Here is a 144,179-nt window from a genome sequence, read left to right as displayed (position 1 = left end):
GCAGCCATGTTACAACTCAGAGAAAGCCGTTCACCACAACAGAGAACGGTCCAGTAGGTTTGGTTTGGAATTTGTAAATTTAGTAGAGGTTACCTGGGCAGCAAAAAGCCTGTCTTACAAACTTCTAAATATAAATCTTTGCTAAGTTACATTTTTCGATTACATTTCGGGTTCTTTCGAAAGTTACTGACATACTTATTTTGATATTCTCATATACAGACGGATTCATCGATAGACGAATAATAGAAAGAAATCGAAAATTCACGCAATGATTTTCCCCTACAATTGCTTTCAATGTGACTTTTGAGATGCAGCGTGTCTGGAAGTGGATTTTGATGTGTTCCTTCCTTCTCTGAAAGCTTACCAGCTCTCTATTCGCATGCGTACTGAAAGGTCGCTACTATTTCGTTCACTGCTTACTCGTGTGCTCACGCCTCTTGAAAATAAAGGATCTGCCCCTAAATTTTCTACAAATTTTTAAGAACAGTAGACACAGATCGTTAAGCACCCTCTTCTCATATATGTTTTGGGTGCTTTTGCTTTTACCTGTTTTTTTCTAAAGCAAATGTGAAAAGCATCTATTACCCGGTCTCCCCACAAAAAGCGGCACAGCCGCGGCCAATCAGAACCTGAGGGTAGCACTCCACTCCCCCATTAAAACCCCTCACCCGCAGTATTCAAGAAATCCTTCGCTTGAATCGACGCCGCAGATTAATGTTGTAAGGCCTACTGGAAGTTCGTAGGGCAACAGCTTTGTGTTTTTTTTTGGTTTCTCTTTTGCGTGTGTCAAATAATAAAACAGTTCAGGGCAGATTTACAATAAACTAAAAGGCGGTGCAGCAAGTCATTTTACTGCGCCGCCCTAGTTTCGAAGCACAGGGATGCGACATATTTACAACAATATGTCGCATTCCTGTGCTACCTCCTTCGCTGGAGCACAAACTGCTTCAATGCGCCCATGCAGGCACCCTTGCTGCGTCACTGGGATGATTGTCAGTCAGTCAGTCAAAGCTTTTATTTTCGGATAAAAACCATAAAAAGACAATTTGCAGTTTACAAATTTCATAGTCTGTTTTAAAAAAGGAGAAGTTAAAAACTATTTTAAGTTCAAGTTCGGGCATTTGTATAGCGCGCTACTCACCCAGAGGGTCTCAAGGCGCTTGGGGAAGGGGTTCATTATTTGTCGAATAGCCAGGTTTTCAGTTCTTTTCTGAAGGAGATGTGGTTCTGAGTAAGGCGGAGGTGGGATGGGAGTGAGTTCCAGGTCTTGGCAGCCAGGAAGGAGAAGGATCTGCCACCCATGGTGGATTTCCGGATGCGTGGGACTGCGGCGAGGGCTTGATTGTACGATCTTAGTTGGCGGTTGGGTTTGTAGAAGGACAGTCGAGTGTTGAGGCATTCGGGTCCTATATTGTAGAGGGCTTTGTGTGCGTGGGTGAGAAGGCGGAAAGTAATTCTTTTGTTGACGGAGAGCCAATGAAGGTCTTTTAGATGTCCGGAGATATGATCTTGGCGCGGGATGTCTAATATGAGTCTCGCTGATGCGTTTTGAATACGCTGGAGTTTTTTCTGTAATTTTGTTGTTATTCCGGCGTAAAGTGTGTTACCATAGTCCAGTCGGCTCGTGACCAGAGCATGGGTGACAGTCTTTCTTGTCTCGAGTGGGATCCAGCGGAAGATCTTTTTGAGAATGCGAAGGACGTTGAAGCAGGAGGACGAGACGGCGTTGACTTGTCTGGACATCGAGAGAGAGGAATCCAAGATGAATCCCAGGTTGCGTGCGTGGTCTGTGGGTGTGGGTGCTGTGCCCAGGGCGGAAGGCCACCAAGAGTCGTCCCAAGCTGAGGGGGAGGATCCTAGGATGAGCACCTCTGTTTTGTCTGAGTTGAGTTTTAGGCGGCTCTGTTTCATCCATTCGGCAACTTTCTTCATGCCTTCGTGAAGGTTGGATTTGGCTGTGTTGGGGTCATTGGTGAGGGAAAGGATTAGCTGGGTGTCGTCGGCGTAGGAGATGATGTTGAGGTTGTGTTGACGCGCGATGGAGGCGAGAGGACTCATGTAGACGTTGAAGAGGGTGGGACTGAGTGAGGAACCTTGGGGTACGCCGCAGATGACTTTGGTGGCTTCTGAGTAGAATGGGGGAAGTCGGACTCTTTGGGTTCTTCCAGCGAGGAATGAGGTGATCCACTCCAAGGATTTTCCTTGTATGCCGATGTTGCTGAGTCGTTGTATAAGGGTGTTGTGGCAGACTGTGTCGAAAGCGGCGGAAAGGTCGAGTAGGATGAGGGCTACTGTTTCACCGTTGTCCAGGAGTGATCGGATGTCGTCGGTCGCTGCAATGAGGGCGGTTTCGGTGCTGTGTTTGGCTCGAAACCCGGATTGAGATGGATCAAGGGAGTTGTTGTATTCAAGGAAGGCAGCGAGTTGGCTGTTGACGGCTTTCTCGATGACTTTGGCCGGGAATGGGAGGAGGGATATGGGTCGGTAGTTTTTCAGTTCTGAGGGGTCTGCTGTGGGTTTTTTCAGAAGGGCGTTGAGTTCGGCGTGTTTCCAGCTTTCTGGAAAGGTGGCAGAGTTGAAAGAGCAGTTGATGACATCGCGGAGTTGGGGTGCGATGATGGAGTCAGCTTTGTTGAAGATGTGGTGGGGACAGGGGTCAGAAGGCGAGCCAGAGTGGATTGAGTTCATGAGGCGAATGGTGTCTTCAGTGGTGATTGTGTTCCAGGCACTGAGGTTGTTAGTAGGGGGAGTAGGGTCTGGAGGGGGTGGGGGGGTTGATCGCTGGGAGAACTGTTCTTGAAGCTGTTGTGGATGTCGGCAATTTTGTTGTAGAAGAAGGAGGATAGCGCGTCGCAGAGGTCTTGGGAGGGAGTGATGTCGTTGGAGGCTGCGGTGGGGTTGGTGAATTCTTTGACGATATTGAAGAGTTCCTTGCTGTTATGGGTGTTGTTGTCGAGACGATCCTTGAAAGCTGATTTCTTGGCGGATCGAATCAGTTGGTGGTGTTTGCGGGTGGCTGCCTTGAGGGCGGACATGTTGTCGGTAGTTTGGTTATTTCTCCAAGTTTTCTCCAGGGTGCGGCATAGCTTCTTGGAGTTTTTAAGGTCATCATTGAACCAGGGAGCCTTTTTGCTGGTTGATTTGATCTGGTGTTTTTTCAGGGGTGCTAATTCGTCAGCGCTGTGGGTGATCCATTGCTTGAGATTGGTGGCCGCTTGGTTTGGGTCCGATGAGAGGGTGGGGGGGTTTTGGTTGAGTGAAGTGAGGAGTTGTTCGGAGGTGATTTTGTTCCAGTTTCTTCGAGGAATAGGTTGTGGGCTGTTGTGGGTCAGGGTGGTTTTGTAGCTGAAGTGAACGCAGCTGTGGTCCGTCCAGTGGAGAGCTGTGGTGCGATCGAAGGAGATGTGTTTGCTGGAGGTGAAGATAGGGTCGAGCGTGTGTCCGGCTACATGGGTAGGGGTGTTAACAAGTTGTTTGAGTCCGAGGTTGGCCAGGTTGTCCAGAAGGGTGGTGGTGTTGCTGTCGAGTATGTTTTCAAGGTGGTAGTTGAGGTCTCCTAGAAGAATGTAGTTTTCGGAGGCGAGGGCGTGCGGGCTGATGAAGTCTGAGATATCATCGCTGAATTGGGTGCGGGAGCCTGGAGGCCTGTAGATGAGGGTGCCTCTAAGAGTGGTTCTGGGGTCGGTGTGGATCTGAAAGTGGAGATGTTCGGCGGTTGTAAGATTGTCGTCGGAATTGGTTGTGATTTTGATGGTGTTTCTGTGGACGATGGCGAGGCCTCCTCCTTTTTGATCGGTGCGGTCTTTTCGAATAATCTTGTAAGCGTCCGGTATGGCTATGGCGATGTCGGGAGCAGAAGATGTGTTCATCCATGTTTCGGTAAGGAAGGCGACGTCAGGTGACGTCGCCTTTAAAAAATCACAATAGGAATTGTATCATAAAATGTACAAAAAAGTTTAAAAGCAGTATAAAACAGTATACCCATCTCATGATAACAGACATAGGGGCATATTACCAACAACTAGCGATAATTATCGCTATGTTGGCTTAGCGGCAATATTTTTATCGCCTTGCTGCGGCGATTTTTATCGCGTAGGAACCTTGCTATTATCCAGGTTTATTTCCTAAGCGATAAAAATCGGACGAAATGCATGAATATCGCTGAAAAGTCAGCGATATTCATGCATTACCGAGCTAATGCTCTTAGCCATGTTATCCACCTACCATTGGATAACATGGCTAAGAACTGCTCAGGGGCAGGTGTTAGCTTTTGGAGGTCTCCAAAAGTTGGTAATAGGAGATAGCGATGTTAGCGACTGTTTCCAGTCGCTAACATCTTGGCACGCCCACTTTGCATGTCATTAGTGATTAATTTCACTGACATGCAAAGCGGGGCCCAAGATGGTCGCTATCTCCTACTAGCTGTCGCTAACTGGTGTTAGCGACAGCTAGGTAATAGGGAGATAATTTTATCTCCGCTTTCTTGGCTTTTAAAGCCAAAAAAGCGGAGATAAACCCCCTTGATAATATGCCCCATAGAGTAGTAGATAGGGGCCCATACAATGAGTACCTTTACCATAATCGAGGGTAGAGCCCTTAGCTGTTGGGGAATATTTTAGAACTTCCTGTTAAAATTCCACATCTAGTGTGCCACATGGATATAAGGAACCTTGAAGTTGCAAACACAGCCAAGGCCGTGGTATCCGTTCTTAGAATTCTCAGCGCTACCCTAAAGTCTCTGAGACCCCTGGACCTGCAATACTGAACTATCCATTTGGCCCTCGCACCGCGGTGCGAGGGGCAGAAGAGCAGAACGTGCTGATCTGTCTCCTCTGCAGCCCCGCACCCGGGGCAAGTGCTTGTTGATTTTGTGCTCCTAATCCACTTTTGCGTGAAACCCCTAAGCGGCAGTGAGGCGTCCCTAAATTGGATGTATAGCTTCTTAGCCAGCGGAGGCAGGATATCGTCCAAGAATTTCTCGAATCCTGGGAGTGCCTTGAAATCAAGAAAGTGCTCAGTCAGCCCACCCATAGAAGGATTTGTGAGAACGCTGGCGAGGCGATGTTGTTTTAGGGCCAGGCTCAAAGATTTTTTAGAAATCTGGGTACATGCCGCCTCAGGAGACATCCACAGATCCCCCATTCCAAGTGCTAGAGTGAGATGTTTAATGTGACTCAGCCATGGAATCTTTCCCGCTCCACTTACAGACAGAAGATCGCGGAGATCCTCTCTGTAACTCTCTAGTTCTGGAGTGGACCAAAGCCGTCTCCAGTATAGCAGTGGACGGTTCGAAATGATAGCCTGTATAGGGGCTAATCCCAGGTCGAACCTTAAAGGAGTTAGGGGGGTACTACTGGGGAGTCGCAGGATCCGTCTAATGAAGCTATTCTCCGTAAGGGAAAGTGAGGGAGTGCTGACATGCCCCCAAAGGTCCGCCCCATAAATCGCACCGCCGCGTGCCTGCACTTTGTATATTTCAACCGGCGGGCCTACTAGTTTCTGGGATGTTTTGTTGAAAACTTTTAAAATGCCACCCGAGTATTGCGATAGTTTCAGGTTCGCCCTGGCTACGTGTGAGGACCAGTCCATTTTGTCATTAAGGGTAACCCCCAGATAGTCAAATGTAGACACACGGTCCAAAGGCAGACCATCCATGTGGGGATGGGGGCAATTTGATTTTTTTTTAGGGTTGTACACCATGAACTTGGTTTTGGAGACATTGATCTCCAAGTCCCTCATTCTGCAGAAGCTACAAAAAGCCTCCAATGTTCGCTGGATACCCCCAAAAGATTTTGATAGTAAGAGGGTATCATCAGCGAACATTAGTGCTGATATTTTCCGCCCTGCCAAGGAGGGGGAGTCCAAGTCCCTAGCCCCCGCTAAGTGTGCGATCAACCCATTAAGATATAGGGAAAAAAGCGTAGGGGCTAGGACGCACCCCTGTCTCACACCTTTGTCAACAGGGAATGGGGCCGTCAGCTCCCCACCCTTTCCGAACCTGACCCTGGCATAATTACCCTTGTGCATTCGTCTAAAGAGATCACACAGATAGGTCGGGGTGCCCAGCTCCAGAAGCAGGGCCCAGAGCTTATCCCTATTGACTAAATCGAATGCCGACCTAAGGTCCACAAAAATCAAAAACAAACTACCTGCCCCTAAAACAACAGTCCTCCAGTATATAAGCTGGATTCTGAACAGTTGATCGACCGTGGATACTCCCGCCCGAAATCCTGCCTGCAGGGAGGTTAGGATGTGATGGTCATCCATCCAATTCTGCAACCTGAACAGTAGGACTCGGGCGAAGATCTTCTGCAATACATCGATCAAACGGATGGGTCGGTAGTTTGCAGGATCAAGGGGGGAAGCCTTTTTGTAGATAGGGATAATTTCCGCACCCAACCATGTACGGGGAATATCCAAACCCTGCATAATGGCGTTAAACAGGACAAACATGTAAGGCGCCCAGACCCTTTGTTCGGACCGATAAAGGTCGCCAGGGATGCTGTCCAAGCCTGGAGCTTTCCCGGCGGCCAGGCTTTTAAGCGCTGCGTTTACTTCCAGCAATGTACACGGATAGTTAACTTGGGTTGTACCCCTCGAGGGCTCGGGAGCCAATGGTCTTGTTGGTTCCATTGCAACATCTGGATCAGCTAGGGGACCAAGCGAATATAGGGGTTTGAAGTGGGCAAGCCACGTGTCCTCACTGAGGCTAGGTGATATAGCTGGCATCTCTGTCACCGATCCCCCCCGGACCAGATTCCAAAAGGATCTGTAGTCTCGGGTGGCGAGGGCCCTGCTCACCTTGTCCCAGCTATCCACCTCCCATTCAGATTTGGCCTTTGTAACTAGAGTTTTATAGTTTTGTCTGGCCTTCCTAATCCGTCTGGGTGACCCCATTTTAACCTCCTTTACTAAGGTAGTTTTTGCCTCCCTACAGTTTTTGTTGAACCAGTGTTGTTCTTTCTTCCGGGCCCCAAGCCTACCTGGCTTGGAGGTATTGAAGTATCCTACCAGTGCAGAAAGAGCTCGTGGTGGATATGATCGAGGGCCAAGAGGCTCGATTGGTCTAGATTAGATCCTGTCAAGTCGCTAGCCGCTAGTAAAGCCCCAGCTACATGGTTGTAGATTTCTGCTAGTGTGTCCGGGGCTAGTGCCACCTTTGCCCAGCCAATTCATCTACCTCCCGCCTTTTGCAGGTAGTTCTCATTTTGGGAGGGTTCCACCGTCGTCTGTGTATTGTGTGCCCCTAGATGGATGACCAATTCCAGCATTAGGAGATTGTGGTCACTCTCGACCGGAGGGATTACCCTAAACGTTTTTACTTTTGTCCAGTATTCTACGTTAACCAGAATGTAATCTATTGTGGTGCTTCTATCTAATCTATTGAAAGTGTGAGCACTCGGTATATCTGGTAACAATCTGCCGTTGCATGCCGTAAGGGAGTTAGATACAACCAAATTATTGATTGCTAGGACCGATGGAGATAATCGCTTTGCTGGATACATATGGCATTCGGAGATTAACCAAGTCTCATCCTCCTCGGTCGAGACCGGGGGATCCCCCAGAGTGGCTCAAAGTGACAGTTAAAGTCTGCACCTATCACCTTATTATAGGAGGGGGGAAGGATGAGAGTAGTGCCTCCAGGGCCTCTAGGGTTGATAGTCCTAGTTTGAGTGGGGTCGGGCGTAAATAAATGTTAATCACAGCCACCACCGAGGCGTCCTTGAGTGTAAGTAGAATACATAGGATGTCCGGACTATGTGTATCAACTATCTTAACCGAGCACCCCAGGTGTACTGCTACCCAAGTACATAATCCTCCTGATGGTCTTCCCCTAGGGCCCTGTACTGCTGGTGTGTGGTAGGACGCGAATCCTACCCTACATGGGGCAGACAAGAGCCAGGTTTCCTGCAATAGGCATATGTCATAGCCATCCATCAGGTCTCCCCACTCCGGGATCGGCAATTTCGCCCCCAGCCCTGCGACGTTCCAGGACCCAATCAGGGAAGAGCTGTGGGATCCCTGGCCAGGGAGAGACATCGGGTGTGAGTCGGGGGGTGATGGTAGACCCCCCCGACAGGCGCCCGGACCCTGACCACCCCCAGGAACATTCAGGCTCGTTGGTGGGCATGGGGATGGAGGACCAACCTCTATGGGGCACCGGTTTAAATCTACAGACCCTGTTTTGTTGCTAGAGCCTCCCTCTCTCAGCCTCTCGGAGGGATGGTTAGCCATAGTGTTGTCATCCCCTTGTGGTGCTAGTCAGTCAACATAACTCAGGGCCCTATATCTATTGGCCACTGGCACATTATACTCCAAACCATAACCACCTAAGTAAGGGGGCGGGGGTTGTGCCATGGTCTGTGGGTAGAAATACCCCAAGTGATGAGTGCGAATTTTGCTCGTGTTTTCCAACCCACAATTGCCTAGGATGTGTTTGACCAACTCAGTGTCCCTAAAATTAATGATCACGCAATCACCTCCTATATCCTTGTGTCTAGTACCCAGCCAGCTGACTCTACGTGCAAATAGAATCTCCCCCTGTCCCGATCCTACTATTGGTCTATGTCGATTTAGCCAAAATATGATTTTGTTTTTTAGCTCTAGGTAGGGTTCAGTGGAGCTTGCTTCCAAGGGTGGAACTCCCGTAAGCACCACCACATAGGGCATAGCCTCAGGCGGGAGCTGGGGGCGGGGAGCAAGTTTTGATGAGCTCTCTACCTGCCGTTTCTGGGGGGCATGGGGCACAGGTTTACCATCAGCATGAGGCCGTTTCACAGGAGCTGCCAAAGGTGGGGGCGGTACACATGTTGATGGGACATTTGCTTTGGGTGCCTCAGATGGACAGAGGATACCTGCAGGTCTATTTGGTACACTAGTAGGTTTCTGTACAACTACATGGGCCATGACATGTGGTTGTTTAGTTGTTTGTGTAGGGGTACTGCCCACCAAACCTGTGGCCACGGAAGTGCCTGGGGTAGAAACTGTGCCCTCTCCCATATCATGGTTCCCCTGTGGGCTAGCTCACTGCAACTTCCCTGGGCATTTGTTAGAGACAAGAGAGAGAATTCTATCTAGTCTTGATGATAAGGGTTTTACATAGGAGCTTATTACTTGTTCTATGTAAGCCTTCAAATCAGTCATCAAGTGTGTGACCCAGAGAGGTGGTGTAGAGGAAGGGCGAGGAGGAACTGGCTCAATCTGTACTCTCATAGGAGAATATGTTTTCTTCCTCTTCGTGTATTTCCTTGTCATTTTTGGTTTTTTCCTTTTGGGGCTAGACACGGAATTATTGGATTCTGTTGGATGGGGAGCCAATGGAGAAGGTGGATCAGAGACAATCACCTCGGGTATGATCTGGGCACATGGTAATTCAAAGAAGGAGGGCATTTGGTAGGCTGTCGACTCAAATGGATTGGCAATTGTCGTAAAGGGGTCTTCTTCTACCCGTAGAGGGACTAGTGCAGGGGTTGAAGATAGACGCCTTTCCCTATCTTCGATGGCCGTTGCTACTGCTCCTATGGTTTTCTGGAGCATTAGATCAATTGCTGTTAGGGTCGGAAGTGATTAAGTCGTGGCAGCTTGTTGTCTGGTTCTAGGGCGTGGGAGGGAAGGGTTGGTGAGTTTCCCCATACTGGGCATACCCTAGGGGGAAGTACCTCAAACACCTATTTACTCCACAGGGGATACAAAGAAAGAGGAGGTGTAGCCTAAGTGAGGCCACCTTTACTAATTTAAATTTAAAGCTTGACTGTTTAGGACAGAGCCCAATTTTGAACGGGGCCCAGTAGTACAACAAATAATATACTATTAAAATTACAACAATTTAGAATTAAAACTCAAATAGATGACCGAATGGTCGATGGCTTTAAGTCTTAAAGTTTGTAGGATGGAATTTCAAGCGGGTGGCCCAGCCCTGCCTCGTCCTGCCCCGGACGCCCACAGACGGCCCGCCCTTTGCCCGGGCTTCGCCCGACGCCGTCCACGCACGTCCCGCGGGGCGGGAGGCACTCCTTGCACTTGTAGCACCTCCGGGCGCAGGGATGAGGTCACAGGTGCAGCGCCGGAGCCCGGGGCAGCTGGGGGATGTAGTTTCCCGCTGCAAACCGGACCGGGAAAAAGGAAACAGCAGCCGTTCCCCTCACGGCGCAGGAGATGGAAGAAAAGGTGTTGTTTGCCCAGGGACAGGTACGAGCCAGCCGTTGCCCTCACGGCGCGTGTCCCAAGCTCTGCGTCCCCCTGGAGCACTCGGCGCTCCTTGCACTTGTAGCGCCTCTTGGGCGCAGGGATGAGGTCACAGGTGCAGCCCCAGAGCCCGGGGCAGCTGGGGGATGTAGTTTCCCGCTGCAAACCGGACCGGCAAGAAGGAAACAGCAGCCGTTGCCCTCACAGCGCAGGAGATGGAAGAAAAGGTGTCGTTTGCCCTCACGGCACGTGTCCCAAGCTCTGCGCCCCCCCAAGCTCTGCGTCCCCCTGGGATGATTGTTCATGTGCAGGAAGGGTTCCCTTTCTGCACATAAACAATCAGAAACTGCGTTTTACAACTTCTATGTTTGCTGCATTAGAAACTTGCAAAATGTCATTGTTTTACTGATTGTTTATGTGCAGGAAGGAACACCTTCTCGTACATAAATAATTACCAGAGCTGATTTCCTATTACCATGTGTGCTGCAGAATGCAGCAAGTATAGAAATGGGAAAAAAACGAGGAGAAATAAATACATTTCTCCTCGTTGCACCTCCCTGCGCCTCCCCTGCGGAGCGCTGCATTCAGATGCATTTCCAGATTTCTGATTTATTTTAAATCTGGAAATGTGTAAGGTTCCATGGGTTGTGCATGGGGAACACCCACAACAACACCCATGGAAGGCCCCTTTCACGCAAAGTGCTGCGTGTAAAGGGGGCAGTATTTACGAAGACAAAAAAATCACACAGTGTTTCTTTTTCTGCCATTATAAATATGGGCCAGCAAAATATGCTGCAGGTGCGTCACAAAAAGTGACGCACTGGTGGCGCAAGGGTCTTGAAAATATGCCCCTTCATGACCTCAACTGAAAAACTCGAGATACGCAAAAAGGTTAATACCAAGGGGCAGATTTATAAGCCCCTTGCAACACTTTTGTGAATGTATTCAGGGTGGGCGTTCCCACACAGGAAAGCCTCGTAAAAGGGCCGCAGTGAAATTTACAAGATTTCACTGCCTCACTTCTAGGACGTCACTGCGTCAAAACCATAGACCTGCTTTAAGCAGGCGTAAGGAGTGACGCATTGTAGTTAGAATAGGCCTCAAAATGCATTGCTGGAGTTGCGTTGTGCTTTCAACACGACTCCAGCAATGCGTGACTTTTGGGCCAACAGATGCTTCAGAATTTCTGACGCATTTGTCAATCCTTGCGCGCCATGGTGCGCCGTATTGTAAATACAGCGCATCCATGGTGGCGCTAGGGTAACGCAGGCTGGTGCAGGGAAACTGACACATCTCTACAGATGCGTCAGTTTCTTATAAATCTGCCCCAAAATGTCAGGCAGCTCTAGACCTCGCAATGCTGACATTTATTTGCTTGAACCTCCAAATTTCAAAAAGGAATTGACTCATGGCACAATCCTTCTCAGTCAACGCGCCTAGATTTTGGAACTCGCTACCTCCAACCCTTCCGACCACCGGCTCCTTCTGGACTTTCGAAACAGAGCTTAAAGCTCTTCTCGTCCAAAGACACTTCTATGATGAATTCACTTTATCTCAGGTCATGACTCTAAATGGCACATGTCACTCAAGAGTGCTCAATTTTTGTAAAGATGTATTCTGTACTTGTATCACCCTATTCGCGCTACCTTTTCGTATCTTATAATCTTGAATGTATCTGTAACTTGTTATTATGTAACTTTTACCACAAGTTGCACCTACTTCCATGCTACTCTCATTCCTTATGTAATTTACTTTGTTCTTTTGTAAAGTGCCCTGACACCTCTGGGTGAAGTTCGTGCTATATAAAAATGCATACATAAATAAATACAAACTTTGAAAGTCTGTTGCCCTCTGTTTCTAAGGTGTTCCATAACTGAACCTAATATTCTACTTCTGTTTTTAAATTTATTTTGAATTTAAATTTGGTGAGGAATGGGGCGTGGCCAAGCGGCGTAGCGTAATGGGCGCTTAAACCACAGGCTCCGTACTTGCTGTCTCCCCAACAACTATCCGGCACACAAATCCGGGACCCAAGCCTGAAACCGTGAACCAGAGGGGGCGCTGAATCTCACCCAGGCATTCCTGTGTTGCGCAGAGGTCCGTGGCCGAAGTTACGATTCTCGACAGATTGAGGCCTCTGCACCCGCCCGAGCCGGGACCTTAAGTGCTGGTGGAGACCGGGATCGGAGTGAGGGAGTATGGCCACTTTCCAGCGCAAGAACTGGGTCCTGATCGGCCTACCCAGTGAAGACACTCTCCTCTCCGGAAACATTTGGCGGACTTCCACTGTCTCCTGGGCGGTGCGTTGATCAACGCGGGATACTCCTGCTGGTGCCAGATTGCGGAACGGGCCTGGGGCAGTGATTAATCCTCTGACACTAGGACAGAGGCGGTAAGGAGGACCAGGGGGCTGCCATCGGAGACTGGGGTTGGCGCTCCTTTCCAAGACTTCACCGCCCCCCCACATATCACAGTGGGGCAGGTATATAACTGTGGACTCCCCCGCCCCTGGTGAGGCAGCATTGATAGAGGACGCAAATAATCCCCCTGGTCAGAAGACCACAGGGAGGGCTGGACTTGTCCTAATCCTGTTGAGCCACCCCGTGTGCTACCCCCGTGGGTCTGAGATTGCGCATCCCTGGGGTTCCCAAAACTCTGTTGTAAGTGACTGTATCAGACGGCCCTGTGAGAACCCCACCGACAGACGGAACTGGACCGCCAGCCCTGGGGCCCAAATCTGAGAGGCTACAAACCGCACCCTTCGACCTATGCCGCACTTCACGGAGGAGGGGGGCAGACCCGCAGTGACCTGAAATCCACCAAATGGCAAGCTCGGAGAAGTCCAAGATAACAGGCTCGAAGTGCCTCAAAACGGTCCAATCAAAAAAACTGGATCGTTACACGGTCCTCAAAGACGCACCTCAAGACTCACACCTGAGAAACAAGTCCATGGGTGAACTCAGAGGGGAGAGCCAAGAACTTACGCTAAAGGATGTCATGGAGGCAATCGCAGGAATCAGGACCTGTTTGGAACATAAAATGGACACCCTCTCAATTGAAATGAATCTCATCCGGGCAGACCTCACCAAAGTCACTGAGAAGGTCAAACAAGTGGAAATCACCACGGCGAGTCTTGTGGAAGACGTGTCACATCTTCAAGGAAACATTTGAGATCTGCCATCCTTCCGTAAACTTACTGAGCATAAACTGGACGATTATGAAGGGCGCCTCAGGAGAAAAAACATACGCATATTGGGGGTCCCTGAAAGGGCGGAAGGACAGTCACCGGACCTCTTCGAGGAAGAATCCATCCTGAAACACCTGCAGCCAAAAGTCCTCAGTAAATTCTTTGTAGTAGAAAGGGCGCACAGAGTCCCGGGAGGTCGTCCGAAAAACGGGGGCCCCTCCGCGTCCGATGCTAGCAAGAGTGCCAAATTTTAGAGACAGAGATGTGATCCTCCAAAATGCCAGAATGACCTCCCCCCTTCGCTATGAAAATGCTGACATAACCTTCTTTCCGGACTTTACGCAAATGGTACAGAGGCAGAAAAGGTCATTCCTACTGGTCAAGAAGAAACTCAGAGACCGAGGATTCAAATATTCCATGCTCTTCCCGGCAAAACTGAGAGTGGAAGCAGGGGGACGGAGATGGTTCTTTGAGCAGCCAGATGTAGCCTCAGAGTGGCTGGACAGTCAGATGGACCGTGATCTTGGACACCCTAGTCAGGAAGACCGTCCAGACGTTCAGCGAGGAGATTGAAGGGGTCATAGGCGTCCGATGCTTAGTCCCCACCCCTGTTGTGTGCACTTGTGTGCACTAGTGTGACCGGTAGCGGCCTAACCTGAACTGGGGTCCTGTCCTGCAGATCGATCACCATGGGGGGGGGGGGGGTTCAACTCTGTAATCTCAGGCACATTGGATCGCCACCCCCGTGTAATCGGACAGTCGTCACGCTGGTTGCCTGACTTTCTCGAGGCCATGGGACTTGTTGATGGGTGGAGGACATAGTCTCTCACGACTTGAAAACATTATAGTCCCAGGACCGCAAATTGCCTATATCCACGAAATTAGACACTTGGCTAGGGGAATCTCCGATCACTCCCCACTATGGGTATACATAGTCCTCAGCCGCGCACACATGGGGAGAATTGCCCCCATCAACCCGTGGTATCTACGGGACCCCCAAAAATTTGTAAAGAACTGATCAACTCCATTGATGGCGTTTTCAGAGAGAACGAGGGAACGGTGGAATCTCACCAAACATTATGAGAAGCCTTTAAAACAGTGATCCATGGTCAAGCCCTATCTTTAATATCAGGGGAAAAAAAGGATAAACGCAAAGATATTTCAGATGCTGAGATTTACCAATTAGAACAAGACCTGGAAACAGATATTACACCCGAGGCCCTCCATACACTTCGCCTTAAACAGGATAGTTATAGGGCGCTAGTGATCAATAAAGCCAAAACCCTAGGGAGAGAAACATTGGGCAGAGTCTATGACCTGGGTGACAGAGCGGGAAACTAATAACTTGGCTTGACAAAAAGGAGTGGGCCAGCAGACTGGTCCCCGAGCTTCGAGATGTGGAGATGTCTCCCATAACAGACCCGCAGGACATTATTAACCAATTTGCAGAACACTTTCACACCGTTTACACTTCCATAGCTCCATACAATGAAGACAACTCTACTGCACTCCTGAGGGATATTTCTCTCCCCACATTTTCGGTTGATGACCATGACTTTCTTGACAGCACCTTGACTACAGACGAAATAGCGCTTGCAATGCGTTCACTACACTCCGGCAAGGCATTGGGTCCCAATGACATACCTATTGAACTTTACAAACTAAGACCTGACAAGCTTGCTCCATACTTAAAGGCCATGTACGAGGATAGTCGAGAGCAGGGGTTTTTGCCAATAGACCACAGAATAGCCACTATTATTACCATCCACAAAGAAGGAAACCCCCAAACTGACTGTGCGACATACAGCCCTAACTCGCTCCTCAACACAGAACCTAAAATCCTGGCCAAACTACTAGCTAATCGATTAGTGAAGGTCATAGGGGGCCTAATACACCTGGATCAATCTGGCTTCATGCCACACAGAAACACAGCACTGAATCTACGTAGGGTCCACGGTGTTCTGGGTAGAGGGGCCACTATTCAAGAGTAGGCGGTAATTGTCTCCCTGGATGGCACCATGGCATTTGATACTGTAGAGTGGTCCTATCTCTTTGCAGCACTCGCGAAGATGGGATTTGGACCGGGTTTTATACAATGTGTACGCATCCTGTACCGTGAACTGATGGTGCAAGTCGTAGTCAATAACAAAAAATCTGACACCTTTCAGCTCAGACGGGGGACCCACCAGGGGTGCTCGCTCTCTCCCCTATTAGTTGCTTTGGCCCTAGAACCCCTCGCGGCATGGATCCAGAGAGATAGAGTCATACGCGGACTGAGTTCGTCCCCAGACTGGGAAGATCGTATTTCCCTCTACGCAGATGATATTCTGCTGTACCTTGCCTCCCCAGGAAATCCCCGATTGCTGTCCTTGACATCCTGGCTATATTTGGCAGGTACTCCGGATTCAGTGTTAACTGGCAGATATCCCTCCTTTATATCCTCAGGGGAAACCCGCCCCCACCACCGCGAGATTGCCCAATACAAATCGCTACAGAAGGTTTTAAATACATGGGGATATTCATATCCCTAGACCGGACGCTCCGTTATGCCTGTAACCTCGTCCCACCATTGCAAAGACTCAAACGAGATATAACTAGTTGGAAAATGCTTCCTCTCTCGATGTTGGGCAAAGCAGCTCTTCATAAAATTATGTCGCTACCCCGGTTTTTATATGCTTTGCAGAACTCACTTGGTCCCTAACTCATACTTTAGAGAAATTGAGGGGCTCTAGCGTGATCTCTTGTGGGATGGAAAACCGCGAATTTCACTACATAAACTCACACTCAACTGGTATGATGGTGGAATTAGCCTACCAGACATCAAGAAATATTACTGGGCAATGCACCTTGCAGCGATTAACCATGGTATATATGGCAGACCAGATGACCCCGGCTATAACATGGATAAGTGGCTCCTCCCCGAGGGGACATACAATCGGGTGCTCTGTTCAAAACCAGGTAGATATCCACTTACGGGCCCTATTAAAAATTCAACGACGTCTGGCATGCAACCAACAGATCGCTTGGATGGGGGCAGAAACCCACTCTAGCAACTCCGCTATGGGACTCCCAAATGCTGGGTGACCTTTGGAAATCAAAAGGATTTGACAAATGGGAACTTATTTGGATATCGCGTGTCAGGAACCTCTGGGGCAAGGGCAAGGTAAAGTCATTTACTACACTTCAACATCAGTATGAGTTAGCAGACTGAAAGATTTTGCTATGCACAGGCGCGCCATGCACTTCGATCACTCCTTCCGGAGGGGTCCTCCCTCCCTTCCCCTGACGCTTCTCCCCTACAGGACAGGATACTTGACAGTCATTTACCTGAGAAACCCATATCCTTAATATAGAAAAATGGATGATGAGGAGTGGCAGGAAGCGGTATCCTCCCCGAGGAAAGTCTCGATCCTAGCATGCCTTAGATTGATACAGCTCAAAATCCACCACAGAGTCTACGTCACGGGCCCCAACTGCTACATATGGGAGTATCGGGGGGGGGCTGTAGGAGGAGATGCACTCAGCTAGGCACTTTCTCCATATAATTTGGGACTGCCCGCATATTCAATCCTACTGGCGAAAGGTACACAATGTAATCAGCGAAGCACTAACACTCACTCTCCGTCCGGAGGCGCCTAGATGCCTCCTAAACATCTGGGAGCCCACTGAGTTAAATAGTCATCAAACACAATGAGTCACCCTTGGGCTTACAGTAGCCAAAATTTCTAAAAACCCATTTAAAACAATATGAACCAAATAGACTTCTCAGATCCAGCCAAATGAAAATCATCAGGGTCCCGAGATTCAAGAGAGCTAACTGGGGCGGAAGAAGCTTCCTGGTACACACAGCAAGAATCTGGAACCAATTACCGCTAGACATAAAAATCAGCCCATCCTTGAAATCCTTTAGAAAGGAAGTTAAAACCTGGCTTTTCTCTGCACAGCTCTAATCAACATCTTCAAGAGCCAGTAGTACATCTCAGCGCCAAGACGCCCTCGGGCATTCGCGCGCTCTACAAATAGATAAATCAAATTAAATTAAAAAAACAAAAGAAATATAGCACAGCTCTGGGGAGCAGCACATGCGCCCCCGATTGTAGACTTGGAAAAATACCTCAATTGGTGCATGTACAGGGAAAATACAGTCTATATAGCTCGAGGTTGCCTCCGAAAATGGTCCAAAGTTTGGGACCCATGGAACTCTTATGGGGGAATATATGTAGCCCACCCCATAGCATCGAATTTGATGATGCCCCTACTACGTAGCATCCAATGGAAACTAATGTGTTATTTATGATCACTGTTTGTCTCCATTGTATACATACGTGCCAAATCATTTGTACTGTATGTATATGTCGATGACTGTTAAAAAAAGAATTATAAAAATAAAATTTGGTGAGGAAATTGGGAATTGACTTCTAAGCACATAAGGCAGCGCAGCGCGCCATGAATCGTTGGACAATACCAAGTGTACTTATCTGATGTTTAACGTTCATATTGTTGCGTGAGTTAGACAAGGCTTGTCTAAAGAAAGGTGCAACACCGCTATTAATAGGAAAGTGTAGTATGGAGCGCTTGAAAACAACCAAAAATTGAAATAGTGAAAAAAACATGCAGGCGTCTGTGCAGCGGGGGGAGGGGGCAAGGAACAAGCATATTTCCAACTTACAGCGCTGAGTTAGTAAAAAACTGTTTTGGAAATTAACAGCGCCCGCTTTGCACAGCCTCTGTGCAGGGGGTTGGTCATATTTATAGCCGACATTCATTAAGTGAAAGCGCGCATATCGTGCTGCAAATACCTCCCTCTCAAAAACATCTGCCATGGCTAAAGCAGGTGTGCACTCTTTACATTAATTGCCATTAAAGAAAATAGTGCTCACCGACTAGATAAAGCAGGCTGTGTAAGACCACAAGTAAAAAATCTAGTCATTATGGGAGGTTACAAATGCAGACAAGGCAGTACCAAGGACGGACTAGTAAGCCTATTCACAAATGAAAAGCAGTGATTTTGAAATGACTGTAACAGGAGCCAATTGAAAAGATGGGTGGGGAAATGGGCGGAGCTTTTATTCCATTACTCAATACAGCATGGGCTCTCAGAGCAGCGCATGCACTGCCCAGGCTGGACCTAAAAAATTGCTTTAGAAATTTAACACGCGGTCATCAACTGTCTGCCCTGCTGTGTTACACGGCTGAAGTTCTGCAGTCACACACAGCGAGACTCTCATTCTGTCTTGCACTTTGGTCGCATTGTGTAGTTCAACGACGACATACTTTTTGAAATAATACCGCACTTGCTGCTGGCTGTAGTGCCTCAGCGTCTTAGACTGCGTGTTTGACAGTTGCTAGTGAAATCTTTCTGTGAGAAAAGTCGATTTGGAATTAATTCATAAGAGTTTCATTACGAAAAAGGAGAGCTGTTCTAATGGCTATAAGTCACAACAGCCAATAATTCTACAAAATATGCTTTTTGATAGTTTTCCTTATAAAAGCGAGTTTTATTATGTTACAAATTTAACATTTGACATACAATTGAATTGATATTCTAACATGGCCGCATTCCTTGTATATCTCTAGAAACGATCCATATAATTGCTAGTCAAACATAAGTGTACTCCTTGCATAACTGTGGACACAACCCATACTTGAGTCGGCCTTCCATGCTCATGAGTGGCAAGAACTGTCAGTATCTCACTGTTTTTCGTGAGGTCTCTTTGTGCAGGTCGGGGGTCTAACATCACAGCCAAGAAGTGTTTTAGCCCAGGATATTGAGTCTCCACGGACTGGCAGCCGCTCCAAGCAGCCCGAGGCAGCAGGCATTTTTACCAGCACTGACTAATTCTGAGTAAGTCAAAGACTTGTTGGAGAGAGATCGGAGTTTTTTCTAGTGGTCGTTAAGAGTTGTCTCAGACTCTCCATATAGTAGTGCAGAGGGTTAACATGCCTGCAGAAAAGATTGTGTACATTGATATCACCAAAATGTATTTTATGTAGCTAGCTCAGTGGGTTATTGCTTTTGCCACAGAGATGCTTTTGTTACCAGTGTTTCAGCCGCACGTGGGGCTGAGCTGGGGTGTGGGTGCTGTGCTTAGACATAACTTATGGGTGTAAATGCTCCTGATGAAGTGTTACTTGTGGGTCCAACAGTTTTCACACAACAATAAAAACATCAAAGTTAACTAATGATTAATGTTGCTGGTGGAGAGAGATCAGAGTTTTGTCTAGTTGCAGGTTTAACTCACCATAAAGTAGCACAGAGGGTTAAAATGCATGCTGCAAAGATCATGTGTTTGGCACCAGTTTTAAGATCTAGAGTTTCTAGTTGCTCAAATGGGTGTCATTTCTGATATGTTTCTTTTTTCATGGACTGCATTGCTTGATTTTGCCAGCGGGAGTGCGGGGCAGCAATAGAAGGAAAGCAGCCCATTAACGCAATCTTTAATTTTTGGTGCTTTGCAGCAGTTTTAAGATCTTCTTAGAGATTCTTGTTGCTCCAATGGGTGTAATTTCTGATATTTATTTCCCTCATCTTCATTGCTTGATTTTTGCTCACGGGAAAGTGTCACTCATAGTCATTGAATTGTCAATCATAATTACACTGAAATTATGAACATGTCACACATAGCAATCTGAAACCTTGGCAGATATGCACAACTGACAGGCCTTTATTTGTCTTTCAACTCTTAACTCTTTCATCAAGGCAAGGAAACCACAATTGGTCTCAGGGAGCTCTCTTAGTGGCGACAATCCCACGATGACCCTTGTGTGCTAATTAAATTACTTGTTGTCTCAGACTCTCGGGAATGACAACTCTCGAACCTTGTAATATAATGCCTTCTTGAGTAACAGAAAGTTCCTCTCTCACATTTTTGAGCTTTTGATATTCAGTCTTCCATAAGAGGTTGAGTATGTTTCATCCAGGATTGATGCACTGGCGTAACGAAACTTGAGAGGGCACCCCTGCAAGGTACGTGGAGGGGCCCCCTCCGGACTCAGTCAGGAGCTCTCCGGCCAGAGTACCTTACTGAGGGGGCCTCCTGGAGCTTGGGGGCCCCCCGTACCGCAAGGGCTGAGGGCGCCTGTGTTACGCCACTGGATTGATGTGCAGCAATGCGCTTGAGGGCAAGCATATCTCAATCGGTGTTCGTAGCAGCAAGAATTGGTTCTATAGATATGCTTGACTTGACTATGAAGTTAATATCTACCCTTAGCCGCTTTGGATCAAAATAGGCCATTTCAGTTGCGTTCTCAATTGCAAGTTTGATTTTCTAAAAGCTCTGATCATATTATTGTGACCACTTAAACAGAACGGTCCAATTTGTTAAATCTCTCAATGGGGCACTGACTTTGGCAAAGACACAAATGTACCTAAGACAGTAAATGGCCATGCCGAGGTAAGATCGCAGCATGGTCACATCCTGTGTGGGACTAGTGGGTGATAAGGCTTGCTCTTTAGCTGGATCTGGTGTCATCTCCTTTTCAGAGAAAATATGCCGGAAGAATTTGAGTTTTGATGTGTGAAATTCACACTTTTTTGTGTTCAAAGTGAGACCTGTGTCAGCAAGTAAATGGCATACGTGTGTAAGGGCTTTGTCATGTTCCTTTTCGGTGGCTACACATACCAGTATATCATCACTGAAACTAAAAGCATGTGTGACAGGCTGTATTATGCAGCAAATTACATCCTAAAAAAGTTCTGCAGCTGATGACAACCCAAAACATAGTCTTTTATATCTGAACAAACAACATTGGTTGAAAAGGTAGTAATGGACCTGCAGTTTCCTTCTAGTTCAAGTTGATGATACCCCTTGTTCAGATCAAGCCGAGAAAAGACTCTGGCACCATTCAGTTGTGTCTGAAGTGAGTGGACCTTAATGTCGTTCTCTCGTGATTGCATTGTTAGCTTGGTGCATATCAACACAAATACGCACAGCACCTCCACTGCCCTTTTTTTAGCACTACCACTATGGGCGAAACCCAAGACATCGGACCAGTAAAGCGTTCAATAATATCATGCTTCAACAGCGTTTCAAGTTCTTTCTCAACAGCTTCCTGTAGATGGAACGCTATCAACAATGCCTTTGAGCAACAGGACGAATGTCCTCATTAATGTGAAGTTGCACTTTCATTGTCTTAAGCTTCCCTTGTCAATGGAACTACGAAGTGAACTGACTCACTATTTCAAGATGTGCATTTACGTTATAATTGACAGAGATCAGCTCCTTGTCAGCAGCAGTATTGAAACTGATTAAACATGCTCTTGATGAGGAACCTTTAAGAACATGAATTGGCACTTGTACTTTCGTCTTCTTGTGTTGTATGGTTGCTACAAATAATCTTTGACTTTGCAATGGTGCAGAGGCAGCCCACAGGTATACTTTATTCTTTGACGGTGTGAGATTGGGCACTGGAGAAAGTTTGTTGTATTTTTCTGCCGGCATGAGGTTTATAGATGTACCACGGTCAATGTTAAAAGGTATGAAGCAACCATTCACCCGTTATGTGATCTTAGGGCAATGTCCAAATCAATTTGGTTGTTTCACATGGCGATCTCCCTTGCACTTGGGTTATTCTCTCCCTGCAGCCAAACCTATGTGTGCATGTCATTTAGTGGTTTACATCAACATCGCACAGCCATCTTCTTCACTATCACTCAACAATGACATTGAAGAGCTTTTAAAAGACGATGATGGTCAATTTTGTTTAGTTTCCACTTGCCTCGCATGTCTACAGTGTTTCTGGAATTTTATGGCATCCTTTTTCTCTTCTCGAAGTGACATAGTTGGTTTATCTTTCGTTTTGCAAACTATTATGAAATGGATTCTTTCCCTAGCCTTTGCATATTTGGTCCAATGGCGGGACATTTACCTTTGTGTTTGAAGGAGAATCCAAATCAGAAACACAACTTCTTTTTTCTCGGAGACATCACTTTATGGCCCTTGACCTTGTGTCTCTGCTTACTTTTCTTGTTCAATGCTGATTCGCTATGGGCTGCTCCAACTTCTATATCAGCAGCTTGTCGATCTTCTTGTTCCTCTGCTCTCACAGTCATGAGTACCTTCTCTAGACTGAGCCTCTCTCTCAGCATACGCCATCTGAACGAGTCAGACAGGCAACCATGGATGACTGTACGGCATAAGACTTCTTCATCATTGACTTAGATGAACTTGAAATGCTTGATGAGAGTACCAAGTCTTTCAGCAAACTCATCCATCATTTCTCATGGTTGCTGTCTTGTTTGGTTAAAAAGTTACCTTTCATAGTCAACATTGGGCATCGGATTGAACTTTGTTTCCAATTCCTCTTTAATTTGACCGTAAGATATTTAATCAACTTGTGGTATTCTCTTGATCACTTCTTTCACTCCATCACCTGCAAGGTTCTTTAAGTATTTGATGATCTTTTTTTCCTCTGCTTCTTCTAGTGTGTCGATGAAATCATCGAATTTTTCAATCCATTCAGGCCATCTGGCGCAAATATACTGCTTTCTGGCTGTATCGAATGGAAGCAGTGGTTTCAGGAAAGCAGTGGCTGTATATTTGGCTCTCTTCTTAGTGTCCATTGGGACCCTTCAAAATCTTGAAGACTTTTTGAGGTGTGCTTAGCACAACAGGCAACCTTGGTGGTTGCCGCTTCAAGTACCACTGGCTCCATATGCACAACCCATGTGCATTCACTTGGATCGAAGTGGTTGCTACTTGCCTCTTTGCACACTATGGTCTTCGACCAGAGCTCAACTCGAAGTCAGACAACTCTTTATTCATTCTTGTCAGTGAGTACAGTTGTGTTCTTCACATCTGTTTATCAATGCCTTTAGCGTTTCTTTGCACCTGGATGCTTCTGCTTTTGACACGCATTCGCACTTGGCTGTCGCTGCCTCAGTGCTTCTCTGTTCCTGGTTGTCACGTCCTTTAGCACTATCCTTTGTACATATGGTGGATCTGTGGTATATTGTGGGGCAGTACAGCTTATTTCGGTCTTATCAGCAGGTACTGTGAATAGGTTTCTCTGTAGGGCTTTCACCTTCTTCAAAAACCTTGCACTGTCTGGAGTGGTGCTTTGACTCCACATAGGCCAACCATAGACTGCTTCACTTACATGAGTCGCACATGGCACACACAACCAGTTTGCTGGACCTCGGCAAACTCTCAGGGACAGCAGTCTTGTTTCTTCGGGGTACATATCCCCTACTCGTCGCCAGTTGTAGTGTCTGCCCCAGCCTGGTAGCATGCAAATGACCACACCACACACGGAGCTCTGTAGTGCATGTGTTTAATCTTCAGAGTGCAACTGTTAACTGCCCACACTGTGTCATAAACTTTATTAACCACACCCAGACACACCCAACTGATTACACCATTCTCCTACTAAGGCCATCAGGGTTCAGAAGGGTCCTGCTACTCACATTGATGAGACACTACAGTTAGTACTTTCTTAGGAATAAACTGAAAATGATGAAACAATGAGAGATGAGCTCGTAATTATTCTCTTGAAGTTCGTAATCATCGCACCTTTTCAATTCTGATCCCTGCGGTATCACATTGTAAAAGGTGAGATTATAATCACCTTCCCAGCTAGGTCACTCGTAATGGGAGCCTAAGGGTTTTGTGGTCACAAAGCAAAAATAAACAGCAATGACTTTAATAGGATGTCTGTTCCTTAACACACATGCCTTTCGAAAATAGACAGATTTCCTCCCCTTGCCAGTGATTTATGATAGTAGCTTTTGTTATTGCAATTGAAATGCCATGTTTTTCAATATGTTTCTTATCCACCCTTAGGTGTGTACAGAATATTATTTAGGAAAGATGATGATTCCTCCTTTCTTTAGTTGCTGTTCAGAAATAGGACTGAATGTTTAGGAAATTGGATACTACTATACAATCCTTGCAGCATGAAGAGGAAGGCATTCTTGATGCAATGTTTATGTGGTGTCAAGTGTGGCTATTGGAGGATAGTTTATTTCCTTTGAGAAATGGCATTTCTTTCTCAAAGCACCATGGTTATGGTCATTCTTTGAGTCATTATATGTCATGAGTGTGAGGATAAGAATACAAAATCCTCACTCTGGGTCTTGATTCTCAAAGAGTATATACAACATACTATGCATAGAAGTGCATGTTTTTATCACACAGAATAGCAACAAACAGCAGCAGCGCAAGCATCTCTTTCACACGAGATTGAAACTGTCAGGTTCTGCCTTGCCGCGCCGCCTAATTTGTAAGAGACTACAACTTCCATGAGCCTTTGCTGCAGGAAGTATAAGGTTGGAAGTGACTGGAAGGAAGTTGCGCGTAATTTTGAGTCCTTTGTTTGTGTTCCTGAATAATCGCTGGCTGCCGTCAGCGTCGCGCTGTTCAAACGCTGAGGAGATTCTTCGGTTTCCAAAACTCCCGATCAACCGAGAGGTATTCTTGTTTGCAGGTGATCCGCTGGGAGCAGTTGCTCGCGGTACTGTAACTCTTGTGTTTGTACTTGTCCTACGATTTATGCAATGGAGACGCATAGCTGATGCGTGAATACTTTTGGGGACATTGTAGTGAGTCCCGCGGAACAAAGCGGCAGGTCGCTGTTTGTTGCCGTTTCAGTATTGGTTACACTAAAGGTGATTTAGGAGAAGCAAGAGCAGCGGAGCATTGTAGGGCTCTACATGTTGCCGTGGGCTACGCTAAAGATTATTACCGGAGCTGTGTGGTGGACGCATCTACCTGCTACCGGCTGGTGGTGTAAACTGTTTTGTATGACAAACGGAGCGTAGTGGTGGTCACAATCACACGTTGCCGGGTTGTCTTTCTTTGTCTTTGCAACAGAAAGAATAAGAGGGAATAAACATCGTGAACCTCCAAGGTTGTGGAGTTATTCAGGGCGCCCTGAAGAGAAAATGTCAGACTACTGATTAGAGTGATAATAGAGTGTTTTTCTCTAAACTTGAATATGAAATAACACCGGGGAATGAACTATGCACTATTCTAAGTGAAGTAACTTACAGATATCTACAGGGTCATGATAAAGTCCAGTTCCTCTTTATATGGTGTGTATCTGTAAAAGAGTCGAGACAATTAAGATTAACCTAGGTGTTTGACATGATTAACCAGTGTGTTCTTGGTTACAGGAAACAGGACTAGTTCTATCTTGTAGTGGATGGATGAATAAGTACAGCCCTATAAGGTATAACAGTTCTAGTGAGAATTCTTGAGTGTAGTCTTGGTTCTTGTACATGGTATATAACGGTTTTATGCTCTGTCTTTCAGATCCCTTGTCCCTGCTGACCCTTTCCCTTCCCCGGTCTCTTCTCTATTTATCCCTCGCCTGATGGTTCGAACCCCCTGTGTATACATTCAGGGTGTTGGTAACATCGGGAGGTGGACCCCTTTGTTCATCGTTTGAATCCTGCGAGGCGGGCCCTGACAGAAACAGCATGTGCTGCAGGGGTTAAAGCTGAGGTGCAGGCTGCACAGCACTTAGATTTTATTACAAGATCGGCGGCTCATATTATGCTTTCTTTTCTGGCTTTTATTTTAATATCAGGTAAAAAGCAAAGAAAAAACAGCACTACCCAGAAACACTGGAAACAAGAACTATACAGTGACATCACAATAGGGCTTCCAATAAGACGTCGTGTATATCAATAAAAATAATGACTGAGAGCAACAAGTCCTCTTTTCTTGCTACTCGAATTCAAGATAAATACCTTTTATCGTCATTATGTTTATAAGTAGGTTTTTAAGTGTTTACGGTATTTCAGCTTTATAACCTATTTGTGCATGACTCCTCATGCTTCATTCATGAGCCAATGTTGTGTTGTGTTGCCTGACTTGTCAGTACCTGCATGTTCTTCTCTAATGCTTGTCCTTTTTTCTCATGCTCAGAGTTGGAGTTGGCTCTCCATGGCTAGGACAGCCCGCTTCTTGTAACCTTCAGTTAAAAGCCTTGCAGACACCTTGTGGAAATGTACCCCTTTTTTTAGGGGTACACTGGTGCAGGGTCACCCTTTTGTCCACGGGTTCAAAAACCAACAAAGTTGAGATCAGCACTGGAGTAGGGAATAAATAACAAGTGTATTATTCACTCATGAGTGCGACCACATCCACACAGCACTCTCAGGTGCTGGAGGAGGTAGTACATTGAAGTCACAGAACACAGGCCTTATATACAGCTTTTTCTGCACTGGTAAGAATGTGGATACAAATAGAAGGTACAGGCCTACATAGGAATAGTTACAGACAAACATGGGCAGATGGGAGATCAGTCAGCAAAGTGGGAGGGGGAACAGATCTGTTTACAACAGCAGAAAATGATTGACAGTTGAGTCTGAGACCAGGTGTTCTGGCAGCTACAAACTCTCAGCATGCACATTGCTTTTAGCTGAGTCAGGAAGTCAACTAAAATAGAACAGGCAGGAAAAAAGACGAGCAGCAGAGGATGGGTGAATTATGAAGGAAACCTAAATGGATACCACAGCCAAAATGGCTGCAGCTAATGGCAAGTAAAATATTACACGTTTTCCACAGACCGCACTTTTGGCATAAGCTAATACATTTTCTTATGCTTCTAGCGGGGTACGATAAATGTTATACATATCAATTTGCCTCATGTTGCTGACTTCTTGATCTACTGCTAAACGGGCATTTACATGTTGGACATTTGTTTTAAATGGTAGACAAGTAGTACAAGTGGAAATACAGAGGGAACAAAGCATCTGTCTTATCGACTACAGAGACATTGATTGCACGTTTTTCCCAACTACCAGCATAGTGATTGAACAATTGCAAATCTTGATGGTAGGTCGGGGTAGCTAAAAACACAGGTGGTACAATGAAGGCTATGTAACAGGTACCAGACCAGCCTGGATGTAGGAAGTACTATGCCTTAGTTCCACAAACAAAATAAATGTGACGTGATGCAAGGAAGATACTTCGGCCTCTTGTAGACATCTGCAATACTGCAGTACAGTTACTGTGGCCCACTGGCACTTCACCTGTATTTTGTATAAAAATGGGGCCAGTGGTCATGGCAACAGACATAACAAGGGGTCCATTTCCTTTACCCAACCTAGAATTTGAATACACATAATTTGTTGCTGCACTTCTTTTACTATATTCTTCCATTCCTAAAGCAGTCCTTTTTGCTTTTGGGCCCCCATCTTCATTGGGGTAACAGGCTTTGTTCAATAGAGGCATTTAAAAGTTTGAACCAAGCTGGGCATGAGCCATTGTGAGAGAATGGCAGAGGAGACAATGGGATTCCTTTTATGTTCTGATGAGGAGGAATGTCGCCACAAACCCAACTGTTAGTAACATTGCTTAGCTGGTGTGTCTGATGCAACATTTGAAGAAATTAATTGTTTCTCAGATTTTGCCGGTATACCAGTTCATGTTGCGGCAAATCAAAATGATGGTGCTCTTTTGCAGCAAGTGATATAACAGTAATGTTAGGTAAGGAGGCTCCAGGCATTACTTCCTCCACTACCCACATTACAGTTGTGATGATGGCAGCAGTCAAAGTCAGACCAAGGATGCAGATTGTACAGCTGTTGCACATTGTCGCAGCGATCACCTTCTTCTTAGGCAAGCTCATTTTCATCTGCAAACAACAAAACAGATGATGCCCTAAGGTCCTGAGCAGGCGTTGGTTTCTTCACTAACAGTGAGATGATTAGTCACTAATAGGCTACTCCCCTTTGTAGTCAGTCTTTAACCACCCAGGACAGTGGCTCAAACAGTCTCTTTCTGCGATGAAATGTCTTTCTTTCTGGATCGAAGCAGATATCTAGATGTACCAGGGATCGTGTGGTCCGGGAAGACTTCCTCAGGTCCTTCAGGTGACGCAGCTCGCCCTCTCTCAGTGACCAAAATGTTGTGGTAATCTGTTAACGCAGATGGGCTCACGAAGGAATGCGGCATGGAATCACCAGGCAACAGATCGTGGCTTTCACCCTGCGACCTGTCTGGAAGAATTTCCTGTATCTGCTGATAAATAGAAGACAAGCTGTCAGTTACTTGGGACAAATAGTCACTCATCAACACATGGGGTACATCATGTTTAGGGCGAGGCTTAGGGATTCCCCAAATATTCATAGGCCTGCCAAACACAACCTCATATGGCGTAAGGCCAGATTGTTTATGTGGTATTGATCTGATAGAAAGTAGTGCTAGGGGCAGGGCATCAGGCCATTTCAAAGAAGTGGAAGCCTGTATTTTAGCCAAAGTTCAATTTTGGGATGGAGTTGTAACACTCCACCAGGCCTGCTGACTGTGGGTGAAAAGCGTCATGAAATTTCTGCTTAATCCCCAACCCTTTCATGACATATTCTACAACTTGCCCATTGAAATGAGGTTCGTTGTCCATTTGCAGAACCTCAACAGGTGCCGTTGGTGTCGCAAACCCTCCTATTGGAGTTTGCGTTCACTTTCCAGGATTATACTGGCGACAGACCAGAGAAGACTGGACTATCTTTTTAGCAGCGCCGGCAATATCAGGATGATCCCAAACTTGCATACGTTGTTTTGCTATTGAGGATGCACCAACATGTGCCGGCCCATGTACCATGTGAATCAAGGGATATAAGTAGGCTGTTCGTAACTTCCATTTGGTCATATCTTTATGCCTCCAACAGCCGTCACCATCCAGTGTACCTCCGTAGACCATTGAACAAGTTCATCAGCAGAGGCAGATTGTTGCATATCCAGCACTTCCTGCCTGGCATCATTCCAACGTTCAACTTGTGACTTCACGACATACATGGAGGTGTTACTTCGCTATATTGCGGTCTCACGGGCCGTGTGAACCGCAAATGCATTTACCTGCTCCTATTTTATCAGTCACTTTCTTGTGTGCACTACATTTAACAATTGCTTCTTTCTTAGGATAGGTTAGGGCAATAAGAAGATTATGCACTAATTCTCCATGCAATATCTATGTCCCATGTGAGGTGAGGAAACCCCTTTCTTTCTATAAGCGACCAAAATTATATGCCACCCTACTGCGTACTGGCTGTCGGTAAAAATATTGACAAGTAAGTCTGTACTAAGCTCACATGCTCTTGTTAGTGAGTGTCGTCTGGAGTTCCTAATACTGGTGCAGAACAAAGAGCTTGGCGTGACTGTTGGAAGGCATTCTGACATTCAGTAGTCCATGGGAGGGGCAAAGAAAAGGCCAACAAAGGTTTAATAATATATAAAAAACTTACTACAAAAAGAAGTGAGGCCAATCAGTGCACGGACATCCTTTTGAATACGGGGCTGGGGAGTATCTAAAATGGTCTGAATGCGATCTGGTGTAAGTGTACGTCCCCCTTAGACAGGAGGTGATCTAAATAGGTAACCTGCTGTCTACAAAATTGTAATTTCTTTCTAGGGTCTTTGTGATGATGGGAGGCAAGAAATAGGAACAATAACAGTGTTCCTTTTTCACACTAGGTAAGGATGCCAGAGCCGCATCCTCATTGATAAGACAGACAGGATCTCTCAACCATTGAATAATTGTTATTTAAAATAACACGCACACCTTACGGAGAGCAACGTATTGTGGCACAAAATATTTAAGCATATCGATACCCACAAGATTCTCAGGTGTGGTAGGGGTTTCAAACACCTTGGAATCATACCTCCACACCAGTAACTGAGGTGGGAGGTATGATTCCACCTCTCAGAACTGAGGTTATGGGGGTACCTAAGTCTACCGGTACCAACTTTCTCAAGCCTTACAGCACAAAATGGATGCTGCCAGCCACAGACACGAGTCTGCCCTCCTGCTGCTGAGCCAAGCTCGAGCAGGGGAGGACAGCACAATAGGCATCCTGTCACAGGGAGGTTTTCCCACCTCCCAGACAGAATTTAGTGTATAGGTGTTTGGGTGCACTGTCACAGTGCCAGAAAGTCACCACGAGGGGCACACTTGGTGTCCCCGTGCATAGTCTAGCTCAAATCAGTTCAGGGAGCCATTTGCTGCTGCATTGGCGCAAAACTGGGCAAAGGACATGGGTGTAGCCACCCCTCTGTCCTGCCCCTCCCCTAGGAGGCAAAAGACACACAATTGATGGACGGAATGCAATACAAATCAAAACATTCCCCCCAGTCAAGAGATCTAGGTAAAAGCCATCATTCTGTTGTTCACCCTGATCAACCTGATACCTACGTCTAGGCATACCCAGCGCACTTAGGGCAAGAAAACAAAACACACACGCTTGATGGACAGAATGCACAACAAATGAAAACTTTGTCCCCCAGTCAAGAGATCTGGGTTAAATCCATCATTCGTTTGCTCACCATGCCACCCCAGTATAGACCTAGCCATTTGCAAATCAGTCTTGACCCTGTGCCTCATGGGAACAGTCCAGCCTGAACTGCCAAGCCAGGTCCTCCCTGGACCGGAAACAAGCATCCTAGGACTGGTTTCGGGGTTTCACCCCTCTTCAGCCAGGATAGCTTGAATCCAGTGGCACAGTGAGCCCGGGAACTACGTCTAGGCATACCCGGGGCACTTAGGGCGAGAAAGCAAAAGACACACAATTGATGGACGGAATGCAGAACAATCAAAACATTCTCCCCCAGTCAAGAGATCTAGGTTAAATCCATCATTCTTTTGCTCACTATGCCACCCCGGTTTAGACCTAGCCATATGCAAATCAGTCTTGACCCTGTGCCTCATAGGAACAGTCCAGCCTGAACTGCCAAGCCAGGTCCTCCCTGGACCGGAAACATGGATCCAAGGACCGGTTTCGGGGTTTCAACCCTCTTCAGCCAGGATAGCATGAATCCAGTGGCACAGTGAGACCGGTACCTACGTCTAGGCATACCCGGCGCACTTAGATCTTTTGACTGGGAGAGAATGTTTGCATTGTCAGCATTCCATCCGTCATTTGTTTTCTGTAATACTTTTCACCGTAATAGGGATGGGTATGCCTAGACGTGGATCCCTTGTTCACTGTGCCACTGGATTCAAGCTAGCCTAGCTGAAGAAGGGTGACATACCGTGAAACCGGTCCCAGGATGCTTGTTTCCAGTCCAGGGAGGACCTAGCCTGGTAGTTCGGTCTGGACTGTTGCCATGGGGCACAGGTTCAAGACTGATTTGCATATGACTGGGTTCAGGTGGGGACCTATGCTGAGAATACACATTCATTGTCAGAGAACGGGAACGTGTGCTACTGTTTTCCAAAGAGTCAGGCTGCGAGAATGAATAAGTAAGGTGAACCAATCCTCACAGATATTAGCATGGAACAGAGGCATAGGCAGCAAATTCTCACTTTGATGTGTGACAGAAGGTAACAACCCACACTCCCAACACTTCGTTGTGTTATAAACAGAATGTGTTTGGTGCAACGTTTGAATAAAAATATTGTCCTTGTAGGACTTCCGGTGTTCTACTTTGTGAGGTGTTAAGGTACCAATAATATGCTCAGGAGGTGTTGGCGTAGTAAAACAGCAGGGGTGGGAGCAGCCCGCTTCACCTATCAGGCAAGGTTCGCCCCTGGCATTCTGGGTAATGCAGCCTTCTGGTAGTTCGCCATGTTGCAAAGTATGTCGAGTGTTTCGCCAATGTTGGCGCAGATGGTGCTGATCTCTAGACACCGGTGTTTCAGGTTCATTAACCTTCATCAGTAGAGATTACAAACTAGTTCTTGGGGTTTGCTGAGTAGGTCGCCAAAAATATCTTCAGGTCAGGTACCGCTCACTGGCGCGCAGGTGCATCAACCACGAGCTCGTCAGCTCCGAGACTCAAGGGAGTCCATTTGAATAAAACAGCAGGGGTGGGAGCAGCCCGCTTCACCTATCAGGCAAGGTTCGCCCCTGGCATTCTGGGTAATGCAGTCTTCTGGTAGTTCGCCATGTTGCAAAGTATGTCGAGTGTTTCGCCAATGTTGGCGCAGATGGTGCTGATCTCTAGACACCGGTGTTTCAGGTTCATTAACCTTCATCAGTAGAGATTACAAACTAGTTTTAGGGGTTTGCTGAGTAGGTCGCCAAAAATATCTTCAGGTCAGGTACCGCTCACTGGCGCGCAGGTGCATCAACCACGAGCTCGTCAGCTCCGAGACTCAAGGGAGTCCATTTGAATAAAACCGCAGGGGTGGGAGCAGCCCGCTTCACCTATCAGGCAAGGTTCGCCCCTGGCATTCTGGGTAATGCAGTCTTCTGGTAGTTCGCCATGTTAGCAAGTATGTCGAGTGTTTCGCCAATGTTGGCGCAGATGGTGCTGATCTCTAGACACCGGTGTTTCAGGTTCATTAACTTTCATCAGTAGAGATTACAAACTAGTTCTAGGGGTTTGCTGAGTAGGTCGCCAAAAATATCTTCAGGTCAGGTACCGCTCACTGGCGCGCAGGTGCATCAACCACGAGCTCGTCAGCTCCGAGACTCAAGGGAGTCCATTTGAATAAAACAGCAGGGGTGGGAGCAGCCCGCTTCACCTATCAGGCAAGGTTCGCCCCTGGCATTCTGGGTAATGCAGTCTTCTGGTAGTTCGCCATGTTGCAAAGTATGTCGAGTGTTTCGCCAATGTTGGCGCAGATGGTGCTGATCGCTAGACACCGGTGTTTCAGGTTCATTAACCTTCATCAGTAGAGATTACAAACTAGTTTTAGGGGTTTGCTGAGTAGGTCGCCAAAAATATCTTCAGGTCAGGTACCGCTCACTGGCGCGCAGGTGCATCAACCACGAGCTCGTCAGCTCCGAGACTCAAGGGAGTCCATTTGAATAAAACAGCAGGGGTGGGAGCAGCCCGCTTCACCTATCAGGCAAGGTTCGCCCCTGGCATTCTGGGTAATGCAGTCTTCTGGTAGTTCGCCATGTTGCAAAGTATGTCGAGTGTTTCGCCAATGTTGGCGCAGATGGTGCTGATCTCTAGACACCGGTGTTTCAGGTTCATTAACCTTCATCAGTAGAGATTACAAACTAGTTTTAGGGGTTTGCTGAGTAGGTCGCCAAAAATATCTTCAGGTCAGGTACCGCTCACTGGCGCGCAGGTGCATCAACCACGAGCTCGTCAGCTCCGAGACTCAAGGGAGTCCATTTGAATAAAACAGCAGGGGTGGGAGCAGCCCGCTTCACCTATCAGGCAAGGTTCGCCCCTGGCATTCTGGGTAATGCAGTCTTCTGGTAGTTCGCCATGTTGCAAAGTATGTCGAGTGTTTCGCCAATGTTGGCGCAGATGGTGCTGATCTCTAGACACCGGTGTTTCAGGTTCATTAACCTTCATCAGTAGAGATTACAAACTAGTTCTAGGGGTTTGCTGAGTAGGTCGCCAAAAATATCTTCAGGTCAGGTACCGCTCACTGGCGCGCAGGTGCATCAACCACGAGCTCGTCAGCTCCGAGACTCAAGGGAGTCCATTTGAATAAAACAGCAGGGGTGGGAGCAGCCCGCTTCACCTATCAGGCAAGGTTCGCCCCTGGCATTCTGGGTAATGCAGTCTTCTGGTAGTTCGCCATGTTGCAAAGTATGTCGAGTGTTTCGCCAATGTTGGCGCAGATGGTGCTGATCTCTAGACACCGGTGTTTCAGGTTCATTAACCTTCATCAGTAGAGATTACAAACTAGTTTTAGGGGTTTGCTGAGTAGGTCGCCAAAAATATCTTCAGGTCAGGTACCGCTCACTGGCGCGCAGGTGCATCAACCACGAGCTCGTCAGCTCCGAGACTCAAGGGAGTCCATTTGAATAAAACAGCAGGGGTGAGAGCAGCCCGCTTCACCTATCAGGCAAGGTTCGCCCCTGGTATTCTGGGTAATGCAGTCTTCTGGTAGTTCGCCATGTTAGCAAGTATGTCGAGTGTTTCGCCAATCTTGGCGCAGATGGTGCTGATCTCTAGACACCGGTGTTTCAGGTTCATTAACCTTCATCAGTAGAGATTACAAACTAGTTTTAGGGGTTTGCTGAGTGGGTCGCCAAAAATATCTTCAGGTCAGGTACCGCTCACTGGCGCGCAGGTGCATCAACCACGAGCTCGTCAGCTCCGAGATTCAAGGGAGTCCATTTGAATAAAACAGCAGGGGTGGGAGCAGCCCGCTTCACCTATCAGGCAAGGTTCGCCCCTGGCATTCTGGGTAATGCAGTCTTCTGGTAGTTCGCCATGTTGCAAAGTATGTCGAGTGTTTCGCCAATGTTGGCGCAGATGGTGCTGATCTCTAGACACCGGTGTTTCAGGTTCATTAACCTTCATCAGTAGAGATTACAAACTAGTTTTAGGGGTTTGCTGAGTAGGTCGCCAAAAATATCTTCAGGTCAGGTACCGCTCACTGGCGCGCAGGTGCATCAACCACGAGCTCGTCAGCTCCGAGACTCAAGGGAGTCCATTTGAATAAAACAGCAGGGGTGGGAGCAGCCCGCTTCACCTATCAGGCAAGGTTCGCCCCTGGCATTCTGGGTAATGCAGTCTTCTGGTAGTTCGCCATGTTGCAAAGTATGTCGAGTGTTTCGCCAATGTTGGCGCAGATGGTGCTGATCTCTAGACACCGGTGTTTCAGGTTCATTAACCTTCATCAGTAGAGATTACAAACTAGTTTTAGGGGTTTGCTGAGTAGGTCGCCAAAAATATCTTCAGGTAAGGTACCGCTCACTGGCGCGCAGGTGCATCAACCACGAGCTCGTCAGCTCCGAGACTCAAGGGAGTCCATTTGAATAAAACAGCAGGGGTGGGAGCAGCCCGCTTCACCTATCAGGCAAGGTTCGCCCCTGGCATTCTGGGTAATGAAGTCTTCTGGTAGTTCGCCATGTTGCAAAGTATGTCGTGTGTTTCGCCAATGTTGGCGCAGATGGTGCTGATCTCTAGACACCGGTGTTTCAGGTTCATTAACCTTCATCAGTAGAGATTAAAAACTAGTTTTAGGGGTTTGCTGAGTAGGTCGCCAAAAATATCTTCAGGTCAGGTAACGCTCACTGGTGCCAGGTGCATCAACCACGAGCTCGTCAGCTCCGAGACTCAAGGGAGTCCATTTGAATAAAACAGCAGGGGTGGGAGCAGCCCGCTTCACCTATCAAGCAAGGTTCGCCCCTGGCATTCTGGGTAATGCAGTTTTCTGGTAGTTCGCCATGTTGCAAAGTATGTCGAGTGTTTCGCCAATGTTGGCGCAGATGGTGCTGATCTCTAGACACCGGTGTTTCAGGTTCATTAACCTTCATCAGTAGAGATTACAAACTAGTTTTAGGGGGTTTGCTGAGTAGGTCGCCAAAAATATCTTCAGGTCAGGTACCGCTCACTGGCGCGCAGGTGCATCAACCACGAGCTCGTCAGCTCCGAGACTCAAGGAAGTCCATTTGAATAAAACAGCAGGGGTGGGAGCAGCCCGCTTTACCTATCAGGCAAGGTTCGCACCTGGCATTCTGGGTAATGCAGTCTTCTGGTAGTTCGCCATGTTGCAAAGTATGTCGAGTGTTTCGCCAATGTTGGCGCAGATGGTGCTGATCTCTAGACACCGGTGTTTCAGGTTCATTAACCTTCATCAGTAGAGATTACAAACTAGTTTTAGGGGTTTGCTGAGTAGGTCGCCAAAAATCAGTCTTGACCCTGTGCCTCATAGGAACAGTCCAGCCTGAACTGCCAAGCCAGGTCCTCCCTGGACCGGAAACATGGATCCAAGGACCGGTTTCGGGGTTTCAACCCTCTTCAGCCAGGATAGCATGAATCCAGTTGCACAGTGAGACCGGTACCTACGTCTAGGCATACCCGGCGCACTTAGATCTTTTGACTGGGAGAGAATGTTTGTATTGTCAGCATTCCATCCGTCATTTGTTTTCTGTAATACTTTTCACCGTAATAGGGATGGGTATGCCTAGACGTGGATCCCTTGTTCACTGTGCCACTGGATTCAAGCTAGCCTAGCTGAAGAAGGGTGACATACCGTGAAACCGGTCCCAGGATGCTTGTTTCCAGTCCAGGGAGGACCTGGCCTGGTAGTTCGGTCTGGACTGTTGCCTTGGGGCACAGGTTCAAGACTGATTTGCATATGACTGGGTTCAGGTGGGGACCTATGCTGAGAATACACATTCATTGTCAGAGAACGGGAACGTGTGCTACTGTTTTCCAAAGAGTCAGGCTGCGAGAATGAGTATGTAAGGTGAACCAATCCTCACAGATATTAGCATAGAACAGAGGCATAGGCAGCAAATTCTCACTTTGATGTGTGACAGAAGGTAACAACCCACACTCCCAACACTCTGTTGTGTTATAAACATAATGTGTTTGGTGCAACGTTTGAATAAAAACATTGTCCTTGTAGGACTTCCGGTGTTCTACTTTGTGAGGTGTTAAGGTACCAATAATATGCTCAGGAGGTGTTGGCGTAGTACTTATCCAAGCATGCACAGGATATTTCTCTTCTAGGAAAAACAGCACCCCAAATACAAACAGCAAAGAAAGCAAAATGATTACCACAAACACTATTTTAGTCTTGAGGGGCCAAGAGGACCAAACAGGACCATGTGGAGTGGGGCGCGGAGAAGTAAAGGGCTGCTCCTCATCAGGAATAGGACGACCAAAGGGATACATTTTAGAGAACTTCAAGAGCAATTTATAGATGTTGCAAGGGAAAGAAAAAATCACAGGCTAGAGGCACTATTGCAACAACAGCACCAGGGGGGCATAATTCACCCAGCGTCCTTCAGAGCCTCGCTGGCAGACTCCTATTGTTCATCAACAAACGCTCCCACGGAGTGGCTGCCCAATTGCAACCCTTGCAGAAAAACAAAACCTTCTTCTTTCAGGATAGGACAACCTCCCTCCTGGGCAAATAACCTCAACTATCCTGTGCAGTGTCTAGGGCAGCGCACCAGTATTGTTCACCCTAGTCTAATACAGGCACCTTAGGCACAGCACCTGCGCCCTAAGCTCAAGTCCTTCCCTAACTCCTAGACTGTTCAGCTGGTGCAACACCCCTTTTCCTGGGCCTCAAGTTGTATTTCATCACTTCAGGCACTGTTTCATTAACAAAAAGGGGCAGAAACTCAAAATTAGGCGGGCTTCGCGACTCAGAGTTGGGTGTACTGGACACAGAGTGATCCGAGGCTGCCCTTATCTCTGGGGGTATCGTCTCTGACAGGGCAGCGTCACTCTCCTCATTCATCTGCGCCCACCTCAATCGGGCGTCAGAGAAGGGAACAAATCTTGCCACCCTTTCGCACTCCTGGCCGGCGATGCCGTCTTTAACCCAACTATCATATGGGAGCAGGAGAGGCACCCACTTCACATGAGAGGTATGGATCCAATGTTTTCTGCCGTCCACCTTTACAGCCGTTCTAGTGACGAGTAGGACGATCACAGGCCCTTTCCATCTCGGCTCCAAACTGCTTTTCCGTTGAAAATTCTTTATTAGAACAAAATCACAGGGCTGGATGAATTGCCCAGGCCCATCTGGTACTGGCTGCAATGCGGCATGCACCTGTTGGTGAAGAGAACAGAGATCTTTAGACAAGTCGTACAAATAGTCTACAAGCAGGGGATACTCTATCTCGGAAAAGCGCTTAGGTTTTGGGACGCCCCAAACATTGGCAAGGCGCCCGAAGACCACCTCGTACGGTGACAACCCTGTTCTAGAATGCGCTGTCGCTCTGGTAGATAATAAAGCCAAAGTTAACGCATCTAGCCATCGCAATCCTACAACTTTCTTGAATCTTTGCCAATTTTAGTTTGAGAGAATCATAGTACTTCTCAACTAGACCTGCTGACTGGGGGTGGTTCGCTGCATGAAACCTCTTTTTAATATATAAGCCTGTGCACACCAATTCAATGACTCGTGCATTGAAGTGACTTCCGTTGTCACTCCAAATCATGCGTGGCAATCCATAGCGCGGGAAGTACTCTTTTAGGAGTGCCTTCACCGTCGCCATGGCTGTATTCTCTTTTGTAGGGTAAGCCTCAACCCACTTGCTGAATGCGCAAATCACTACTAGAACATATTTTAGGTTGTTCACACGTTCCATTTAGATGAAATCCATTTGGAGGACCTCGAAAGGGAAGAAAGGCGGGGCAAAGTTACCAGCGGGTGTAGGGGTACCTTTCCCAGGGTTGTGCTTCAGACAAATGATGCAGTGTTTAACCAGGTGCATGGCCACCCTAGTAATATTATCATTCTGCCATACTGGGTCCAGTAGCTTGCATATTCCTTTGACACTAATGTGCGCTGGACCATGGGCCATAGTGACGACAGGGAGTACAAATGCATTGGGGAGCAACCATCGCTGTTTCCCAGACAAACCAGTCTAACACCCATCCTCATCCAAATGACCTTGCCTCTCCTCTCACATTGCCAACTCAAATTCAAAAAGCTTTATTCGATTTTAAAAAGCAAAATCATGAAAGCATACATTATAAAGTGCCATAAACATTAAATATAGATTATACAATTATAACATTCACCAATGTTAGAAACTTGTAACACAGTACTACATTTTAAAAACCTAGTATTCCAGTAAGTAAAAAGGAAATTTAAAATGGAATTATTTATCATAAATATTACATGGAATTCCGGAACCTAATTACAAGTTTTAAAAAACTGGATACCGCATGGGTAACAGGATCGTTTTCTAACTGTTGTAACTCAATAAATGCTAATCTACAGGTGCGAATCACCCACGCCCTGAGAATAGGTTTCAAGAAAACCCCCCTTGGTTCCTGATCAAATTTGCAGAACAGTACACAGTGGATATTTGATTGAAAAGAAATATCATCACATGGGCATATTAGATTTTCCCTTGACCAGTTGTTACAATCTGGGAAAGTGATCAAGCGGAAAAAGGTGCCAAACCTAAACCGGGTCAGTAACATGCGAGCGTAGCAGCTTGGCTCTGATGAAAGATACCGATGGGGCCCGTCGCAGATGGTAATTTGCTGGTATCCGACAACTGTACTTTTAGCTTTTCCCAAGCCCCGCCTCTTGTTAACTAAATGGTCTAAAACCATCTTTTTCAGTGACCTTCTGGACACCACTTCCATACTTAATGGCCTCGTAAAATATTCCGGATGCCCAATCTCGGTCAGCATATTCTTTACATAGGAGAGCCATTTAATGTTACTTGCTCCATCGATTTTAAGGCAATCAGTAATTAGATCTCTGTTTAATGATGTCTCAGGGGTAACCCATACCTTATGCCACAGTAATATGGGAGAGGTTTTTATATTGTCTAAAATATATAGTAGGCCCACTTCGATATGTGCGATATAAGTGGCTGTTGATTTGGGGGCCCCTAGTAAATAGCGAATGTACTGATTTTCACAATGTTGGATCGGTTTTGCGTTTTCGATCCCCCAGAGTCCTGAGCCATATGTGGCTGTGGAAACGCATTTTGCTCTATAAATATGGATCAGTTCTCTCACAGGTCTACCCCCTAGTTTAGCTGCAAAGTTAGTCAAGGCACCTATAGCCCTGGAAGATGCTAATTGTCTGGCAGTTAATGCTGCAAGCCAACTACCCTTCCTGTCGAAATTTATTCCTAGGTAAGAAAATCTCTCTCTAGTCTCGATCCTCTTACCATCAAGAAAAATTGGACATGGTGCCCTCTTTGTCCCAGGGCAGCACGACATGGTGTATGTTTTTGTGATGTTAACTTTTAGCCCTCTATCTCTCATGAAATTAGTAAATTTCACCACAGCCCTCTGAGGGCCGACCCTAGTCTGTGACATGATGGCAGCGTCGTCAGCATATAAAAGTATTGGTACTGGTGTTCCCATTATGGTTGGATGGTCGTGCTGTGACTCCCTGAGGTGTTGACCGATGGTATTGATATATAGGGTGAAGAGAAGGGGTGCTAAAATGCACCCCTGTCTCACTCCCCTCCTGATGGGAAACTTGTCTGAGCACTCGCCCATTCTACCGTAGCGTACCCTGGCGCCTGCACCCCTGTATAGTTCTTTAATAAATAGGCGGATTTGACGATATATGCCCATGTCACTTAGTGTTGACCATAATTCTCATGGTCAACACAATCAAAAGTGGAACTAAGGTCCACGAAGGTAACAAAAAGGTTTCCCTTCTTGGCCTGGGTATATTTAGATATAACTAATGCCAGGTTTAATCCCTGTTCTATTGTGCCTTTGCCCGCTCTGAAGCCATACTGTAAGTTTGAGATAACATCATTGTCCTCTGCCCATGTTTTAATCCTATTTTAAATTATCCGGCCCGCTACCTTCATTAAGGCATCAAGTAACGAAATTGGCCGATAACAAGTGAGGTCATTTCTGTACCCTTTTTAAAGATTGGGACAACTATTGCTTCGGGCCAAGACGGTATAAACCCCTGATGGTTTGCATTATTTAGGACATTTGTTAGCATGGGAGCCCAAAAATCAATCTCAGTTTTGTAGACGTCTATTGGGACTCCATCCTGGCCCAGTGCTTTGCCTGAAGGGCTTTCCTTAATTGCCTTAGTGACCTCCTCACAATTAAAAGTGATGCCTAGCGGAAATGCACTGAATGCATTATTATCATGATGGCTACCCATCTTCTCAATCATAAAGTTCACAGGGTCAGAGGGATTACCTTTATCATAAAGGTGTTTAAAATGATTCACCCATGTTTCCCCATTTATTGCTAGGTCTATGACATCTGCCTCTTTACTCTGAAGATACGGGGCGTTTACTGCTTTCCAGAAAGTGGTATTATCTTTTCGTTGAGAGGCTTCATATAAAGCCGACCAGGCCTCTTTCTTCAATGATATTTTCCTGGTCTTAATAACCATATGGTAAAACTTTCTGGCTTGCCAAATATCCAGGAGGGATCTTGGTGATACGTGCAGTACCCTTTTCAGGGCTGTAAGTGCTTTTGTGCACCTATTATCAAACCAGCCATAAGCTTTGTTTAAGCCTGGTCGATATTCCCTAGTCAATAGCTTTTTCGTCTCTGCTTGAATTTTTAAAAACGAGTCCATAACTTTTAAAGGCTCTTCGTTTTGTGACAGACAAGTGATCATGTCTTCATAGGATGTTAGTACTAAATTTTGCAGAAATCGCATAGGCTCTACCTTATCCCATTTAATTGAATATCCATTTCTTGTAGCCAGATTAATCATGGGTTTATATAAGGATTTATCCTCTGAGATCTGCTCACGCCCTTTAATTTTGACACAAAAAGAGATGGGATAGTGGGCGCTAAACGCGACCTCTAGTGTTTCCCATGATAATACTAGACCTGCATGCATTGTAGATAAAAATGTAAAATCAATCGTTGAATTACACCCCCTCCCTTTAAAGGTCGGCTGAAACGGAATGGTTGGGCTGCATAATTCATTGACATAAGACAAGTTAAAATGGAAAATCATATTATTCAGCATGTTACCAAGTTTGGAGTGGGTGAAGTGAGTGGGGTTGTCCTCCCTGTGTTCGCCTAGACCATAAATGCCAGTCGAACCATTGGGGCAAATAGTGCAATTCAAGTCACCCACCCAAATCAAGACCATCTCTCTTACTAACTGGTCCTTAAGAGTAGTTAAACTGCTCATAAGTTTATTGATTGTATTTTCCACAGCGTTTATAGGCAGATTATTATAAAAGTTTACTAGGGTCATGTTCTTTACATGGCCCCAACTAATTGTTAAAATCTGATAAAACTCAGTGGTCGTGAACTTAAGTACTTTAATTCCCCCTGTGGTGGAGACGTATGTACACAGGCCCCCTTTATTTCTCCCCTGTGGGCTTGCTATTGCAGGTGTATGAAGTCTGAAACCCAATTATATGTAGTTCATCTATAGTCCATGTTTCCTGGAGGCAGAGTATGTTGCACTTAGTCGCTATGTCTAACCATGGTTGATGGGACACTTTATTTGTCAGCCCTGCAACGTTCCAGGATAAGATGTTATGAGTGGGTTTTATCCCCTTAAGGGGAGTACTGTCTATAGTATCTCTCGCTATCACGCCCCTAAGTGAATGAGGGCCTGTCTTTATCTGATGTTCAGCTTGAGCCCAGGGATCCGTAGGTATGTTGTCTAATTTGTTCTCGCCCGGGTGATGTGTGATCACTACAGCCCTCTTTTCATCATCCCTGTTTTTAGTCCCAGCCCGGCCTAAGTGAACACTCCTATGTGGGCTATTTAAATCCGATAGTGACGAAGAGATGGATACTTGTGATGTCCACTCCAATTTGTTCCTCGTCTGTCAATCTAAATCGTCCTGAACTGTTAGGGCCTCATAGCGGTTGTCTAAAGGGATGGACCATTGTGGAGTATATGTGGCTTGCTGTATTCTGCCACGTTGATAGATGAGGGGCCTATCTGAATATAATTGTGATGGATAGGAGGCCCACCGTCGACTGGCAATCATAGGGGTTTGAACTGTAGGGATACGTCTGAGGCTCTTAAAAGTGTCACAAGCAAATCTAGTGTTGTGGGGGCTCAGTAGAGATTGGGGGTAGAAGTAACTCAAATTACGAGTCGATATTCCTCCACCTCCTCTCTCTAGGTACCAATCCACTATGTGGGTGGCTACCCTCCGGTCCCTAAAATTGACAATAATAACATCCCCCTTTATGTCTTTAGGTCTGTGCCCCACCCAGGCTAGTCGTCTCACAAACACAATTTCACTGTTTATATTGGGGGGCAATGGTCTGTTGTTTCTTAACCAATAGACTGCTTTATTTTTGAGTTCTGTATAACCGTCTTCCCTGCTGCCAGTTCTGGGACCCCAGTAAGTACTATGACGTATGGAGCCGCCTCTGGTGGCAAGTCTATATGCTGTCCAATTACTTTTATGTTCTTATCCGGTGAATGCACCCTGGCAGTATTTACATTTAGCTTATTCGCATATCCTGCTGGTCTTACTTCCCTAATTGTCGTGGGGCCACTGTCTTTTTTTGCGGGCGCTAGAATAGTCTCGTTGGATGAGGGTAGGGTGTCCCCTATGTTGATAGCATTGGTGGGTTTCTGCCCGCACGTGGTCAAAGTCTGTTTGTGGACTGCCAGTTCCTTTAGTAGTTTGCTATTGGAAGCGACCACTTCCACTATGGTGCCAAATTGTTCGCCCATCCTTTTTACTCTCTCCATAAGGGGTAAAAGTAGAGATTTAACTAGATGTTCTATATTTTCTACTAGACCTTGGGTGGAAACAAGTACTGGAGATTGAGGTTCGGCCGGATTATTTTCTACTAAAGTACTTTGGCCCTTTAAGGGGCTTGTACGAGTTCTAGGTGTTTTAGCACGTCTACCCCGGTGGCAATTTCCCCCCACTTTCTCTTTAGTGTAGCCCCTTGCCCTGGTGGTTTATGTTGTGTGTGGTTCTTCTTATTCCTAGGGTTGGGTTGGGTGCCGATAATGGTAAGAACTCCTCTAGGATAGATTCTAATGAAGGGTCCAAATTGACAGTATTGGTATGCATCTCCCCAGATAACTCTGGTGAAACTATTCGGTCTTGAAAGAGTAATGGAATACTAGTGTCACTGTTAGAATTTTCTTCTATAAGTTGTTTAGGTGGGGTAATAACTGTTTTGATGGAACGCAGGGATGAACGTTTGTTATGGAGAAGTTCTATAGACAATCGGCGCTCTGTGATTGCTATCTCATGCTCCAATTTCGAGGCAGCCCTAGTTAGAAAGTGGTCTAACGACCCTCTGATGGTCTTTCCCACCAGCGAATTCCTGCCTTTGCTTGATCGCGTGGTCATCTTTCTAAGGATTGCGGACACAGTACTGGAGCTAATTCCTATCAATCTGATATGAAAAAAGTGTTGTGAACACAAGGCACTATTTCATCAGTGTCATTACCCAGATATATATCAAGGCTCTTACTTCAGGTCCCATATGCAAAATCCAAGAGGTGTGCCCCAGCCCAGCCTTATCCGGGCTTTGACGGGCATGGACGGGCCCGCCCTTGGCCCGGGCTTAGCCCGGCGCCGCCCGCGCGCGTCCCGCGACGCGGAAGAAGTGCTGTTCTTTTGAGCGCCTTCCGGGCGCGTAAATGGTCGGAGGTGGGCTGGGTGATGAGGCAAAGCTTTCTGGGGGCTGTAGTCCCCCCCCCTCGGCGGCCGCAAGATGTTGCTGGGGCGGCAGCGGGGGGGACCAGCAGGCACAGGTGAGCTCAGGCGCTAAACAGAGCAATGCGGCAGTATCAGACCCCAAGGCAATAACTATCGTCCAAAGCAAGTGGCTGTAGGAGGCTCCCGCTCCACCGAAGGAGCGCTGTTCTTTTGAGCACCTTCCGGGCGCGGAAATGGTCGGAGGTGGGCGGGGTGATGAGGCAAAGCTTTCTGGGGGCTGTAGTCCCCCCGCTCGGCGGCCGCGATATGTTGCTGGGGCGGCAGCGGGGGGGACCAGCAGGCACAGGTGAGCTCAGGCGCTAAACAGAGCAATACGGCAGTATCAGACCCCAAGGCAATAACTATCGTCCAAAGCAAGTGGCTGTAGGAGGCTGCCAACTCATCCACTGTTGCCTCAGCCTGAATGTCCCTGACATTCTCCAATATATCCTCGAACATCCCTTTGTCTGGGACCCACCTAGCGGGACCTGCCACCAACTTCTTTCTCATCTTTGATCGAGCTGTTTCCTTAGCTGTCTGGTCTGCAAAAGCATTTCCCCTCCCAACATCATCTATAATGGCTTTATGAGAACTGCATTTCACTATTGCTAACTTAGTGGAAAGTGTCAATGCGGACAGCAATCTATGTATCAGTGGGCCATTCTGTATTCGCTGCCCGTGCGAGGTCAAGAACCTTCCCTCTGCCCAGAGGCGCCCAAAATTATGGGCCACCCCAAAGGCGTACTGGCTGTCGGTGTAAATATTAACAGCCAGTCCCTCACTCAACTCACAAGCCCTAAGGAAGGCAACCAACTCTGCAGATTGGGCAGATTTGGGTGGGATACGAGATGTCTCAACTACAGTGTACAACGTTGTGATTGCATAGGCTGCAGTGGTGGTGCCATCTGGTAATTTGAAACAAGAGCCATCGACATATAGTTCCCCTTGGGGATCAAATAAGGGAACATCAGTCAGGTCTACCTGTCCTTTCGTTTCTTCCTCAGTCCGAAACAAACAATCATGGACATCATTGTCCTTTTCTTCCGAAGGGAGGGGTAGTAACATGGCTGGGTTCAGAGTAGTGCACCTTTTGATGGTAATGTGTGGAGCAGGGATGGGAATCCATTTTATTGGAATAAAGGGCCCTCACACACCCGGCTGGGTGTCAAATCTAGTGAGTGTAGATGATGGATTCCTACAGGTAGACCGAGTACTATCAGGTACTTTACACATTAGGGGCCAGATGTAGGTGGCCATTTACCGACCGGTAACGGCCGATTTCGGCCATTACCGACGGGTAAATGGGTATTTGTGATGTAGGGGCCCTATTTTACCGATTCGGTAAATTTAACAAATCGGTAAATTTACCGAATCAGTAAAATACCGAATCGTTTTTTTTACTGATTCGGTAACTTGCAGATGTAGGTGGGACTCTTCTGAGTCCCAAAGGCCTTACAGATTCGGTATTTTACCACCCAATCCAATTGGGTGGTAAAATACCGAATCCAGGTGTGCATGCACATGTGTGCATGCACACCTATGCCATGTGACAGACAGACATGCCCTTAGGGCATGTCTGTGTGCCACATGTCACACGTGCCTGAATTCGGGGTGCTAGAGGGTGTCAAAGTGACACCCCCTGCACCCTTGCAACATTCGGTATTTACCGATTCGGTAAATACCGATTCGGTATTTCCCATTGATTCCTATGGGCTTCACAGCCCATAGGAATCAATAGGAAATACCGATTCGGTAAATACCGAATGTTACCGATTCGGTATTTCAATTTCTAAAATTAGCTACATCTCCCCCCTTCATATTTACCGATTCATAAATACCGAATCGGTAAAATTCGGTATTTATGAATCGGTAAATACGGATTACCTACATCTAGCCCTAGATGTTTGGGTGGACATTGGTGTGAGTTTTCACCACATCACCACCTTGATTGTAGATAGATTTACAAATTCTTTTGGGTCCTGACAAATCGCCCCCATATTAATGATTAGGTGAGAAACATGTTGACCATACACACAAAAGAGCGCCTCATCTGAGACATTACCGCAGCCTTGCACCTCTTGTTTTTTCTTTTACTCTGGGTAGGAGACCCATTTATTATTTTTCTTTTGTTGCTGGTACTCTCAATCCTGCTTTAATTTACTTACACACTATATTTCATCATCTACACTCACTAGGCCCCTCACGCCCATAGCACCAAACAGCTTTTGGAAAAAATCAAAGTGCCCCTCATAGGGAGCCCGTCAGTTATTGCAGCGCCGATCTGACGAGGAGCAGCCCTATGATGAAGCATGACACCCAGCCGGTTGTGTGAGGGTCCTATAATCCAATAAAATGGATTCCCATCCCTGAACCTCCTATGGCCGTGGTTCCCAAAGTGTGCGCCGCGGCGCCCTGGTGCGCCGTGATTAGAAGCCAGGGGCGCCGCGACGCCGTGCAGGATGTGGGTCGTGAAAACTGCTGCCAGGTCAATTGATCCCAGCCCTCGACCTCTGCAACTGAATAGCTCTAGGGCTGCACTCATTAGCCCCAGCGCCTTACCTGCTCCTGCTGCCCCAGTAACGAGCTGCTAATTACTGGACTCCCATTGTCTGTGCAGACAAGGCGGGCAAGGGCGGGGGCTCTGTGATTACAGCTAATGTCAGGTGTCAGGTGTGCATCTCACCAATCTGCAATTGCAGTTGAATGAACTTTCTGTCCAAAACCGGAGAGATTGCACCCAGGAGAAGTGAAATGATGAAATATTGGTTTACATGTTGGAACATTAATATGAACACATTGTTCAAGATATTGCAGACGCAGTAGTGATGTTGCTTTGTCATGAAAGACTTTAAAAAACATTTCTTTTGATCATGTAACAGAATTAATTCAGCAACTGACTTTTTTTAATGCTCATTGGTAATCATTATGCACTAGTGAAATGTTATATGCACAGCACTAACTTTGTCAGTTCAAGTGCTGATTTATGCTTGAAATACTGCTTTGTATAGAATATTAGCATTTCAGTTCACCAGGACAGGGAGCATAAGTTCGAGTGTAACTTTATCTTTTGTTTGGGGCATTCTGGGTAATGGAGTTTGGTGAATTAACTGCATTGGAAAAGCCAATGAGCAATCTTAGAAATCCGGTGCTGAGTTTAGCGTGTACTGATTGGCACGTGACAATTCACCTGGGGCGAGTTGGTGGAATAAAGGAAAGGTGACGTTTGATGTAGTTAAGCTGTTTCTATGCACAAGAGGAGCGGGAGCATTTCGCGCGTCTTCATTATAAAATGGACGGCAATAGAGTGAAACGCGAGAAGATACATTTTCTTTTAAATATGGTCTCGCTTACAGACAGATCAGCATGTTACGGTAAGCAGTCTTGCAGTGAAAATGAATATTGTAAATAAATGCCAGATTAGAGGGGTCACAAACTTGTCAGTAAGAAAGCTTGAATTCTAGTAAAGCAAGGTGGTTGGACAGAAAGAGAACTGAAATACAGGCTCATGTTTAAAGTGCTGACAGCATAATTGGTGATGTAGTAGGTACTGTGAATAGTAGCGCTTTTTGGGTTAAATAGCGCTATAGAATACAAGTGTATTTAGTACGGTTTTTGTAATATGTATAACACAAATAAATTAATGAAGGTGAATCTTTTTGTATTATAGATACCCCTGAAGGTTTTTTACCGAAATGCATTGGGTGACTTTTTAATAAAGCGTAACATATAGAAACATCGTCAAAGCTACATCCCCCTTGGAGTCATGTCTTTTCATAATACACATATAACCCCCCTTTATCTGCAATTGCCATTCAGTTACCTCTTTCTTAATATGTTTCCCAGATTCAGGATGCCTTGTGTTTGGAGACCCTGTGAGTAAACCGAGTTATGCTGATAACAATTTCCCCTTTTCCACGCTCGTCTCTGAAAAAATTAGGTTAGATGTGTTGACAGAGAAAAAAAAGTGGAATTTCTGCCTGTAAATGAGACAGGTGATCTATGTGACTGTGTAGTACAGTGCACAGATTATCAATATGATGGGCATTCTCCAAGATGGTTTTGGCATCTTAAAAGTGAATGCTTGTGATTTTGAGAGCTTTGGGGACCCCGATCTGTTCATTGTTCTAAAATCGCACACAAATGTTTCCACATTGGCATTGCTAATTAAGGCCACCAGTATTCCCCTGCGCGTGACCTGGAAGGAAGGTACCCTTGGGAAATGCCAACTTGTCATTTTGCTGTGCCCACAGCAGTCTTTGAGAGGATGCGGCAGTCGGTGATGGAGGGGCTTAGACTTTGCGAGTTCGTTTCATGTGCTGTGTGATCACTGTTGACCTGGGAGAGCTGCCTCGCCCCGATCAGGTTGGGCTCCAGCTGCAGATCTGAAGCAGCGTCTCGACTTGCCCAGTGCATGCAACTCAAGTACACCCAAGAGCATGAATGTTGTATTTAGCACGCCCAAGAAATGCTATCTTCCTTCCGTACATGACGACTTGCTACTCTATGATGGTGTTGTATGCATTGCGATGTACTTTATAAGATCTTTGTGATTGCAAATAAAGTTTTAAATGGTGATGGCTACTCTGAATCCTTCATCACGTCTAGGCTTGATTCTTCATGTAGACCAGTGGTTCCCAAAGTGTGCGTCGCGGTGCGCCGGTAAAAAAATGGTGGGGAGCCACGGCCAACTGCCAATTAGGTCAAGGGAGCCACGGGTCAAAAAAGTTTGGGAACCACTGTCCTATGGTCTTGGAACCATAGTCCCCCTATAGCTGAAACTCTCCCTTTTTTATTTGACTAGGAACAGCATATCACTTGTTCTTTCATTAACTCTGGGCCCATATGCTGGACCTTCCCAAAAAGCCTGTAGTCCCTCTTTCTATATACAATGTGTGGAGCAAACAGGGTCAATTCTTAACCAGTCAGACGAGCACTAGTAAGGTTCTGTGTCTTTGTCTTGTTCAATAAATTATCCACAGCAGGGGGTACCATTACTGTGAGATCAGTATCAAGGACGAGCCCTGCCGATTATCTAATAGAAACCACCACTGCCGCCGCGGCTCTCTGACAGCTCACTAGCGCTCTGGCGACATTGTCAAGCATAGCAGAAAAGTAGTCGCAGGATCTCTGCTTACCATCGAAACCCTGTGTTAAGACAGAAAGCGCACAACCGTCCGCCTGATGCAAGTAGAGCACAAAAAGCTTCTGGTAATCAGGAGTACCAAGCACAGGAGCAGAGAAAAGAGCAACCTTTAATTGCTCAAAAGCTTGCTGGCATGCAGGTGTCCAAGGCAAAGGTTCATGCACATCTTTAGTGGTGAGGTAAAGAAGGGGTTTTGTTAGTAAGGAGTAGTTAGGGATACAGTGCTGACAATACGAAGTTATCCCAATAAACGCGCGTACCTCGTTTTGGGTCTTGGGAACAGGCATATTAGTAATAGCAGCTATGCGTTCAGGCGTTAGTCTGCGACCCTCCTTCGATAGTAGGTGACCTAAATAGGTGACCTCCTGTCGACAATATTGGAATTTGGAAAGGGACACTTTATGTCCGTGACATGCCAAATGCAACAATAATTTAACTGTGGCCTCCCTGCAACCATCCTCATCATCCGAAGTCACAAGGAGATTGTCAACATACTGTAACAGCACATTACCAGGGGGAAGCTCCATGGAATCCAATTGAGCTTTCAAGGCTTGGCTATAGATGCTGGGACTTTCAGTGTAGCCTTGTGGAGCACGACAGAATCTAAAGTACTGACCGGCTACTGCAAACCCAAACAGATATCTGCTATCTGTATGGATTGGTATGCTGAAGAAAGCATTCTTTAAATCTATCATGGAAAATAATTTTGCTGATGGGGGAATCATCTTCAGTATCGTGGTAATGTCTGGGACCACAGGGTGCTGGGGAATCACAATCTAATTGACCTCTCTGAGATCGATCACAAAATGGTAAACGTCAGGGTGGGCATCAGGAGAATCCAAGGGTGTCTTTTTAAGAATAGGAAGAATAGGACTATTACACACATTTGCCGCAGTCTCATCAACCACACCAGACCTAATCAAATCTTCTATTAGCTGTAATAGGGCTCTTTCACCTGCCTGGGAAATCTTGTATTGGGGAATACGGGGCAATCGAGCATTGCCTTTAATCTGTATGGACACTGGCGGGATCTGAAGTAATCCCACATTCGTGTCTCCTGTAGCCCATAACGAGGGCGGCACATCTCTGAAATCTGTGGGGAGGGGGGCATCCTTTGCAAAGCATTGTTTAGCACGAGCTACCTGCGGTTCAACAGTCATGTAATCACCGGCTGGAGAACAATAAATTGTTGCATGCAATCTTTTCAGCAAATCCAGTCCTAACAAATTCTCCCCACTATTGGACGTCAACAAAAATGGTGAGTCCACAGTAAAGGGGCCAAGAGTCAAACCAAGAGACTTGGAAATGGGGCTAAGGACCGGCACGCCTGAAAAACTCACCGAAACATTGTTTTGGCCAGACAGAGCTGCCCCCGAGACCAGTGATCGGGAAACAGAGCTATTCATAGCCCCTGTGTCAACCATTTTCCAGTTGTACCCTGTAAACCAGCAGTGACATAAAGCCACGCTGATCTATAGGCACTGGAACTGGTCCCTCGACCTGTCCTTGGCTGTCCTAGCTGTGAGACAACCCCGTCACTTCATCCATGTCATAATTGTCATGATAGTACCGTCTTCCTCGGGGTTCGTCAAAATAGTTCCTGCTCTGTCTATTGTGTGACGCATCCCCCGACTGCATCCCCTTCTACCACCTGTTCCTCGCCCGTGAAAACCTTGCCCTCTTGAGGCATCACCTTTCAGCAACAACTCCGGACGCTCGTTCCATCAATGTCCCTCCTGCTTACAGTACGCGTATTGGTTAGGCCCGAGGGGCGCTCTCGAAGCACTACCCTGCCAGACCGGGGCAGCCGTTGGGCCATTCCTGAACCTCTATCTCGTCCACCTCCCCTCGCAACTTGCTGCAGCAATACCATTGTCTTCAGATCCTTTTACTTTTTCTCTACCCTTTCCTTGTCCTCATTCTCTCTAAGTTCGTAACACTGTGCCATACTCAATATCACAGAGGTACTTTCCGCGGCCTGCAACTGCGTTGCGAAAACACATAAAGGAATAAAGAAGCAACATACAATGCAATCTTATGCGTGATCATGTGCCTGTCTATGTCTACATAGTGGGTACAGTGGTGAGTCCTTGTAGTCTGGTAGCCTGGTGGAGGAAATACTTATAAATTATAGTAGCATATGACAGGTAAATCGGCTATACCATGTGAAAAAATAGCATGCTAGTCAGCAATGACATGATGCTATCGATAGCGAGTACTGTGGAAAACATGCAGCATGCTAAGGATGTCATCATGTGGGGCAATCGTCGTCCTGCAATGTCCCCTGGTTGCACTATATCTCTGCGGTATAGGTGGTAGGCTTCATGGAAGCCAAGGTGGCCGGTGTGTTGCCTGTGGCACAAATGACCGGCAATGATTGCAAAGTGCAGCTGGTTGCAAGAAAACATGCATATTTGAAAAAAGTGTGGTTAAAAAGTGTGGTTTTAAAAGGAGAACATAATTACACTGCAGTAAAGTGTTTGGCAGCGTTTCAGGGCCCAGGAGGGGAATCATCTGTAGTCACACTCAGTGGCAAAGGAGGAATGGGGAAAAGCGATGAGAGACATCAAGGCAAGTAGTGCAACTGTATATGGAAGTCTGTTGATCTTGGCCTTTTTGGTAGGTTCACCCCGAAACTTTTTGCGTTCTCCTAGCCTGTTTCTGTAACCTCGTGTTGGTGATTTTAGGCCTCTGCGCACTTTAGCATTGTGGTCCAGTGTAAAGTTTGTGCGCTCTCTGTGTATGTGTGGTAAGATGGGCCTGCCCTCCCATAGGAATGCATGCGGGATATGTGTGTCCATGGTAATTCCTGATATGAGAGGAGTGCAGGGGCGAGTTTGGTATGTGCGAACTCGTGAGAATAAATGCTGTGCAATGGTGTGCGCATATTTATTGTGACTGGTAGAGAGTGCCACTTTTAGAAGTTGGCATTTCTGTGTGCTGTGTGATGTGAATGGCCTGTCTGGCTTATGAGTGACAGGTGCTGGATGGTGTGGCTGGCTCCAGGAGCCAGGATGAGTCTGCACAGTGGTGAATGGGGAGATCTGCATGTAGATGGGAGGGAGGAGTTGCACCTGGGACCTGAATAGGGCTGTGCCTTCCCTCCACAATGCTGGCTCCAACTCCTGTGGTGCGTCTGATGTCCCTGGCCTGTCTTGTGAAAGGGAGAAAGGAGCTGAGCAAAACAAAGTGCTCCTGAACCAGTTGTATCTGGTTCTCCCCTTGCCCTACAGTTGAGATAAAGGAAAATGGTATATAAAAGAAGGGGCTGTGGCCCCATGTAAAATGTTCTGTACCTGGGTGCTGAATTTGCCAGGGGTGTGCTGCTGCTGGGGCCAGGGGAGGGCTTGCCTCCCTGGGCCCTGCCCTGCCCCTGGATAACCTAAAGATTTGCTTTGGGACCCTTCTGCCTTGCCTAGGATGACTGGAGGACTTTCCTTTGCTGGGAGCTGTTTGCTCCATCTCTTTGCACCAGGACTTCTTGTGCTCTGTTGCGCCATGGGAGCGCTATCTGTGGATTTTCCCCCAGGAGAGGGAGAGCCTGGGGGCTGCGCAGCGCTGCGCTGCAGCCCCTTTAAGAGTGAATCCCCAGCATAGGGATTCCCCCGAAATGTCCTTCAATGCGGGTGCCCACCACGCTTATTTAAGTATTTTTATGCACGGGGGCCCACCCCGCGACTTTGCCTTTATTTTTATGCACAGGTGCCCACCCCGCGACTTTGCCCTTAATTAAAGCGGGTGCCCACCCCGCTGTATATTTTTAATCTCGAGAGAGCCTACCCCTCGTTTGCCGCCGAGATAGTAAATTACCCCCGCGGCCCTGTTCGGCAACACTGGAAGCCAGGCAGGCCCGCCCGTGACGGGGCGGGGCCTGCAGCCGAGCCGGAAGAGGCCGGCACGAGTCCGTAATGCGGGGCTCCCAGGTTTTAGGGAGAGCCCCGCGGTAGCGGCGAAAGCAGGAAAGCCCCGGGTCCCAGGAGAGGGCCCGGGTGAAGATTGCAGGCAACGCGGGGCTCCCGGGAGTCCAGGGAAGCCCCGAGAGAGAGGTGCTGCGATCCCCAAGGAGAGGAGTCCCCAGCGATTAGCCCAGTGAGTAAGAAAGGGCTAGGGGGCTCCGTGGGGTCTATTGATGGTGCCAGATCAAGGCAGAGTGTGATGTTCGCTCCTGAGCGGCCCCGTCTTGTAGTGGGCCGTTCCAACGTGGCCATGGTTGTTTTAAGGGCCAGAGAGGCCCGTGAGCATTTTGTTAGTGACCCAGTGTGGGGCTGATCTGCACAGCGGCGCCGCAGTTGCGGGCCGCTGCAACATCGGTGGCATATTCATTTTAAGAGCCAGATGGCTCCAACAGCGGGCACGGTGAATTCCAGAGCCTCCGTGGCTCCAACGAGGTCACAGTTATTTCCAGAGCCAGGTGGTTCCAACGTTTTCTTAATTATTTACCAAGCTCCGTGTGGCTCCAACCAATGGGACACATCATTGTTTACAGGACCAGAGGGTCCCATTTCCTTTCCCCAGTGCTTGGAGACATGTTTATTTTCAGGGCCAGATGGCTCCAACGTTTGGCACATTTATTTCAAGGGACATTGAGAGCCCATGCCACATTTTAACTTTTCCAGCTGCCCAGCAAGTAGTGGGCAGCTGCACCGTTTAGGCCGCAATTCTTTAGGGCACATGCTGAAGTTAGGAGTGGGACGCACTCCTTTGCTCCCCTTGTCTTCACAGCTGTGCAGCACTTAGTGCCAGCTGCTACGTTTAGGCCTGTGCAAAGTGCGCACCCTTGACTGTCGCTGCATTGGCAGCGCGCCCTGACTCTGGGACATAGGGCATTTGAGCCCGTTTGAGATGGCCAGTTGGCCAGGGGGGGCTGTTGGGATTGTAGGGCGCCAGGCCCTAATGTGGTGTTGGTGCTAGAAAATGTAATTCATGTAGTATGTTTTAAGCACCCTGTCTTATAACTCTAAAATGTGGTCTTTTATGATTATGAGGTTGGTTGGCATATTATGGTTAATGCTAGTGAGGTTATGTTTCACTCTGTGATTTATGCCCCTAATGTGATTTATGCTTAGGAGGTTAGGGTCTAATGCGATTAGACTTGTGAGAAATTGCATAATGTGTTTATGCTGGTGAGGTTGGCACAGAATGTAATTTGCGCCCAATGTGAAACTGTGCATAATGTAGTTTATGTTACAGGCTGATGCTAAGTACAGTGATTACCAGTGTTTACTGGTTGCACGTTTATGCTCTGTTTTACTTTTACCAAGTTCGCTTTGTGATGGTTCTGACAGTGGTCCATGTGGCCCTGTAAGGGGTATATAATCCCTTGTGAAAATTGCCTATGCCAGTTGGCACATTGTATATTATGTGTTTACTATTCTTATGTGTTATGAGAATACAAAGGCTATTTTTGATATAACCTTGTGTGGAGTTCCTTTTGTAGTGTGCCTGGAATGCTGTTGCTGTGTGCGCAAATGCTTTACACATGGCCTCCGGGATAAGCCTGACTGCTCGTGCCAAGCTACCAAGGGGGTGAGCAGGGGTTATCTTTGCCGTATAACTCCCTCGCCCTGACTATAGTGGTGGTTTCTGCCTGGTTTCGGCGCAAGCCTTAGCCAACCAGAAATCCCATTTCTAACAGTCGTATACGTGTCTGAGCATATCTGCGATAAAGGTAAGTGAATGCGCTGAGCATAGCGTGCTCATAGGCTGTGGCATCTTACTTCGTTATGACGGATGTCCTGCTACAACCTACTTCGGTCTCCCGTGGTAACGGCTGCTGCCTGTTGTGTGGGTGCCGGGGACCAAATAACAAGAGCCTCGGCGTGTGGGCATGCCCATCAGAGAAACAGCTAGAGCGCTCTCTATGGGCTTACGGCGCATGTACGGGCGCCATATTGAATGATGTGAAAATTCCCTAATCAGCCGTATTAGTGCTGGGGACCTCCTAAAAGTAGGATTCAGTGTGAAGGAGCGCGTTAAAGAAAGGAGCGCATGACTGATATTGGCATCCTAAGAATGGACTATGGCAGTAAAAAATATTGAAGGATGTTAATGCAATCAATTGTGAACATAAGAATGTGGCGAGTTTAAAAGCCCGAGGGTCGAACATGTGGCAAATCTAGGGCTGATAAACAAAATGGCTCAAACTAGGCGCACCATTAATAAGTAGGCGTCTTGTGACATTTAGATGAGCCGAAGGTCAAAATGAGATGCCCCAGGAGAAGCCAGATGGCTGAAAGAGGTACAAAGGGGGAATCAGTGTGGTAAGAGAGAGCGAAGGATAAGGGTGCCATTAGGGCTGGTCTACAAAATTGTAAAGCTGTGATGACAGGCTAAGTGACCATTGCGGGAATCAATCCCAGTGTGATGCGAGTGGCTGGAGTCTATGCACTGGGTGATGTCACAGTTACTTGCTGAGGGAATTCCAAGGAATGGTATTGTTTAAACCAGTCAAATGGCGGGATAAGCGATAAATCCATCGCTGTTCCTTTTCCAGAAGGCGACTTTGGATATTGGGGGTGGTCGGTTCCAATGTTTCAATTACGACCCACCGCATGTCTTTAGTGGTGTGACCTGCCTCTAGGAAATGGGTGGTCATCTTGGTGGTGTTTTTCTTGCAGCGGATGGTGCTGCGGTGTTCACAGATGCGAGTCTTCACTTTTCTTTTGGTCATGCCTATGTAGGTGAGGTCGCAGGGGCAGATGATGCGGTATATGACATGTGCAGTATTGCACTTAATGTGCTTCCTGATAACCCAGGTTTAACCTGGTTATAGTAATAGACTTTTGGTTATTTCAGTAATGTGGCAAACACTGCAATTTCCGGATGGGTAGTGACCCACTATGTTTGGCAGGCCCCATGCGTTCAGAACTGTGTTGTTATATTGAGGAGGTTGTTTGGGGCGCGTGGATACAAGGGTGTATTTTAGGGATCTGGACCTTCTAAAAGATAGCAAGGGTTTTTCCCATTTTAGTTTCCCTGTTTGCAATATGTTCCAGTTTTTTTGATGATTTGAGACACTTTGGTAGAGACAAAGTTGTGTGTGTCCACACAAGTGAGTGGAATGGAAACATCAGGGCGTTCAATAGTCTCAAGTAGGCCATCTCGATTCTGATTGCGGGCACGTTTTTGTGCTTTTGCTGTTATCTTTTTGGGATAGCCTCGGTGCAGTAACTTGATGCTAAGAGCATTTGCCTGAACTTTGAAATCATGTACATCGCTACAATTCCTGCGTAAACGCAGAAATTGGCCACAAGGGAGGTTTTCATGTAATGTTCTCCGGTGAAAACTAGAGTAGTGTAACAATTAATTGTGGGCTGTAGATTTGAAATGTGTTTTACTTGTAAGTGTTCCATTATCAGCTATGATCTCCAGATCCAAGAAAACCATGTTGTGCCGATGGATATTATGAGTGAACTTGAGTTTCGGGTCACAGGTGTTGATCCACTGACGAAAGGTTTTGAGGGAATCTTCGTCACCCTCCCAGATTAGTAAAATGTCATCAATGTAACGTTTATAGAATGTGATCTGGGGAATTTGAGGTCTGTTGTTAAAGAAAAGGTAAGTTGTTTCAAAGTTGTGGACATAAAGCCCAGTTACATTGGGAGCGAAAACGCTTCCCATGGAAGTTCATATTTTTCCAGGTATATTTCGCCTTTAAATTTAAAGTAATTGTCTTTGAGTGCAAATGATGCACACTCTAAAATGAATTGGTTAGGAGTGTGGTAGTTCCAAACGGTGTTGTCCAGAGCCAAATCGAGTACAGTGAGTGTGTCGTCTTGTGGCAAGCTGGTGTAGAGGCTCGCCACATCAAGGCTGACAAGAAAAGAAGTCTCTGGGTTGTATGTCAGATTGTTAATCAGTCTTAGGAGGTCTTTAGTGTCCTTCAAGTAGGTGTTAGTAGACTGCACTATGGGCTGTAAAAAGAAGTCGCAGTAGCGAGATAGGGGTTCCAGCAGTGACCCTATGCCTGAGACGATGGGACGTCCAGGAGGTGGCATCCTGTTCTTGTGTATCTTGGGAAAAGTATAGAAATACAGAATTTTCCCTTCTGTAGTGGTGAGGAATTGGGCTTCCTGTCTGGTAATTTGTCCAGTGTTTTCCGCTTCAGTCACCAAGTCATAGATTTTGGTTCTGAGTTGAGCACTGGGGTCCTCCGTAAGTCTCTGGTAATTTTTGGTGTCATTGAGGAGGCGTTTGCACTCATTGCGGTAGTCTTCTTTATTCAGGATGACAATGCCTCCGCCTTTATCAGCTGGTTTGATGATTATATTTTCATTGGCTTTGAGGGTTTTTAGGGCCTGTCGCTCCTTGTTGCTCGTGTTTTGGAAGGTGTGGTCTTCCTTTAAAGCTTCTATCTCTTTGAAGACAGCTTGCTCATAGACTAATATTTCCGGCGGTATGGCGTTGGGTGGTGGGATGAAGGTAGATTTGATTTTAAAGTGGGTGTCGCCTTGTATTCCGGAATCTGGTTGCTCAGAGAGATTTTCGAAGAAGGCTTTGAGTTTGAACTTGCGGAAGAATTCTGCGAGCTCACAGTGCAGCTGGAATTTATCCAATTTGGTGGTTGGTGCAAATCCTAGTCCTTTGTTGAGGATGGTTTCTTCAGTATGGGTGAGCTCATGTGAAGAAAGGTTGGTCACACGGTTTACCTGGAGCTCGGGCCTGGTTGTTGGTCCCTTGTCTTGCTTCTTGTTTGGGCTCCTCAGTGTTGGTCGTCTTCCCAATGGACCTGGGTTTGTCAGCGTCTCCTGCCGCATCCACGGCGGCCTCCCCCTAAAAAATTGAACCCTTGGTTTTGGTTCATGTATGGTGGGGGTGATCCAAAGGGGGGGTTCCAGCCATACATGAAATGTGGGTTCATCTGGGGGTATGGGGTTTGGAACTGCATGTTGTACCTGGGGGGAGGTTGTGGCCATGGTTGTTGCCAACTGTTGTTTCTTGCTCTTCCCCGTTATCTGTTCCGGTAGCTCCCTGTGCTGGAGCTACTACTGGCAGATGAGTCCTCATCTGAAGAGCCTCTTGAGGTGTCTGAGTGTTTTGTTGGTTTTAAGTCGTTTTCAGCATACGGGTAGGTTTACAGGGATGAAAATTTCTTCAGATCCTTCTGGAATTTTTTGATTTTGGCTTGGGTCAGCCCCTCTTTGTATTTGTTTATCTCCATGTTGGTATCTTCTAGTTTCTTCTTAGGAGGTCATTGTGGTTTTAAAATGAGCCTCTGTAGCTTGAATCTCTATAAGAATAGCATTGGATAACCTCTTAGCCGTTTGGATGATGAGAATCATCCAGTCACACATGCATCTCCATGCTATCTGCGCCCAATCTTTTCGAAAAGTGGCATCCTCAAGGAAGATGCGTGGGGCATTGGTGACTATGAGATCTCTAGGGGCTGTATTGTTTCGTACATATTCCGTAAGGATGACTCCGTGGAGGATAGTGCGTATTCTATTCCTCTTTTTTCATTCAGGTGGTCCCAATCCTCCGTTTGGGTAATAAAAGAAGCTACGTTGAGGTCCGCCAGAAGCGGTGGGTCTGAGAGGATGAGACTGATATCGTCTTCTGTGAAACCCAGTCCCTGGTTTTCTGCCATGTTCTCCGTGTGGTATGTAATGTGTGAAAGCTAGCGGCTCTCACACAGATGCAGGTGGAACCGAGGTATGGACCATGTAATGGAGCTCGTGGAGACTGCACTCCTCTGTTGCGTTTGTAACAAGAACTAGTTCCAACAGGTATTCGCTGCGTGTAGCACCTAGGAGCCGAGGAGTATTGTCTGCTAAACGTTTTTGGCAGCGAGTGTGCTGCGTGTGGTGACGACCACTGTTAGTAACCAGTCCATACCTCAGGACCACCCGCATCCGCAGAAAACCTTTATTTTCCCATTCCAGCCAGGACGGAATTAAAACCGGCGGAGCTCCTACATGACACCTCACTTGCCTACAAGCCCTGAAGAAGTCTTGGGTTACCACCCAGACGAAACACGTTTTGGCTAGGCAATCCAATCAGAATTAAAATAGAGGAACAATCAATATTACTGAGTGTTGTTCTTCATACAGTATCTCCAAGGCACTACCCTATATTTCACCCCATACCGCTCTCAAAATATCCTCTACCTCAACTCTCAGGACTCATCTCAAACCTCAAACTACTACTCTCTCCAATGCACTACCTTATTACTCTCCCTATACCTCTCTCAATATTTCCTCTACCTGCGCTCTCTGACTACCATGATCCCCAAAATAACCCTTTCTAGACTCTTGCCTACTTTCTCTTACTATGACCCCCAAAATAACCCTTTTTAGACTCTTCCCTCCTCAACCCCTCCCTTGCATCATCTCAAACCTATTTTACTATTCAGATCTCCTAAACAAGCTTTCTAAACCCTTCCCTCTGACTCTCCCACCACTCATCCCAAACCTCCTCCTGCTACTATGATCTCCAAATAAACATGTTCTAGACCCATTCCTCCTCTATCCTTTTCAATCCAACTAACAGACTCACATGACCACCGCTCAAATTAATTTCATATTTCACCACATATCCTGTTTGGTTTCCAGAGTAGCGTGCTACTTCTCAAATAGTGCGTTGATGCCTCATCAGAGGAACCAAGCTGTATATCGATGCAAAATCCTTCTTTTTTTCTATCCCCCCACTATACATTACAACCCAAATACCAGACTTGCATGACCACCGCTCAAATTAATTTCATATGTCAGCACAGATCTGTGGAAGTTCTCCGCATTAAGTCCCATTGCAACAGCACCCCTGCACACAGCTGCTCTGTGGACTGAATAACCTGTCTTTCTAAAGCAAGCCAGTTTGACATCAAAGAAAGAAATTGTACACTTGCTTAGATATCTCCTCGCGTGCAAGATGCCCTGGCTTGACACTTTCCAGTGCCTGAGTGAGGAATCAAAATATTCAAGAAAAGTATGATTTACTATCCTACACTGTTACCCTACACAGTATCAGGGTAAAGCGTATGTTTGGTTGGTATCCTCTCGCAATAGATAGTATATCAAAATTAATTTCGACGACAATAGAGTAATGTAACTGGTGCTCATGTAAAGCTCTCCAACGCCTTCGGATCGAGTTCGCGCTATATTAAAACAGTAACAAAAAGAAGCGATAAGTGAAATACATTCCCTGACCCACTGCATCACAGAGCGAGCTGCCTAGAAGAGGGAAGGGGGTGGCCTACACAGGCCGGGAACCTGCAGAGGGGAGAAAGCGAGCGAGAACGGCGCTCGTTTGATGCTCTGTATTTGAGTTGTTGATTTCGGATGTATGATTCACGGATACCGTTGGTATTGCTTAGAGCCCTTCATTGTGAATCGCCCTGCAGCTGAAATACATTTACGGCCAGTGGAACTAAAGTTTGCTTTCTAGATTCCAGAAAATGATACAAAATGGTAAGTTTTGAAAATAATAAGAAAAATCGAAAAGTGCCAAGAGATTATTACAAAGTCGGGCAAAACGATACTTCGCACGAATTTGCCCCGTCCACAGCCGATTTGATCCCGGTAGTCAACGTGTATTCTACACCCTAACAGCAGTTATAGTCTTTCTTCGCCTTTTTTTTTTTTTTTTTTTGCGGAAACGGGCAGCGGGGAACCCACGTCATCACGTAGATCTGATCGGCGCTTCTTCCCTCGACCAATCGGGTGCCAAACCAGCGAAATTCGAAAACAGTACCGCACAGGGGAGTGGATTTTAGCTTTTAGGTCATCTGCTGGTGAAAAAAAAGCAGAAGACACCTGAACATCGGGTAAGAGGGTTTGTGTGTTATGCCATTTAGTGTCACTTCTTAGTGTCTGGGCAGATGGCGTTGAGGTTCAGAATCAACTCGTCTCATTTTACTAGGGTTCGAGGTGCTTAGAGAAAGTGTGCCGAGACATTGTTCTAAGATCGGCGAGGTTTTCAAGCCGTTGTTTCTCCCTTAAGTTGTACTCCTCTTTTGTGGGCATTGATTATTCGTTCTTCACGAGGTGATGGGTGAAGAAGGACGTTTAGTGTAAACACCTCGATGGTAGAATGCTTTGGCAGTTGGTGTTGGAGTACATGGAAATGCCAATGTATTAAAGTGGGTGAGGTCTAAATTGCTACTGAGAGGATATGTGAATTGGAACTCTAGTCGTGTTTGCAGCAGTGTGAAAGTATGATCTACCTTGGCTTGTCTGTAGTAGTGTAACCGCTGCTTGCCTGGTTCTGCAAGCTAGAAGTGATGTGTATTTTCCTTGCATGCTCTCAGTGACCAGTTGCAGGGAGTGCTCGTTGTAAATCCCTTTTTGTATCCATTTCACAGCATGTCTTCAAAAGAGAACTTGAACCCCGCTGTCTCTGGAAACAATTCCAAGGTAAGCTTCAGAGGGAACGTGGCCCTACTGCAGGGGACTTGAAACTTTTTAATGCCGTACCCTATCGATCTCATCGGGCACCCCAGAATTTTTGAAAATTCTATTACATTAGCAATATTAATTATTGCAGGTACGTGTTACCATTTTAAAAAGATGCAATCAACTACATGATTGCCAAGCATTCTACTCAGCCCGGCCTTACTCTATTATAAAAGTCTCCACAGTGTTATGGTCGGAAGTTTGTAGGGGGGGCGAGTTTTGGAGAATATTTGAGTCCTTCCACTTAGACACCTACTCCCAGCCAGGATCTACACGACAAACGATGTTAGTGATGGCCCACTACAGGGTTGCATATTGCCTCTCATTCTTTCACTATCCAAATTAAGGCCCCAATTTGAAAACCTCTGCCTTACAGGTAGTAGGCTTGTAATGTTAACAACAGTGAGTGACAATAAAGACTGTGAGGCATTTGTTTTCAAAGTACAATATAATAACAATTCAGGAGACTTGGCTTACAGATGCACCACACCTTGAAGGATATGCTTGTTATTCTTGTCCTGCAACTTTGTCACTAAGGAAGCGAGCTATGGGTGGTTTAGTCATATGGATCAGTCTGAGCTTCCAGGTAGAGGTGACACTGATCAAAACTGCTTAGCCTTTCTTTCTTGGCATGAATACTTTGTATTTCCCAGACCGCACTGTTTATTTGACTTGACTTTTGTAATAATTGTAGTAGTCTGTGCCCATTTCACTGAATTATTTAGCTTTATTGCTAAATTGCAACCCTCTGGTGCTAATAAGCATTCACAAAACCACTATGTTTTGTGCAGTGATTTTAGTGCTAAGCTTCATGGCTGTCCACGGGACCCAGGTGTAAAGGGACTGCTGCTATTTGGACTCCAGGGGACCAAACTTATTAATTGTTTAGCCGCTAATGGGTTGGTTAATTCTTCTTGAAGTATTTGGAGGGGGTTTATATAGTTTTACCCTTGTATAGAGGGGCTGGGAGAGCTTCAGTTATCGAATTTTTTAATTTCTGACTTTGTATCTTAGTTCATTAAAGGAGATATTGTATTTGCAGATTAGGGGATGACCATACACTGTGTGCCTTTGCTACATTGCCGATTTAATAGATATCAGTGTAGCGCTAATTTAGTTTCTATCACCCAGTGCTCTACGGATGGCTTAGGATCAGCCTGGCGGTTCAGTAACCCAATTGAAAAATTAACTACTCTGGTTACATCCCATTTAGGTATCTTTTTAGACTGCTTGTCTGATGGTGACCATGGGATGAAGATGCAGTACTGTAACAGCCTGGCATATATAATTAGGATGTCTGTTGAAACCAATTTCTATACACAATGAGAACTCTGTGGTTGGATGGGTCTTTCTCCAGTGCCAACCGCAGGCTCAGAAAATCATGGAGTGCCCATCACAGTGTAGCTTCTGAGATCCGATAGGTGAAACAAGAATAGAAAGTTGCTCTCTTAAGTAGGATGAAGGAACTTTATAAAAAGGGATGGGGAATTATTGGAAAGTGCAGCATCCAGGAAGGATAGCGAGCATTTTTGGGCTCTTCTGAAATGGATAAGAACTAGGACTTCCTCCCCAACCCTCTGTTCAATAGTATTTCTGGGACAGATTGAGTGTCCCATTTTTACTTCTATTTATTATATCGAGGGAGACCAAACCTTGTCTGCCCATATACATTCAAAATTGTATTGTACTAATGCTGAGAAACTCTGCTAATTTACAATTCTTAAGTACGCCTGAAGTGTTTTTTTTTTTTTTCTCTGAAATGGTATATCCAGTTAAGAAAAGGAACGATAGATTAGGGTGTATAATTAATGTTAATTTGTACTTGGCGATTAATTATCATATGTTATGAATTTTTGTGTTTTTCTAATGCATCGTTTTTTGTGTGTTCTCAGTGGTGATGTATTCATGTTTTTATTGTCACTGTTGTACAATGTTTTTAATGATATTGGTATTTGTGTATTTATCTTTAATGATCACTATAGATCGAATAAAGATTGTTGAATTGCAATGTTATCAGTGAGTTTTCCGGTGGCATGGTTTGCAAGTGTGGACATCTGGCGGATAATTCTTTCTAAGGGTGACAAATCTTATGAAAATGAATCTCTTAAGCAGAGATTTTGTTGTTGTCACAAAGTACATTTATTATTTGTACTCTATTTTTTTCTGATAGATCCTGGCATCCTGCACTCCCCTGGGACACTCGGGCCCCCAGCGCGTCCTTCGCAAGGAGCCTTTCGTCTCTGTGTTCTCAACTCCCTCTGAGTCCATCCTGGCTCAGAGAGCAATGGCCAGTGCAAGCAGAGTTGTAACCACAGGAAGTCAGATTTCTGGTGAGGAATCCCTATGCATATCTATTTCTTTGTTCTGATTTTTGTATAATATGGATTTACTCCTTCTAATTTCTGAGACGTCTGTGATGTGTTTTTGCAGTAACCGTGATTTGTTCTACAATAGGGACAATATGTATGTATGGTACTACGAAAACCACAAAATAAGTGTTTTTTTTTTACGGTATCTCTTTTCAAAGTACTGTTTAAGTAATATGCTGCATTTTGGGATGCTTCTGGAGTGCAGGCTGCCTAATATGTTCTTTTGGATTCATAGTTAAGAACATTTGGAGCCTGTACTGGTTTTACTTGTTCACTGGTTATATATTTCTATTTAAGTGGCCAGACCGTGGGCTCTTCTTTCAGCTCTGGTGATTATTCTATCAAAATATTATTTTTACTGTCAGAGAAGGATGCAAGTTGTGATTTCGTTTGGTGGATAACATAAGAGGACTGGACTTGAAGAATGGCGATTGAGCCCCAGAAAAAGGCATTGCATTCTATGTATCACAACTATATGTATTTACAAAGGAACCTGATTTAGGAGGTGTATTTGAAATGAAAGCTTTGTGCAGGGTTGAATCTCATGTAAGTTTGGGAAGCGGTGGTCGATGAAGGTCTTCGCAGTACCTTCAGTTCTTGCCATTCTCTAGTCCTCTTCACATTGGTGTTGAGCTGGTGAAGACATTTGCATGGGCATTTACAGTTATATGGAAACATCAACTTGGTTTGCAAAGGCCATCTTACAATGTGTGGCAGTAAAGGAAATGTACTATGGTAATGTTAAGACATGCAGGGGGTGTTTGTACATCTAAACGGTACATCGTTGCAAGCTTTAACAAACATAGCCTGTTTGGACGTTTGTCAATTATTAGTGTTGACAGTTTTTGTGCAATTAACTTTGACCAATATGCTGCAATTTCATCTAAGCCCTGTTGCTGGTGAATTGGAGCCATGCACTGAATTCTGAGAGCTGCTGGTAAAGAAAGGGAGAGGGTAAATGGTTGATGCTCATGGTCTGCTCTGATAGCGCAAGATGAGTGCAACTGCTTCTGGCCTCGTATCGATGGGCGGAGTACTCTGTCGCTTTTGCACCAGCTGGGACACAGTGTTTTCTCAGACACGTCATTTCTTAAGTTTTCAGATGAGACACAATAACGACAATTTGGATCTCTGCAAGCCCAAGACCCATAACGAGCATTGACCAAGCCCATAGGTCTCGCCTATACAGGAGCTATTGGCTTTTTGCCAATATGTTTTAGCAATGTTGTACACCAGAGTGGCTGCTATTCAGCATGCTAGTATGGTAAAGTGGAGTGGAGTGTCGTAGAGTGGCATAGAGTAGCACAGAGTTGCATACAGTTAAGTTGAGTGGAGTGTCGTAGTAGTGTACAGTGTTGTGGAATGTGATTGAGGGAGGAGAGTGGAAGGGCGTAGAGTTGACTGGAGCACAGTGTTGGGGTGGCATAGTATGCAGTGGAGTAGAGGGTCTTAGATCGCGTAGAGTAGTGTGGCATCGAGGGGGTTACGTAGAGCATCGCGCAGTGGAGTAGTGTCATAAAATATCAGAGTGGAATAGAGTTAAGGGAGCAGAGTTTAATGGAGTAGAGCATAGTTGAGTGAAGTGGCGTAAAGTACAGAGGTGCAGAGTAGATTGTCGTAGAGCACAGTGGAGTTGCACAGTGGAGTTGCATCATGAAGTATGTGTGGGAGGGAGGTGTGCAGTGTTAAGGGGTGCAGAGCACAGTTGCATAGTGGGACAGCGTTGATTGCAGTGGAGTAGTGTATTGTTTCAGAGTGAAGTGGCATGGAGAAGTAGTGCGGGATCGAGTGGTATAGAGTAGTGGCATAGAGCGCATTGATGAGTGCAGTGTTGTGGGGTAGGGTGCAGTGGTGCATTTGGAGGGGGTGGAGTACATTTGCATGGAGTGGTGTAGAGTGCAGTGGTGCATAGAGTAGTGTGAAGTAGAGTGCATTGGTGTGGTGTAGAGTAGAGGCTAAGTGCAGTGATGCAGTCTGAAGTATGCACTTGCTTACAGTTTTCCTGATAAAAGTATACAATGCACAAACAATAGTGTAGAAATGTGCTCCCCCAATGTATTTATTTGATCGTCAGCTCAGTTCATTCAGACATTTATATTTTTTTGGCTAGAAAAAAATATATCTGTACAGCCATCTTCAAGCAGAACCCCACTGGCCAGCATGATTGTCACATAAATCCTCTCACTTTGAAATCGGAGAAATACAAATAAACACCAAGCTTCCTGGAAGACACAGCCTAGGTGGTTGGAAGCAGTTTGTCTCCTGGGGGCTGTGGAGTTGGAAGCCAAATAAACGTGTCCCCTTCAATTTCTACTTGTTTATACTACAGTTGATTGTTCTGGATTCCCTTAATTTCTGTATTCCCTTACTTTCAGTGTTATCGCAGCTCCTCTTCCAGCCAGAGCCATCAGATTGATTGCAGACTCTCTGGACCAATTGCTCAATTATTAAATTGTATTGTTTTGTAATTGCGTTTATATAGCAATTATGACCCCTGACGAGGTGTCAAAGTGCTTTTTCAGCAAGTTGCTCCTACTCCAGAACCCATAAAGGATTAGTGGTGAATTAGTATAGTGGAATATAGAAATTAATTTGAGTAGTGGATATTATTCAGTTTTTTGGATTTAGAAGGATAGCTGAGGGATAGAAGAGGGGGAAAAAGGTTTGCATTTTATATAGTGCTTGCTACCCCTGATGAGTGGTTGAAGCACTTTGTTTGTGAGTGGAAGTTGTAAGGTAAAGGGGGTGGTGATGTGTTTGTGAGTAGAGTTTGTTGTGTGTAAGAAGGGATGAAGTAAAGTTAAGAGTTTGTCTTAGACTTGTTTGCTTCATTAGGTAATGTGTGATCTAGTGGAGTGCAAGTGTTAGAAGGTTGTGTTATTGTGGTAGAAAGAAGAGGATGGCGTTGGTAGGAAGGATGATGGAAGGTTGAGTATAGGTTTGTTAGTGACAAAAAGGGGTCTGTTAGGAGTAAGAGTGGGGCATGTGTGTTTGGATGGGATATAGTTAAATATGGTGTGGATTTGGGTTGTGCTAGTGGTGACTGGATTGGTTAGTGGTATAGGATTGAGTTGTATACTGTGTGTAGGTAATGGTGGAAATGTGTGTTAGTTGGGATAGAAGGGTGTATAGGTGTTGTTTAGTAGTGGGTGCTGAGACATTGAACTGCGAATAGGGTTAGTTTATAGTTAATGAGTGGAGTACATTTAGTCCGTGTTAATCTGGTTGTGGGATGGGATAGGGTGGGTGCTGGTGTATGTACATTTGGGCAGCATTTCTGGCCCTAATCCTGACCAGTCTTGAACATTCACTTGTCCTCTCCGCCCTTAGCCCTGACGCCCGGGCTGAGGCGCCCTAACCCCTGGCCTTAAATAGCCCTAGTAATTAGTTGGCCCCTTCACTAGTGGGGACGCCTTCAGCCAGTGAGGACCCTAACCAATCACAACACTAGCCCTAAGCCCAATAGGAGACCAAGCACTTACAACCAATCACAGCCCTAGTCAAAGCACCCAATCTGGTCCTAAGCCCTATGTCCAATAGAAAGCCCAACCCTAGTCCCAGCAGCCAATCATACAGGAAACCCTAAACCCTACGTCCAATAAAAAACCTAGCGCTTGCCCCAGCCTCGAATCCAAAGCTCAGCCCCAGGAACCAAGGCTTAACCTATCCACCAATCAAATCACTAGCCCCAAGCCCTACATCAATTGAATAACTGACCCAGGAACCAATTAGTACCCTCCAATACCCAACCAATGAGACCACTAACCCTAATCCAATAGAAACGCCAGATGCAACCACCAAGTGGTGCACACATGTAGCATCTAATATCTATATAAGGGCCCTGCAACCTAAGGCACTGCTTACTGGCCACGGAGTTGAAAGCTGCTCCTCCATTCAGAATCTGCTAGAAGATAGATTGGCTCAATCCACAACATGGAATCCTGCAATTAAGGGCCTAACAAACTTTGCCCTCTAACAATACTGTTTGTACAAAACATTACTCACTCTACCGGCAAAAAAATGAACATATAATCCCTAAAACACAGCTAACAGCTGATTACTGCTATCTCGGAGCACTCTCTGATTCATAATATCCTTGTTAAGGGGGGAATGTGTGGGGGAAGATTCTGGTTTCACTCACATGCTAACACAAAATGGGAACTGGGGTCGATTGCTTAACACACCGGTTTGAGCAAGGGAGAAATTAGGAGGGGAAAACGGGTAGCCATGGGCAATGTGAAAAAATATATTTTGGATTGCAAATCCCCCAATTCAACAGGTAAAATGAAAATCACAGGCAAGTAAATCACACATTTCAAAGCCAAACGGGTGACAATTGATGCAATCACGGGCATGTAAAATCGTTTTAATTTCAAGGAAAGAGACTGCACTGTCTTCTTACCACCTCCTAGTCTTAGCTCACAGTAACCTTGGGCTCAGGGGCGCTGCAGTTTACAAAAAAATAAAAACCAGTCGATATTAGGAAGGCATTTCAGAAGCTTTTCTAGGGGCATTCCCCAAAAAATTACCGTTGATGCAAGCCTGAACCCGTACCTGGTGCCCCTGTTCCAGTCGACACTACTGCCATAACGCCGCACCGCCTCTGCAAAACCTTAGCAGGCCGCTTACATTAACAGAGCAAGCATTGGGTGTAGAAGCATTGAGATCTGTAACCTGCTGCATGTCCAATATGCCCAAGGCAGAATAGCTGCTCTTCTGCCTGGCCTTGCAAAGGGCCGCCACTGCTCCTCACACTTCCCATAGAAGGGGGCAGTTTTTGCGCTGCTCATCGTGTTATGTGGTTGAGGTTAGGTTTCTTGGTGATGTATGGTGCACCCATGTTAGAGGGAGCTATACTCAGTAGTCAAGTTGTGTATCTTGCATTCTTGACAAAAGCTTATAAAACAGATGAAGACCAACACGAATCTCAGGCTCTACAACCTGGTTTGGTCCTCTCCAAAAGAGAATTTCTCACTTTTTTCAAAGACCAGTCGATCAGTCTGATCACTTCCTGGTACCGTTTAGCCATGAAATGCACCTGCAGGAAAAGCAAAATCTTGTCTATCCCTAAAAGGAGATATTGAACTTTTTGGCAGTAAAGGCCCCTTAACACCCCACCGGATTTTTTCCCATCTTTAGAAGTAAATGTCATTATTTTGCAATTTGTGTATAACTGAACTGCTTCACGATTTAAATAAAAAATTATCCTAACGCTCTGAGGCGGATCCATCAGTTTTCACCTTTGTATCATGCGATTTTTCCATTTCTAATGCAGGTGTATTCACCCCGCTGTGTAAAACACAAATAGGTTTGTTGCATCATTATAGCTAAAAAGGCACAGCAAAATACGTTGTCAATAACATTTTTCAAACCCATGTCACAATTTCAATGAAGACATCTCGTGTACTGCCACTGAATACATGCTTCACAATTTAGAAGAGAGGAACTGTAAAGCAAGGTGCAAAAGGAGGGTGAGTAATAGAGAGAAGGCCAAAATTAAGTTTGCCAGAGGAAGGTTAAAGGACCTGGGCCAGCAAATGAGCTAATGGGCCACTGTGATGCACACAGTTTCGTAAAAATGGAGACGTATTAGTTGGGGTAAGACTATAATTCTTTCGGAGAAATTCAAAACACATTGGAAGAGTGACTGCACAGTTTGGCTGAAGGGTGTGAAAGGAACAGGTAGCTATTGCGGAAGCAAGGCCCTGGACTGAGAGAGCGCATATTCCCAAAATTAAACTGAAATCCGATATACACTTCATTTATATTCTTTGTCCAAATTTGGGGAAACAAATGAGGCTTTAAGAATGGTTCTGTTATTCTCCATGCTCCTGTGCAATTACCAGACAAGGTCCATGTCCTGATGTAGTCATTGAGCTTGTATGTCCCTAAAAATCTCACACAATGGATTTGTTTAATTATTTTTGAAGACTGCTCAAGGGCTTAATAGTTTTTTAATATGTATTTGTTTTCCTTTCCTGTTAGCAGTTCCAGGAAGAGTTCCAGTTGATCCCAGTTGCAACACTCTAGAGGCAGAGACTTTACCAAGGTACTCTTTTACAGAAGAGGGGGGACATGCTTGCAGATTTTAATGTAATTTTAAATGCTAAAGTCTTATTTCTTATGGGGCAGAGGAGGACTACAGTCGGGTTGCTGAGAAACTTGAGGAACTTAATCAGGTTCAAAATGTATTTCCCATTTAAGGGGCATGTAATGTAAAGGCACATTTATGTGAATGTTAACTTTACCTCTGATTTACGTATACAATTTCTAAATTATTGACGTACAGTTGCATGTGTAAGAAAAAAAAGTTGCGCAGTCCTGTATATTTTCTCTTCGAAAAGTGTAATCCTGCTGTGTATCGATATAAAAAAATCATGTTTGCGCAATGTCTGAGTCTCCTGTTATTCTCGTGTTAAACTAATGGCATCTTCCTTCAATGCATTCTATTACTGTTGCCATTTCGTTCATTTGTTAGAATCATCATTATGCTAATAAATTAAGTATGTATATGTATTTCTTTAAATCAGCAAAAAATTCAAAATAGAGGACTTTGACATTGGTCGCCCTCTTGGAAAGGGGAAGTTTGGGAATGTTTACCTGGCACGTCTTCGAGACAACCATTACATCCTGGCTCTAAAAGTGCTCTTCAAGTCTCAACTGGAAAAGGAGGGTGTGGAGCACCAGCTTCGGCGTGAGATAGAAATTCAGTCGCACCTCCGGTATGTTCCTTCATGTCTGTGCGTACAATTAAACTATGGAGTGGTTAACATATTTTTACATCACACACACTTAGGGAAAAAAACATGACTACTTATGGCATCTTCCCCTTTTGGCATATCTGGAAAGAAATGTGTAGATTTAAGTAGTGAGATGCTAGTATTGAAGCATGGGTCCATGTCCAAACAGACCACTTTATCAATAGCAAGCTTTACTGTTATCATTTGGATGGACAAAAGACTGCAATCAGTAGCAGGGAACCTGTTATTTCACCCATTATTTCTCAATAGTAAGACCTTTTTAGGTCTCGCATGTGCTGCGTAGCAGACCTTTAGTGATCAATTCTGTTTTTGGCTCCAAAAACGTGCATGCGTTGCATTGCTTTCAATGGCAACACGTGCCCGTTTGGCGATTCCCTTGTGGGAGCGAGCCTTAAAACCATGTGGTTTCTGCTAGCTGCCGCAAGGGAAATGGGTGCAGGCCCCCTCCTCTTTCCCCTCCCCCTGCTGCCAGCGCGAGGCGCGCGAGATTGTCTTTTTTGGATCCATTTTACATGGAAGCAACTAAAGGAAAGAAGTTGTGAACTGTTTCTTCAAGTCACGGTTTTCGGTAAGTAACCTCTAAAAAACACAGATTCCCCAGGAAAGCACAGATTTCATTTAGATGACGAAGAAGAGAAGGCATGCCCTCAACCATATGGTTTGCAGTGGTAACAATCTGAGCGTCATGGTCAGGACAGGACCAGCATCTGAAGCATCCAACTGTAGCTTGTACATTGCATGTGGTCTAGAAAAATATTAAAGCGGCACAAATAGACGCACAATGACACAATCTATGATGGACTGACGTCATTAGATCCACCTGCATCTCACAACGTCATTGCACAGTTATTATAATCTACTTCCAGCCACACATACTGCATTGTGTGCAGTACTGAATAGATAATATAGATAAATCCTATGAAACCTACAATCGGGTCCAAACTCTTGCTTCTATTATACCTTCTGCTTTTTGCATAACACAGCGCCTTTGACAGACCAGCAGCTGCTCTTAGTCGCGCTTTACAAGCCATAGATTGATAGCATTTTTCTTTTTCTTGACCTGGTGGCACAGAATAAGTGTCTGGGCTTGTGACTGCTGTGTGCAAGCAGGGATTGCAGAAAGATTTTTAGTGCTTCAAACAAAATAGCATGTTGCCATCTTGAGCGCTTCTTACACAAAAAAATGCTAATTTAAAGAACTTTTTGAGTAATTAGGAATGACCAGTCTATAACGTCCTACCTTGCCTTCTGGAAGCACTTGCCCTAATCATAATGTTTCCTAAAGGAGAGATCAGGAAACATGGTTTGGGGAGCGAAGGAGGGGTATTAGAGGAGAGGATGGGGGTTAGAGTAGAAGTCGGTGTTTCCGTACTGAGATTTCTCACCAACCCATGTTTGTGTATTTAGTGTCAGCTGCTGTAGCTTTTCCCAAAAATGAGGGTCATGAAGAGGGCGTGGTTTCGGACTAGCATCCTTTCAATATTCTCAAAAGTCCCTATAGAACAATATCCAATGTTAATCCTGTTAATGGATCTTCCTTTTGAAAAATACGTTATTTTGGGACACTCACAAGGTAGTTTCTCCGTGCCATTTCTTGGGATTACAAGGCAAACAATAGTAAAAAATTCCTTCAGTACCAGCTTGCAACAACTTCCCAGCACTCAGTTCTTTAATAAATTCTAAATCTGCTAAATAAAGACACAATTATGAGGCAGGAATAGCAAAGGCATTCAGATAATGCTCGGCTTGCTTTTGTGGACTGGCAGAGAAGTAAAAGGACTCTGACTCTTCCTTACTGCCCAGAGAAGAGACGGACAATGTCCTCTTCTTTTCTGTGCTGGCAGGTACTCCTTCACTCCCCCCCCCCCCCTATTATTCCCTTTCTTTCTGTCTTGCTCCTCACTTAATGAAAGCCATGACTTGAAGAAACGGTTCACAACCTCTCTTTCCATCTTTCATTTAGTTGCTTCCCTGAGAAATGGATCCAAAAAAGAAAAACACTCTTGCGGGAAATGCCCTTTTTCTGACAGAGAAATAAAAGCTTTAAATGTGAAAAATAAACACATAACTAAATAAAGCAAGCCAACGTGGTGGTCACAAAGTGGCCAGATTGGTTTTATTCACATCCAAACACATCAGCCTCACTTTACAGAGTTTGCAGTGAAGCGCTTCTTTTGTTTTCTCCTCTTTCTTTGAACAGCATTGTTGTCCCCAAGTGGAGAAGTGCACCATTCCTGGATGTATTGCAATACCTGGTTCATGGGTGGATTGGAAAACAAAATGTGTACCATGGCTCTGTTTATGGTTGTAAAGCAGGCATTGCAATATCAAGTGACGATTTTCCAAAATTCAAGATGCATCTGGTCTGAACAAGTAGGGTGAAAATACATCAACTCGGACTACTTTTTTACTTTCCATATCTACTGTTAAACCTTCTGCTGTAGCTATTGAGGGGCTTGCATAAGACGTGTGTTACCTGATTTTATAACTAATCAGTATTTAGATAAAAATGACACTTTAACAAGTTCTGCAAAAGATAACGGCATGCTGATAAAACCAAAGGTAGACAGGCTAACTTATTTAAACAAGCATTGGCATAGCCAATAGGTCTCACCTTTGGGACCTTATGAGAGTTAGCCATGCAACAGTTGATGTTGTTGCACTAAGGATATTGTGCTGCATAACTAAATACTTGTAGGTCCCAAAAGCGAGACCCATTGGCTATGCCAATGCTTGTTTTAATTGCCCTTGTTTGATTTTTTTAGCCTTCACCCATGCCAGTGCCTGTATCCTTAGATAGGTGTCCAACTCTACATCTCCCAAGTAGGAATAATCTGTCAAATGTCCTATTCATTCCCCCAATCCCTCCCATTGCGCACCATATTGAGCCAAGCCATTGAAATTAAATTGTGCAGTTTGCCGTGTGGTGTTCGTGACACAGTTCTCAAATATTCACTCTGCTGAAGTACTGCTGCATCAAAATGTGGATGGTGGTACTCTTGTTTATCAATATGAACACATTTTTCCTTCAAGCTGAATTAACATTCCGGAAACCTACTTTACAGACACCCAAACATCCTTCAGTTCTATAATTATTTCCATGACAAGAAACGAATCTACTTAATGCTGGAGTTTGCTGCCCGGGGTGAGCTGTACAAAGAGCTACAGAGGTGTGGCCGGTTTGATGAACAGAGAAGTGCCACAGTAAGTGTTATAAACTATTCCGCTTTACATGACAGCAAAGATTCATGACATTGGCTGGTGCAGCATTCCTTTTCTCCTTAGCCTATCTAGTTCCTGTATCTTTTTATTGGAATTTTGAAGTCTTGTTCATAGGTGGGCTCTCATTCGGTCCTTATTTGTGTCTAAATGAGTATATGAGTCTATTCTGCTTATACAAAGGTGGTTTTTGAGAGTGTGAATAGTCCTTTGGACACCTGTTTAGTATAGACTCCAATCCCCTCCAATCTCTGTATTGGTATTTTCAGTAATAAGAACAATACAAAATCAAGCACAGTTAAAAACCAAGGCATCACACACACCTGGACCCTTTAAACCAACCTCCCACTACAATCTTGACCCTTCCCCTTGCAGTATGATCTTCAGAATTACTGGATGGCTCCGCCCTGGCCCTCTGTTTGCAAATGACAACGGTGTCTGGGGCACCACAAATATTACCTCTATAGTCATCAGTGTCCCCAAATTTTAGACCCATTTTCAAGGGTAGCCTGACCTTCGTAGACCACCCTGTAGGATAGTATGCACCAGTCCATTTGTGTTTCCAACCTTCTAACTGGGGTACTTGACCCCATTCGTCCCCGCCAAACACACAACAGGGCAATATTCCCTTTTGCTATATAACCCAAACGTTAGCCATATACGTTCCATATGGAGCATGTCTGTTTTCTCCCAAATATCCAGGAGGTGCCATTTTGTTGGGGTGAGGAAGGATCCACTTTGTGCAGATAATCAATTACAGCCATGTTTTTTAACCTATCCCACATAGTGTGGTAAAAGGTACCCACTTGGCCACAACCCTATCTGCATTTGACACTTGTCCTACCCATTTTGAACAACAACATAGCCGCGGGTTAATACGAACAGTAAAGGATTTTCAAATGTACTAGGTGGAAACCTGAATGTATGTCCATTTCTTTAGGAGCAATTGTGTGCACTTGTAAGGACTTCGGGAGTGTTCTGCAGTATTTTCTTATGTCAGTGGCGTGGCTTGCGTGGTAGCAAATATTTGTCGAGGAGCCTGTCCTCTAGTGGTGAGGCCTCTGGTAGTACTGTTCCACTTGGCAGCGCCACCCACAGTGAATGTCTGACCTGCAGATGTTTCTTGCTAGGTGCTAAATGCTAATCTTGCTGTAAGTCTGTAAAGGGAACAGCAACATCTTGTTACCATTAGCCCACCATTCTGGAGATGCCAATGGGTCCCACTTATCAAAGCCAGGAAGGCATTCCAATGTTCCCAACACGGCTGTGTCCCAGAGGGGCATGTCCTGTGATCTAACCCCTCCAGACCAGGGTATGAATGGCTGTGTGCCAGATATCAACCACTATTACTGTCATAACCTTAAGTTTCAAAAACCTGGGAGATCCGTAGAGAGCCCTTAGATAACCTGTCCCTCATTGCAGCCCTAGCTTTGTCCCTTTGGTATGCTGGCTCATTGGGGCGGGGCGCAAAGAGACAGCTATTTTAGGGGTGGGGGGGGTATTGATAGTGGACGGTTGCACTGCCTAGTAGTACTTTTGGATGTCCAGCAAGGCCATTTCACCATCGTACCAACCCAGTGTCCATTTATGTTGCGCATTTTGCACTGGGCAACAGCAGCATTCTGATCTTCCTTTCTATGGCCTGAAAGTATGATCTGTGCGCTGGGTAGGGCGTGTTTTGAAAAACGTATTTAAAAAAAGCGGAAAGGACATTCATATTAAAGAGAGCAGCTCTACCCAGGAGGGATCTCCAATGTTGGCCATCCCATTTTTAATTTTTCAAGAGGTGGCCCCAGGTACTCAATAAAAAAATAAAATAAAAAAAAAGTCTGATGTGCAATCAGGGGGCAAACTTTGTGGTAGCCCTTCCAGGTTGTAAATTTGTGTGTTACGCCAATTTATCGGTTACCCTGAGTAGCGGCCACATATATGAAATATCTTCATTAACCGGTCTAGTGTACGCTTTGGATCTGTCTCACAGAGCAGCCTATCGTCCGCATATCAGGATATTTTATTTTCCCCTGCTAGCTCACGACCAATGGGTACTGCCTTCACCAGAGTGCCAGGGGTTCCAATGCAAGCACAAATATCAAAAGCGACATGGGGCAACCCTGCCGTGTACCATGTGACAATTGGAAGACTGGACATTTACCCTCACTTGCACAAGTGGGTCAGCATATAGAAGTCGTACTCCTTTTACAACACTCGGACCGAAGCCCATTCTAGCCAGCACCTCAAACATATATGGCCATTCAACTGAGTCAAATGCCATACGGGCATCTAATGAGAATACTAGTGTGTGCACCTGTAGTTGAGGATCCCTGCTCAGCACGTTATGGAGAGGTCTCCTTTTTAGTGTGATTCTACAATGATGTATAAAGCTTGATTGGTCTGGGTGTATCAGGCTGATATCATCTTGGTGAGACGGGTGGCCAGAATCTTGACCTCTGCATTGAGGAGGTCTATAGAAGGAACAGTCCTCAGGCGACTTCCCATCCTCAAGATTGTTACAATGGTAACCAGACTTTGGTATTGGGCAGCGCACCAAACCAGCGACTACGAATATCTTCAGGAAATATGGTGCTAGTTTTTGCGTCACTCGTTGGTATAATTCAATCTGCAGTTGTTGGGCCAGCCGACTTGCCAGTGGACAATTTCTACATCGCTGTTATCTCCTCTGTTGTGATCTCCTCTTCGAGGAGCTCTCGATCTGGGGTAGATTAAGATGTCAGTTGTATGTTCGCAAACTCCATCGATTCCCCCGTGGTAGCAGACCCCGTGGGAAATTCTAATTGATCTTGAGTGATGGATACCACAGATTGAGTGAAACAGTGCGTTGTGTGGTCCTGCCCCATCCGGCCCACATGGAGTGATGCCCTGTGTCAGATGAGTGTCTGAGAAGAGATGCATGTGAATTGTAAGAGTCAACAGGTAATCTATGCAGGAGAGATTCTGTTTGCCCCAGAATGAAAGGTGAATTGCTGCTCATAGGGGTTGTAGGCCCACCATAAATCAGCCAACCCAAGTGCCTAAAGAAAATCCGCTAGTGAACGTCATGAAGAGTGTTTGTTTGGGAGGCCGACTGTCACGTTCATCGCACAACGCTAGATTAAAGTTTGCCCATTATCAATTTTCCATCTGGTCATTTGAGTAGGAGGGAGCCCAGGTCAGGAAACGGGACTTCTGAGTTATACAGAGCAGATGTTGACTGACTGTCCATCCCAGCTCTTAGTGAGTGCCACAAAGGGGCCATGGGTATCTGCTGGACTGTGCCTGGGAATCTCCACCCATCAGTTGCAAGGAGCATGTGCCGCTAGTTTGTAGCCCGACCTGTTAAGTATGTTTAAAGGTGTTTCCTTTCAAATAAGTCTCCTAGTAGGACTACATTAGGGGCATGTTGCTTAAAGTAGGCCGATGACATTCCATGATAGGAACGTAAAAGCCTGTGTGTGGTGTCGTTTAGACATCAGTGTGGTTAGAGAAGTCTGTGCCACAGTAGCAACGACCCATGTACCCAAGAAGCAGGTGGGCTGGGGGAAGCTCTGCAGTGCCTTTGTCAGACTAACCCCTGCCTCCCTGCATTGCGGACTTGAAACTTCCCGCCACCCCAACTTTGCAGAGTGCCTGTCATCCTTCACCTGAACTAAATGGTAAGACTGTGACAATAACCAACATTGAACCCATCCACCGCCCCCCTGAACAATAGTTATCAAGAGTCATCTGGTCCCTCTATCCGCACTGTACCCCCCTTCCCCATAGCAGCTCTTCCACAGCCACAGGAGAACAATCAAGGCAGTCTGCATTCAGCGCCCCGTGTCAAAAGGATAAAGGTTCATAATACTCAGTCGGTCAGCCCTGGCCATCAAACCAGTCCAGGCGCTGTTCTTGTGTCGCTGTGGCCTGAGAGTCCTGTTGCTTTGGCAATCCCCATTCGTTAGTTGGATTATCTGTGTTCTTTCTGTTGTCCGCTTGCTGTGTTACAGCACGTTAAAGATTATTTCTTCAATAAAGAAATCTAAGGCAGGACCCTCTGCCCTCTCAGGTACTTTGACTCGGTGAACATTATTGCACCTTGAGCTTATGATGTTGAGATGAACACCCAATTCAGAGGAAAGTCTTTTTGAACCCCCAATTAATTGTATGCCAGTTTTTTACACCTTATTTTTATTTTGAAAGCGTTTGAAGCATTTAGTATGATTTGTGATAAGGCCCGCACTCATGTACTTACTACTTTTAGGCAGCCCCCGGGTCCTCTATGGGGTTGCCTGCTTCCTGGTGGCTGCGGTTCGAAACAAAGCCAAAAGATTAGTGGCAATAGAGACTGATATGATCTTATTCCCTTGTTACTTAAATTTTACCTCTGTATTTTAACTTTTTATGAAATCTATGTAAATATATGATGAACACTGATTTTATTGTACTTTTAACAAATGTATGAATTATCGTCACCACTTTTATGATTTTAATTAATCGAATAAAGTGTTATTTGACTTGATTTGTGATGTTTCAGGGCCTCCTAAAACACCTGTTTGCTTTGTGTATGACTAGATGATAGTGATGTTTGTAAAAAATGTATTTTCCTGAAAGAATATAGATTGTTAGCAGTACTACTGTGCTCTGAGCATAAATGGAAGTATGTAGTGAAATCGGAGGATGTAATGGATACCATTCTCCTGTAATGCCTATCTCGGTTTAATGAAAATGCAATAAAGTTTGTGTTAGTTGTGAAATTTGAGGATGTGTAGAAATGATCAATTAATGCATACCTTAACTTTTGAATTTCTTTTCATTCTGTAACCGTCCTTGGAGATGTATTAAACTGTAACTCCCCTGTCCTAGTCAGTTATTTTTTTCTAGAGGGGTGTGTGGTGGCTAGGTGCAGAGCCTTAACGCAAAGCTGCAACCCCCATAGTCTTGGCATTGTAGCATTCTCATTTTGCACACCTATTGGTGTGGGTCTGTTAAAGCCTGATTGAAGAAACCTTGTTTTACAAGTTTGATAGTGTGAGTTGAGAATTTGTATAGTGTTTAGATTATAAATGGCATTATGTGAGTTAGTTTTGCAGTAAAGCACATTTTTATAGTAGAATGTTTGCTCCCGTTTGTCCATGATAACGCTGCTTTAGCAGGTTTCTAATTTATACCTGCCTTTTTTTTGTTTTGTTTTTTCTTTTATGGTAGTACATGGAGGAACTTGCAGATGCCCTAATATACTGTCACAACAAGAAAGTCATTCACAGAGACATAAAGCCGGAAAACCTGCTGATGGGTTATAAGGGCGAGTTGAAGATTGCAGATTTTGGCTGGTCGGTCCATGCACCTTCACTTAGGTAACCTGAATTGAAGTACAGTACTTTTTACTTTAGCCATCCACTGATTGACTGTAATATGCTCCGCACTGTTTGGTGATGTAAGCAGTACAGATGGGCTTTTTTTACCTTCTCCTAATGCTCTATCGTAATTTGAGTGAAAGTATCTTAGTTCGGCCAGGTTTAGTCCTAAATAGGTACAACCCTCCTCAGCCATGTATCCAAATGAGCAAATTCATTCAAAAATTGACACTTAACTGGGCATTGCTGTGTGCCTGTGCCCTTGCATGTGGTGCAATAATGGGACTCAGAATTTTCTTGTATGAATTGTTTAACCAGTTATCCAAGAGTGACCACATTTGTGTGTTCTGTTCATCAAATCATTGCCTGTCCAGTGTGCATGTATATATTTCACATATTCTAGCCATTCTGTATGTAAAAGTGCCCTTGCCTTAACCCAGTTCTTACAGATTTCTCTGCTGGCCAGCAACATGAAGAGCAGAAGTTCACTTAAAGGAAAAACACGTTCATCCCCGTTCTCTCTACTTTAGTGACTATACCAAAGATAAAATTCAGACCTACCACCATCTTCTGCCTCGGTATTTCTAACACAGTATTACAATTTTGCCAGTATGTTTGGCTCTACGAGCAGTTGGCAAACATATGCACATAATCCACATTGTTACCACAACATTTGGGGTATTTGTTCTCTGTGCCTTGATTTTTGCCAGCCTTACCGGAGTACAAGAGACACCGTAGAGTGAAAAGTTTTTTTCCTTGAAGAAGAGGATTTCACTGTATGTAAGTTTTATCTATTTCTTGTAGGTAAGCATTTGTTCCATACTTGCATTGGCGATTTCTGAGCTTCTTCTGGCGACTAAGTTTCCTTAGCACCTTCCCACTTTGTTTCCTAGGTGCTGTGTCCTGAAAATCTATGCCAGATGGAGTTGTTTCTTGATTAATGTCTTGATTTGTCTTAAACCAGTCCAGAAACTGATTATTTTTAAATCTAGATCTTTTCTCATTCAAGGCATTCCAATAAATTAATTCTTCTCCTTCCATTAGATCTCCCCATTTATATACATCTCACACTTGCCTTAAGGGAAGAGTTAATCGTCTTTTATACATTCTGTTGCCAACTGATTCGATCCGCCAAGAAATCAGCATTCAAGGACCGTCTCGACAACAATTCTCATAACAGCAAGGAACTCTTCAATATCGTCAAAGAATTCACCAACCCTTCCTCAGCATCCAACGACATCACTAACTCCCAAGACCTCTGCGATGCGCTATCCTCCTTCTACAACAAAATTGCCGACATCCACAACAGCTTCAAGAATACTCCCAGTGACCAACCCGCCCCACCCCCTTCAGATCCCACCCCTCCAACTAACAACCTCAGCTCCTGGAACCCAATCACCATTGAAGACACCATTCGCCTCATGAACTCAATCCACTCTGGCTCGCCTTCTGACCCCTGTCCCCACTACATCTTCAACAAAGCTGACTCCATCATCGCTCCCCAACTCCGCGATGTCATCAACTGCTCTTTCAACTCTGCCACCTTTCCAGAAATCTGGAAACACGCCGAACTCAGCGCCCTTCTGAAAAAACCCACAGCAGACCCCTCAGAACTGAAAAACTACCGACCCATATCCCTCCTCCCTTTCCCGGCCAAAGTCATCGAGAAAGCCGTCAACAGCCAACTCGCCGCCTTCCTTGAATCCAACAACTCCCTGGATCCCTCACAGAACGGCTTTCGAGCCAAACACAGCACCGAAACCGCCCTCATTGCGGCGACCGACGACATCCGCGCACTCCTAGACAACGGAGAAACAGTGGCCCTCATTCTACTCGACCTCTCCGCCGCCTTCGACACTGTCTGTCACAGCACCCTCATACAACGCCTCAACAACATCGGCATACAAGGAAAAGCCTTGGACTGGATCATCTCTTTCCTAGCTGGGAGAACCCAGAGAGTCCGACTCCCCCCATTCTACTCAGAGCCCACCGAAGTCATCTGCGGCGTACCTCAAGGTTCCTCACTCAGTCCCACCCTCTTCAACGTCTACATTAGTCCTCTCGCCTCCATCGCACGTCAACACAACCTCAACATCATCTCCTACGCCGACGACACCCAGCTAATCCTTTCCCTCACCAAAGACCCCAACACCGCCAAAACCAATCTTCACGAAGGTATGAAAGAAGTAGCCGAATGGATGAAACAGCCGCCTAAAACTCAACTCGGACAAAACGGAGGTACTCATCCTAGGATTCTCCCCCTCAGCTTGGGACGACTCTTGGTGGCCTTCCGCTTTGGGATCAGCACCCACACCCACAGACCATGCACGTAACCGTGGCTTCATTCTAGACTCCTCTCTCTCAATGTCCAGACAAATCAACGCCGTATCGTCGTCCTGCTTCAACGTCCTTCGCATTCTCAAAAAGATCTTCCGCTGGATCCCCCTCGAGACAAGAAAGACTGTCACCCATGCACTGGTCACGAGTCGACTAGACTATGGCAACACCCTTTACGCCGGAATTACAACAAAATTGCAGAAAAAGCTCCAGCGTATCCAAAACGCGTCAGCGAGACTCATATTAGACATCCCGCGCCAAGAGCACATCACCGGACACCTAAAAAACCTCCACTGGCTTCCCGTCAACAAGAGAATTACTTTCCGCCTTCTTACCCACGCACACAAGGCCCTTTATAATCTGGGACCCGAATGCCTCAACACCCGACTGTCCTTCTACATTCCCACCCGCCAACTAAGATCATCCAATCAGGCCCTCGCTGTAGTCCCGCGCATCCGTAAAACCACCATGGGTGGCAGATCATTCTCCTTCCTGGCTGCCAAGACCTGGAACTCACTCCCCACCCACCTCCGCCTTACTCAGAACCACATCTCCTTCAGAAAAGAACTGAAAACCTGGCTATTCGACAAATAGTGAACCCCTCCCTCTAGCGCCTTGAGACCCTCTGGGTGAGTAGTGCGCTATATAAATGCCCGAACTTGAACTTGGTGAGTCCCAAATTGGTGCCAATTTACTATAAGTGGTATTCATTACTGACCTAAGTGTAACCGCAGATAGTAGTAACTTCAGGTGCTCTTCCTTAAATTATTTTAGTGCTCCAAACTCTTATAGAAAAGGGTTTTCACATAGATGCTCATCATTAATTATAGGATCTAACCAATTGTTTGATCGGGTATAGTTAAAATCGTTAAAGCCCAACAATACTACTGAAACTCTAGAGCAGTTAGTCCTACCCCTTCACTCAAGGTTTTTTTTTTTTTTCTCGTCCTCCAATAGATGTTGACTCCTTTCAATGCCCAAATGCAAACTATAATCTTCACCTGTAATTTTCCTATCAATATATGGGCATGTTGTTACACAATAAGGTTAATTTGGGCAGAACAATCCAATTTGGGTATTACAGTTCACCTGATCAAATGCCTTCATAGCATCAAATGTTAAAATGACTAAAGGTGTTGTAAACCTTGTTGCCGTATCTATAGATCCTATAGTGTGCCCCCTCGTACATATGCCTACCTGTGTGAGAACCTATGCTCTTGATGTACTGTTTTAATTGTTGCATAGTCTCCTTGCTAGAATGTTAGAAAATATTTCATAATCCAAGAGCGAGATTAGTCTATGATTCATATTCCATTGGTACTTTATTAAGTTTTAGGATGTAGTTATAACTGCCGCCTTCCAGGTGGGCGGTATTTGCATTCCTCCTAAGACGATTTGTAGGAACCGGATTCTTTTATGTAGTGGACCAAAAAGAGGTACACTGTAGAGTTCAGGCAAACCCCATAGGAATTAGAGGCACAAATGACACCCCAAATGCTCTTATGGTAGTGTGGGTGAGCAGTTGGGCATATCAGAGGCTAGTGCTAATCTATATTACACACACAAAGGCAGTGAGACCACACTCCAAGAAATCTGACACCACTTATAAAAATAACACCCACTTTTATGTAAATTTAGATACCAAGGTCACCAGAATCGGATAAGTATTTTTCGAGAGATACATTTTTGCAGTTTGCAAAAGTTGACAGGGCAGTTTTTGGGTGCTGTAATTTTATCACATGGGGGAAAACATGTACTGCACGCGGACACTTAACATCGGCCCTACGGCATTGTTCTTCTGGACTTAAGAGGAGTATGAGGCAAGGTTCAAGGCCACATCAACAGTCTCCTCTGGAGGCTCTTTGGCGTATGGTGCAGAGAAATGTGTTACGGCGTCTGTGTCCCATTCACTTCAATGGGAGAACTGTCCAGTTGCAAAGAGGCTGGAAGCTGTGAATGGGGGACCAGTCTGGTGAAACCCACAGGGGGGTGCAACCCTTGAGATCCTCTGTCACTTAGGCACACAGTTGGTCCACTTCTCCTTAGGTTGTGGGGTTCGGGTGCAGTGGTGTCTGATGGCGTTTGGGTCCTGTATTGGAGTCACCCGCGGTAGGAGAGGGCCTGCAGAAAAAGGCTGCAGGAGGAGAACGGAAGTCAATTCTGGGCAGGTCTAGCTCTTGTGGGTCTGAGGACCTTGTTGGCACAGTCACCTCCCTTGGACTTGGGCTCTGGAGCAAGGGTCGAATGAGGCATTGGGTGGAGGTGGTCGCAGACTCACACTTGGTCTTTCTGCTGCAGAGGGGCAAACAGGACAGCTGGGCCACACTCCATGTGGGTCTCATTGTTTGTGAAGCCCCTCTACGTTCAAGACTGTCTTCCTTGGTGTCCGGATTGGACACCAAAAGCCTTTCCTGCTGCAAGTAGTCAGTACCCCAGATGTTGGTGGGGGGTTCGACTCTGGTCAGTCCTGGCATCCCCACACTTGGAGGGAGGATGAAACTGACATGTAGGAGCACCGCTACCCCTACCGGGGGAGCTGCTTCATCGCTAGTCCCCACAGACAGCTTCTTCTCCGTGGTGTGTTCTCAGTTTCACCCATGGTCTCCTCAATGTTAAGATGGCTTCCTTGCTCACTTGCAACATCTAGTAATAGAACTAGACCTCACAGGGGCATATCTGCTCATACAGATATGTCCTCACATAAAATATAATTCACCCTGCCTTAGGGCTCAAAGGCCTGCTGTAGGGGGGACTTGCATGTATCAGATGTGGTGACTTTAGCATGACGCACAGTGCGTGATGTCATGTTTTCACTCCTAGTTTGTACCATGCCATTCAGCCTAGCCTGCAAGGGCTGTCTGTTTGGAATTTGTCTGCAAGTCCCTTAGGGTGGTATAAGAGATGCTGCAGCCGTTGGTGACCCTCTTTAGTACTCCTGCCCTATGTACCTAGGGTATGATTTACTAGGGTCTTACGGGGTGCTTCAGTCCTTTGCCCATTATAGCATAATTAGATAACACCTTATTTTAGGGGAGGGGCAGTGACATTGAGGTCTGGTTAGTAGTCCTCACTGGTGCACTGTCAGTTGAAAATCGGCATCTAGTAGCTAAAAAGGAGGTGAAAAGTGTGGGGGGAGTAACTGCAACAAAAGCCCAGTTTAGTACACTATTGCATTAAATAGTTTACGCCGTACCAGAATTGTTTTCCGCTAATTTCTGATATACCTAATTTGGGATATTATCTGGACCAGATGCCTTTCCTAGCTTGGAGCTCCCGATTTCTTCTTCCCCCTTTCTCGATCCGAGCTTATTGATTCTTCTGGGTCCAAACTTGGAAGGGACACTCTAGTGAGTCCTCTATTAACAACTTCCCGCTTTATATAATTTACGTAAAGCCCTTGATGGAACCTAAATAAGGCTTCCTCAATCCTTGTTTTATCCACTTGTGTTAAATGTTTGCAAGATTCCTTTCATATTCAAAGTTTGCCAATTTATCCTCATGTTGTCTATTCCCTGGGACTTTAACAGGGTTTCAGTATGCTTCTCTTGTTCTCCAATTGTTCAAATGTTTATAGCATCTCTCATACCAGTCTAGGGCAGAAACAATGAATCATACATGTGTATAGAAAATGTTACATAAGGCAGAGGGGACTTCAAGGTGTAGTATTCACATGTCCTCTATACTGGTAGGCCTTTTTTAAGAGTGCTTGGTCTGGGGAAGCACAAACTCAGGATTCAGAACATAACAGTGGTTAGCATTGACGTAATAAGAATTTATTTCTCCAAATAAACCTTCACTAGCAGCGTCAGGATAATGGAAGACTAAGAGAGAACATAACTTACTAAGTTGTACCATGCAGTGTGAATACAGCTCTTTGATGGCAGTTCATATTTCACTGTGCTAGTTTACGATTGTAACTTATGAACTGCACAGTAAAAGAAGCTCTGTGACAAAAGCAGTAACCCTCTGAGCTATGCACGTGAAATATTGTGTGTTTTTTTAAATGCATGGTACACGTTCTTTGCAGCAAGCATATTAAACCTCTGGGCTTCCGTAGGAGTCAAAGCTGCCACTAGACAAAACTCCCATCTCTTTCCCACAGGTACATTAATCACGGACGTTATCTTGACCCTTTTTATTGTTGTTTTGAAAACTGCTGATTATACAAGGAACCTCGTAGTGCTTTTAAAATTGCTGCCTGCGGACCCCCTGCAAATGTGTCACGGACCCCAGTGTGGTAACTCATTACTACATATTTCCATGGAGTTAAACCTGGTAACTGTTAAAAAGCTATCTCCAAGATTGTCCTGAGTCAAAAAGCAGCACAAAATCTCCACAATAAGCGCAACACAAACCCACTGCCGCTATCAAATAGGATTTACAGGCCACGTACCTTCTTTAGATATCTGTCGGACACTGAAATCCAAAACCTACTACTCCTACGATATGACTTCCAACCTCCCTGACAAATTAAGTGACCAGAAGATTCAGGTGTTACCAATTAATTCCAACGGAATAACTCCTAAAAAGCTCAGAAAACCAAACTCTAATAACCTGAAAGAAGTAAAGCTAAGCCCAGAGGAGCCAGACTACAGCACCGATATAAAAAATCTCATGCCTACTTATCAACTGCCGTTCAGCAATGAAACATGCTGCTGACATTGCTGACCTAATCTTGAATCTAGATGCTGGCGTGGCTATCCTACCTGAAACATGGCTATCAGAATCATCCTCCCTATGCCTAGACATGCTGCTATCTCTGAACTATAACATTATACGCCTAGATAGACTAATCATAACGGGAGGAGTAGTGGCATGTATCCACAGATCAAACATCACCATCTCTAAAGCTATTGCAGACCCTATAGACTCATGTGAATACCTGAGACTCTCAGCACGATTCACAGACAACCAAGTATACAAACTACATGCATTCTATCCTGCCCCCCTCCCCCCAGGCAAAAACCTAACTAACTCATAACCTCACTCCAATGATATTTTCCTAGCAGACTTCAATCTTCACTGCAACGACATCCAAGATAATCGGGTCAACATTCTGAAAGAATTCCTAGCCAATCACTCACTAGTTTAAGCATGTGCCCTACCAACCCACTCTAAAGGAGCTACATTAGACTGGATCATCTCCAAAGAAAATGCGATCCAAGAAATCTCAATCACCCCTTGCGACTGGTCTGATCACCACTCCATCAACTTCCAAATATCAGCCAAAAAGGAGAAAACACTATCCCAACCAATCAAACTCAAACATTGGGTGAGAGACACTAGAAATTTGAACGCGGGGATTCTAAAAATACAAGTCAAGAAAGAACTCCAACCCCCTTCAGAATCAACGGTCGTCAACGAACCAACAGATCACTACAATCAGACGATAGCTAAAATAATTGACGGCATTGCCCCGCTAAAACTTAAAAGAATACAGATCAAAGATAAAAATCCTTGGTTCAACGGATCGGTTAATGAAGAAAGACGGAAACTCAGAATACCACAACAAAAATGGACACACTGTCATCCCCCCACTTAAAACAACTCACAATAACCAGAAAAACCTACAATAAAAGCGTACTTGGATCAAAATAATATTTTTTTAGAAATTAACTTAAAAACGCAAAGAACAGACCAAGGAAACTCTTTGATTTACTAGAAGATCAATCAAACAAATTAGCCAAATCTTCCATACTGACATCGAAATCAGACCTGAACTGTGACAATTTTTCAACATTATTATTTATTTAGGAGTTTTGTTTAGCGCTAGCTGGACCCAAGGTTATTTATTTAGGAGTTTTGTTTAGCGCTAGCTGGACCCAAGGGTATCAGCGCTACACAGCAAATACAATAATGTGCAAACAGATGATACAGGAGAAAAGTGGAACATGCGGGTTAGGGAAGGGAGCAAGAATATGGGCGAAGTGGTAGAGGAGAGGAGGGTGCAAGCCAAGTCTGATGATCATCCGAGCGCATTAGACATTTAAACCGTTTATACACAGAAAGCTTTCTTGATCCGAGTCAGTCTAGAAATTTAGGTAAGATGGAGTGTCGGCTATGGAGCTACCTGGGCTCTGTCAGTTTGCTCGAGAGCGGTCGAGGAAGAGGGCTTTGAGTAGGCTCTTGAATTTAGGAAACAAGGGGGTTGGTCTGATGTGGGGGTGGATGGAGTTCCAGATTTTTGGAGCGTTTCCGGCAAAGATTTGGTTGTGGTTTTGTGCTCGCGAGTTTTTGGCGGGATGAGTAGTAGAGAGTTGGAGCTCCTGAGGATTCTGGACTGACCTGTCCTTTTGAGTTTGGCGGCCACGTATTCTGGTTTGCCTGTGTGCAGGTCTTTATGCGCGAGGCAGGCTGTTCTGAAGCTGGCTCGCAACTCAACTGGGAGCCATCTGAGTTCTCTGAGAGCTGGCGCGATATGATCGAATTTCTTAATTCCAGTGACCATTCTGGCTGCTGCATTGAGGGTTGTCTTCAGGGGGGCGAGGTGGGATTTTGCTGTCCCCGTCAAGGTAGCAATCCCGTAGTCTACTCTGGAGAGGACCAGTGCTTGGGTGGCTTGTCGAAGGTCTTTGGGTGGGAGGAAGGGTTTTATTTTGTATAGTAGTTTAAGGTTGAGAAAGGCACTTTTAGCGGATCTTGTGATGTTTCTTCATGTCCAGTTTTGGGTCTAGGGTGATCCCCAGAGATTTTACCGAATCCGCCAAGGTGAGGTTACCATTGAGGGCATCAATGGCTTTGAGCCATTCTTCGACTTGTGGGTTTTTGTCTTTGTTGCCATTTTTTCTTGGTTGAGTTTCAAGTGATTGTTGTGAGCCAGTTGAACCTACTTGAGCATGTTAAGTCTCTGGATGTCATCGATTTGAGGCGGTTTCCAGATAAAGCTGCGTGTCGTCTGCATATAAATGAAAGGGGATGTTGGATTTCCTGAGTAGAGAAATAAGGGGTTCAATGTAAATGTGGAAGAGCTGAGGGGAAAGTACTGACCCTTGTGGAACACCTCTGATGACTGGGTAGAGGTCAGACTCGAAGTTTTAGATTTTTTTCTTTGTGATCGGTTGTGGAGAAAGGAAGAAAACCAGTGGAGGACCGTCCCTTGTAGACCGGCCCTTTCATGTAGACCCTTAGTGAGAAATTTTTAGTCCATTGTATCGTATGCTGCCGCTAGATCTAGGAGGATGAGAAGGCAGCATTGATCAGAGTCAAGCGACTTGAGTAGGTCATCTGACATTCAGGATTGCTGATTCGGTGCTGCATCACTTTCTAAAGCCTGATTGATGGGGATCTAGTAGATTGATGTTATCCAGGTGTTGGGTCAACTGTGGGAGCACACATCTTTCCATAATTTTGGACAAAAAAGGTAGGTTCGATACAGGTCTGAAATTATTCAGATCCTCAGTGTCTAGAGCTTTTTTTTTTTTTATTTTTTATTTTTTTAGCAGTGGCGTGACTTGCCCTACTTTGAGGCAGTCTGGTACGATTCCGGAGCTCAGTGAGCTATTGATGATCTTGCACCAAAGTGGTGCTAGGACGAGCTTCAGGTCTTTGGCCAGGTGAGGGGGTAGCTCATCCAGAGCGTGAGATGAGGGCTTTGCATTGGAGATTAGCTTGACTATCTGCCTCCTGGGTGGGAATGAAGGAGGACCACTGTTTTGGAGAGTTCAAGGAAGCGCTAACAAGAGTATTGGATGCTTTGATCTCGTTGGAGGAGATGGGATTTGAGCAAAGTGTGAGGTCAATCTTGGCGATTTTGTCATTGAAAAAGATTGCGAAGTTGTCAAATCTTTCTTTGGATGCCTGTGTTGAGGAAGGTATGGGTTTGGAGGTTTGATTCCTTATGATATTGAAAAGCTCTATGGGTTGGTTTTTTGTATTAGCTAGTGCAGAACAGAAGAAAGCTGACTTTTTGTTCTTGATGTGATTTTTGTACAACCTGCGGGCTGCTTGGAGTTGATCGCGGCGGAGGGATTATTCCTCCAGATTCTTTCTGCAGCTCTTAGCTGTCTTCTTTCTTCGTTGATGTCAGTGGTGAACCATGATCTGCCGGGGATGTTCCGGGATTTCTTTAGCTTCAGGGGGGTAATTTGAACCAAGGTGAGCGTCATATTGGAGTAGTAAAGAGAGGCGAGTTCGGTAGTTGAGAGGTCGTCAGTGAAGTAGGGGAGCAGCGAGCTAATTCTTTCTTCTAGGTCAGCTCGTGGGATCTGGGCTGTATTCCCGACACATTTGGGGGTGGGGGGGGGGGGGGCCTTCTGGCTTGGGAGTTAGATTGGTCAAGATTGCATGGTTAATGTGAAAGAGAGCCATGTAATGATCGGACCAGTCAACTGGGAGGATGTGGTCGATGGAGATTGACTTGCTTTCGGCTATAATTCCTTCAAGGATTGCTCGTCTCTGATGTGTTTCTTATGAGCAGTGTTCGGCCATATTGTTAACTAGTAGTAAGCTTTCTTTACTGATAAATCAATCAAACCTTAGGAGTGAACAAGGGAGGAACCCTGCCCTACCTACTCAAGTAGTGCCCAAGAATAATGCCCATTGGTCAAACTTCAATCTATATGATCAACATGACATTACCAAAATACTACTTTCTCTAAAACCAAATAATCATTAGTGACCTGCTGCCGGCTAAATGCTGGCCATCCTGCAACCATATGGTCATCTCCTACTGGCTAAGATTTTTAATGAATCACTTGCTCAAGGATCAATTCCGGACTGCTTAAAAACAAACCTATGCTTAAAGAAACCTATGGAGAACCCATCGGAACCGAACAACTTTCGTCCAGTAACAACCATTCCCCTACTAGCCAAAGTACTAGAAAAATGTGTGCACAATCAGTTAAGTCAACACATTACTGAATTTGAGCTACTTAATGACTACCAATCTGGGTTCAGACCAAACCATAGTATGGAAACAGCAATCCTAGACATAGTAGATGAAGCTTTGCTAGCCCACGGCCGTAGTGAAACCGGTCTCTTGATCGTTCTAGACCGATCATCTCCATTTGACACAGTAAACCATCCCAAATTATTAGAGCGCCTGGAAAATAGGATGGGCTTATCAGGAACTGTACTGAGATGGTTCCCCTCTGTCCTAGAGAACAGATCACAAAGATTCCTGGTAGACAAAAAGCTATCCCCACCATCTCCGATTATAATTGGGGTCCCTCAAGGATCAACTCTATCCCCTTCATTATTTAACCTATACATCGAACCATTAACTGAAGTACTGCAGAAGGCCAACATTTCGTTTCACATGTATGCTGAAGACACTCAGCTGTACATGAAGATATTATCCCCGGAAGAGATCAACACTATGAACCATGCTCTCCAGAAAACCGTTGAATGGCTAGCTGACAATCATCTTAAGCTCAACTCACAAAAAAAGGAATTCCTTCTGATCTCCCCTCCTAAAAGTTCAGCCAAGATCAAAGAATGGACCAAGCTGATCACAGCACTAAACGGTACCCCTACTATAGTTGGCTCCACCAAATCACTGGGAATCACACTGGACAAAGATCTAAACATGCGAGCACACATCAACACAATGGCAAAAAACGCTTGCTTTCATCTGAATTACCTCAGAAAACTGAAGTCCCTCGTCTATCCTGATCTGAAATTGGCAGTCCAAGCACTGGTCCTATCCAGAATTTAATATGGATGCGCGACCCTATCATGACTCCCTAAGATATCAACAGCACCCTTAAAAGACTGTCTCAATGCAGCAACTAGACTACTAACGGGAATAAGAAAATACGACCACATAACTCATCTGAAAGCGAACAATTTGCTACCATACGAAGCAAGAATAGAGCTAAAAATTGATTGTATCACTCACAAGGAAATACACTACAAAACTCCACATTACCTAGCTCATAAAATTACTCTATCCGGAGGCACTAGACCCGCGAGTTGATAGGACTTTCTACTGAAACCAGCACTCTTTCGTCAGAAAAAAACTTACGATGGAGCATTCACGGGAGCAGCATGAAGGATTTGGAATTTGCTCCCACCGAATATCAGAAGAATCCCCTACGCTCCTTGATTCAAAATGGAGACTAAGTAATTTCTAATGGGGAAATAGCTCCCATAACGTCCAACAGGGACGTCTAATTAGTTGGGGAAAGGGAATGTTTATACAACGTTCCTAACAAAAAAACTGTTCACCTCCCGATGCGAGATACTACCATTAACTGAGCTTGAATAGTGAGCCTTTACTCCTATAATAAAGTATGACAAGTCAAGTTTGAATGTAATATAATGATTTCTATTATTCCTCACTATATTTTTGTGTATGGACAAATATTTGCCAATGTTGGCGCAACACATAGAGATGTTGATATGAAAGAATTGGATATCTGCTGATCTCAAAGTGGTTGTAAATGTAAAGCGCTTTGACAGCCAACTCAGGGTCTGGTTCGCACTATAGAAAACACAGAATAAATAAAAAATAAACATCTAACTGCTTATGGTATTGCACCCTAAAAGCTGACAATACCAGAATGTCTAGCAATTGTTAGAACCAAATGTTTTGGGTCTCGAAACCTTTGAAACTCTGCAGCTTTTGGTGAATTAAGTGTTTTTTTTTGCCTGTTTTTTTCTCATCTCTGCATTTTATATCGGTCTGAAATATTGTAAAGGATGCATGCATGTAACAGGTGTTAGAATAGGGTCTGCTGATGGGAAACATGCACATGTAGTACAGGTAATAACCCTTTTAATTAGATTTGTGAATCAGGCAACCATAACTTCATCTCCATCATGCAATTCTAAGCACTGTACATGTTTGATTCATCTAAAGAAATGACTTAATGTTGCTGCACCATCAGATTGAGGTCAGTGGTAGAGAGATGTGCAACCTTTTTAACTGCATTAAATGGGTGCGATCTTCAACCCTGCAGGGCGGAAACTCAGGCAAGGTTCTGGTGTAAATGCCAGGTGCAGTATCTTACTGCAGACAAAAGCCCACATGGCACAACACAATTTGAGCCCGGTGGATGAACATGCTTGAGGTGGCCCAGAATCCTGAGCTGCACTTTACTTATGAGGCCCAAAAAGTTTGAAAAATATCTGGGGTTGTGTGCTCCCATTCAGTGCATATGCAGCTTAGGATTGTGGCATTTGAAATCGCAGTTAAGGCTGATTTGGTCAGTTTCTCTCAAATGGCTTGGATGGCAATTGCATATTTTAATTTCTCATTTAGTGACGCTTCGTACGTTTGACGGGTAGTCCCTGATGTATGTCCAATAATCCGCTTTGTCCTAGAACTCAACCTGCACCTCATTAACAGGGCCAACTGTCCACAATGGGCCTGGCCTAGAAGTTCAGTCTGAACTGTCCTTTTGGGCTAGATAGGCATATGACCCAGAGTAGTAATGGAAAACGATAATTTGGTGCATACCATTTGCAACTGCTGGTGTAAATCTGTTCAGACTTCATTATTTTTATGAAAGGATTTTGAATCCGACTTTTGGGAATTTTGTGCTGAATATTTGGGTTTATTGACTGTTGTGATAACTGTAGACCACCTGGAAAATGTGCTACTGCCATGGAAGAACAGACTCTCAAAGGGATTCCCAGAGGTGCAAAATACCCCCCCCCCCCCCCCCCCCCCCCAAAAAAAATCTCTATTTTGCAGTGAAACCATGGTACCAGTTTATACAACTGGAGTCTCTCACTTGCTGGTCCCAGTATTTATTTTATTTTGAAAGTTTTATATAGCGCGGACAAGATCCTTGCAGATATCAGAGCGCTTTACAAAGAGAAGTACATGAGGGGGCATGGTTAACAGATAAATCAATAGGTCAATTAATACAAATAGGTGGCAACTAAGCCCAACATGACATGAGTACAAAATGGTACAAATAGGTGGCTACAAAGCCAAACATGTGAGTAATAAGACAGTTCATACAAATAATCAAAAGGGTCAAACATGTAGTATAGATCGGGGCAGAGTACTAACAGTGGTCAAGATAATAGTTCAGGTGTATTTAGCCATGAGGATAGCTTTTACTTCATTTTTAAAGAGTGAGGTGGAAGAGATAAGCCTGGTTTCGGGCGGGAGAGAGTTCCAGATCCTAGGCGCCATTCCAGAGAAGGAGCGCTTATATGTTTTTTCCTTCCGGAATCTTCGAGGTTTCAACAGAAGATTGTTTGTGCCTCTGGTGTTTCTAGCTCCTCCAGAGATTGTTAGTTTCTGAGCGAGGTATCCGGGTGAGTTTAGATGTACCGCCTTGTGTGTCATGCAGGCGATTTTCAGATGTATTCTAGCTTCAAATGGCAGCCAGTTCAGGGATTTCAAGTCAGGGGTAATATGGGAGTGTTTTTTTTTGACCCAGTGATGAGTCTCGCTGCAGCGTTTAGAGAAGCTCTTAGGGGTGCGGTTGTAGTTAGGGGGAGTCCACAGAGGGCGATGCTGCCGTATTCAATTCGAGGGATGACTAGTGCTTGTACTGCGGTTTGGAAGTCTTTGGCTGGGAGGTAGGGTTTAAGTTTCCTCAGAGTGTTGATCTGGAAGTTTGCTCCCTTTGTTGCCTTGCTGATATGTTGCTGCATGTTCAAATTGGTGTCGAGTGTTATGCCTAGGGATTTTTCTGAGTCCACGATGGTGGGTTGGACATTGAGTGCGGTTAGGTCTTTAAGCCAAATTTGAGTGGTGGAGACCTTCGCTGGAGGTGAGATCAGAAGGAACTCTGTTTTCAGGGCATTGAGTTTGAGATGATTATCTGCCAGCCAGGATTGGGTGCATCTGATCGTTGAGTTCAGGAGCAAGATGTCCTTGGGGGACTGTAATTTGAGATAAAGTTGGGTATCATCTGCGTACATGTGAAAGTGTACATTGGATGCTTGTAGCAAGGTGGTGAGCGGTTCCATGACTAGGTTGAACAGAGTTGGGGATAGAGAGGATCCTTGGGGGACACCTAGCGTTACGGGTATTGGCGAAGACATCCGGTTGTTGCTCTTGAATTTCTGCGACCTGTTGTGAAGAAAGGAGGTGAACCACTTGAGAACAGTTCCAGATAAGCCCATTCTTGTGTTTAGGAGCTCAAGTAGATTCTCATGTTTAACGGTATCAAATGCTGAGGAGAGATCAAGGAGGATGAGGAGGCAGGTGTCGTTTTGGTCTAGCATTTGAAGTGCGTCGTCAATTATGTGAGTCATAGCCGTTTCTGTACTGTGCCCTGCTCTGAAGCCTGACTGGTGCGGGTTGAGGAGATCAAATTGTTCAATGTGTTTAGACAATTGTAGTTGTGCGCATTTTTCCAGCAGTTTGGCGAGAGTGGGAATATTGGTAATGGGACGGTAATTGTTGAGATCAGAGGGGTCGGCTGTAGGTTTCTTTAGGAGCGGTGTGACCTGACCAACTTTTAGGGAGTCGGGTATGCTTCCTTGTTGGAGAGAGCTGTTGATAATTTTAGTCCAGAGAGGGATAAGAAAGGGGGTAAAGTCTTTTACTGCTGCAGCAGGAAGGGGGTCCGTGAGGTGATTGGATGGTTTCAGGGTGCTGAGCAGTTTGCCAATTTCTTCTTCTGAGTATGTGCCAAAGGTTGACCATGTGGCATTGTTTTTTGGTTCAGTGGCTTGTAAACTTCAGCTCCTAATTGGTGGGATTTCTTTCAATGTATTGGTCTGTGCCATGATAAAGTTTTATTTTCTATTCAAAACTTGGTTAGCGGTACAATGCAAGGGCGCAAGTCCAGACTTTCTGATCTGTACATTTTGACACAACCCCCTTGTTAGAATTGAAGCTCTTGAAGTCGGTCTTCATGTGCACCCCTTTGACGTGGTTTAAACATCCTGGCTATGAGGGGAGTGGTGCTGAGCCAAAAATCCAGGGTCGCCTTCGGCAGGGCAGTGGCATCTCGCAATTCAGTAACTGAATGAGTGGCCGGAGCAAGATTTGGCCTACGCCCATAAGAGTATCTGTAAGTGCTTCATTGAAGGGTAAGAGGGGCTCAGTAGATGTTTGCCTCAGCTGGAGGACTCCGTCAAGGCATTGGTTTTGATCTTTTTGGTGGGAAGCTTGAACTTCGGCTGTCTGATGCATGACCATTGCTAAAGATGCACTCTCTGTGACTGGACCGGAGGGTGAGGAGTTCTACCTCTGAGAGGGGGGGTTGTCAAATCCACTAGCTTCTTTAAGGCCATCATACCAATTTTCTTTGTGGTATGGTTGCTGTATCTCATCCGCATCATTTTGCTTGTCCGAATCTGTCCCAAATAAGGAATGCATCATGTGTTATTCCATGTGGAGGTGGCAAGTCAAGCGGGGGAAATTGTGCTTTGTCAAAAAAATAGGGCGTATCATCAGTTGGGGTTGTGACAGTGCATATCCTGTGCCATAGATGGAGTCTACATTGGCATCAAAGCTTCGGGAATTAGCATGGCACTGGAGTCGGTAAAGGTGCCATTGGAGGCCCACTCGTGGATTCAGAGGATCCAATTGGAGCTGAGGGCAAAGCCGCCAGCAATGCCACCGATGGAGGGCCCTTGGCTCCTTGGGCCAAGAGACACCCAAGAGGTAGTTGTAAAGATCCTATGAGTCTGAGCATGGCCTTGCTGAACTTTGATCTGCCTTGGTGTCTCAGAAACCTTGGAAATTCATGTTGTGCTTGGACAAATTGGAGGATGAGCTGCGATGTCAACCAACATCGAAAGGCATGGCAACACCCTTGCGCCTTTTCAGGAGAATGTTAGTGGCAGAAGGGACCGAGTCCCGCTTGGATTTTTTGTTTTGTCATGGTGGCGTTTGTTTTCATTGTCCGTGGATGGTGAATTTACATGCAGGTGTTACTCTAATGAACATTAAGATTCAGAAAAGCTGTTTATGTACACAATGTCATTCAAGGTTATTAAAGTTGAATAAGCTCTACTGAATAACCTTTTACAGGTTTGGGCTCTTCCTTCTATTAGGCTAGATTAAAGACCTATAATTTACCTTAAGCAGGAGTCTTATTTAAAATGTGGTTTTAAATCTGCCTCTTTGTGTTTTTAATTGTATGTTCTAGATGGTTACTTGCTATTTCATTGCTAGAAGGTAAACTATCCTGGGGCAATATGTACTGAACTTTTGTCTCACCTTATGCTTCTTTTCTTTGTTTATGCAGGAGAAAAACTATGTGTGGAACGCTGGACTATCTGCCTCCTGAGATGATTGAAGGAAAGACCCATGATGAGAAAGTGGACCTTTGGTGCATTGGAGTCCTCTGTTACGAGTTCCTTGTTGGACATCCGCCCTTTGAAAGTGCAAACCACACTGAGACCTACAAGCGTATAACAAAGGTATTGAGTGGTATCTTTCTCCTTGTAGCCACTTCAGAATACTGGCCTTGACACTAGTTGGTAACTAGTTAATTAGACATGGTAGCAAAAACATATGAAACAAATTAGGATTTCATTAAAAAACACCTCTAATTCATTAAGTTAAAATGATGTAATAATAAAACAAAACATCCATTCATTTATATCAAACATACAGTTGCTAAAGTCTTAATCGCATCCTCTGTATCAGGAAAAAGAAAAAAAAGACCATAAAGAAAGGGTAACTTACCAGTAGGAGTAGCTTTGCTGCTTGATGTGTTTTCTGGAGCACATGCTGTGCATTATTTCATCAGCTAGTGGTTGGGTCCAGAATTCTCCTCTTAGTGTGCTGTTTTTCTCTCTTGGTTATTCCTAACAATAGTTCAGGAAGCACAAAACAAATCACAAATTTAGAAAGAGCCAGTGCCTTTCTTCTTCTAAATAATAAGAGACAAGGAAAAGAAGAAAAAAGAAGTGGGGGGAAAAAGGAGAGTTGTGTGGATGGAGTGCAAGAATTTGTTTAGAAAAATATAAAAATCAAAAACTGTCATTCATCAAATTTGAAAAGATATCACAAAATTTATTATAAAATGGTACGCTCAATAAATATTTGCTGGTCTATAAAAATGCAAACCATATATACAAAAAACCAGACCAGTGGCAAACAGAGTTTGTGTTCTTAAAAAGAAGGGATACAACATATACAGTGATTATGTGCCCTCTAAAATTCATCAGCCACATAAGCGTCGACGGCGTTTCAACTGCTGTCAGAGGTTGCGGTCATCATCAGGACAGAAACAATTGGAATGAGCGTTAAAAAGTCTATATAGGAAATGCTGAACCAAATATGCCCACAAGTTCTCGATGTAGTCACGAATCAATTCCGGTAGTTATTTAGGAGTCAATAGCGTAAACAAGAGAGTATCGTTAGTTCTTCTTGTCAAAAAACGTCTAATGGGAAGGAGATTCAATCGTCCATCCACCTTGTACTAGAACAGTGCAATTAGTGATAAGTCTGTGGGCCCGTATGTTTTCAATCCAAACGCAGCAAAGGTCCAGGACAAGAGTTTTTCTCTCTTGGACATCAGGGTCTGGCAACATTTTGTCCCACTCATGACGTTAGGAGCTCACACCAGAAGATTCTGTGCATGGTCGCCATCTCAGGATTTTTTTGTTCCTTTTAAGGTTTTGACTACAGCGCGAATGCGTAGACAGCGAAATCTATTGTAAATAAAATCTTAAACTTGCTTACAGCCTGCCCCATGCTTACCCTTACTATTAGTTGCCACCCACTTTACTCTTATCTCCTTGCTTCTCATTAGTCAGCGCCACCTGCTGCTTCTACTTTCTCTTCGGTTCTTGCTGTTGTCCATGGAGGTTGGATCAAGTAAAATTATCTGTCTCTGCGGCCAGTGTACTTCAACTGGTCGCTGCTTGTAGAGGTACTTTTCTGTTTTAATTTAAGTAGCACTCCTTAAGAGTGCATGTGTTTGCAAGCCCTCTCTACCCCTCCCTCATCTTTGTTTTCCCTGTACCTCGCACCCCCATGCCGCTCTGTTGGCTCTGTGGGTGCTATTCAAGCTTGCAGACACACATTTAGTAACAGCCAGAGTAAATGGAAGCCTATGCTAATATACATGAAATTAAATTTTCCAGCCATACACGCAGCAATATGTAGTTTTTGCTGTTTTTGTTTTTTTTCTTTTTTGTTTATATTTATTTTGCAGAGATGCCCCCGAAAGAGCTGTCCTTTAACAGATTTGTTTTCTGCTGCTTGTGTGCCGGACTGCACTGTGTGCAGTCCTCTTAGACCTTCAAACCAACAGCAAGAGGCAGAAAGGAGATTTACAGTATGTACTGGGGGTCCCACACATCAGGTTAGGACGAGTCGTGTGCAACAAAAGCCGATGTGACACTTATAAGGATACTTTTACACAGATTCATTTACACACACTGCCTTCCCTTTAGCTACACTACACTGCACCTCAGCACTCCCTTGGCAGCCTCTTCTCCGTGCACTGTTGTCCCCAGAGCAGCACGCACAGACATTGCTCCCACGCGTGGAGATTTGTCTCACTGTCTGTTTGGTCTGCAAGTAATGTTCTGTCGCTGTCCCAGGAAATATCACTACAGTCACGGATGAATAGTAAACTAAGCGGTTCCTTCCCTTCTTTGCCCGTTTCCTCACTCCAAATCACCACCACCATTCAATCCCTCTCTCCTTTGCATTCCTCTACACCTTTCGGATCTTTCCCAGACTTTCCTACAGAAAACCTTTAGTTTTCTCATTGCGCTGGTTATGTTTGTACCTCCCTTTTTCTCTTTGTCCCCTTCCCATCTTCTCCTCCTGCTTCTTAGTTTGATTTCTTCTTCCCATTTTCGAGTTCATGTTTTGCTCCTTTCTTTCACCTTGAGCCAACATGGCTTTAAGAAAGTTTTTTTTTTTTTTAAAGCGCTATGGTGCCGCGTGCGTTGACTGCACCATAGCTTTTTTTCTTCTTCTTTAAGCCATGGTGCCCAGCTACACGTTAAACAGCACATTGACAAAGCCAATACGGCTTGCATATTTTTCTCCTCTTTGTTTGCCTTGGTGTCTTGCTTCCTGCGGAGGTCGGTCTTATGAGAATCCAGAAAATTCCAGCTGGAAAACTATTGCCAATAAGTACCCATTCGCTTTTGCAGCTTGAATCTTTCTATAGTCAGGAGTATGCTCTGGTCCTTGTTTGCAGTTGTGCTTTTGCTTTCTTGTGGCATATCTATATAGTCTAGGCTAACTATCTTGCAGTGGTATCTTTTGCTACTTTTTTTGTTGTTGTCTGGAAAGAATGCAAAAAACTAGCTTCCCTTTCTGATCGGTTTCGTCCTCTCTAGGAAATACATTACCCCCCTACACCCGTCCAGTGTGAGTAAGGTACTTTTGGCTTGAGTCTTTGTTTCCTGGAAGAAGCTTGGTTTTTGAATGGTCTGATTATATGGGGAACTGTGATTGTGACTTTTGTCAGTAACTGAATGTTGGTTTGCACGAACACTGTACTTGTGTATTTATAAGTAAGGCATTTAGTTCTCATAGCATTCAATTGCCCCCGCACACTTGCTGAAAATTATGATGTCTCTCTTTATCATCCAATGGACATCCAGGGCTAGTATTGCTAATAGTTTGCCTGGAAAGTATATGAAAGTTTTATTGCATACAAAATTGTTATACTGTTATTGAAACATACAACAAACAAACATAGCCTTGGATACAAAAATAAAAAAACATGTTAATCGGCATTGTCCGGCGGATTATTTTCAACACAGTATTACTCGTAAGGTACACAAACACTCAAAACATATATTACCTTTCCCAAATCGTAAGTCAATAAATTGAAAAGTCTAACACATGCATTGTTAAACCTGAAATAAAGTACTGCATCCTTTACAGAACCCCTTCCCTCAAAAATAAAAAATAACAGGCAAATCGTATTTTCAACCTAAACATTCAGGACATAGGAACAAACAAATGTTCTTGGGTTAATTTATCCCAATACACAATTTACTTAGGCCACGACGTCCAGGAGGCGTCGACTACCAGGATCTGGATTCGAGCTGTCCCTTGTTGAACGTAGAGTGCTGCCGAGTCGTTATCCGTATTGGACCCAACAAGCCTTGGCAAACCAAGCAAGATGACAAGTTGGCTTCGGTGCAGACCATCAAGGTCTGAGGGACTCACCCTTTGGAGGGATGTCAGGGCACGTCTGAAGCAACCAGGAAAGCCCAAGAAACAAAGGATTGTCCTTCGTGGGGGCCCACCAGTCAACGGACAAGGGATCGCGAAGGAACCTCGAGCGGAGATGCTGAAAGTTGGCCCACAGAACACTTGTGGAGTGTAAGCCCACAATCTTCGATGCAATAGGTGCTCAGGGCTTGGACTACAAGTAGCCCAATGCACAACTTCGGGAAAGCTTGGGAAGCCGATGCACTTGCAAATGTGCAGGATGTCCAGGAGTTCATGTCCCACGTCTCTCGTGATAGCTACAGGTCTCAGCTTCACTGGGGATTCGTGTCCGCCTCAGAGATGTCTGGAAGTCTGTGTCCTGTGTTGCAGATTCTATGCAGACCGGCAAGATGCTTCTTTGGTGCCTGTTTGAACAGGGGAGTCACTCCTTGACCCCAAGGGAGATTTCTTCCATCTTCCAGTCGATATGGAATGTCGAAGGTCCAAGACTTATGTTTCAGAGTTTCTTCCAGGGTAATCTAAAGTCCTAGGGACTGAGTTCCTATACTTAAACAAAGTTTAGGGGTTGGACTAACTCTAGGGTCCCACCTATGGGAGACCTGGGGAGGGGGTGGTTACACCCCTTCCTCTTTGTCCAGTTTCGCGCCAGAGCTGGGGCTGAGTGCCCCATCAACCGGTTTGAACTGGGAAATGCACGGGACACCTTGTGTGCCCCAGGCACTGTCTGAAAAGCATTCACTGAATGCAACCCACCTTGCCCCAATACACTAAAGCCTGTCTGGGGTGGTGCTGGCACCTCCCTGGACAGGAAACCTACTGTCCAGGCCTCCCCTGCTGGAGTTTCGTCCAGCAGCAGGAGGTCAGACTCGTGTCTGTGGCAGCAGCATCCATTTTGTGATGCTGAGGCTCTTTAAAACTATTACCGGGAAAGTAAGTGTGTACATGTCTTCTCCCTCTAGAACGGTGGAATGCTACCCACGCCGTCAGAACTGGCGGGGGGGAGGGGTTAGTATTCAAAAGTGTTTGACACCAAATACGACATGTTTTGATAAAGCCAAACCAAAGTTAGCCGTAAGAGTATATGGTATGGCCATATCACAGAACCGCTATAAGGAAGGGATTCCGAAAGCTGCAGAGGGGCTCAGCTCATGCTAGCATATATAGAACAATATCCCACAAGGTAATACTTAGAAAGACAATTAGATGCGCATGCTAACAGCATTACCAGCAAAGACAACAAGGAGACTCAATTAAATTGCATGAATGTGCATATAGCATCTTATATTAAAAGCTTACAATGTACAATTAATACAGTTAAAGCAGCACTGTATTGACATAAATGCAAAAAGCAACCTCAATTGCACTTGGTGCTCAGTGTAAGTGGGTGACACAAATGCGACACAAGTGACAATTGTGCACAGCAAGGGACGGCGCAGATGAAGTGAGTGACAAAATATATACAGTGTAGTGAAATCCAATGGCTAACGAGTTAATTTCTAAACTGATTGATGGTTCAACGTTGATAGTTCAGCTGGGCCATTGTTGAGAGAGCGCGCCGTAAGTTGCGCTGTGGATAGTCGGCGACCGTTTCGATCCTCTTTAAATTGGGATCGTCTTCAGGACAGGGTTGCTTGGAATTGGAGCAGTGCTTGGCCAGAACACTTCAGGTAGAAGGGGGCCAATGGCAAGGAGCGAGTAGCTGTCCGTAGCTTTCAACTGATGTGAGGTGGCGCTGGGTGTAGGTGCATCATGAGTAGATCTCTGGCGAATCAGGTTCTCGGGAGGCACCCTACCAATTCAGGTTCCCGGAAATACTGAATCTAAGGGCAATGAATATTGGGTGCTTGTAGAAGTCGAGGGTAGTCTGGAATCACAGGTTATTTATTACTTAGTCCCGGTAGGGAAGATCATGATTTCGATCATGCGTGGCCAGAATCCACTCCCGACCGGACGATCTACACCTCCTCCCTCTGATCTACTCAGCCTTAAATTATACCACGCATGGGGTGACCATCTGGGAGAGGCGATATCAGAGGACTCTGGCAAAATTTGGACTCCACATCAACCTGTTCGAGGTTTGGCCGATCCGACTAACATTGAAATCATCTCTTACTGCCGTTAGGAAAGTAAGTGCAAGTGTTCACGGACAACACCACCGACATATGGTACTGCAACAAGCGGGGTGGGGTTGTTTATCATTTGTCAAGAGGCCTTGCGTCTCTGAACATGGCTGAAGCAGCAGGGCATATCCCTGATGGTCCAACACCTGGCAGGTTCTTTTGAACGCCTAGCAGGTTCTTTGAACGCCTAGCTGATCATGAGTGGAGTCTCCACTCGGTGGCGCATGGTTTCTGTCAGCAAGTGGGTAGAGCCTTGGTTAGAACGGTTTCCCTTTAAAGTGATCAATGGCAGCAGTTCTGCACAAGGTGGCTATCGCTCAGCTGCACTTTTCATCCTGAGTACAGCTCAGGCTTCCTGTATTCCTTGCCGCCCACACCATTCCTGCCCAGAGCTCTCAAAATGATCATGGACGACCTGGCCCAAGTCATTATTGTGGCCCTGGACTGGGCACAGAGTTTATCACAAGCTTCTGAAAATGAGCATCAATAAGCTGCCTCTTTGGGCGGATCTTCTGTTGCAGGGGAGGGTCCTTGTGTGGAGATTGAGCGGCAACAGTTGCTTTTCACCTTCCTCCCCAAGTTTGTAAAGTTATTCTGGCAGCCCTCCACAAAATGGATATACGTCTGCCACTGTAAAAGTGTTTGCAATTTTGTGCAGAAAAGTCTACTGACCCTCTTTCTGATATTGTACTCTTTATTTTTACCATTGCCCATCAGGGCTGGGCTCTGGGTACTCTCAAGGGGTATCTTTCTGCTCTGGCCACTTTCCTGCGGCTGCCTGACCAACCCTCTTTAAGTCCCCTATTGTAAATAGATTTCTGAAAGGGCTTGTACATCTTTTTCCCCCCTTTGCCCATCATCATGCCTCAGTGGGATCTGAACTTGGTTCGCACTTACCTCCTGTGTGCTCAGTTTGAGCCATTTCACAATTACCCCCTCCGCCTGCTTATCAAGGCAACCTTTCTAGTGGCAATAACAAATGCCCAGAGGGTGATTGAGGGGCAGACTTTATCATCCAAGCCTCCCCATTTTATGGTATTCCCGGACAAGATGGTGCTTCACACCCGGGCCTCTTTCCTACCAAAGGTGGTGACCCCATTGCATTTGGGACAATTCACCCTGCCCACCTTCTATACTCCTCTACATCCCTCTAAAGGGGAGAAAAACTCCACGAAAGGACCCAGATAGAGCGTTGTTGTTCTACTTTAACCGCACAAGAGTTCTGGGTGGATGAGCAACTGTTCTAGGGCTATGTGGGGGCTAAAAAGGTCGGACAATTCATAAACTAACCATTTTGCGCTGGGTTGTTCTCTGGCTAGAGACCTGCAATGCCCGCACTAAACAGAAGCCTCTTCACGGCTAACTGGCCAATCCCACTGGGGGGAAAGCTAAGACCAAGGTGTTGGCTCCGTTGTGTTCCAGTTCTCTACATTTGCCAGGCAGCATCGTGGGCGTCCGTGCACTACTGCATTACAGTCCGTCCATGGGATGGGCATTTCTCCTGTTCGGTCCTACAGAACTCTTTAGTTTAGTCAATCTGTCCGTAGCCCAATGCCTGGATGTTATGGCTTGGGATCTATTTAAAGGTGAGGAATCTGCATCTAGAAGTCTCTATCAGATAAGCAAGTTACTTATCTCAGGTACCACTGTATCTGGTAGAGACCATATTTAACTGCAGATTCCTTACAGACCCACCCATACCTCCCCGCTCTGCGGACAAATTTATAGGGCTAGGGTTGCTTCCTTTTCAGGGCCCTAGTTTGATACACGCTAGTCAGTTCACTTCATGACTGTGCACTTCTGCTGTAAAAAGTAACTGACCTTCGCGTACCTGGGTGGCGCCTATATAGGTGTCCAGGATGTCTCATCCAGTGATTGCATGCAGGGGTATTACTCACGCAAATATTTCCAGATCCAGTCTGGTGCCTGGGAAATTCAAAGGTAAGGAATCTGCAGCCAGATATTGTCTCTACCAGATAATGCATTACTGCAGGTAACTTGTTCTTCGGTGCTGTGGTTCTTTCTAAATCCTGGTTCTGTGTTTAGAAGATGGTCAAGCTCTAGGTGGGTTGAGAGTTGCTTGTTGAAGGGCTTTTCAATCACTTTTGGGGTGGGTGGTAAGAAGATGGGTTGGAAGTTGCTCAGTTGATTTGGGTCGGCTGTGGGCTTCTTGAGGAGAGTGAATTCTGCAAGTTTCCGTTCATCCAGTAAAGAGACAGACGTGATGGAGGTGTTGATGTGGGTCAGCGTGGTATGATTGGTGGTGATCCCAAGTTGTAAATGTGGTGGGGGGACATAGGTCCGTTTGAGCCCCGAAGTGGATGACCCGCATGTTGCTGTGTTGTTTCTAGTGAGGGATATCCATTCAGTCAGGTGGCAGTCTTAGGTGTTGGTGGGTGGTTAAGCGATGAGTTCTCTGGGGTTGGGTTAGGGTGCGAAGTTGCTGTAGAGGTTTCCTATTTTGCTGTGAAAGTTGGGTAAGTTGTCGCTTAGTTGTTGGGAGGCAGCAATGGTGACAGTGGCTGAGGGCGAAGGTGAAATCCTTGGTGATCGAAAATCTCCTGGAAGCTTTTGGAGCTTTCTTCGATATGGTCCACTAGTGCTTTTTAGGTTTCGCCTGCACAGCGCTTGCGCTTTGTGTTATACTCCAGTAAGTGATTACTGCATCCTCTCTGTTGCTGCCTTTGCCTTGCTGCTCAGTCTGTGATGTCATCAGAATGTTGAGTGTTTGAGTGGAAGAAGGAATCAGTTGGTTTGGAAGGGCTGAGCGGCAAGGAGGCTGCTCCTGGTGGGGCATTGTATGAGGCCTAGCATGAGGCTTAATATGGATCCTACCTGAAGAATAAAGCTGTGGTCCCGAACTATATCACTGGACTACGTATATTTCATTTAATTGTAACACTATGCTTGTGGAACCTATTGTATTTAATATATCTTAAAATGAGATTGCATCCTGCCGTCACTTATTGGTCTGTGTGATTGTCACTTTAATTTTCCTTGTTTCTGTTGGTTGGAGTTTTGCAGCGTGAATCTTTCTGGATTGACTATGCTGTGCATTATTCCGCTGTCTAGTGGTTGGGTCCAGAATCGTAGTCTCTTTTCTTTTTTTTGTAGCCCAGGTGGGTGTCTACGTCCCACCTTCTGGTGTCCTTCCTGTGACGTCGGCAAGCTTCCTGCGGAAGCTCCTACCTTTTTGAGCGCCATCTTCAGATTCGTTTTTCCGCCGTTGGGTCTGGATCCGTCACCAAGAGGTTTAAGAGTTTTTGGAGAAAAGGAGGAAAAGACTGAAATCTACCGAAAAAGTTTGGAGAATACATCCAGGAACAAGACCACTGAGCCGGGACGACTAAGGAGGTGAACATCGAAGACTTTGACGTCCAATGGAGAATGCTCACACAGGGGGCCCCCTGAGTGCAGGAATGGACAAGACTCCGTTCAAATTCTGCCGCAATTGCCACCACAAATGCGCGCAGAAGGACCAGCACCCGGTTTGCAACCTCTGCCTGCTGGTCGAAGCACGCCCCCGAAAAGGAGCACTCGACACCGAAGAAAAAGGACCTTAAGGCTTCTTCGAAGTAGACGTCTACGTCGAAGAGATCGTTCGAAACACTCGACGCTGAGCAGGAAAGGAAAAAGAGAAGGCTCGACCGAAATGGATAACATCCTGCAAAGGAAAAGAGAATTCGACGAGCAGATGAGGTTCACCATCCTGTCGAAGCGGGCGACGACTATAGTCTAGGACTAGGAGGAGTTCGATGCGGAAGAGCCGCCGAAAACTCCCGAGCCCCAGGAACACCAAGAGGAAGAGGGCCTATACTATTGCGAGGAAGACCAGCGCACGAGTGTGGACTCTGCATCCTCCTTGGCGCAGGACCTGGATTGGCAGGACCTCGACACCGAAAGCCCATAAGAGGCCGTGGAGACGTACCCTTCTAGGCCTTTGCCGCCAGATGACATTGAGTTCTACAACCTGGTCATTAGGAATGCAGCAACAGCTTATGGAGTGAAACTGGAGGAAGAAAAACCAAAAGCATGCTTCCTCCTAGAGACCCTGCTCAAACCAGGAGTCAATTCCTCCCCATGCTACCAAGTGTCCTGGACCAGGGGAGGGAGGCATTCAAAGAACCAGCAAGCTGCAGGTCTGTCACACCTAGGACAGACAAAAAATACAAACACTCCCCTAAGGATCCTCCCTAAATCCAGGGATCCGTCACAGCTGACTCCACCATTGCAGCAACAGCCAGAAAAAGTGCCAACGTTCCCACAAACTCAGGCCCACCACCTGACAAGAACAATAAGAAGATGGACCTCACTGGAAGAAAATAGAGAGGAATGCAGCAGTACACTGGCGCATTACCAACTCAAATGCCCTACTCAACAGGCATACGTACCAGCACTGGGACAAGGTCGGACAACTGCTCAAACACCTCCCTGAGCAGTACCAACAGCGGGCAACACACCTGGTGGAGGAAGGCAAGAATATAGCCAACTCATGCCTGAAATCAGCCATGGATACGGCAAACACGTCCAGCAGGCTCATGATGATCGGGGTCACAGAGAGAAGACATGCCTGGCTGAGAAGATCAGGCTTCAAGCCTGAAGTACAGAATGACATTCTGAACACCCCCTTCAATGGTGAAACCCTGTTCGGAGCACCAGTGGATGAGAAACTCTCCCAACTCAAGAAGGAAAATGAAACTGCAAGGTCCATGGGGGCCTTGCAATTCAGAGGTATGAGGAGAGGCACACCATCACGGAGGCCAAACGGAAGAGGGGGAAACCAGCCGGGAACGACACATCAGACATTCCAGCAGGGCTACCAGGGCGACAACCAAGCACAGCATGGCCAGCAAAAACAAACCTGGCAGTACCAGCCTCGGGGCCAGTCCTTTCGCAGGAGGGGCGAATGGACGAGGGTAAGCAAGGGGGGGCAGCAACCACCTCAGAGTGACCAACCGTGCCCACCCACACGACACCTCTAGGGGAGGAGCACAACAAAGTCAACATAAAAGGGTTATACGGACAAAAGATCAACGAACATGTAACACCAGAAGGAGGCAGACTGAACCACTTCTTCCAGGAATGGAAGGAAATAACAACAGACAAATGGATACTGAACATCATACAGTTTGGATACTGCATAGAACTGGAAAAGAAACCACCAAACAGGAAACCAAAAAGAAAAACCCACTCGGCAAAGAACTAGCGCTACTCACAGAGGAAGCACAAGAACTCCTCCACAAAGAAGCCATAGAAACAGTACCATTTAGAGACAGAAACACAGGAGTGTACTCTAACTACTTCCTTGTACCAAAGGTGGGCAAAACATTAAGACCCATCCTGGACCTACGGTTCCTAAACCAATTCATAAGAACACAAAAATTCAAGATGACATCTCTTCAAGAAGTCATTCCTCCGATAAGGGATAGAGACTTTATAGAGACTTTATGTCCACCATAGACCTAAAGGATGCCTACCTACACATTCCAATGAACAGACAGCACTAACATCTACTGAGATTTGCCATCAACAAAGCACACTACCAGTTCACCGCCCTGGCCTGCTGACTAAAACCCGCACCAAGGGTTTTCACCAAGTGCCTCACTGCCGTGGCAGCGCACCTAAGGAGGGAAGGGATCCATGTATACCCCTACCTCGACGACTGGCTCATAAAAGCAAGTTCCTACAAACAATGCAAGGAACATGCACAGTGGGTCACAAAAAAGCTAACCGAGCTGGGATTCTCAATACATTGGGGGAAATCCTCAATGGAACCAGAGCAAGTGAAGATCTTCTTGCGCACACAGATCAACACCATACAGAGCAAAGTGTTCCCCCAGCGACAAGAGAACTCTTGCCCTGCTGAAGGAGACACGTCTGTACCAGAAGGGGCAAGCTCTGACAGTGAGGACAGCGGGCAAGATCATGGGGATGATGGCGTCCTGCATATACCTAGTGCCCAATATACGGCTACACATGAGACCATTCCAGGAATGGCTGCAACAACAATGGTCACAAGCTACAGGGAGTTGGGAATATCTAGTGGTTGTAACGCATGCAGTGCAAGAGGAGATGGCGTGGTGGAACAAGGAGAACATAAGAAAGGGGAAACCTTTAACACCACGATGCCCAACAGTGACCATCACCACAGACGCATCCCAGAAGGGATGAGGAGCACACATGAACGAACTCAAGGTGCGGGGCCTGTGGACTCCATCAGATGCGATCAGGCACATCAACTACCTGGAACTAAATACCGTGTTCCTTGCCCTAAAAGCCTTCCAGAAACAACTGTACGGGCAAACAGTGTTTGATACAGACCGACAACACCACAACGATGTTCTACATCAACAAACTGGGAGGAACACAATAAGTCTCACTATCCAACTTAGCGCAGGACGTATGGAGATGGGTCATCCCACTCAAAATAGACCTCCTAGCTATGCACCTACCAGGGAAGGACAACATGGAGGCAGACTGGCTCAGCAGATAGACATCGGCATCCCACGAGTGGGAGCTCAATGCACAGGAAACACAAAGGCTATTCAAGAAGTGGGGGGCTCCGACAATAGACCTATTTGCAACACACCAGAATGCAAAATGTCGACACTTCGCATCCAGGCAACATGGGGAACAATCACATGGGAATGCCCTATGGATAAGCTGGTCGAAAACATTTGCCTATGCTTTTCCCCCGATACCTCTGATACACAGAGTACTCCGCAAGTGCAGAAGCAGCAGCATGACGCTGATTCTGGTGGCACCACAGTGGGCCAGGCAGTCTTGGTTCTCACAAGTAGTGGAGATGGCGCAGGGACCGCCTCACAAATTCGGGAAAAGAAAGGACTTGCTCTCCATGCAAAACGGAGAGGTACTCCAGCCAGAGAGCCTCTGCCTAGCGGCATGGCTCCTGAAGACATAGTTTGCACACCTGAAACTGCTGGAGAGCACACTGCGGGTACTACGGGAGGCAAGAAGACCTACCACACGGAGGTGCTATGTGGCAAAATGGAAAAGATTCACATAAGGGTGTATCAAGGAGAAACTGCACAAGAAGATGCCAAGGGAATAAACAGTGCTAAAATATTTAACACACCTGATCAAGTCAAACCTAAGTTTTACCTTGCTGAGGGTACACCTAGCAGCGATAGTAGCCTACACAAGCGGAGAGACCGGGAAGAGCTTCTTTACATCACAAGTAGTAAAGAGATTCCTGGAAGGGGCTAAAAGGATAGCACCTCCCAAAAGGATGCCACCACCGGCATGGAACTTTAATTTAGTCCGAACAGAGCTTATGAAGGCGCCTTTCGAACCCATCGATAAGGCATCACTGCAAATGCTAACAATGAAGACAGCCTTTCTAGTGGCAATCACCTCGGTACGCAGGGTAAGCGAACTGCAAGCTCTAACACTACAAGAACCCTACATTCAAATACACAATGACAGGGTGGTAATGAGAACTGACCCACACTTTATGCCAATGGTGGTGTCAAGGTTTCACATGAACCAGACAATACAAATACCAAGCTTCTTTCAGAAACCATCCACAAGCGCAGAGAGGGCACTGCACACTCTGGACGCTAGAAGGGCAGTAATGCATTACATGGAAAGAACACAAGAAAACAAAACCGTTCTTTGTGTCCTTTGCAAGCAGTTTCCTGGGTAGACCAGTAACAAAGGGCACCATTGCACAATGGATCGCACAAACCATACACTTCTGCCACAAACAGGCAGGTCAAGAATTAACAGAGGGGGCACAAGCCCACTTTACCGGGAAAAAGGGAGCAACAATACCCTTCCTGGCTAACGCACCCATTCAAGTCATATGCCTGGCCGCAACGTGGGCTTCAGTGGACACGTTCACTAAGCACTACTGCGTGGATATACAAATGAACAAGGAAGCACAGGTAGGACAAAAAGTGCTTAAACATATATTCAACAACCAACGCTCATTTTCCTCCCAGCCACCACAAACATAACAAACTGCTACAAAGTCTATGCACAGCATAGTGAATCCAGAAAGTTTCACGCTGCAAAACGAATAGTTTCTTACCTGTCTGTGTAGTTTTGCTGCTTGAAGATCTTTCTGGATTCACTAGCTAACCCACCCACCTCCGCCAGAAAGATGAGGCAGGAGAAGAAGGTGGAAATACAAGGATTAAAATACAAAAAGACACTTTTAGAGACAAAGTGAAAATTCATCTACTTTAAGAACTTGAAAACATTGCCAAGGATTCACGAACAAAACACAAAACGAGAAAAAAAGAATCCGAAGATGGCGCCCAAAGGTGGGAGCTTCCGCAGGAAGCGTGCCAACGTCACAGGAAGGACACCAGAAGGTGGGACGTCGACGCCCACCTGGGCTACAGGAAAAAAAAGAGAAAAGAGACTACGATTCCGGACCCAACCACTAGACAGCGGAATAATGCACAGCATAGTGAATCCAGAAAGATCAAGCTGCAAAACTACACTGACAGGTAAACTATTTGTTCTGTTCAGTGAGTTTTATCAGTTTCCCATTGCCCAAGTACACGTTCTCGTCCACCTGCTTTGAGGGGAACTTTTATTTGTTTTAAGACTGGCTTTTATTTAAACTGCACGCGTTAAAGCCTGCTTTCTGGCAGGATCACCCCCCCCCCCCCCCCCCCCAAGCTTTTCTGAAGTTTTTATTTTTTTATTTTTTTTAACGTGAGTGCACTTATTTCTGGCGTGCTTGTGTGCATACGCAGAGACTCTACCCCGGCTCCCTAGCGCCAAGGTCCGCAGTTCTGTCCCTTAAGCCACATCCTCTGTCCTTCTTTTATTTTCATTACGTTCTCTAGCCTCCCTCTGGAATGCAAGCCACACAGTCCAGATACCTAGAGTTTAGTTTGAATATCGCTGTTTCTTTAACAGCGCAAGTAAAGGTAACACAGATTAAAAGTTGTAAAAACATTTTTGAACAGTTATTTTACTTCTTCAACATACTTTGAGGTAAATTTATGAAAGGATATATCTTCTACACTAAAAGAGTAAGATAGTTTGGTAAACTGTGCCCTTTGACTTGACTGGGTGTTGACGTGAAGTGGATACGCACATGGCTAGAGGACCTGCGCCCCTTTTGTTCCATAATGCAGAGGTTTCCTTCAGTTCGATGGTGTGAAGGAACTATCCTGAAAGTGTTCCTTCTAACCGCAGAAGAGGAATCTACACCTTCACCTCTTGGTCACTGTTGGACAGAGTAGTGTACAAACAACTCATCACGCCAACCTACATATCCCGACAGAGTAGACCTGACGTCTGTCTTGCTTATATTTGCTCCTTGCTTCCTCTGTTTCCGTACTTGTGTAGGAGTTAAACTTCAAGTAAAACTAGAGATATTCAAATAATACCGAGGTGAACTGATGTTTACTGATTATGGGGAGGTTGTTTGGAAGGGGTGAAAGGAGTGCACAGAACAACCACAAGTTTTCTTAAGGTCCGCGTCCGCATAGCAGCAAGAAGGTTTTCCGAGTGCAACTAAAGAGCGGGGACTAATGGTCGAGTGGTTTTCGGCGGTTCCAATATACGAATGTTGGCATCATTTCTGACGCTCTTTAACCCCTTGGCCGCGGTGGTAATTCTGCTGCTGCGCTGGCGGGTCGCACGGCGCCGCCATGCTTGTGATGGAACCATGCCGTCACGAGCCACGGGCAGGCTGTGCTTATGACGGCGTGGTTCCGTCTCTACTCCGCCCACTCACTAATTCGCCCGCACAGGCGGGGAATCAGTGCCGCGTGGGCGGAGCGGCCGCGGCATAACGGATTGACGCCGTCATGAGCACACGCCGCTCGTGACGGCGTGTTTCCGTCACCAGCATGGAAGGGGTTAAGCTGTAGATCTTATTATGGTTATTACAAAAGCGCTGTTACCTGCACAGTATGCCTTCGTTAATACATGCTTGGCTGACGTGCTTTGCTCTGCTGTGAATGCTTATGCCGCAGAAAGCTTCGGAGAGGAGATCCACGTTACGGCTCTTTTATGATCCTGCATTAAAATGCCACTGTAAATGAACTTCACTTCTCTGCTGGTCGGCTTGCGACTAATGGGACACCTTCTTTGATTGACCATCTTTTCAGGGTCTTTTCATGGGAGCTATTTTTTAATAAGATGTGTGCTTAAGGGTTAATTTAGTGAAGACAAATTAATTGCCGACATGAAATAAAATCACTTCTAAATTACATCTGTAGCGTCTTTATAGTTTCCATTGCCTAGTTTTCGAAAATTTCCATCTTTAGTAATGTTGCGAGACAATACAAAATAAAGTTGCCTGCTATTTTTTTTATTTTATTGAAATTGATGTTTTGGCTCCCTCTGGTGACGACTTGGTGCATGATATGCATTCTGAAAACAAACGCTGATATAGGCATTTTGCTATAAGGTACGGTAAAAAAGAAATGTTCGTGAACATCTAACCGACTCTAGTGAATTCTGATACACGTTGACGTGCGCCCACTGCCTGTTTGACCCGCTCAAGGCAAGGCAGATTCAGAAAGATATCCGAAATTTTAATGGCAGCGCTTTAAGTGGATGTTGATGTATTTGGTCTGTAGTAAACCTTTCTCTCGTCACAATTTGGACACCTGTTCCATGTAGCGCCGCTTCGTGCTTTCATGCAGGTGATTATTGTGTTCTATCAGCAGTCCTATATCAGACTGCCCTCGTGTACAAATATTTATGCTTTAAAAATAGGGTTCACGCGTTTAAATGAATGTACTAGCGCTGGAGTTGGAAGCTTTATGCCAGTAACTCCTGAATTGTAGGTCCGTGTGTGGCAATTAAAAGGAAGCTTGGTCATGAAAATCAGCTCAACACTGAGGTGTCTGCACGCCCGACCACCTCCCTCTCTGCTATGTTGCTTCTGTTTGGTGCTGCGAAATTGTAATAAATGTTTTTTTATTCACTCGGAGCTCCGCTGCTCCATTTTCAGTTCAGAGCTATCCACAGCCTCCCATGGGCACCTAATGCCTATGACTTGTGGACGAGTCTATGCGATGCATACTTTTAGCCATCATCTCTGCGTCTTGTACACTGTGCAAAGCTCCCCGACTTGCAGCACCAGGACACGCAGCATCGTGAAAGATGTAGGCTAATGTGCAGAGCAGCCGACTTCGGAACTTGGTTCCGAGTCCCGGCGTTGACTAATACATCCTGTGATTCTAGCTAATTTCTTAATCTTACCGTTCCTGAAAGTCTTCTCTTGAGTAATGGAACCTCATGCTCACGTAAAGAAAGCACTTTGAGGCAATTGGACCAAATTTGCGCTGTTTAAAAAAAAAAATTTAAATTGGTCTGTGAAATCTTCTCAGTTTAGATTTGCTGTGTGCTTTTAATTTGGGAACAGGGAGAGCTCAGTCAGTGTTAGCACATCCAGACTAGCAGCATCCCCTGCTAGTCTTCTGTTGCATTAACTATCTGAAAGAAACAGGTTAGTATTAGATTCCTTACCTTAGAATATCCCCAGGCGTCAGTCTGGATCCGGAAACTTTTGCGTAGCAGTACCCCTGCGCGTCGGTAGGCGTCGTCTGCAGGCGTCCCCTGCGGCTCCGCGTCGTCGGCGTCGTGCGCCGTGATGACGTCGCTGGAGTATATAGACGCCGCCTCCGCGCGCTGACGTCAGTTCTTCTTTTTTCCGCGCCAGTTAGCGCAGATCCGAAGAGCAGTACTCCGGTCTTTTGACCAAGTTTTTTGTTAACTGATTGATCTTTACGGTGCCGGTAGGATGCCCGGTTTCAAGAGTTGTGACGAGTGCGACCGCATGATGTCGGTCACCGACCACCATCGACTCTGCCTCCGGTGTCTGGGCGCGGACCACGACGTGGAGTCCTGCGTCGACTGTCGGGCCTTGACTGGAAAAGCTAGGCGGGAGCGGTCCCGCAAGCTTCTCGAACTCCGGTTGTCGGCCCCGCGTCGAGAGCGGTCCCGGTCCGGTCGGAGGTCGAGGGAGCGGTCGAGGGAGCGGTCGCGGAGCCGCCATGGGCGCTCCGGGAGTCGCCACCATTCCTCCGGCTCGTCAGGTAAGCACAAGAAGTCGGGGCGTCGCCATCGCACCCCCGACTCCCCCCGACGCCCGCGTGCTGCGGCCGGGGGCTCGGGTGACCCCACCCCCGCGGTCCCGCATGGGTCGCCGACGCCGTCTGCCCCACACCTGTCGGTCCCTGGGGAAGGCGCGTCGCGTGAGGAGATCGAGGCCTTCCTCATTGCTATGAGGGCGAGGTCTTCTCCGGCGGGGCCTTCGGCGCCTGCGGGCCCGTCGGTCCCGTCTGGGGGCCCGAGCGGTTCGGGTGCTCCTGCCCCGGCGCCGCCGGTGGCTCCGGCCCCGGCGCCGCTGGCTCCCTCTGGTTCGTCGCCGGCTGGTCTCCCGGCCTCTCCGGCGTCGGTTCCTGTGGGCCAGCCCATGGTACCGCCCCCGCGTGGTGCAGCGACTCCGCCGTCGGCTCCGGCCGGCGTCGGGTCCCCGGCACCGACGCCGCGCGGCGCCACCCCCCTTTCCTCCCCGACTCCGGACTCGGAGCCGGACCGGCGTCGGCCGACGCCGGACCCGACGCCGATGGGGCCTGTTGACCCCGATGTCTATATCGTCGACCCAGAATATGGGTATGACGAGGAGGAGTATGGAGAGGGTTGGGAGGGGTCTGAGGACCCTCTATCCCGTGCCTGCCAGTACGATGTGGACTGGGTAGGTGATCTGGGTGATGCCAGTGGCCTGGACGAGTCGCCCAACCCTGGGTTTGTCTCTCCGTCCCCTGTGGCGTCCGAGGCGGGTGCTGCCTATTCGGTGGTCCTGATGAGGGCTGCCAAGGCCTTACACCTTGAGCTCCCCGTCGCGAAGGTCAAACCGAATATCCTGACGGAAGTTTTTAAACCGCAGTCATGCCCCCAGGAGCCTCTGCTGCCGTTTAATGAGGCCCTGACGGATGTCCTTCTGGGCACCTGGTCCAGGCCCGCCTCTGGTGCGCCGGTTGACCGGAACGTTGCCAGGCGTCACCGTCCCTGCGCGGACGACCCTGCCTTCCTGTCCACCCATCCCTCCCCGGAGAGTCTGGTGATCCAGGCCTCCACTTCGCAGTCCGCATTTCCGTCGGCTCCGCCCGACCGGGAATCAAAGAGGTACGACCAATTCGGAAAGAAAGTGTTTTCCTCTTTGAGTGCTGGGCTGCGGTCTTGTAACACCGCGTGCCTCTTGGGCCGCTACACCCACTCCCTGTGGGATACGGTCGAGGAGTGTTTGCCGCAATGCCCCCAGGAAGTGCGGGACAAGCTCACCCGGGCCTTTGTTGAAGGCCGGGATGCGGCGCGGTACTCGATCCGTTGTGGTCTGGACACCACGGACTCACTGGGACGGGCCATGTCCACTACGGTGGCGATTCGTCGCCATGCCTGGCTGAGATCTGCCAACTTCTCACCAGACGTCCAAAATACGCTTATGGACATGCCATTTGATGGCAGTCGCCTATTTGGTGACAAAGCGGACCACGCGCTGGAGCGCTTCAAGGACTCCAGGGTCACGGCCAAGTCCTTGGGTCTCTCGACCCAGACCCAGCGCCAGCAGACGGGTTCGTTTCGGCCCTTTCGTGGCCAAGGGAGAGGAGGTCCCACACGTGCTGCCAGCCACGCGGCGCAGAGCGCTCCCCAGCGCGGTGGCGCCCGTGGTTTCCGCCGTGGTGGCGGTAGAGGCCAGCGTCGTGGTCAGTCCACGCCTCCCTCCGCTGCGGCATCCAAGCCTTCCTAGTCCGAGCTTTCGGGCTCACGTGACGCCAGTGGGTGGCAGGGTTCGCCATCACCACTCCCGCTGGCGCGCGATAACATCGGACAGGTGGGTGCTGCAGCTTGTCCGAAGGGGCTATGCCCTCCCCTTCGAGTCCACTCCTCCAGCCATGCCACCGCAGAACCACCGTGTGTCGGGGGACCACTTGACACTTCTGCAGGAGGAAGTTACGGCCCTCTTGGCCAAGGGGGCCATCGAGCGCGTTCCTGGGCCAGAAGTAGGGTGTGGTTGCTACTCCCACTACTTTCTGGTACCCAAGAAGGACAAGGGAGGCCTGCGTCCTATCTTGGATCTACGGAACGTCAACGGCTTCCTCCGGAAGGAGAAGTTCAAGATGTTGACTTTGGCTCAGGTCTTGGCTGCTCTAGACCCACAAGACTGGATGGTAGCGTTGGACTTGCAGGATGCGTACTTTCACATCCCCGTCCTGCCGGCCCACCGGCGTTACCTGCGGTTCACGGTAGGCCACGAGCATTTTCAGTTTATCGTGCTCCCATTCGGCCTTACCAGCGCCCCACGGGTGTTCACGAAAGTGATGGCGGTGGTCGCAGCTCATCTGCGCCGGTTAGGGGTTTCAGTCTTCCCCTACCTCGACGACTGGCTGTTGAAGGCGGGCTCGCCCCAGACAGTCGTCCACCACCTTCAGATGACGGCAGACCTCCTGCACGAGTTGGGGTTTTCCATCAATGTGCCGAAATCACACCTGTGTCCCTCTCAAAAGCTCCTTTTCATCGGAGCGGTTCTCGACTCGGCGCAGTTTCGGGTTTATCCCCCGGAACGGCGGGTCCGGGATATTCAGGCTCTGATTCCCATCTTTCAGCCGTTATCCCGGGTTTCGGTCAGGTTGACGCTGCGGCTTCTGGGGCTGATGGCCTCCTGCATCCTTCTGGTGCATCACGCCAGATGGCGGATGCGGGCTCTGCAGTGGGACCTGAAGTTTCAGTGGGCCCAGCATCAGGGCAACCTATCCGACCATGTCCTGATCTCGGAGGGCACTGCGAGACAGTTGCAGTGGTGGCTTACAGACCGCGATTGGGTCAGGGGCAGATCCCTCTCCCTTCCCCAGCCGGAGCACGTGGTTGTGACGGACGCGTCCCTCCAAGGCTGGGGTGGCCACTTGGGAGAGGCGGAGATCAGAGGCCTCTGGTCTCCGGCGGAGTCCCGGCTCCATATCAACATGTTGGAGCTGCGGGCGATTCGCCTGGCACTGAAGGCATTCCTCCCCTTTGTCAACGGGAGTGTAGTGCAGGTGTTCACGGACAACACCACCGCCATGTGGTACTGCAACAAACAGGGCGGTGTGGGGTCGTGGACCCTTTGCCAAGAGGCTCTGCGCCTCTGGCAATGGCTGGAACGTCAGGGCGTGACTCTGACGGTTCAACACCTGGCAGGTTCTCTGAACGCCAGGGCGGACGAACTCAGCCGTCGGTGCTCGGTGGATCACGAATGGCGTCTGAACTCGGATGTGGCGAGAGGCCTCTTTCAGCAATGGGGAGAGCCTTGGTTAGATCTATTCGCCACAGAAGAGAACGCGCAATGTCATCAGTTCTGCGCGTTGGAGTTTCCAAGACGGCACTCGCTCGGCGACGCCTTTCGGCGCGAGTGGAGTTGCGGTCTGTTGTACGCCTTTCCGCCTATACCACTTCTGCCCAGAGTGCTGAAGAAGATCAGGCGCGACCGGGCCCAAGTTATCCTTGTGGCTCCGGACTGGGCTCGAAGGTACTGGTATCCCGAGCTACTCAGCATGACAGTCGGTCCCTCGATCCGCCTGCCCCTTCAGGAGGACCTTCTGTCGCAGCAGCAGGGGACGGTCCTCCACCCGAACCTGTCCAGTCTCCACCTCCATGCGTGGAGATTGAGCGGCGACAGTTGAGGCCATTTGACTTGCCTCCTGAAGTCTGTGATGTCATTCTGGCAGCCAGGCGTCCCTCCACAAAGTCGGTATACGCCTGCCGGTGGAACAGATTTGTGGCATGGTGCACAGCAAAGGCTGTGGATCCCCTTTCTGCCCCTCTATCTGAGGTTCTCCTCTTCCTCCTTTCCCTTGCCCAGCAGGGCTCTGCTCTGGGCACTATCAAGGGCTATCTTTCTGCCCTTTCCGCCTTCTTGAGGCTACCTGATCAGCCATCTTTGTTCAAGTCCCCTATTGTGTTAAGATTCTTAAAGGGCATCACGCACATGTATCCTCCAGCTCCGTTCGTGATGCCTCAGTGGGACTTGAACCTGGTTTTGACTTTCCTGATGTGCGCTCCCTTTGAGCCCCTTCATTCCTGTCCTCTCCGTCTTCTCACCTTAAAGACGGCCTTCCTGGTAGCCATCACCTCTGCCAGGAGAGTGAGTGAGCTCCAGGCTCTTTCTGTTCAACCTCCTTTCTTGTCTGTTCATCCTGATAAGGTGGTTCTTCGGACCAGACCTTCTTTCCTGCCCAAGGTTGTCTCTGCTTTTCACATTGGGCAGTCCATCACCTTGCCCTCCTTCTTCCCGCCTCCGCATCCTTCAAAGGATGAAGAGCGGCTCCATCGTCTGGACCCAAAACGTGCGCTTTCATTCTATATGGATCGCACACGCCAGTTCCGGGTGGATGACCAACTGTTTGTTGGCTACGTGGGTGAGAAGAAGGGAAGGGCGGTACAGAAACGGACCATCTCTCGGTGGGTCGTCCTGTGCATCAAAGCATGCTACTCTTTGGCTCGGAAGGAGCCTCCTGTTGGGCTGAGGGCCCATTCCACTCGGGCCACGGCGGCTACTACTGCCCTGGGCCGGGGAGTCCCTTTGCAGGACATTTGCCAGGCGGCCACGTGGGCCTCGCTGCACACCTTTGCGAGGCACTACTGCCTGGACAGTCAAGTCCGGAGGGATGGCTTCTTTGGCCGTTCGGTCCTCCAGGACTTTCTGGTGTAGGTTGTATTGGTTCGCAGACCCACCACCGGGGTTGGTATTGCTGGGGTATCTATTCTAAGGTAAGGAATCTAATACTAACCTGTTTCTTTCAGATGAACAAGTTACTTACCTTCGGTAACGATATATCTGTAAGAAACAGTAGTTAGTATTAGATTCCTTACCGCCCCGCCCATCCTCCCCGTTCTGCGAACTGATACCTAGGGTTAGGGACATCCCTTTCAGGGCCCTAGTTTCAAATGGCACCAGTGTTGGTTCTCACATGGCTCTGCGTGTTCTGGCGCGGAAAAGCTGTGTGCAAAGAACTGACGTCAGCGCGCGGAGGCGGCGTCTATATACTCCAGCGACGTCATCACGGCGCACGACGCCGACGACGCGGAGCCGCAGGGGACGCCTGCAGACGACGCCTACCGACGCGCAGGGGTACTGCTACGCAAAAGTTTCCGGATCCAGACTGACGCCTGGGGATATTCTAAGGTAAGGAATCTAATACTAACTACTGTTTCTTACAGATATATCGTTACCGAAGGTAAGTAACTTGTTCGTCAATTCATCTCAAGCCAAACCTGCTGAATCGCTGGTACACAGAGCGTTCTGCCAGTGCCCATGATCAGCAAGCTCTTTTGATGGCTAGTCAGTAACCTTAGGGCTGGAGCTTGGATTCTCAATGCGCCAGCAATTGTGTTGCCATCCCTCTGTCACCATACAGTACTACTCCTTTTAACGAATCTTCCCCCTTTATAATTGAGGTTTTGCAGCGTGAATCTTTCTGGATTCACTATGCTGTGCATATTCCGCAATCTGGTGGTTGGGTCCGGAATCGTAGTCTTTTTTTTTCTTTTTTTTGTTTTTTTGTCGTAGCCCAGGTGGGCGTCGACGTCCCACCATTTGGTGTACCTTCGGTGACGTCGGCGTGCTTCCGGCGGAAGCTACCACCCTTGGGCGCCATCTTCAGATTCTTTTTTCCGCCGTTGGGTCTGGATCGTCGTGTGAAGCTCCAGAAGTTTTGGAGAAGGAAAGGAGAAAATACTGCAAATCTTCAACCGAGAAGACCTGAGAAGATCGGGAGAAGAGGACCTTTAGAGAGGAGACGACGAAGAAAGGAGAAAATCTCAATCTTCGACGTACTTCGAGGAATGCACACACAGGGGGCCCCCTGAGCGCAGGGATGTACAAGACGCCCTTTAAATTCTGCAAGAACTGCAACCACAAGTTCGCACAGAAGGACCAGCACCCAGTCTGCAACCTCTGCCTACCTATCGACCACGAGAGCAGAGACTGCAACGCCTGCTCCGTCTTCAAGCCGAAGACACTCCGAGTTCGAGAAAGACAGAGGACGGCTCATCACACGATGCAGGGCAAGGGCCAAGCCCCGACGCTTTATGAACTTGGCCTCTCCACAGACGACGAGGACAACATCGCCGAAGGCCCAGATGACTTCACAGTCGCTGAGACCGATAAGAAAACGCCTGAAAAGGTAGGAGAGTCTACGACCCCGAAAACTCCCACAGGGCCTCAAACCAGAGGCAGACTCTCGAAAGTCTGAGCCCAAAGCCTCGAAAGGAGCACCGGCGTCGAACATATCGACGACCGAAGCTGCATCCTCCGAAAAAGAGCCCAGCGGATCCTCCGAGAAGGACTCCCAGCGGCAGAAGACCAGCGAAAAGCAAAGGTCATCGAAGCAAGCACCCGAAAGAGGGCCTTCGACCTCGACTTCAACTTCGACGTCGAAAGAAAAGGAGTCAAAGAAAGCTTCGTCGACGGCGCCGCCGAAAAGGGCGGCCGAAGCGCTCGACGACGAACAGGCCGCAGAGATGCAGAGAAAGAGGCTCGAGGCCGAAATGGAGAACATCCTTCAGAGAAGGAAGGATTTCGATGAAAAAATGAGAAACTACAAGATCCCCTCGAAGCCGGCAACGGCCGTCGCTGAGGTACAGGAGCCCGAGGAGTTAGACGTCGAAGAGCCGCCGAAAACCCCAGAACCTTCGGAGCACGAAGAGGAGGAAGACCTCTACTATACAGAAGGGGATTACCGGGAACAGCAGTCAAGCTACGGCTCAGGTTCCTCGACGGCCCAAGGCCAGGAATGGCAGGACATCGAGGCCGAAAACCCAGAGGAGGCGGTGGAAACATACCCCTCGAGGCCTTCACCACCGGATGACATTGGGGCATACAATGAGGTGGTAAGAAAGGCGGCAACAGCCTATGGGGTTAAGATGGAAGAGGAGAAGCCAGAAGCAGACTTCCTGCTCGAGACATTGCTCCCCATACAGACAAGAAGCCAGTTCCTGCCCATGCTCAAGAGTATCACAGACCAGGGGAAGGAAGCCTTCAAGGACCCGGCTACGTGCAGATCAGTAACGCCGAGGACGGAGAAGAAATACAAATTCTCCTCCCAAGACCCAGCTTACATTAAGGGATCCGTCACAGCAGATTCTATAATCGCTGCAACAGCGCCAGAAAAAGGGCAAACGTCCCAACAACGTCTGGACCCCCACCTGACAAGGAAAGCAGGAGGATTGATCTAACTGGCAGGAAGATTGAGAGGAACGCCGCAACGCACTGGCGGATGGCGAATTCCAACGCCCTCCTGAATAGGCATCAATACCAGCACTGGGAGGAGATGGGACAGTTGCTCAAGCACCTTCCGGAACAATACCGTGAGAGGGCATCACACCTTGTGGAAGAGGGGAAGAGCATCTCCAATTCGTGCCTGAAGACAGCCTTGTATGGGGCAGAAACATCCAGCAGACTGATGGCTATAGGCATCACAGAAAGAAGGCAAGCCTGGCTCAGGATCTCCGGATTCATGGCTGAGGTTCAGAACAACATCCTGAACACACCCTTCAACGGTGAAACACTGTTCGGAGCCCCAGTTGATGATCAGCTCACCCAATTGAAGAAAGACAATGAGACGGCAAGGTCCATGGGGGCCCTGCAGTTCAGAGGGATGAGAAGGGGCACCCCTACACGGAGGCCGAACGGCAGAGGTGGAAATCAGCGAGGAGATTCTCACCAAAGTTTCCACCAGGGGCAACAGAGTGACCACCAGGGCCAGCAGAGGCAAGGCTGGAACTACCAAAGCAGGGGCCAGTCCTTTCGGTCAAGAGGAAATGGACGAGGCCAAAGGAGAGGCGGTGAACAACCCCCTCTAAGTGACTTCAGACGAGAGAAGGTGCCCCACCACCCAAACCCTCCAGGGGAGGAGCACGGGAAAACCAAGCGGAGAGGGCTACACGGACAAGACACAAAGGAACATGTAACACCGGTAGGAGGAAGATTAAGATTTTTTTCTCCAGGAGTGGAGCAAAATAACAGACAAGTGGATACTCAATATCATGCAGTACGGATACTGCATAGAATTAGAAAAGAGGCCACAAACAGAAAACCAAAGAAAAGACAGCACTCTGGAAAAGAGCTGCAACTACTGCAAGAGGAAGCACAAGAACTGCTCCTCAAAGCGGCCATCGAACGAGTCCCTTTCAAAGAACGGAACAAGGGAGTGTACTCCAACTACTTCCTAGTGCCAAAAGTGGACGAAAGTCTAAGACCCATCCTGGACCTACGGTTCCTGAACAAATACGTCAAAACTCAAAAATTCAAAATGACGTCCCTACAAGAGGTCATCCCACAAATAAAAGCAAGGGACTTCCTGTCTACAATAGACCTCAAAGATGCGTACCTGCACATCCCCATGAACAGGCAGCACAAGCACATGCTAAGGTTCACAGTAAACCAGGATCACTACCAATTCACGACCCTGGCGTTCGCCCTAAAGTCCGCACCAAGGGTGTTCACCAAATGCCTCGCAGCAGTGGCCGCACATCTAAGAAGAATGGGGATACACGTGTACCCCTACCTCGACGACTGGCTGGTAAAGGCAAGCTGTTACAGGACATGCAAAGAACATGCAGAACAGGTGACAAGAACGCTAACAAACCTGGGGTTCTCCATACACTGGGGAAAATGCTCGATGGAACCAGAGCAGGTGAAGATCTTCCTGGGAGCCCAGATCGACACCGTCCAATGCAGAGTCCTACCGAGCGAGAAGAGAACGCTCAGTCTGTTGAGGGAGAAACGTCACTACCAGTAGGGGCGAGCTCTGACAGTGAGGACTGTGAGCAAGATCTTTGGGATGATGGCATCATGCATACACCTGGTCCCCAATTTACGCCTGCAAATGAGACCACTCCAAGAGTGGCTGCAACAACAATGGTCACAAGCTACAGGAAGTTGGGAGGATCTAGTGGTTGTAACGCACAGGGTGCAGGAAGAGATAAGGTGGTGGACCAAGGAGAGAATAACAGAAGGGGTGGGGCGCACACATGAACAAGCTCAGAGTGAGGGGTCTGTGGAGCCCTACAGATGCAGTCAGGCACATCAACTACCTGGAACTGAAAACTGTGTTGCTAGCCCTCAAGGCCTTTCAGAAACACCTGTACAACCAGAAGGTGCTAATACAAACAGACAACACCACAACAATGTTTTATATAAACAAATAGGGGGGAACTCAATCGTTCCCTCTGTCAAACTTGGCACAGGAGATCTGGAAATGGGCTATACCACTAAAAATAGACTTGCTAGCCATACACCTGCCAGGGAAGGACAATGTAGAAGCGGATTGGCTCAGCAGGCAGACTTCAGCGTCCCACGAGTGGGAACTCAACAGTCAGGAAACAGAGTCTATTCAGGAAATGGGTCACCCCAACAATAGACCTATTTGCAACACACCGGAATGCAAAATGCCAATACTTTGTATCCAGGCAACCAGAGGCACTGTCCCAGGGGAATGCCCTATGGATAAGCTGGTCAAAAACATTTGCCTACGCTTTTCCCCCGATACCACTGATCCCCAGGGTTCTCAACAAATGCATGACGAGCAACATGACGCTCATCCTGGTGGCACCACAATGGGCCAGACAGACCTGGTTCTCTCAGATAAAGGAGATGGCGCAGGGGCCACCCCACAAGTTGTCAAAAAGAAGAGACCTACTCTCCATGGAAAACTGAGAAGTTCTACACCCAGAGCCAGAGAGCCTCAACCTCTCAGCCTGGCTCCTGAGGACTTAGAATTCGCACACCTAAAACTACCAGAGAGCACCCTGCGGGTGCTGCGAGAGGCAAGAAGGCCCAGCACACGCAAGTGCTATGGGGAAAAATGGAAAAGATTCACTCAATGGTGTTGCAAGAAACGGCTCCAAAGGAAACTGACCAAGGAATCCACGGTGCTAAGGTACCTCACGCACCTAATTAAAGCTAAACTAAGCTCATCCTCGCTAAGGGTGCACCTGGCAGCGATTGTGGCATACACAAGAGGAGAAACAGGGAGAAGCTTCTTCACATCCCAAGTCGTAAAAAGATTCCTGGAAGGAGCTAAAAGAATAGCGCCGCCTAAAAGAATGCCGCCGCCGGCCTGGAACTTAAATGTGGTACTGACGGAGCTCATGAAAGCACCTTTCGAACCCATCCATAAAGCATCACTGCAAATGTTGACAATGAAGACGGCCTTTCTGGTAGCAATCACCTCGCTATGAAGGGTGAGTGAGCTGCAGGCTCCCACACTGCAGGAACCCTACATCCAGATACACAGTGACAGGGTCGTGATGAGAACTGACCCTCACTTCATGCCAAAGGTGGTGTCAAGGTTCCACATGAATCAGAGTATTCAGATCCCTAGCTTCTTCCAAAACCCCACCACAAGCGCTGAGAGGTCGCTCCACACCCTAGACGCAAGAAGGGCTGTGATGCACTACATTGAAAGAACGAAGGAGCACAGGAAGACAAAACAGTTCTTCGTGTCCTTCGCAAACAGTTACATGGGCAAACCAGTAACTAAAAACACCATAGCTCGTTGGATCGCACAGACCATTCAATTCTGCCACAAACAAGCTGGCCAGGAGCTAACAGGAGGGGCACAGGCCCACTCCACCAGGAAGAAAGGAGCAACAAATGCCTTTCTGGCCAACACACCAATTCAGGACATATGCCTGGCGGCAACATGGGCTTCAGTGCACACTTTCACTAAGCACTATTGCGTGGATGTACAGATGAACAAAGAAGCACAAGTGGGGCAAAAAGTGCTTCAACATATTTTCAACAACCAACGCTCATCTTCCACCCAACCGCCACAAAAGTAACGAAAACCGCTACAAAATCTATGCACAGCATAGTGAATCCAGAAAGATTCACGCTGCAAAACAAATAGTTTCTTACCTGTCGGTGTAGTTTTGCAGCTTGAAGATCTTTCTGGATTCACTAGCGAACCCACCCGCCTCCGCTAGAAAGATGAGGCTGGAAAAGAGGGTGGAAACAGATGGCAAAGAAAGCAGGTTGGAACAATTACATGATACGTGGAAATACTAACGTTGAAAAACGATTAACAAACATAGCCATGGATTTTTTTTAAAGCGGAAAAATACTAAAATGGTTCTTCTTGTGAGACTCTACATGCTGTCTTTAATTAATTCTAGCAAACACAACAGTGATGGACAGAATGTGGATCAATGTCACACATTCACCCCAGTCCAAGGATCTGGGCCCAAATCCATCGTTTTTCCACTCCACACCACCCTGGGTTAGACAATGGCGATATGCAAATCAGCGCTGACCCTGTGCCCCATGGGAACAGTCCAGTCCGAACTACAAAAGCCATGTCCTTCCCAGAACGGAAACAAGCATCCGAGGACCGGCCCGGTTTCGCGGTAACACCTCTCATCAGCCCGGCTAGCTTGATTCCAGTGGTGTGGAGTGCCTGGGACTCACGTCTGAGCATCCCCAGTACACTTAGAGCGGTAATTGCAAACACAACAGTGATGGACAGAATGTGGATCAATGTCACACATTCACCCCAGTCCAAGGATCTGGGCCCAAATCCATCGTTTTTCCACTCCACACCACCTTGGGTTAGACAATGGCGATATGCAAATCAGCGCTGACCCTGTGCCCCATGGGAACAGTCCAGTCCGAACTACAAAAGCCATGTCCTTCCCAGAACGGAAACAAGCATCCGAGGACCGGCCCGGTTTCGAGGTAACACCTCTCATCAGCCACTGTTGTGTTTGCAATTACCGCTCTAAGTGTACTGGGGATGCTCAGACGTGAGTCCCAGGCACTCCACACCACTGGAATCAAGCTAGCCGGGCTGATGAGAGGTGTTACCTCGAAACCGGGCCGGTCCTCGGATGCTTGTTTCCGTTCTGGGAAGGACATGGCTTTTGTAGTTCGGACTGGACTGTTCCCATGGGGCACAGGGTCAGCGCTGATTTGCATATCGCCATTGTCTAACCCAGGGTGGTGTGGAGTGGAAAAACGATGGATTTGGGCCCAGATCTTTGGACTGGGGTGAATGTGTGACATTGATCCACATTCTGTCCATCACTGTTGTGTTTGCATTTAATTAATTCTAGGCAACAGCTGAGCAGGTGGACCGCATAAAGGGTTAAAATACAGGATAAGATTCCCTTAAATACAGGCATATGTTACTATATTTGGAGTACGGCGCTAATATGTACCTGTGAGTGTAGTCTTTTGTTATACGTGGTTGCTTAGCTTGCTGAAACGTGACGGGCATCCATTTTTGAGTGCACGTTCAATAGTTTTTCATTCAGTCAGTACAAAGCACATTAATATTATGTGGGCAAGGTTATGAGAAATCCAAATTCTGGCATCGGCAAAAATCAAAAGTAATACCTCTATTAATATTCTGATAATTGATATTATACACACCTAATTGTAAAAATAAAACATAGCGATAAAATGAGGGATTGGAGACATTTTAGCAGATAATCCGCAAATCCATTTTTTTTAATCTTCAAAAAATGGGATAACATACTTTTTGATTTAATAAACTTTCTATCCCCATAAAATGAGGTCTCCTTAATGTATTGCCTTATGACTTACCTATTCAAAATTACTGTATTTGTAGCTAGTTTTTTATTTAATGTGTTGTGCATATTGCAACTTTTACAGGTGTAACAACTCTAGTTTATACACAAATCTTTTAAATACTGTTTTGCTAGACTAGCCATTTTCTCAAGAATGTAAAGAAATTAATATATGCAACCTCTCGTTTAACGTGCAGTGAGCTCAGCCCTAGTTCAAGGTGAATTGCCTTGCTCAACACAGGGTAGCAATCTTCGAGCTTGACAAAATGCCCAGCCTTTAAATTTTTTTAAAGCAAAAATTTCTCCCAAGATCAACCCAGCTTTTTCGAATGGTCTCTTCTGAACGCCATAGTGGTAATTAAAACCAAGTGACCTCAAATACTACGATCAAGGAAATATTGTTTGGGCTCTGGGCTCCTGGAAATGTTTTTTAAAAAAAATCATATAAATAACAGATATTTGTCGGGGTTGACCATCTCCAGGTGTTCACTTTTCATCACACCATTAATTGCCTCTGATTATTGTTAGCAGTTTTATCTATGATTATCAGGGGCCATTTTACAGAAGTGTTCCGGGATGCAATGGGAGTTTGCACTCTCAAGGCACTTTGGTATTACAGAATGGGTCACAGATGCTTGTGCAGCCCCTTCTGTAATGCAGATGGCACTGGTGTACATATAGTGCTATCAAGAGAGGGTGTTCACTCATTTGCGTGGGAGGTGTGGCTTTTGCAAATGAGGGGATATTTTTCTCTCTGCACCCTCTCTGTATTACTGACATGGGCGCAGATGCAAACATGCCCTTAGGAGGCAGGGTGTTTGCAGTCTAGGCAGTGAAAATTAGGTACTCTGTGTACTACATGTGCGAAGGGGCTGCATATCCTCCTCAATTTCCTTTGAGATCATGCCTTAGCTTGCCATTTGCAAGTAGTTGATTCATTGTATGAACTCACTGCTATGCTCGGAGGGATGTGTTCCTTCCAGTAGAAGGCAAGGTCAATGTCACTGACCTCCCCAACACAGTCAAGTCCAGAAGGAATTTCTCTTTTTCAGCTCCACCAATGGGGGCCTCCTGTGAGGCTCCCTGCTCCGCATGTTTTTTAAATTGATATTGATTCAGTGGTACTGAGCCTATTTACTCCCAATGTCTGGGCAGTCTTACCTAGACACTCAGGAGAGCAACTTCCACTGTTTCACTCTTATGATATCCTCAATGCTCAGTCTGATTGCTAGGTATAAAGCAGTGCAGGGGAGTTTTCACCACACTGCCGTTTTAGGCAGAAGTCTGAAACAAATATTTTAAATAAACCTGGAGCATTTCTCATTGACCTTCTTACATGCACATGCATTTATATAGCCATATGCATAGGCTCATTTCTGTCACAGTACATTTGGGGAGTTCTTCTCCCTGCTCTTATCTGTAGCATTGTTGGGGGTTTAATATCAGATGAAAACATGCAAGTTGCTTCATTTGTCTGAAACAATGTTTTTTCCACATCTCCCACCCAATTCCATAATCCTTGGCCAGCAAATTTAGCTGCACTCAAAAGGCGCACCTTGTGTAGACAGTTCCCCAGCTTTTCTGTATTAAGAGCTCCTTATGTTCAATCAAAATTATCCCGAGGTACTAAGTGTTGTATGGTGACCACATCGGACAAGATTACATTAGTGGACACCCTACAGCAAGACTGTAAGCAGTGATCACATCAGTGCATCAGACAGGGCTCCAGTAGTAATGCAAATAAGGACTAGATCTATCTGGTATGCCTACACGGGGTAATGCTAAACTGCCCTAGTTGCGAAGGCCCTGGCACCAAGGTTATAAGAGTAATAATCCTCCCCAGCACCACATGATTTAATATTCAAATATCCGCTTTATATTTTGGAAATTCAAAAAATTGTTTCCTACGGTAACCTTAGTAATTTACACTTTTACATTTTGGAATACATGTTAATTTGACCAAGCAAAAGCCTCTAATTTAGAAGGCTGAACATAGAGCTACTTGGAGATAGCCGGAGAACTACTACTAGCTCACAGGCTACTTATTCAATAAGCCTGGTGTAGATTTAACTGCTTCGGTGTTTTTTGGTACATCCGTGTGCTTTGAAAATGCCCTCTTTTCGTTTTTGTTCCCATTCATATCTATCCTCTCTCCATACTTGATACTTATGAGTTTCTAGCGCCACTTTTCTGCAAACATTCATGCTTCTTCTACCCTCCTTGTAAGTTTGTATTTATTTTCCTGAGTTTGAAAAACAAAATCTGCTGATCAGTACAGAGATTACTAACCTTTATGGGCTACATTATTTTCCAGTATGCGGTTATTAAACCTGCCTTTAAAATGTAAGTGCTTCTGCCAGTTTGTGTTATTGAAAGGTGCGAGTTGTGCTTGGGCTGTTGTACAGTCTTGTTAAAACATTTGCTGAAAAGCAGGAACTAAATTTGTGGTACTTACTTTGCATACTTCCTAGCCTCGCTAGCTGATAAGTGGAATTCATCGAGAGGCTGGTTATGGGGTGGGCGATGTAGCAGTGGGGGATTGAAGGCAAGCACACATAGAGTGGAGAAGAAACCAATCCAGAAACAAGTGCTGGAGCAATGCAGAGTTGGAGGTGTATTTGTGGACCGTCAGGAACGGGTGGCCAATACCAGAATGGCAAGTGCACGTGGGAGGAGTCTTAATGCACAGGCAGAGCAGTCAATGATTACCTAGACAAATTGTGCAGTGGGAAAAGAAAGTATTGAGTAGAGTGGGCACAGATGGTGGTATGGATGCCCTTTCTTAAGCAAAGGAAGCCCAAAGCAAAAGGGGATTTTGTGAGGTGACCTGCTGTGCTATATTAATACTTTGTTTTAAGGAACATATGTACGGAGAATAATTTTTTTATACTGATTATAACTTATACGGTTATTGGTTTTGTTGTGCTGATCAAATTTAGAGCGTATTATGCGATTAGCACAATTGTAAGGACTGTGGGCTATCTTATTTTCTGGCCAAATATTAGTACTAGGTGACTGTTATCATTGCTTAATTGTCTGACTTTTCTATATTTTCACAGGTGGATCTTAATTTCCCAGCCTTCGTTTCAGAAGGTGCCAAAGATTTGATATCCAGACTGTTGCGCCACAATCCTGCCCAGAGATTACCGCTGAAAAGTGTTCTCGAACACCCATGGGTCAAGGCAAATTCCCGCCGCGTGCTGCCTCCCGTGTACACTGCCAAGCCATAAGAACGAGCCATGCCTATTGTTGGCAGGATTTGTAAATAAGCGGATGCCTTGTGTTTTTTAAACCAATATTTAACTTCCTATATTTGTTGTCAGGTGTCTGTTTTGTGTCAGTTAGTCCATTTGTAAAAAAAATTCTCACTTATATAATTGAAGATATTAATAAACAATTTAATAAAGGGGGTCTTTGTTTTGAGGAAAGTTACTGATTTAGTTTGGGGCCTTTCATTTGGAAGTTGAGCTGGTCTCATTCTAGGTTCTGATGCTAGTTTATCAGTACTGGTGGGGTTCCTAGGATTGTGCTTTGACGCCCAAGACTTCCCAAAGCCCCCATCCTAATTTCAGCAGTTCAACACGTTTTATATGGGGGGCTGGGATGGTTTTATAACTAACTTTATTGTCCATTTCAATGAAATATGAAGCAAAATAATGTTTTCATCAGCCCAGGTTTCTGAATCCTTGTTATCAGAGGGTACATCACAAGCATTTAGGAAGCATTGGTGTTGTACATAGGATGTCGCTTGGATCTTGCTCCCTTACGATACCCCTCAAGGAGACCATGTGCACCTCCCAGGTCACAGCACAATCCTCCTGTAAAGGCCCCATATCTCATACCTGGGGTCAAGGACAGCTAGTCTACATGGACTATTTAAGGCAGGCTATTCATACACATATAGATGTTCAAAACCGTATATATGGTTCATTAATACAAAGTCTTTACTGTTAGGGAGTGCACTCTAAAGAAATGATCTATAAGCTTAGCTTGCATTAATGACACTGGTTCTGATATAAAACATTTCACATTTTGTAAAGTCGTAACAAATTGTTTCTGTTTATCTCTCATTATGTTACTTTATATGCAAATACGTGCAGAAGAATGGAAGCAAGTTTGGTGATTTTATTTAGAAGGCAAGTCATGTACCCAAACAATCTTTGTTAAACTTGGTAAAACAAATGGGTGTACGTCACAAAGTGCTACTAAATGATAGTGCAGTTTTGTGGGCATACTCAAAATACCATTTCTTCTGGATATTTCTAACTGCAGATTCTTCAGATTGGCTCCCCAGGCGTCAGACTGGATCTGCAAACTTTAAAGCAGTTCCTCTGCGTGATGATAGGTGGTGTCCTGTGGCTCCTAGCTGATTTATTTTCTGGAAGTAACATGCCTAGTTGCACCAAAACACCGCCCATGTGGGCTGTCAGTTTCTTTATTTTTGCACCTTCAGTCGTGGCTCGACCTTCACCGCTGTCTTTAGACTAGAATTGTCCTCTCCAATTGTACAGTATGCAAGGGAAATATCACTTTATCTCTTTCCCCAAGGTCTTGCTTACAAGGAAAAAGCTTCTTTCGCTGTTATGATGCAAAGGGCAGCTGAACTATTGGACTTACAACTCCCAATCATGGAAAGTTAAAGCGAATGCATTAACTGAAGTATTGCAAACTAGCAAGGCTCCAACTGAGCCAGTTACCCATCAATGAAGCACTTAATCACATCTATTTCGGGCCAAGCCCCGTTTCGTCCTGCCCATCAATAGACCAATTGCCCTGCGCCTGATCACCCTGCCTTTCAAATGCAACACCCCATTCTGGAGAGCCTGGTGGTCAAGCTTCCACCAGCAGGGTTTATCAAAACACTCCATAACACTCCTGATTGTGGGTACAAAGAAATCAAGACTTTAGACAAAATATACTCCTCCATGCCAAGTGCTCTTAAATTGGTCAATGCCAGCTGTCTCCTTGACTATATTCCCATTTGAGATACCGTGGTTCAGGGTTTACCAGCTGTTCCAGACTACTTTTTGGCATCTCTGATACAGACTATTCAGAATGGCTGCGATTGGCAACTTCTGTAATACATTTAGGACTGGACACAACTGAATGCTTGGGCACCAGTGTGTCTCTTTGCGATCCACAAGTTTAAGAGGGGACATCGAGGCATTTTTAATAAATACGACCGACTGATCCTACCTTTTTGGTGATAAAGCTGACTAGAGTGCTTGTAAGGGAGCAGATCCACAGCACGTTCTTTGGGCTGCGCTACCCCCAAGAGGTAGTTCTACCAGCAATTTCAACCTTTTCATAGTTACATTAAAGGTTTTCAGGTCTATCCATGCCAGACCTCCCTACACAGCTTTTTCGCTTTTGTGGCATAGGCTGCAATTCCCAGGGACCAGAAGGTCATCTGGAGTAATGTGCAGCTTGGTCTAGCCCCCCCCCCCCCCCCCCCTTCCAGCGGCTGGAATCACAATCCTCTGTACTGTGTCCTTGCTGACGGGCAGCCTCCCTGTCCGAGGCTGTAGCCAATATTACTCTCCAAGGGGGCAGGGCATCTTGACTGACAAGTGGGTCATTTTTTAGACCCCCACCGCACCTCTCACCATCTTAAGTCGGCTGACTGAGGAAAATTTGTTTGTATTTACAGGAGGAAGTGCAGGCCTTTCTGGCCAAAGAAGCCATAGAGGTGGCCCTGGCTTCATAAATGGGCACTTGTTGTTACTTCAACTATTTTATGTTGCGTAAGAAGGATGGAAGCCTCATCCTATTCTAGGCCTGAGCCCTCTCAATGCCACCCTGTGACATTAAAGATGCTCACCCTGGCCCAGGATTTGTCTGCCCTCAACCCTCAACAACATATGGTAGAGTTGGGCCTGCAGGGTGCTTATTTCCACATCCTGTCCTACTGCACTATAGGCACTACCTGCAGTTCAGTGTGTAATGAGCGTTTTTAGTTCAGTGCTCTCCTGTGGTCTCACCAGTGCCCCTTGGGTGTTCACAAAAGTTATGGTGGTCGCAGGGCATGTTTGTCTGTCATGGGTCCCGATCTTCCAATACCTCAAACTGCTGCTGAAAGCCGGCTTGCCCCAAAAATAGTCATCCATCTCCAGACTTTGGTGAACATCTTTGGGGTTCCCTATCAACTAGCTGATGTCACACTGACTCTTCTTTCGCATATGGCTCCCTTTCATCAGAATCCCTGTACCCTGCACACAGGTTAGCAATAGTCTAACAGGCAGCCAAATGCTCTTTCCTGGAAACAATAAACTAATCATTTGAATCCAATCTCACCCCTACTGTATATTGTTGGGTGTGTTCTGTCTATGCCTAACCGTCCAAATCAAACAGTTGTTTGTGGAGAAGAGAGGAAGGTCTTAACCAGAATTCAACTCGACAATTCCAGTGATGGCTGCTTCACTGTAAACAGTACACCCAACCACATTTAACGGTCAATTACCCAAAAAAATGTTTGATGAAAAAGAATGGCACCTCACGGGCGAACAACCCTCGGGGCCCTTGGCAGATGTTACCATTTTCCAGCCCCTATCTCATCATCGGTTGCCATTACTTCTCAAAAGAAACCGGAGAAAAGAGTGTCCAAAAGAGAAGAACCAAAAGTTTTGGTAAAAAAAGAACAGGTGCACAATAAAAGAATCAAGGACTCGCTCCTTGATGTGACAAATACTGTGATTAAAATCAACAGCTACACCAATAGCACAACTTTATTCATAGATTTGATGTAAACTGGAGAAATAAAAAGGCTGGTAGCTTAAAATCGCATACCACGACCTGTAGCCGACATGTTTCACTGCCTGATCAACTTTATGGCAGATTCATCAGGGCTCACCATACAGTCACTGCACCAGAGTTGGACATCATCCGTGTAGGAACTGTTGAGTTGAAAACATAACTTCAATTAAAAACCAATAGACCCGCACCTCACATTTATACTGTGTTCGCAATCCTTCCATGTAAATAGAAAACCTGTTACCCTTGCGCAGCCCCGTCCACTCGTACTGGCTGGCAATACTCTTTGCATATACTCCGGTGCACCAGTAGATTGTGCTGCGTGACTACACGGCGACCATGCACTGCCTTAGTGACAGACCACAACCACAGATAGGTGCCACCCCTATACACTGACATGTTCCTACCGCTCTACACCCTTTAAGGTAGATGCTGACCGCCACTCAACTTTATTGGTCTTACGTCAACCGCCATAAAAAAACGGCACTGGAAATGCAATAGGTCTCGTATTTGCTTGTTACAGCAACTGGTGTGAATGACGATGCCTTTTACCCATGTGTTATGGAGTGTATGTATGTGGCGTGTAATGGAAATTTGGGTTGGGTTGGAATTTAGTTGTGGATTTGTGTAGTTGGATTATGTGATGTGCAGTGGAATTATGTGGATAGTAATTATGTGGTATTGAGTGCTGGAATTATGTGGAGTGATAGTTTGTGTTGTGGTATGTAGTAGAGTTTGTGGTGTGCTGTTGAATTTTGTGGAAATCTGTGGTGTGGATGTATGTGGTGTGTTGTGTAATTGTGGTGTTGAATTATGTGATTTGGTGTCTAATTATGTGGTGTAGATAAATGTGTGGAATTAAATTGTGGCTTGGAACTATGGATAGTTTAGCCTTTTAGTGATTGAAAAAAACAAATTGGTAGGAGCTCCGCTCCAGATCTGTCTCTGGGTGTAAAAAAACTGAAAGAAAATGAAGAACCATGCAGTGAAACCGGTCACAAGGTGAAGAGTGAAAGAAGAACTTGGGCCATTTCCTGCTAGGATAACAGCATATTACTTGTATCTCAGTGGAAGAGGCTGCCATTACTGCCAACCAGAATACTAGGGTCTGTAGCATTACTACCCAGTTTTGTAAGGCTGGCAGCACAAAGCACCATTACCCAGCCTTTCAGGCCAGCAGCGCAAGACGTTACCATTAATTGTCAGAGTTCAGGCAGTGGACACACCACAACCATGCAGCACGGTGGAGTCTTCAGTACACACACTACTATTGTACCACTTTGGCCTGTAGGACAATTTCTCCTCACCAGCACATAGCACTACTAATGTTTCACATTGTTCCAGCCACAATCTGAACTAAAAGTTGCATGTTGGTTGGAAGAAGACTGCCCTATCAGTATTCCTATGTAGTCATGACAACGTTTTTACCGATGTCCAATTGTTGGCTGGTACAATATAAAACATAAAACGGCATAGTGCTACAGCCTTACAATATGTTATGTTCAATTGTGTCTACACTTTGTGCGTGGACATTAGTTTAATTGTATTCGGTTCTGGCTCAAAACTGGACTTTATACATCTAACTGAGCTCTGTGTAAGGTATGCAGTTCAGTTTAGTCACAAGCATACAAACGTTGGGGACAGCTGTCTCCAGCCGACTGCCCTAGAAGTCAGCACCCTTCAACATTTTTAAGGCGGTTGTCCAAGGGTAGGTGGTATCGCTTCTGCCCCCACTCCGGCATGAGTGAATCAAACTCACTTAGTGCAACAGAGGCAAAGGATGGAGCGGCGGCGCTGAGTGTCAGACGGCAGTCACGAGTGCTCAGAGGCAGCACAAGGTAGGATGAGAACTGCGCAGTGGCAGAGGTCTGGACCAGCAGATGTGCACTCATGGAATGTACACGTGAGGCGGCTTGTGTATGGGTTACAGCGTCACAGTAGTTGCTGCTCGGCAGGGTTGAGTACAATGACTGCCCTAGCCATGATGTACTTACTAGTATTAATGTCATTCAAACGACCCTCTGTAGGTTCTTACAGTAACGTAATTAATTCATTCGGGGGATGGGTTAGTGGCCGCCAGCTTGCAGCTGTCCTAGCAAAACACTAATTTAGTACCAGTTGTAGCAAGACTCCATCAAGCCCAGTCCCCCTTAAAAATAAGCCCAAAACCAAACTAATATCTCACCAAAAGAAGCCCAACTCGGGCGACATCCAAAATAGCAACAAAAAAAATACAAGCAACTGAGTGGGAGGCACGACGTGTGGGTAACCTAGCAGGAAACAAAGAAAACAAATAGTCCCTCCAAAGAACAGGTAAAGAAACATAGCGCAATGAGACCGTACGTAATCCGTGCTTCGTGGGAAGGAGTGGAAGAGAAAAAAGAGGGACAAAGAGACCGGACTGACCACTAGCAAGCAAAGATTTTTAAAGGACACTGACCTAGATAAATTAAATGTAATGGACGGAGTATAACCCCACAAACATATACAACAGGTCGCTAAGTGACATTGTAAGCACTATCATAGACATCTAGCTGCAGATTTCTTACCTTTACACTTTCAAAAGAATTTTCTTAGCAGTACCCCTGTGCACCAGTAAATGGTGTCTGCCGACTCCGTGTGATGTCCGCGTTGTCAATATAACTGCCACTAGCGTGTGGACGGCAGCTCTTTCCTTTCAGTGACAGCAATGCAGATCGGTCAGAGCTTACCCCCCTGTCATTTTTTTACACCCTGACTTTTTATTGACATCTTTTGGTGTACAAGGTATGTCTAGCAAGAAGACTGCAGGGTTTAAGCTGTGCAGCACCTGTCTCCACACCAGATCGGTCACGGACCCCCATTTTGTATGTCTCTGGTGTATGGCACGCAACCATGAGTTGTGCTCCCCTTGCCGGGTCATGGCACCGAAAGCTTTGAAAGGCGCGTTCCCTAAACCTACTCTCCGGCTGGCGACCGGTGCCTCAGAGGGCATCCTGTCGATCTGTCTCCATCACATTCCCTTTTGAGAGGAAGGTCCGAGCTCCGCTCCAGAGGATAGAAGTCCTCTTCCAAGTCATCACGGTCCGGTAAGAGGCATCAGAAAAAGCGCACAGAACCTTCGCATGCCAGGCCCCGCCCAGTTCCACAGGGCAAGTGCCTGGGTAGGTTCGGCATTTCCCTCCCTTTCTGGAAGAGACCCCTCCACAACTTAGTTCTATGAGACCATGTGCGTCATATTTAGGCAGCCTGACCCTGCCGGTGGGACCTCTGGCCCGGCAGGCTCAAATGAAGCAGTCCACGTGGGTTCCATACCTTTGGATCCAGCCATGGCCTCCTATCGGACCCGGGCTGGTAACATCTCCACCGTGACATTCGTAGAAGCTGCGTCTGCCGCCAAGGTCCTTGCCGGTGCCCACTGACTGCACCTCCCCAATCCTCATTGCAGACAACAGAGCCTGTCTGGAGTCCACCGAGACTGGAGCCATACGGCTCCAAAGTGTGTAACCTGTCATATCCTCAATGGTTAGGAATGGATGAGTAGGATTCGGGGGGGAGCAGGATCCCTTAGAAATTCCACAGCCTTAGGACATGGATGGGTATGAGGAGCTGGGTGATGCCAGTGGCATTGACACCTCCCTAGATTCTCACATTTTGTCTCCGACCCCCTCCTATCTGGCTACGGAGGAGGGAGGATCATTCTCTAAAGTGGTGTGTATGGATGTGGAGATCTTGGACCTGCCGCCCCCTACAGTGGCAGTCAAAACTAACGTTTTGACAGAGGTCCTGCAGCCTGGTGTCTCCACCTCGGAACCCTTACTGCCTTTCAATGAGGCCTTGATGGAGTTTCTCTTAGGCACCTGGTCCAGGCCCAGCAGAGGGACTCCTGTGAACAGAACGATTGCCTGCTGCCATCGCCCTGCACCGGGCGACTCAGCTATCCTCCCCACCCACCCCACAAAGATTAGTGAGTTCAAGCTTCCACTTCCTGTGGCGCGTTCCCTTCTGCACCCCAAGACAGGGAATCAAAGACTGGAAAACTTTGGGGAGAAAATGTTCTCTTTCCCCAGTCTAGAATTGCGGTCGGCGAACACCGCATGCTTTTTGGGCAGCTATTCCCATTCAATATGAGATACAGTTGCACAGGTGCTGCCCAGAGTCACGGAGTAGGACTGGAATCTACTTTCCCAAGCAATTTCAGACGGGACAGATGCAGTGAAGTTCACCATCCGATGTGGCTTGGACATTACAGACTCCCTGGGCAGAGCGATTTCCATGACTGTGGCCGTACATCACTACGCCTGGCTGAGGACGTCTGTTTTTTTTGGGGGATGTCCAGGCTAATCTTATGGTCTCTTCATAGACAAAGCAGATGCTGTGCTTTAGCGTTTCAAGGACTCCCAGGCTACGGCCAAGTCCTTGGGCCTCACCACAACATCCTGGCCTGTATCTGCTTTTTGATCGTTTCGTGACTATAGAAGGGGCTACCACCTGCGCCAACTCTATACCAGCCCAAAGGGCCCCACAAGTTCAACAGCCGCTGCGGGCCGTGGACATGGTTCACCTCGGCATTGAGCGTCCGGAGGCCAGATGTCGAGCCAAGTCACAACTCCCTTCCTCCACCGCAAAACCCTCCTAGTCCAATCCCTAAAGATCCTTTTACAACCAGTTGGTGGCAGAATAAGCCATCATCTCCACCGGTGGCAGGACTTCACCTCGAACAGGTCGTGTTGCAAATTGTCCGATGGGGCTACTCCCTCCCCTTCAAGACTTCCCCTCCATCCATACCTCCAGTTTACGATCGGCTGACTGAGGATCACCTTGCCCTTCTCTGAGGAAGTCAAAACTCTCTTGGCCAAGGGAGCTATAGAGAGGGTGCCCAGACCAGAAATAGGCTGTGGTTTTTACTCCCACTATTTTCTGGTCCCGAAGAGGATTGCCGCCTACACCCTATCCTCAACCTCTGAGCCCTCAACTACTTCCTCAAAAGGAGAAGTTCAAGATGCTCATCCTTGCTCAGGTCCTATCTGCCCTGGACCCAGGACACTGGATGGTAGCACTGGACTTGCAGGATGCCTATTTTCATGTCCCCGTCCTGCCTGCCCATTGTCGCTACCTGCTGTTTATGGTGGACTACAAGCACTTTCAGTTTGTCGTGCTCACCTTCGGCCTCACCAGTGCCCCTCGGGTATTCACCAAGGTGGTGGTTGAAGCCCATCTGCGGAGATCAGGGGTTATTTGTAAAGAGCGACAATTACCCGAAGGCATCAAGGCACTGTAGACTACCGTCCAGAGAACCATACTTAGCCTATAGGTGTTCAGGAAAAATTGTCAATAACGTATACAGTCAAGTCTCGAGTGCCTTCCTGAAAGGCATTGGTTGAGAGATAGCCCTAAAGCTTTGCGGGAGGGAGTTCCAAAGTTGGGACTAAAGAAGTGGGGTCCAATATCATGGAGGACGATTGGGTGTCACACTTCTGTTCGATTTTTAAGGATACAGTCATACCCGCAGTGCACCCCAGAGAAACGATGGGGAAGGTCTCTATGGAGTTCTCTGTAATGGAAATGATGGAGGGGATCACAAACCTCACAAATAAGGCCCAGATGGCATCCCCCCAGATTTATTCAAATCCAGACCACCATTTTGGGCCCCAATTCTGGCAGCGGTGGGAAACGCGGCAGCTGAAACGGGTTGCCCAAACTCATGGGGACTATCAACTATAGTACCAGTGTTCAAGAAAGGAGATAGGCCTATAGTTTATAGTTAGATTTCTATCTCCCTAATTGATTCCATAGTAAAAGTTTTAGGGGGTGTAGTACTTAAGAGGTTGACTACCTGGGCAGACGAGAAAGAGATCATCTCCGACATTCAGTACGGGTTTCGCCCAGGGCATTTAACCATGGCTCAATGCCTCAACCTGTATCTGATTTTGGGGAAATACACAATCTCACGTCCGGGGACTATTTACATGGCCTTCATGGACCTCTCGTCGGCCTTTGATTGTGTCAATCTGGGAAGGCTATGGCAGTCCATGGAGGCCATGGGGGTAGAGCAACACCTGGTGAACTTCCTAAAAGACCTACACAGAGACACACAGGCTAATGTTAGATATACTATGGATCTCAAGGTCACAAGAAATTTTAGTACCAGCCGGGGGGTCGGACAAGGGTGTATCCTGGCCCCCTTTCTGTTCAATTTATATATAAATGACCTTGAAGCCCTTTTAATCGAGACGGGGGCCGATTATCCCTATGTGGGACGGCGGGGATTGCCAGTTCTGCTTTATGCGGACGACGCCGTTCTGCTAGCACGCACTCCGAAAGGGCTACAAACACTATTGAATGCCTTCCACGAGTTTATGGCCAGCCGAGACCTCTCGATAAATAACACTAAATCTTTTGTGATGCAAGTGGACAAAGGATCCAAAAAGCAGCACCCATTTCGGGTAAACAACACCCGGGTACCAACCTGTACGACATTCTCATACCTGGGCGTCCTTTTAGATTACCAGCTCAATTGGACCCCCCTATTGAATAAGAAAAGGGGAGAATTTACAAGGGCAAACACAGCGCTCTTTGACTTCGCTGCGAGAATGGGTAACAGACCAGTGGCGGCCATGCTGAAGGTCTATCGAGCAAAGAGCATCTCGATAGCCAGTTATGGAAGTGATCTCTGGGGCTATAGTAACTTAGAGGGTTTGCAGGTGGTGGAAAATAAATTCTTAAAACAACTCTTGTGTGTACCTCAGGGGACTCCAAATATGTCTGTACATGAAGAGACCGACATGCCCTTCATTAGTGATATCCTGTCCCTGCGACCCTTTATTTTTTGGCTACAATGCTGGCTTAACAAACAGCTGGGCCTAACTCATAGCCTTTTAAGAGAGATACTGAGCCTAGATTGTATGTCCAAAATTCCATGGATGAAATACCTTAAAACTACTTTTAATAAGGAGGGTCGCCTGGATCTGTTTTTAAATCCGGCAGGAATCACTAGGAAGGACATAGCGCTCATTAAACAGTCATTCATAGCACGGAGAGTAATGGAAAGGGAGGAAAAGGACTTATTGAAACATGACGTGCGACTAAATCTGATGCTCAAAACAACGCCTGGTGTGGAACCATACTTATTATGGACATTACCAGCTTATGAGCGTTTTTTATTAATTAGGTTTAGGTTTAATTTGTTCCATCTTTTATTAGCAGTCCCAAGGGGTTGCCATAAAGGGTCAGTGTTAGCATCCTGTGGATGCGACAACCTGTCTCCACAGGATTTGCTGCACTTTATGTTTTTTGTAAATATTATGATTTCCCCAGGGCTCTTTACCTTAAACCTATTTTAAAAAAATTGAATTTTGTACAAGCACGTCCCTCACTACTCTATTTACAACTGTTAAACCACGATTGTATACCACATGTGGCAGCCTTTTTAAAAGTGTAGTGAAGCTTAGAAAATGTCTGGACAATTAGAACAGCACAAGCAACCGCTCGATTGATGCACCCTGTAACATGCAATAGCTAGTTTCTATATTTTTTAATCTTACGGAAAACTGTTATTTTAAACCGGTGTACTGTGTATTATGTAATTTAACTGAAAGTTTTTACTGTATTTAAATATTTGCACTTTTATGGTTTTGTACAACAAAAAAAAACCGAATAAAGTATTTTGAATGAATGAGTTCCAAAGTTTTCCCACAATTGAGAGTGCTCAGTCACCCCATTTCTTTTGGTTCTAGGTACCATTAGCTGATTTTGATGCGCTGATCGCAAGTTTCTCCCTGGACGATACCAGCAAAATATTTTTTGTTCTTGATGGGATGGGGAAGGAGAGAGGCTTATGCACTATGCAGAGTGATTTAACCAATGCGATTTCTGAAAGGAAGCCAATGTAAGAGGTTCCAGTCTTCCCCCCCCCCCCCCCCATCTCGACGACTGGTTGTTGAAGCCGGGCTTGTCCCAAGAAGTCGTCTCCCACCTCCGGACTATGGCGAACCTCCTGCATTCGCCGGGGTTCACTATCAACATGCCCAAGTCGCACCTGATTCACTCTCAGATGCTCCCTTTCGTTAGCTCGGTCTTGGAGGCGGTGCAGTTTCAGGCCTTCCGCCTGAACGGAAAGTCATGGATATTTAGGCTATGATACTGATGTTTCAGCCTCTATCCTGGATTTCAGTGAGTGACTCTGATGGTTTTGGGCCTCATGCTGGTGGACCATGGAAGATGGCACTTGTGGGTTATGCAGTGGGACCTGAAGTTCCAGTGGTCAACGCATCGGGGGGAATCTCACTGACCTGATTCCAATATCGGAGGACACTGCAAAAGACCTGCAGTGGAGGCTGACAAACTGCAATTGGGTCAAAGGCAGACCCTTCTCCCTTCCACATCCAAATTTCACCGTATTGTCAGATATGTCTCTTATGGGATGGGGCGGCTATCTGGGGGAGGTGGAGATCAGAGGACTCTGGTCTCCGGCAGATGCCAGGCTCCACATCCGCTTTGGGCACTCTGATTGGCACTGAAAGTTTTTTTTTTTTTTACCATCTATGAAGGGAAAGCTGGTTCAGGAGTTCACAAACAACACTACTGCCATGTGGTACGGCAACCAACAGAGCAGTGTGGGGTCGTAGACTTTGTCAAGAGGCCCTGCTTCTCTGGACTTGGCTGGAATAGGGCGATTCCCTGGTGGTTCAACATCTGGCTGGTACTCTGAACGCCAGAACTCAGCCTAAGGTGCCTTGCGGTTCACAAGTGGCGTCTCCATCTGGAGGTGGTACAAGCTCACTTTCAGCAGTGGGGAGAGCCTTTGTTAGATCTGTTGCCTCCGAGGGGGATGCACAATGTCAGCAGTTTTGCACGTTGGAGTTTCCAAGGCGACTCTTTCTCAGTGACGCTTTTCGTAGAGCGTGGAGCTTGGGCCTCCCATTAGCCTTTCTGCCCATACCACTCCTGCCCAGAGTGGTAAAGATCAGGAGCGACCAGGCACAAGTCATTCTTGTGGCTCTGGATTGGGCACAGAGAGTCTGGTATCCCAAACTTCTGGCTATAAGCATTGATCGTCCGACCGGCGGCACCCTCAGGAGTATCTTCTGTCTCAGCAGCAGGGGAGGGTCCTCCACCCGAACCTGTCCACTCTCCGCCATCTTGTGTGCAGATTGAGTAGCGACCGCTTTTGGCCTTCCTCCCGAAGTGTGCAAAATTATTCTGGCAGCCAGGCATCCCTCCACGAAATCGGTATACCGCTGTTGATGGAACATATTTTATAAATATTGTACACAAAGGTCTATCAACTCCTTATCTGGCTTTCTGTCAGATGTTCTCCTGTTTATCCTTTCTTAGGCCCAGCAAGGCTCTGCTCTGGGCACTCTGAAAGGCTACCTTTGGCCCTCTCCGCTTTTCTTTGGCTGCTAGATCAGCCTTCACTTGTTAAATTCTCACTGGTACAGAGATTTTTGAAGGGGTTAACCAACTTGTTTCACCCTTCTCCTTTTGTTCTGCCAAAGTGGGACCTTAATTTGGTCCTTACTTTCTTGATGTGTGCACTGTTTGAGCCGCTGCACAACTGCCTTCTACTGTTGCTCACTATCAAAACAGCCTTTTTGGTGGCAATCGCCTCTACCAGGAGAGTGAGCAAACTGCAGGCCCTCTCATCACAACCTCCTTACCGTCTTTCTGGACAAAGTAGTACCAAGAACTAGGGCATCTTTTCTGACCAAGGTTGTAACACCCTTCCACCTGGGAAAGTACATTACACTGCCCACTTTCTATGCACCTTCGCACCCTTCCAAAGAAGACGAGTGTCTGACCCAAAAAGAGTGTTATCATTTTCCTTTGATTGCACCAGAGTTCTGGGTGGATGACCAAATCTTTATAGGATACGTGGGAGCAAAGAAGGGGCAT

At 46.5% G+C, this 144,179-nt stretch overlaps 1 protein-coding gene across 4 annotated transcripts; it reads left to right on the top strand.

Moving 5' to 3' along the window:
* The first annotated feature begins 61,069 nt into the window (after positions 1 to 61,069).
* LOC144783965 (aurora kinase B-A-like) lies at positions 61,070 to 130,963 on the top strand. 4 transcript variants are annotated; one of them, XM_078662693.1, is made up of 9 exons: positions 61,070 to 61,204; positions 61,742 to 61,793; positions 64,003 to 64,162; positions 70,190 to 70,250; positions 70,732 to 70,923; positions 74,028 to 74,166; positions 79,363 to 79,511; positions 96,956 to 97,130; positions 130,613 to 130,963. In XM_078662693.1, the coding sequence occupies exons 2-9, from the start codon at positions 61,743 to 61,745 to the stop codon at positions 130,781 to 130,783; spliced, it is 1,098 nt and encodes a 365-aa protein (XP_078518819.1). In that variant the 5' UTR covers positions 61,070 to 61,204; position 61,742; the 3' UTR covers positions 130,784 to 130,963. The 4 variants fall into 4 exon arrangements, with proteins under 4 accessions (XP_078518819.1, XP_078518816.1, XP_078518818.1 ...); XM_078662690.1 differs by having other exon boundaries at positions 70,187 to 70,250; XM_078662692.1 differs by lacking the exon at positions 61,070 to 61,204 and adding an exon at positions 61,497 to 61,519 and having other exon boundaries at positions 70,187 to 70,250.
* The last annotated feature ends 13,216 nt before the right edge of the window (positions 130,964 to 144,179 follow it).

The sequence above is a fragment of the Lissotriton helveticus genome, chromosome 10 (assembly GCF_964261635.1).
Source record: "Lissotriton helveticus chromosome 10, aLisHel1.1, whole genome shotgun sequence".
Taxonomy (NCBI): domain Eukaryota; kingdom Metazoa; phylum Chordata; class Amphibia; order Caudata; family Salamandridae; genus Lissotriton; species Lissotriton helveticus.
Note: the sequence above shows the minus strand (reverse complement) of the source record. Positions and strands in the feature narration are given on the sequence as shown.

Bases quoted from the DNA above. Each gene is read 5' to 3' on its own strand.
- LOC144783965 (XM_078662690.1), top strand. From the start codon at position 61,743: ATGTCTTCAAAAGAGAACTTGAACCCCGCTGTCTCTGGAAACAATTCC. The intron at 64,163-70,186 runs GTGAGGAATCCC...CTTTCCTGTTAG, and splicing joins CACAGGAAGTCAGATTTCTG to CAGTTCCAGGAAGAGTTCCA. The intron at 70,924-74,027 runs GTATGTTCCTTC...CCTACTTTACAG, and splicing joins GAAATTCAGTCGCACCTCCG to ACACCCAAACATCCTTCAGT.